The sequence below is a fragment of the Apium graveolens genome, chromosome 8, assembly GCF_009905375.1.
Source record: "Apium graveolens cultivar Ventura chromosome 8, ASM990537v1, whole genome shotgun sequence".
In the NCBI taxonomy this organism is placed as follows: domain Eukaryota; kingdom Viridiplantae; phylum Streptophyta; class Magnoliopsida; order Apiales; family Apiaceae; genus Apium; species Apium graveolens.
The window spans coordinates 98,756,134-98,900,312 of record NC_133654.1 but is presented as its reverse complement, the minus strand read 5'-3'; the positions used below and the strand labels follow the sequence as shown (position 1 = coordinate 98,900,312).

General features: G+C 35.8%; 3 protein-coding genes and 3 pseudogenes across 3 annotated transcripts; 3 read left to right on the top strand and 3 right to left on the bottom strand.

Annotated features, from left to right (window-relative positions):
• Positions 1-54,070: 54,070 nt before the first annotated feature.
• On the top strand, positions 54,071-56,381 carry LOC141679801 (glucan endo-1,3-beta-glucosidase 13-like; annotated as a pseudogene).
• Positions 55,621-57,441, bottom strand: LOC141679800 (uncharacterized; annotated as a pseudogene).
• LOC141679799 (octanoyltransferase LIP2p, chloroplastic-like) lies at positions 57,097-58,488 on the bottom strand. Its single transcript, XM_074486193.1, has 4 exons — positions 58,361-58,488; positions 58,112-58,256; positions 57,615-57,761; positions 57,097-57,237 (listed from the first exon to the last, which is right to left on the bottom strand). The coding sequence occupies exons 1-4, from the start codon at positions 58,486-58,488 to the stop codon at positions 57,097-57,099; spliced, it is 561 nt and encodes a 186-aa protein (XP_074342294.1).
• Positions 58,489-79,603: 21,115 nt separating this feature from the next.
• Positions 79,604-88,463, top strand: LOC141679798 (glucan endo-1,3-beta-glucosidase 12-like). Its single transcript, XM_074486192.1, has 3 exons — positions 79,604-79,674; positions 80,017-80,702; positions 88,381-88,463. The coding sequence occupies exons 1-3, from the start codon at positions 79,604-79,606 to the stop codon at positions 88,461-88,463; spliced, it is 840 nt and encodes a 279-aa protein (XP_074342293.1).
• Positions 88,464-97,357: 8,894 nt separating this feature from the next.
• On the bottom strand, positions 97,358-98,344 carry LOC141679797 (protein KAKU4-like). Its single transcript, XM_074486191.1, has one exon. It carries the CDS (start codon positions 98,342-98,344, stop codon positions 97,358-97,360), a length of 987 nt encoding a protein of 328 aa, XP_074342292.1.
• Positions 98,345-118,197: 19,853 nt separating this feature from the next.
• On the top strand, positions 118,198-122,752 carry LOC141679796 (octanoyltransferase LIP2p, chloroplastic-like; annotated as a pseudogene).
• The last annotated feature ends 21,427 nt before the right edge of the window (positions 122,753-144,179 follow it).

Genomic DNA, 144,179 nt, shown 5'->3' with positions numbered 1-144,179 from the left:
GATACAAAATTATACTTTATTCACTTAATCACATCGCGAAATTTCCAGTCGCCACATACAGGAACAACAGGCACTCTGTCAGGAGCTGGGGACTCGGGCATAGGAGCTGGGGAATCTACCCTAACTTTTGGGGAATTAGGTACTGGTATCAGGGGAGAAACAGACATAGAGGCAACACTTTCCTCTGACGGATCCTCTTCAGGGTCTGAACTAATGTATAGGGGCTCTGCAGGTGATCCCGGTAACAAACTATCCTCATAATCAGCATCACTACCACTACTATGAACCTGAGATAAAACATAAAATAAAAGCCAAGATATAGCATTAGGATTAAATAAAACCTTCAACTGACTCGATGCCCTACCTCTAATTGCTATCTTGACCTATTTATTTTTCTTAGACTATACGTAATAGTCTAACTCAACTCTATATGATTCGAACACTCTCATAATATTTAATTACCCAAATATCATTTTATCGTAACTTGTCTCAGGGACTAGATCCTGTAGCTCTGATACCAACTTGTGACGCCCTCAAACTTGGGGTTATGAATGAGGACCCATAATACCACTAATACTAATATAATAACAGCAGAAATATATAAAACCCGAAACTAACAGATCTAACAGGATAAAGTATGAGACAAGATTACAACTACCAACCAGAATAATATTATTACAACCCAAAGTATAATTACCAAAATATCCGATTCCGACTTGGAACCGACAGATAACCCAAATGTATCTGATTCAGCTAATACATTTCCCACCATCTTATTGTCGCTTGCTCACACAGCATCTACATGATCTGGCATCTGAAATCCCACAACACGGTAGGGACCACCAGGAATGCTCTTGTGAGTGGTGCGTCTAAGTCTGACCATCTTCTTGCTTAACTGCCATTGTTAGATCAAAGAAAATAAATGAGCAAAAGAAGCTCAACAAGTAACTATATAATCAGTTCTAAATATCAATATAAATAACAACATCTGAGGCATTCTAACTCAAAATAAAACAAACTAGGTGGTAGCTTTCTATCAATTTCTGGGAAAGGTGGGTTCCAAGGAAAGGTTTCAAAAGATTTTGAGATTCAACTTGTATAACCAATGTTTCTCAAGATCAATCAATAGGGTTCTCAGAATTTCACACTTTGAGAGATAAATAGCTCTAATCTATGAGCATCAATTTAAAAGTATAGTGACAGGGTTCTCAACAAGATTCTCAGAACTTTAAGGAAAATTCAATTCAAACTATTCAACTTCAAATCAAAAGAAAAGCATAACGCTGGTTGCAACATTTATAAAATTTTTAATTCTTATTCTTTAGCAATAAAGAACCCTTGATTAGAATATCCATCTTTTTAAGTATAATTCGGGTGATCAGCTCGTACTGACCTCCATCCGGTTATTAAGGTACCTATGGCATTATTTCAGCCTTATATTGGACTAACCCCGCTAGTCTCTTACGTGACTGGACTAGTCTTACTAGCCTCTTACGTCTTTATCCAATCCATCACGAATTCATTTGGAAAACCTTTAAGTTGGATGTATAGAATATTTGACTAAGTTCATTTTAACATTACCAAATATGTGAAATCATTTGGACTCAATCAAGTCGAAAGTCATTCTTAAGTTCATTTCAAGAATTCATGGAAAGTGAACAAATCGAAAGTAAACAAGGGTCATAAGTTAAGGATATTATTCAAATGTTAAACAGGGCATATCAAGATCGTGATCAGGATAGTTCCAAAAAATGACGCATAACCAAGGCACAAGGGATTATCAGAGAAATCTGGGTTAACAACATATGAAAGGTTCATTTTGACTCTCTTAGGGTCAAAGGATCTTATTAACAAAATACGAGAATAGGGCATAAGTACTTGGAGAAAGGGGTTACTATTAGGGTTTATCACAAGGATCGAGAACGAGTTTATCACAAGAATCAATAGCAGGGTTATCACAAGGATCAATAACTAGTTTTACTCTATCAGTGCATGGCATTAAAAATAATCTCTCTACAATCAATTCATAATAGAAGTCAGAGTTACTTGCCTCAAAAAGCTTTCCTGTTTTACGGAACCTGAGCTACTGCCACCTAGGACTTCTTTCCCTTTTCTAGCCTGAATGCCTCCACTTTCCAAATCTACAATTCAAATCAAAACCCTAATCAGAAACTTGTTCGATTCCTGACATTTCTCAGAACGTTTAAGTTCTACTCCAAATGCAATAAACTCTTATCTTATATACACATGCATAACACGTAGCACATAATATGGTATACTTTTATACTCTTTGTATCACTGACTATCTCGAAACTTTACACTTAGCAAATAATCACCAATTCATATAATTCGACACCACATTAACTCGAACCTATACCTTATACAAACCTATTCACCTTCTTTTCGAGAATCGGGCATGACGTACTTATAACTACTCTTACCCTTCTAATATAATCAACCACAATAAGCAAAGTCGAGTATACATCATATTTATTACTTAACATGCAATTTTATTTTATGCAATCCCAATTAGCAACTTCACATGCCACATCGAAATTATAACATGCAACTCATTTTTCATGGATTATTTATTATTTTCTTTAAAACCGAATTTGCAACTTGATAATCAAATTCAAAATCACAGACTATACATGCAAGTTCCATATCAACATATAATCCAATTCGCAAATCACAAAATCTATGTTCGAACTTAACCCTATATATCACAATCTCATATAACCAAGTATAATCGAATCATTCGAACCGAATTATCGCTAAATTCAAGTTTAAAGCCGAATAAATCAAGAATAACCTTTAGATTCTAAAATTCGTAAATAACATCTACATGCATCAACAATTATAACACCCACTCACCTAATCATAACTTATAAATCGATTTTCATCATAATCAAACCAATCTTTTAGAAAAAATCTAAAAATATTCGGAAATTACACGAACACTTGCATGCACATCAAAATTTGTATAAAACTCGGACTCAAGAACATCATTGTCCCCGTCGGCTCACCGGTGGTTCACCACCGACGACGGCAAAGCACGGTGGTGCCCCATTTCAGGGTTTCCAACCGAAATCCACCCATAATCATGTTTTTAATCCTCAGATAAACATGTAATCATAGAAATCGACACCAAGATTCACAATCCCAATCGAATTCTTCAAAAACCGAACTAAAGCCGAATTTGGGTTTTCCAAACACTCAAGGATGCCAACATGCATTCATCATATACATGCATAGAGGAAGCAAAAACCATCATAAATATGGGTTTATAATTGAAAATGGAAGAGAAATGAGAGAGATATTGAAGAGAGGAGTTACCGAGAGAGAGAGTCGAGAGAGAGTTCGAGAGAGAGAGTGGAGACGGGGGGAATGTTAGGTCCTTAATCAACTATAGAAGGGGGGGTGAATACAGTTAAGACAATCAATTTGATAAAGCTTCAACAGAATCAATAGTTTTTATATTAACTGATAAAAACTTATTTTAAACGTACTCTCTCGAAAGGATGAACAAATATCTTTGAGAGATGCTAGGTTATGCAAAAGATGTAACAATGTCGCAATGCTTGTAGCATGAACCTAATCTGTGCTTTATATAGAGCATAACTACACAATGTATAAGGAATCCTATTCTATCAACAACAAGGAAACCTATACAATGCTTCTGAGATAAAGTCCTTCACCGCCTTGAGTTCATGTTTCCTTTTTCTTATCGAAGATCAACTGATGTGACAAATATGATTACATCATCTGTTGACATCATCATCCATTAATATCATTATCCGTAGATATCATCATCCATTGACATCATCATCATCCATTGATATAAGTTCTGATGTGAACTTCTGATAGTTTCTGCTTGATATCATCAATTTCTCCTAACAATCTCCCCCAACTTGTTCATTATGGAAATATGGACAAGTTCCAATTAATGATGTCAAAACTATCTAAATGCAGGAATCAAGTATGCATATTCAATCTTGCTTCAGTGAATATCATACTTTACTCTTCTTTCTGAACTGCTTCTTTAACTTGAGTAATGTCAGAGGTTAATTCCAGTTCTTTAGCTGAGAAAGCTCCATAAATCTTCCTTCTTTAGTGAGCTTGGCTGATTTCTTCTTCTTCACATTTTTCTTCGGTATCATAAGCTTGAACTACTGTATAGATTGGATCTATCATTATTTGAGATTTAGTTTCCTTAGATACTGTTTTCTTCTTTACAACAGCTTTGGCTTTAGACTTTGAAATCTTTGACATCTCTCATATCTTCTCTTTTACTTTAAGCTTCTTGTTAGCAGTTACAATAACTTGTGATTTGAAATCTTCGGCCTGACCGATTTCTCTTATAACTATACCTCTAATTGGTCTGTTAGAAGGATCATCTTCATAAAGTACTTGAGAAATAATAGCAATCTCAGCATTTGCTGTCTTCATGGAATTCTTGAAGTCTTCCTCCGTTTGCCTTAGTTGTTTAAGATCAACTCCAGGATTTTCTCTTGTAAAGATTCTTCTACTCACCTCAGAGTCAAATAATTGAATCTTTGGATCCTTGTAGAACAGAGTTGTCTTTCTTCCTTCTACTTTCAGAGTTTGAAGATATTGACTTGCTTCGGCACCAACTTCTATCTTCAGAATACATTGGTCTTCATTAGCAGCAGTTGTGACTTATAAAGATTGTTGCATATTTGTAGTCACAGTCAAATCTTCTACTCTTCTTCCATTCCTCTTACTCTCTCTACCTTGTCTAGATTGAAATCTAGTGATTACTTTTGATGAACCACTAAATCCAACTAGCTCTTCACCTCTTCTCCTTTCACTATCTTTCTGTCCCCCCTTATTACCTCCATCAGGATTTTCATCATCAGTACCTGTCAATGTCAGCTGTTTGCATTAAGATTTAACAATTTTCTCCCCCTTTTCGGTATCATCACCAAGCAGTAGAGAAAGAATTAGCTCCATTAAATTATGTACTTCTGTAAGTTGATCAGACATTTGAGCTTGTTTAGCTTCCAATCTAGCTTGACTGGCTTCAATTGCAGTTTGCTTGACAACTATTGGTGCAATTTGTTTCTGAATTTCCTGATGAGTAGTCAGCTTTAAAGCAATCAATGATTCCTTGATCTGATTAATTTGAGTAGTAGTTGCTTCTTGAGCTGTGTGTAAGGATCTGACAACTAAAGTTGATGCTTTTAGATGATTCAGCATATCAGGATTTGTAATCTTTTATTATTTCCAGATGTGTAACGGCCTGTGTTCTGGAAATAGGATATGTATCATCTTTCCAATGAGCATTCCAGAGATTATCAAATAATCCTGCTTCTTCTTAACATCTAACTCTTTCATTTTTATGTTGTCTCAAATGCATAGGCATATCTTCAGGGAAGAAAAGATCATCCTCATGATCTATAATAGCATTAAAAATAATAGCTTCTTCACCATCATTAGATTCTTCAACAACAACTGGATTTTGCACTAATTGCTGAACTTTATCACCAGCTTCAACATGTAAAATAGAATTAAATATTGGTGCAGTATGTGATCCAGTAGCTTCAGAAGCTTCCACACATTTAGCAGTTAACTCCACATCTTCAAGTATTGTAGATAAATGAATTGGAGCTTCGAGATTAACTTCCAAGACCTCAGTTCCTGTAGAATGCTGTGGTGATTCTGAAATGAATGAAACTTTATGAATGGACTATTGTGCTACTACATCAACATGGATTATCTCAGGTGATTGTAAAGTAGAGTAAATGGACTATTTTTCAACAAAAACAGGGATTTTCTTATGTGGTGGAATAGTAGAATGTATGGACTGCAAGAAAGTATCAGTACTTAGACATGCAGGGAGATTAATAACCCTTGGTACATCAGAGTTTACTTGAGATTCAATAGACTATTGTTCAACATCTGTTTCTTTAGTACTCTGAGCACCTGCAAACATATAGCAAATAAAACATAATCTCTCTATTCTATTAAAGTAGTCTCTGTAACACCCCCAGATCCGGGGTCGGGGATCCGGGTCGTCACGGTTTTTCTTTCCACAATATCACTTAACTTAATTAATAATAAATAACCTCATGCGGTGACCCCACACTAACACACACCACAACACGTTATAGTCTCAGAGATGAAATTGAAATAAGTACAAGTCCTTGAATCCACAATTTAAAAGTTAGTACAACCCAAAATGATCACTTGATAAGTTTACAGTTAATTGCCATTATCTGCCAGAAGTTATAATTATACATAATTGATTCCCAAAAGTAGAATGCCTGATCTACAAATACATCTACCTCTGCAGCTATAGAAGCTACGATATCAACGGGAAGACGCGGGATGTTTCCCACGCGGTTGCGCTGGGTCTGCTTGAGTCTGGCCATCTTTCCTAACTGTTGTTGTGTGATGAAGAAATGAAGCAAGAGTGAGCATTATAGCTCGCAAGATAATATATAGTATAAACAATAATGCAAGTATCTAAATGGATGACTTACTGGAAACCTTATCAAGTGTAAGGTAATTACTTATTGGATATAAGCTTAAAGGAAGGTGAAATTACCAAATACTTCACTATACTTATACCATTTTAGAAATCTACTTGAACTACCACTATTCAAGCATACTAAGTTTTCAAAGTTCATCACATAGGCGGGACTACAACACAAGACTTGAATAAATTCGACCTTTGAAATATTATTGAATAAAATGAAGTTACGAGATACTTCAGTAAGTCCCGATATATATCCATATATATCTCCCATACATTCTTCTTCTATGATAAGTATAAGCAGAGTTGCCATTCCCAAGAATTTTGAAAGGAAGAAACCTTGGCATAAACCTGATATCTTGCTGATCAGGCAAAGATACCAATAAGTAACCTTTTCTACTAGTAGATGGACGAATTCCCCACTGGTCATCACCCTGGCCATATTAGGACCTATGATGGACTGCCACTCAGCCACTTACGCATTGATGGACTCCAACTGAGCCACTTACACTTTCATGGACGCCCACTGAGCCCATGTTGCTTATGCCAACTCAAATAGATGAACTTACTTGCCGAACGATGGGCAAGTAATCAAGATGTTCTCTCAAAACAGCAACCTCGTTGCGAATGTAAAATACACCACTGAGCCGGATCCCTTAGGTTTTGAGCGAGTATTTAAATCCCCTTCGAAAGGAAGATCTTTAATATAAAAATGAGTTTTGGGATCCGCTCTAACTTTTCAAAATTATTTTGAAGACTCGAAAACATTTTTAAGAATGTTTGGAGTAATGCTGATTTAATGAAATAAATCAGTCCCGATATATTAGAAAATATCTGAATATTATTATTTAAATAATATTCCCATCAGGATATTCTTTATAAAAAAAAATTGAAGTAGAAGTTTTAAAACTCATACTTGAAATGAATAATAAATAACCAAAGATATACTTATACAAAAGTACGATCTTTATTTGAATAATTGAAAATAAGTTTGATTATCGAAACATTATTCTTTAATAAAATAAAGAATATTATATAATAAATAAGCGGATTCATAAGTCCTCGAATGAATATTCAAAATAATATTCATTAAATAAAATAAACGGAGTCATAAGTCCTCGAGTGAATATTCAAAATAATATTCATTAAATAAAATAAAGTTATCAAATAAACCTTATTCGATTAATAGTTTTGACAACTATTTATATATATACATATACTATACTCGGGAACATCGACTCCAGGTTTAAAAAAATGTTCACCTTTGGGTCCCCTATACTAAGGGTATACGCAACTACTGCTTATCTCTAGCATATGTATTATGCAACTTATAAGCATTTCAATCAACAATTAGATATCAAGATTACGAAACAGGCATGCATATATACCATATCAGCATGCTCCAATATATCGCAAGATTTGCTAATAACAATCATGCATCTATCACAAGATAATGCATATACATATATTTACATCACAACAACAGTATAACGGGTAGAAAACTTGCCTGAGCGACTGGGGGTGATAAAAGGCCTGGGACGAGTCTGGTAACCTATAAACAACATATAAGTTGGAATTAAACCAAAGTCGCTTAAGAATCTATACTTTAACCAATTGGACCCTAACGTTCGCTTTTGCGCTTAACGATTCACTTAAGTCGCTCGAGTACCCTCGGCTCCACCATTTTTAATAAATTAACCATTAAGAATTTTAAGGCGATTTTTTCACTAGTACCCTACCAACTGCCTAATACACTTTATATAATTGTTTCATACTCCAATTAGTCATTTAAGGGCCTTAACCTAGGTTTCAAAGTAAGGCGAGAGGTAATGGTTCGTTCGCGAAACACCGTTACTTAAAACGGTCATTTCTCCTAAACCGTACATCGAATTCAAGCAAACCACATATCAAACGAAGCTCGTAAAATAAAATATCTAATCATGGCAATGGTCAAAACCTAACAGTGAGTTCACGAGTCCTGATGTTAAGAACAAAATCAGTCTAAGGTAAATCGGGCATTACGACGGCTATGTTTACGCGATTACCAAAATTTATACCACTCCAATCAATCCACAAATCAACCAACAATCATTACTACAAACAAACTCCATCCATACTTTACTACAACAGCCTCAACATCTCAAGATTTCCAATTTATACTACTCTCAATCATGAAATAAAAGCTATACTTAAATTCATTAACCAATAATCAAGATTTACAACTTCAAACTCATTACAAATCCAACCACACTCTAAGTATACAAGAATCATGCTTCTCATGAACCATACCAAACATAAAAACTCTAAATATACAAAAGTAGGGCTAGGGTATAAGATTATACCTTCCTTGGTGAGTAAGAGTAACTAAGGAGCTTGGAATCACCCTTGAAAATCCTTACCAGAGCTATATCTAAACAAAAACACAAGATCAAAATTTTCAAGATCTTGAAAACACTATTCACTCTCTTCTTCCATGAATTATTGGAAGAGATTGTGAAGGAAATGGAAGTTTAGATTCATAGGATAGCTATATCTATGCTTAAGGAACCTTGGATAATTACCTCACAAATTATCAAAGCTTGGAACTTGAATTTGGATTTTTTTTTCTTCTTGAAAAAGAGAAGAAGCCGAGAGCTTCTTGCTTGGAAAATGAAAAGTCAACTTGTGTTTTTGTGTTATGAATTGTTTTGGCTTGATTGTTCCTTTTGTTGTTAATTAAATAGTTACCATGGTAAAAATTGTGTGGCTTATAATCAACCAACAAATCCTTCCCATTTTGTCATGCTTATGTCATCCACTTATGTCATCTTGTTACACTTGTCTTCCTCTTGTTGGTGTGATGACATCATCATCCACTAACCTCCTTGATTAACTCCTAATTACTTGACTAATGATCGCTGATCTGTTATACGGTTCGCTTAACTTTTGTTTTTGTTTATCATTTGAGGGATCATAACCGGGATCTTATTACTTGGGTTCCCTTAACCTTTCTCAATACATTATATTCCTTTTATGATCCTCTCTTATAATCCTTGAATTTAAATTCTTTTTATCCTGTTACCTTATACTCAATTTTTTCTGTATCTGGTGGATTTTCGGGAAAAATCAAAGTGTTCGAATTTGGATTCTGACGATCTTTACATACACTTTTATACCATATAGAGTACTAATAAGATCTCAGAATAACAATAAAAGAACCCTACATAGTGTGGCATGAAAAGTTTTCTTATTCAGCATAATCAGCAAAATCACGATTCATAAGGGTTACAAAAAGTCCAAAATTTTGGGGTTATTACAGTCTCCCCTCCTTAAAAGGATTCCGTCCCGGAATCAGATAGAAAACAAATGGGGGTACTTTTCTAGCATTGCGCTCTCTAGTTCCCAAGTTGATTCCTCCACATTATGATTCTGCCATAGCACTCTGACTAGCTTGATCACCCCCAGATCCGGCTCTGATACCATTTCTGTAACACCCCCAGATCCGGGGTCGGGGATCCGGGTCGTCACGGTCTTTCTTTCCACAATATCACTTAACTTAATTAATAATAAATAACCTCATGTTGTGACCCCACACTAACACACACCACAACACGTTATAGTCTCAGAGATGAAATTGAAATAAGTACAAGTCCTTGAATCTACAATTTAAAAGTTAGTACAACCCAAAATGATCACTTTGTTTCGAAGCACCTGCTCCTTCTTATCCATAATTTTTACTGGTTTCTCCACGTAAGTCAGATCTGGTTGCATATCCACCTGCTCGTACTCCACTATGTGTCTGGCATCCCGATGATACTTCCTTAGCATTGACACATGGAACACATTATGAACTTGTTGTAGGTTTGGGGGTAAGGCTAGCTCGTAAGCTAACCTCCCAATCCGTCTTAGTATCTCAAAAGGTCCAATGTATCTTGGGCTTAGTTTCCCTTTCTTTCCGAACCTCATTAATCCCTTCCAAGGGGATACTTTTAGCAGTACTAAGTCCCCTACTTCATACTCCTTGTCCTTTCGGGCTAGGTCTGCATATTTCTTCTGTCTGTCTTGGGCTGCTACCAGCCGTCCTCTGATGAGATCCACTATGTCTTTGGTCCTTTGGACCACTTCGGGTCCGAGCATCTTCCGCTCTCCTACTTCATCCCAGTATAAGGGAGATCAACACCTTCTTCCGTACAGGGCCTCGTAAGGCATCATTCCGATGCTGGCATGAAAGCTATTGTTATAAGAAAATTCGATCAACCAAGTGATCATCCCAACTTCCTTTAAAGTCTATTGCACAGACTCTCAACATATCCTCTAGTGTCTGGATGGTCCTTTCACTTTGCCCTTCCGTTTGGGGATGGTAAGTGGTACTCATGTTTAATTTGGTTCCCGTACATTCTTGAAAGCTCCTCCAAAATCTGGAGTTGAATCTGGGGTCTCGGTCTGAGACAATGAACGATGGGACTCCATGTCGCGTCACTATTTCCTTAAGGTAAATGTCCACTAGTCTATCTACTGTGTATCTCTCATTAATGGGAATGAAGTGAGCTGACTTTGTCAGTCGGTCTATAATTACCCATATGGCATCATGATTGGCTTTCGTCCTTGGTAAGCCTACAACAAAATCCATGGCTATCTGTTCCCATTTCCATTCGGGAATCTCCAGGGGTCGTAAAAGTCCACTGGGTCTCTGGTGTTCCGCCTTTACTCTTTGGCAAGTCAAACATTTGCTTACCCATTATGCTACGTCCCTCTTCATGTTGGGCCACCAGTAATACTCCTTCAAATCCCTATACATCTTGGTACTCCCCGGGTGAATGGAATACATTGAACTATGACTTTCATCCAAAATCTCATCTTTAAGCTTTTGAACATTCGGAACTCAAATCCTGTAGGAATACCTCATTATCCCCTTATCATATCTCTCAGTATGGATCTCTTCTCCAGTCATTGACTCTCTGCCTTCGTTCAATACTTTTTCTTGGCACAATCTAATCTTTTTCAATAACTCTGGCTGCATCGAGATCTCAAACAGCTTTTCAGTTCCGGTTCTGGTTACCTTTACTTCTATTTCCATTTTCTCGAAATCCCTTATCAATTCCTCCGAAGTCATTATTATTTTGAGCCTTTCCTTCCTACTAAGGGCGTCAGCCACCACATTGGCTTTCCCTGGATGATAGAGAATCTCACAAGCATAGTCCTTGATTAGTTCTATCCATCTCCTCTGGCGCATGTTAAGCTCTTTTTGCGTAAATATGTACTTGAGGCTCTTATGGTCTGTGAAAATCTCGCACTTCTCTCCATACAAGTAGTGCCTCCAAATTTTTAAGGCAAAAACTATTGCCGCGAGCTCAAGGTCATGAGTAGGATATCTAATTTCGTATTCCTTCAGTTGTCTCGACGCATACGCAATCACCTTACCGTGTTGCATAAGCACACACCCTAATCCTTTGTACGACGCGTCACTATATATCACAAAATCTCCTTTTCCGTCTGGCAACGCCAACACCAGGGCCGTTACCAACCTTTTCTTTAATTCCTGAAAGCTGTTCTCGCATTTTTCTGTCCATTCAAACTTCTCTGTCTTACGAGTAAGTCGCGTCAAAGGGGCTGCGATCTTCGCAAAATCCTATACAAATCTACAATAGTAGCCGGCCAATCCTATGAAACTCCTTACCTCTGTGGGTGTGGTTGGCCTTTCCCAATTTGAGACCGCCTCTATCTTGGAGGGGTCGACCAATACTCCTTCCTTATTGATCACATGTCCTGAAAACTGTACTTCCTTCCGCCAGAATTCACATTTTGAGAATTTGGCAAACAACTGTTCTTCTCTGAGTATTCCTAGAGCTATCCTCAAATGCTCTGCATGTTCTACCTCGGTCCTTGAGTAGATTAAAATATCATCGATAAAAATTATCACACACTTGTCCAAGTACTTCTTGAATACTCTATTCATTAAATCCATGAAAGCCGCTGGGGCGTTGGTTAATCCAAAGGACATTACCAAGAACTCATAGTGCCCATACCTGGTACGGAACACAGTCTTGGGAATATCTTCGGGTTTAATCTTTAGTTGGTGGTATCCAGTTCTCAGGTCAATCTTGGAAAAGTAAACAACGTCCTTTAACCGGTCGAAAAGATCGTCTATTCTAGGTAACGGGTACCTGTTCTTTATGGTTAGCTTGTTCAACTCTCGGTAGTCGATGCACAGCCTCATGCTCCCATCTTTCTTCTTAACAAATAATACTGGTGCTCCCCACAGAGACACACTAGGTCTTATCATACCCTTATCCAAAAGTTCCTGTAATTGGGTAGCTAATTCCTTCATTTCTAATGGGGCTAACCAGTAAGGTGCCTTTAAAACTGGCGTCGTCCCTGGGGCCAACTCAATAGCAAATTCAATCACTCTATCGGGTGGTAATCCCAGAAGGTCTTGTGGGAATACATCTTCAAATTCGTTGACTACCAGAATATCTTGCAAGTTGGGCACCTCCTTCTGCGTGTCCACCACATATGCTAGGTAAGCCTCATTTCCTTTTCGTAGCATCTTATTAGCCTGGGTCATTGTCAAAAATTTCTGCGTCTACCTCTTCCCTCTGAATATGACTCCTTTCTTCCCTGGGATATTCAGCTTAACCTTCTTCCCCTTACAGTCTATCTAAGCATCATAGCTAGATAGTTAGTCCATTCCCAAAATTACATCAAACTCCCCTAATTTAAAAGGAATCAAATCAACACTAAAAGATTATTCCCCTATGCCTAACTCATAGGCGGGGTGAATCTTGTTAACAGGAATAATTTCATGGTTGGCTATTTTTACTTGTAAGGGTTCTATCAAGGGTTCAGCCTCAAGTCTTAATTTAAGCGCAAAGTCCTTCGATATAAAAGATTTAGTTGCTCCCGAATCAAATAAAACATTTGCACTGACTGAATTTAGAGAAAGGGTACCTGCTATCACATCTGAATCTTTCATAGCATCTTGCACTGTCATATTGAAAGTCCTCGCGGTAGGTGGCTTATTGGAGGCAGCTCTGCTGGCTCCCGAAGCTGCTGGTTTGTTCATTGGGCATTCCCTCTTCCAATGACCCGGGCGTCCGCACTGATGACACGTGGTGGTTGGAATGACGGCAGGGGTTGACAAAGGGCACTTAGTTGAATAGTGACCCTCTCGACCACACTTAAAGCAGGTTACTGGCTTTCCTTTACACTCCCCAGAATGCATCCTTCCACAAGTGTTACAGGCTGGCAATGGGGGTCGAGACTGGTTGGAGTAGGACATTCTTGACTTTTGGCCGCTCTGGCTCACATTCACACTCACGGGCCGCTTAAACCCAGTGCTCCTTCCCGGTAGGGATACTGCTCCTCGATTAAATCTAGTTGGGAAGCTCCCTCCTGCGAAACCTCCACCCATGCTCATACTTTTCCTCTTTATTCCCTTCTTCTCTCTTTCCTTCTGCATCTATTTACTTCCGGCTTCTGCAATTGTTGCCTTTTGCACCAGAGTGGCATAATCAGTAAGCTCAAGGATTGCCACCCTATTCTGAATCCACGGTTTCAGTCCTTGCTGAAACCTCCTAGCTTTCTTTTCCTCGGTGCTCACAAACTCCGTCACAAACCCTGATAACTCAGTAAATTTTGCATCATACTCTGCTACAGATAAGTTATTCTGCTTTAGCTCCAAGAACTTGAGCTCCATCTGGTTCTCCATAAACCTCGAGAAATATTTTCCCAAAAACAACTGACTGAACCTCTCCCAGGTTATGATAGCATCTGTCTCCATGTTTTTTTTGTCCTCCCACCAGTAGTTGGCCTCTCCTTTTAGAAGGTAGGTAGCAAATACAGTCTTATGTGCCTCATCGGTACTCAGAATCTCAAAGGATTTCTCCATTTCCTTTAGCCATGCCCTTGCCTCAACTGGGTCGGCTGATCCGTGGAACTCAGGGGGCTTAAGGGATTTGCAAGCCCTGAAAGAGTTTTCCACATCATGTTATTTCCTTGAGGGGGTGGGTTGGGTTGACGTTCCAAGTCCAGCCTTAGTAGTTGCATGAACTGTCCCATGGGATCCATGTCTGGGTTTGGTACCTGTTGCTCAACCTCAGTTTCTCCTTCTTCAGCCTCTATCTCAAATCCTTCAACATCAAATGTTTCCTCCTCCTCTTCATACAGGGAGTCATCCTGTTCAATATAATCCTCATCTTCCTCTTCACTATGTTCTTGGTTCCTACCGTCCTGGTTATGGCTTCCCTGGTCCTCAGATCCAGGGTTCTCCCTAGTTCCAATCTTTCTTGGCGCCATGATACTGATAAATTTTTGGGAAAATTCAACGTTAGGTCACAATCATACATAAAATTGTGCCTTACACAGTTCTATAATGGGGAGAACGTATCTCACAATTCTATTATATTATGACAGTTCTAAAAGAAGTACAGTAATAATAACGATAAAAACAGTGATCTCGTCACTAAGGAACTAAACTGAAAGGAAACAAATATATACATAATGCGAGAAATACATAGTTCGATCTGGTCAAAAGTACAACAGTGCTACAGTCATCTGCCCAAAAGTGAAATACATGAGTCTATCTGTCTAGTCAGAGAAAGGGATACTATATACAAGTCAACTATCCCGGAAAATTGGCTCTTACTATGACCTCGACTAACTAGACGACTAGACTACCACATCACTAATCCTGAATCAAACACCGGAGCGGGTCAGCTCCCACACTCTTTCCATCACACGACGGAAAATGTAGTCAGCCTGCCTTCTGGAGATCCTGCCATGCCTGCCCCCTGGAGTGATCGGAGTCTCGCGCGGGCCATGAGCTCTATCCCCGTCAGCTCCCTTCTCAAGGATCGGGGTATGGTAGCTCTAGCCTCATGAGCTCGGGCACGCCTACCAGCCCTCTCCACATCCAACTCTCTCCTGGCCTCATCCAGTCGGGCTTCAACAACAACCACTCGAGTCCTCAGAACATCCTGAACATATCCGTGAGCTAACAAAGACTGCCTATGGGCAGGGTCGAGAGGTGGTGAATCCGGAGCCGTTGGGGGTGCCTCCTCGGTCTGCCTAGGCTCGGAAGTATGGGTCTCAGAACTGTCATCATAGGGGCTCCAAGATAGTGGTGGAGGGGTAGGAGCTCTGACCACCGGGAGTGAGAGTAAAGGGGTACCAGTGTACTCTACCATAGCTCCGACATGCTCCTCAGCTACTGGGACCTCATCCGGGTCCTCCTCATCTGAAATCGCAATAACCTCTGTCTCTGACTCTTCTGAGGGGTCCTCCTCCTCCATCTCAGGCTCCTCCTGATCCTCGGCATCTAGCAGTGCCTCATCATGCTCACGCTCGAACATCTCTCAGGCGCCTACACATTAAACGAGCTAAGTTACTATCATGATACTTATAAGGGTTCCCGTAAGGGTTTTAACTGTCAGCGCTACTTTAAGTACTCCGACCATGAACTTGGCAAGAGTTCTTATTATCTTTGTGAGTTTATTATTATATCATCGCATCATCTCTGAGTTTATAACACTTAGCTCTGATACCATTTCTGTAACACCCCCAGATCCGGGGTCGGGGATCCGGGTCGTCACGGTCTTTCTTTCCACAATATCACTTAACTTAATTAATAATAAATAACCTCATGTTGTGACCCCAAACTAATACACACCACAACACGTTATAGTCTTGGAGATGAAATTAAAATAAGTACAAGTCCTTGAATCCACAATTTAAAAGTTAGTACAACCCAAAATGATCACTTGATAAGTTTACAGTCAATTGCCATTATCTGCCACAAGTTATAATTATACATAATTGATTCCCAAAAGTAGAATGCCGGATCTACAAATAGATCTACCTCTGCAGCTATAGCAGCTACGATATCAATGGGAAGACGCGGGACACTTCCCACGCGCTTGCGCTGGGTCTGCTTGAGTCTGGCCATCTTTCCTAACTGTTGTTGTGTGATGAAGAAATGAAGCAAGAGTGAGCATTACAGCTCGCAAGATAATATATAGTGTAAACAATAATGCAAGTATCTAAATGGATGACTTACTGGAAACCTTTATCAAGTGTAAGATAATTATTTACTAGATATAAGCTTAAAGGAAGGTGAAATTACCAATTACTTCACTATACTTATACCATTTTAGAAATCTACTTGAACTACCACTGTTCAAGCATACTAAGTTTTCGAAGTTCATCACATAGGTGGGACTACAACACAAGACTTGAATAAATTCAGCCGTTGAAATATTATTGAATGAAATGAAGTTACGAGATACTTCAGTAAGTCCCAATATATATATCCATATATATCTCCCATACATTCTTCTGCTATGATAAGTATAAGCAGAGTTGCCATTCCCAAGAATTTTGGAAGGAAAAAACTTTGGCCTAAACCTGATATCTTGCTGATCAGGCAAAGATACCAATAAGTAACCTTTTCTACTAGTAGATGGACGAATTCCCCACTGGTCATCACCCTGGCCACATTAGGACTTATGTTGGACTGCCACTCAGCCACTTACGCATTGATGGACTCCCACTGAGCCACTTACACTTTCATGGACGCCCACTGAGCCCATGTTGCTTTTGCCGACTCAAATAGATGAACTTACTTCACGAACGATGGGCAAGTAATCAAAATGTTCTCTCAAAACAGCAACCTCGTTGCGAATGTAAAATACACCACTGAGCCGGATCCCTCAGGTTTTGAGCGAGTATTTAAATCCCCTTCGAAAGGAAGATCTTAAATATAAAAATGAGTTTTGGGATCCGCTCTAACTTTTAAAAATCATTTTGAAGACTCGAAAACATTTTTATTAATGTTTGGAGTAATGCTGATTTAATGAAATAAATCAGTCCTGATATATTAGAAAATATGTGAATATTATTATTTAAATAATATTCCCATCAGGATAATCTTTATAAAAATAATTTGAAGTAGAAGATTTAAAACTCATACTTGAAATGAATAATAAATAATCAAAGATATACTTATATGAAAGTACGATCTTTATTTGAATAATCGAAAATAAGTTTGATTATCGAAACATTATTCTTTAATAAAATAAAAAATATTATTTAATAAATAAGCGGAGTCATAAGTCCTCAAATGAATATTCAAAATAATATTCATTAAATAAAATAAACGGAGTCATAAGTCCTCGAGTGAATATTCAAAATAATATTCATTAAATAAAATAAAGTTATCGAATAAACCTTATTCGATTAATAGTTTTGCAAACTATTTATATATATATATATACATATACTATACTCGGGAACATCGACTCCCGGTTTAGAAAAATGTTCACCTTTGAGTCCTCTATACTCTGGGTATACGCAACTACTGCTTATCTCTAGCATATGTATTATGCAACTTATAAGCATTTGAATCAACAATTAGATATCAAGATTACAAAACAGGCATGCATATATACCATATCAGCATGCTCCAATATATCGCAAGATTTGCTAATAACAATCATGCATCTATCACAAGATAATGCATATACATATATTTACATCACAACAATAATATAACGGGTAGAAAACTTGCTTGAGCGACTGGGGGTGATAAAAGGCCTGGGACGAGTCTGGTAACCTATAAACAACATATAAGTTGGAATTAAACCAAAGTCGCTTAAGAATCTATACTTTAACCAATTAGACCCTAACGTTCGCTTTTGCGCTTAACGATTCACTTAAGTCGCTTGAGTACCCTCGGCTCCACCATATTTAATAAATTAACCATTAAGAATTTTAAGGCGATTCTTTCGCGAGTACCCTACCAACTGCCTAATCCACTTTACATAATTGTTTCATACTCCAATTAGTCATTTAAGGGCCTTAACCAAGGTTTCAAAGTAAGGCGAGGGGTAATGGTTCGTTCGCGAAACGCCGTTACTTAAAATGGTAGTTTCTCCTAAACCGTACATCGGATTCAAGCGAACCACATATCAAAATGAAGCTCGTAACATGAACTATCTAATAATGGCAATGGTCAAAACCTAACAGTGAGTTCACGGGTCCTGATGTTAAGAACAAAAGCAGTCTAAGGTAAATCGGGCATTACGACGGCTATGTTTACGAGATTACCAAAATTTATACCACTCCAATCAATCCACAGATCAACCAACAATCATTACTACAACCAAACTCCATCCATACTTTACTAGAACAGCCCCAAAATCTCAAGATTTCCAATTTATACTACTCTCAATCATGAACTAAAAGCTATACTTAAATTCATTAACCAATAATCAAGATTTACAACTTCAGACTCATTACAAATCCAACCACACTCTAAGTATACAAGAATCATGCTTCTCATGAACCATACCAAACACAAAAACTCTAAATATACAAAAGTAGGGCTAGGGTATAAGATTATACCTTCCTTGGTGAGTAAGAGTAACTAAGGAGCTTGGAATCACCCTTGAAAATCCTTACCAAAGCTATATCTAAACAAAAACACAAGATCAAAATTTTCAAAATCCTGAAAACACTATTCACTCTCTTCTTCCATGAATTATTGGAAGAGATTGTGAAGGAAATGGAAGCTTAGATTCATAGGATAACTATATCTATGCTTAAGGAACCTTGGATAATTACCTCACAAATTATCAAAGCTTGGAACTTGAATTTGGATTTTTTTTCTTCTTGAAAAAAAGAAGAAGCCGAGAGCTTCTTGCTTGGAAAATGAAAAGTCGACTTGTGTTTTTGTGTTATGAATTGTTTTGGCTTGGTTGCTTCCTTTTGTTGTTAATTAAATTGTTACCATGGTAAAAATTGTGTGGCTTATAATCAACCAACAAATCCTTCCCATTTTGTCATGCTTATGTCATCCACTTATGTCATCTTGTTACACTTGTCTTCCTCTTGTTGGTGTGATGACATCATCATCCACTAACCTCCTTGATTAACTCCTAATTACTTGGATAATGATCGCTGATATGTTATACGGTTCGCTTAACTTTTATTTTCGTTTATCGTTTGAGGGATCATACCCGGGATCTTATTACTTGGGTTCCCTTAACCTTTCTCAATACATTATATTCCTTTTATGATCCTCTCTTATAATCCTTGAATTTAAATCCTTTTTATCCTGTTACCTTATACTCAATTCTTTCTGTATCTGGTGGATTTTCAGGAAAAATCAAAGTATTCGAATTTGGATTCTGACGATCTTTACATACACTTATATACCATATAGAGTAATAATAAGATCTCAGAATAACAATAAAACAACCCCTACATAGTGTGGCATGAAAAGTTTTCTTATTCAGCATAATCAGCAAAATCACTATTCATACGGGTTACAAAAAGTCCAAAATTTTGGGATTATTACAGTCTCACTACTCCTCACACCACACATCTCATGACTTTTAATAGTCAGAGCTCCATCACAAGAATTAGTAAATCTTATCTCTCATCTACCTCTCCTTTGGCCAGGAAGGATCCTGCCTCTGTTGAATTCTATTTTTCTCTCAATCTTTTCACACATCTCACAGAAAAAGGCTCAGAAAAATTATCCTACATAAATAAGAGGTGGCTAAAGAAGGGTGATCTGTGGTCATATAATTAGAGGTAGTCCTTAAATAAGGTCTAGAAATAATCATACCAACAAGATTTATATCATGAAAAATAAATGCTAAAAAGGCTGAATCAGTATTTAGAATAAATATTGATAAAGTAATAACAGTATTTATACCTTGTGAATCTGAAGTCACAATTAAACTCACAGTTGACACTGTGGTTATGACAGTTGTTGTTCACCAATGATGAGAACCTCCATTTAAATTGGAGAGGATTTGATTAGGTTACTGTCATGTATCATGATCTCAAACCTTGTTCTTCTTGCAAAGAACTAACACTTGAATGTGTTTCTTGAAAGCTTTCACAGAGTCTTCAATAAAAACTGATGAAACCTCTATGTATCTGTTGGTATCATTAAGATCTACCTCAGCAAGTAGTCTCTAACCAACAATGTTGTTTCTAAGTGGTGAGCACGATTCAAGAATTATGTCACTTGATTTTTGGCAACATTTAAAAAAAGGATTCAAGTGTTTCAGTTGTGAGAAGAAATTTAAGATATAAGATGTGTTACTTTATGAAATGAGTGTGAACAACTTTCTAGAATAGAAAAAGAAAGTCCCAAAAGTATGTCTTGAATAAACATTTTAGATAATCAAGTCCACTCAAAGATAATAGTCCTCATTGGCTAAGAATTAAATCTTTCATAAATTTTAATTTAAATAACAGTTACCTCCTGTAATGTGCTTAATCTGTACTGAAGTGATCACATGAACTTAAACAGAGATTAGTTTATTCACATGCACTATTAAAAACATCTGAAATTAAGCATGCAATATTGATTTGCATATAAACAGTTAAAAGTATTCAAGCACACACAAGAAAGTAAACAAATAATCATTCACTTAAAGAATCAAAGTAGGCAAAAACATTTTCATTAATCATTAAAAAGATGAATACAAAGCGGTATCATAAAATAGTCCTATCACAAGCTAGAAACTATTCCCAGAAACTATCCCATCTTCAACTTCTTTAATGCTTCTTGTTTCTTCAAGGATCGACGGTGATAAATCGCTGAGATAGACTTTGCAAGAGAGATTATGTTCTCTTTCAGCTTAAGAGCTTGAAGACTTTGCTGCTCAGCCACTTTGGCTGAGCTTTCTTCCTCAAGAGTAATTTCTAACTGAAACAACTGGAGATCCAATCATTGATCACTTGACAACTCCTCAAGGACTGATGATGGAACGTCATGAGGACGAAAGATTTGATTGTTAATCTTGACTCTACGTCCCCAGAGGTCATAATAGACACGACCCTTATCGAGCTTGAAAGCAGGATAGGATGTTCCAGCAATAGTACGAGTGCAAAATAAGCGTTGAGCCATGAAAATTTGAGAAGATGAGGAGTCGTGTTCAAGAAGACTAGAAATAAGAGTGTTTGAAGTGAAAAGGCAGTGAGAAGTTTTGAGAGTGGAGGGTATGAATTCATAGAAGAGAAGTTAGAAACTGAAGGGACTCTTTGATTAACCATGTAATAATTGACCATAATAAGAATACACGATTACGCGTATTTTAGGTAAACAAAAAGTAATCTCTCTCTTCAGATTCCTATTCCCAACGCAACTACTCAAGTATTACTAGACACTTGCATTAGTAGCTAACCCATTTAAGAAATTAAAAGATATTCCACTTTCTCACTGACTAATTAAAAACACTGCGTAACAATTTATTTCGAATAAATTCAAAATAATCAATAAAATATAACAGTCAGTCATGGTTTGACCATTATCAGTATTTTAATTATAACTATCAGGATTTATTAACTACTAACATAATCTATTAGTCAAAGCAAGTTTAACTAATAACAGAGCATGTACGCATAATCAGTAGTTCAACATATAGTTTTCACAAAAGACCATTTAGCATCATTGCATGTTATCATGGTATCAACATTTAGCACAACAATCAGTATCTAACAAGTACTGACACATAATAAGATACCACGCTTCAAAAATATCAGCAATGATAATTATCAGAGTTTGAGAATTATCCTAATATCATTCCCAATTCATTCACCAATCTTGTGAAAGTAGCTTCACAGAGAGGCTAAGTGAATATATCTGCTACTTGCTGATCTGTTGGAACAAAGACCAATTCTACTGTACCTTCTTCCACATGTTCCCTTATGAAATGGTACCTGATGCTGATGTGTTTAGTCATTGAATGCTGCACTGGATTTCCTGTCATTACAATAAAACTTTGATTATCACAATATACAGGAATAGAAGAATAGTCTAACCCATAATCCAGTAGCTGATTCTTCATCCATAGAATCTGAGCACAACAGCTTCCTGCATCAATGTATTCTGCTTCTACAGTTGATGTGGAAATTGACTTTTGTTTCTTGCTATACCAAGAAACCAATCTACCACCAAGAAATTGGCAGCTTCCAGAAGTGTTTTTCCTGTCTATTTTGTATCCTGCAAAATTAGTATCTGAATATCCAATTAGCTTAAAATCTGAATCTCTAGGATACCATAATCCCATATTCATGGTGCCTTTGAGATACTTAAAAATTATTTTCACAGCTAATAGATGAGTTTCTCTAGGATCAGCTTGGAACCTTGCACAAAGACAGGAAGCATATATGATATCAGGTCTACTAGCAGTCAGATATAAGAGTGAGCCAATAATACCTTTGTAATTAGTTATATCTACCGAAGAACCAATATTTAAATCTAACTTGGTTGCAGTGGCCATGGGAGTTGATGTAGTTGAGCAGTCTTGCATTCCAAATCTTTTGAGTAGATTCCTGGTGTATTTGGATTGATTTATGAAGATTCATTCATCAGTTTGTTTAACTTGTAACCCCAGAAAGTAACTCAGTTCTCCCATCATACTCATTTGATACTTGGACTGCATTAGCTTTGCAAATTTCTCACAGAGTTTATCATTAGTAGATCCAAAAATGATATCATCAACATGTATCTGTACAAATAACAAGTCCTTACCATGGTATTTATAAAAGAGAGTTTTGTCAATTGTACCTCTTGTGAAACCACTCTCTAGCAGAAATAGAGCAAGTGTTTCATACCATGCCCTTGGAGCTTACTTCAGTCCATAGAGTGCTTTATCCAGTAAGTAGACATGATCTGGATACTTAAGATCAATGAACCCTAGAGGTTGTTCAACATAAACTTCCTCTTCGAGTTCTCCATTTAAGAATGCACTCTTCACATCCAATTGGAACACCTTAAACTTTTTGTGAGCAGTATAGACAAGAAAGATTCTAATTGCGTCAAGCCTTGTAATTGGAGTAAATGTCTCATCATAATTAATGCCTTCTTGTTGTAAGTAACCCTTTGCAACCAGTCTTGCTTTATTCCTTGTGATAATGCCCTCACTGTCAGTTTTGTTTCTGAACACCCGCTTTGTGCCAACTACTTTGGTATTGGCACAAGAGTCCGACTTTGTTCCTTTCAAATTCATTGAGCTCCTCTTGCATTGCTGTGACCCAGTCAACATCTTGCAGAGCTTCTTCAACCTTCTTAGGTTCAGTTTGAGATAGAAAAGAATGGTAGAGACATTTATTCTGAGTGGCTTCCCTTATTCTTAAACCACTGTCAGGGTTTCCAATGATTAAGTCAGGTGTGTGTGACTTAGACCATTTTCTTACAGTAGAAGTTGACTCCTAGAAGACGAACCTCCCCCTTGATCCATGAGCTCTCTGTTATTTCTTTGATTAGAACCACTATTATTTCCTGATGCTCCCCCTGAATCAGTATTCCCATTGTTATCAGTATTTGACTCATCAAAGTTTGAGGAAGATGAGTCTGATGATCTTTCTACTGATTTTCCTTGAGTTGAATCACTTGTATTAGTCTCTGTATGTGAGTCATGTTGCTCCCCCTCAACATATGCTTCAGTGTTAAAAGTATTTCCACTATTCTATGGAACCTCAAAGCTTTTAGTGATATCAGGATTTACTGTATCAGAGTCAGGATTTGTTTATAGATTGCATATCTTGGATCTTTAACAGGCTGTACTTTGTACTTGAGTCCTTAACTCGAGGTTTCCAGTTTGATATTAGATAACTGAATCTTGATAAGTCTTGTGACTTATAGAGATCATATAGTCTTCTGATTGCTTATGACTTATCGAGGTCTTGAGTTCTCTTTGAGTTCTCCGATGTCTTCTTGAGTTCTCGAATGCTGATTAGGTTCCCCAAAGTCTTTGGACTTCTCGAATGACCAACTAGGCTGTTTGAGTTCTCGAATGGCTAAATTTCCTATCTGAGTTCTCGAACGCTCATTTCAGCTTTCTGAGTTCTCGAGTGACATAACATGACTTCTCGATAGTTCATCTGGACTCCTTGAGTTACTTCTCTATATCTCATCATCCGTGATTTGTAGAGATCTTGACTTAGTGCATTTTTCCCAAAACAAATTTATTCAACTCCAAGCTTCTTCATAATTCTTCCAAGGCGTGATCTTTATGATCTTTTTCCAGATAGAATTCTTAGGCTTGATACTGTTTATAGAAAAATACTCCAGTCCGCTCTTGATCTATTTTAAACAGACTAAAGAACTAAAATGCAAAGTACGGCATAAGACTTGCACTTCTACTAAAATACTTAGGACCATTCCTAAGTGTAGTGGATTATGAAGTTCACATGTCATTATCTTTCTTCAACCAGTTAATCATGTAGCTTTGCTTCATGGCTTGATAAGGAACACTAATGTTGTCGTCTTCATTGATCCTTGACATCATCAATTGTATCTTACAATCTCCCCAAACTTGTCCTTGATGAAATTATGCACAAGTTCTAGTTGATGATGTCAAAACTCTAACTAAATGCTGAGGTGTATCTCCCCACTGTGTCAGATTCAAAGATATCTTAGACTGTAGAAGTCAATCTCTCCACTTTATAGTTTCAAAGATGTCTTGGACTGCAGAAGTCATTCTCCCTGTTGTATCAGCTTCAAAGATTCTTCCTCAATTTGCATCTAGCTATTCTTCACTCAATCTTTTCTCTCATCCTCACATGAAAGGAACAGATGATAGTTGTCCTACAAAAATAAGAGGTGGCTAAGAAGGGTTGTATGTGATCATATGATTAGAGGTGATCCTTATAGGTCTAATCATATTCATATCAACAGAAGAGTGAGTAGAGTGTTCATACCTTGTGGGTTTATGAAGAACCAGCCAAATGATGTATCATTTAGAAAGGAGCTGTATTCTTCTGTAGTTTCAACTATGGTTACTGTATATTTCAAGAGTTCGACCTTCATTACCTTGTAAAAGTAATGGTTCTTGTGTGGCTGGAGAATTGAAGAGCTGTTGTGTGTCTTTGACATCCGGGTTCTTGTGTACTTTCCTCCATTGTAAGAGTGCTGATCTTTTTAGAACACGGTTTCTCTACTATTGACTCAGTTCCAGCAAAAGATACTTCCTTGTCTTCTGTACTAAAAGAAGCATAGGTTCTTGTGTAACAAGGTTCAGGAAGAAATAATCTTTTGATGGTCTCATCTACTTGTTTGAGAGTAGTCTCATTTACCCTCTTTTAGTTTGCTGCAGTAGAAGTAGCTGAATAGCTTACAAATGCAGCTTGACTCCTTAGCAAATTTGATTATATTGCAACATGTAAGGGTTGATGAGCTTCTGTTAGTACTATGCACTAGCACTTTTTCTGGAGACAATCAGAATAGCCTTTGTAAGCAGTGGTGACAGGAAAATGGTATTCTAGTCAAGTGGCATTTCTGATTAGATAAACACAAGTATCCTCTTTTAAGAATTTTGAAGGTTTAATAACAGAGAGGCACTAGGCTTGTAATATCTTTCTTTTCTCAATAATACGCCAATAAAGAACATTTACTGAGGTGTTTGTTCTTTTAAAATAGGTTTCTTTTGAGAGAAACCTGAGTTGGTTTGTATGTGAGTTTGTGTTTGTGTTGTTGTACTTGACTAGTTTCCTAACATCTCAGGCAATCTCAGAGAATTTTGCAAAAGTTTTGGAGTTTTAAAGAAGATTTTATACAGAAGAGAAGGAGTTGAAACTCAAAATCAGACGTGATTTTGTGTAACACTCAACTTTACCTATCCGTTGATGTTCCTTATACATCCGTTGATATCTACAAAATTATCCGTTGACACACAAACAATATTTCTAACAAAATCTGGCTTAAGTTCAAATTTTGATTTTGACCAAAACAAAATTTGTTAGCAATTAATGATTGATCATAAATTATTTTGAAACACTTTCAGGACTTATTAGTTAAGATTTATCCAAACATATTAGTCCTGCTTCAAATGAATGTTCTTGACTTTCCTGTAGCTTTCTTGGAATTCTTGTACTTAGTCAGTGCTGTATTGAACACATTAATCTGAATAGTTCCATTAAACACATGCATTCTAAGGTATTAGCGCATGCAGTTCATTCAAGAAATGAAAAGATTAAATCTAATGCACACATTCAACAAGAAATAAAATTTATACTCGGAAGCAACATAAAAGATCAAGATTTTCATTGATATTCATAAAATTAGAGTACAGAAAAGATATTCATTGATATTCATAAAATTAGAGTACAGAAAAGATATTCATTTAGCAATACGATCCTAATACTCTAATTAGTCTATTTTGCGTTTCTTCTCTGCTTCAATGCGCTGAGCCCTACGTTGGTATGCTCCAGACATGGAGTGTGCAAGAGAAATGATGTTCTCCTGCAGTTCCAGAACAGCAAGGCATTCTTGTTCTGCCTGAATAGCCCGCCATTCCATTTCAAGCACGACTTCACTTTCGAAGAAGAGAAGGTTTACTTGGTCATCCCATGAGAGTTCTTCAGAGATGTCAATGGGAATTTTAAGTGCGTTGTAGATTATTCCGTTAATACGAACTTGAAGTCCATCAAGGTCAAAGTAGACCTTGTTGTTTTCCAATCGAAAGACTCGAACATAACCCCCTTTGCCAGCTTTGAAGAATTGTGGGGCAGCCATATGAGATTTATAGAGAAGAGAAGGATTAGTGGTTTGAGTGTTTGATGAGAAGGAAAGTAGAGATGAATAAAGAAGAGTTAGTAAAGAGTTTTGAATAAATAGAGATAGTTAGGAAACCGAAGAAACTCTTAATAGACTAGGTTAGTAAATGTATTCACCATGCAAATATACTTTACGCATCCCTAGACAGTTGCAGAGACTTAACTTTCATGATTAACTATTCCCCATGCATGTACTCAAGTACACTTACCCGGTAACCTCTCCTATCAGCAAAAGATATTCCACTACAACATGATTGCATCACATATTGACAAATATTAATTTTAAATAAATTTAAAACAAAAATTGCACATAGTCAGATAAAATCAGCAATCTCATACACCAAATCATACGACATCCTAATTCATTCTCATACACATTTAATAAGCAGTAAGCATGTAAGCATGTAAGCACGTAAATGTGTCAGAAACTCTGACTATTTATAGAAAAGACTAATAACTTAGCGAGAAATCAGAAATAAATATTTGAGATTTAATCGATAAGTTATTTGAACAATAAGTACATATTCGAGAAGTTATTTTAATTCCTTGGTTAGAGAATTAAAATTAACTTGTCAAAATATCTTATAAATACTCAGTTTGTCCAAAAAGGACTAATAAATTCTTAATTTTAAATTGATAAAATCAATATAAAATTAGAATAATTTGTATCAAAAGTACCTTGCTGAAAATAATTTATGGAGAAAATTATTTCAGGTTACAAGACAAGTATAAATCTCATTTATAGAATACTCAAATTATTTATTCGAGAATTCTATAATAATTCATCTAGAAGTCACATGTTGACTTGTTTGAGAGGTTCAATCGAGAAATTAATTTCGCTTATTCGAGAACTCTCATAGAAAGGTTATGATGACTTGCTCGAAGAGTCTTCAACGGATCTTTAAAAAGACTTGTCGAGGACTCATTCGAGATGTCAAGATAACTTTTCTAGAGTTTCATTCGAGAAGTCTGAAAATTGGCCTATCGAGAACTCAATCAAGAAGTAACAAAATGACTTATAGAGAAGAGAGATATACTTATCGAGAACTCAATTCTCTGTACTTTTGATTCCCTTTGTTACTTATCATTTAATGACTTCATATTATAAGACATAAATCAATAAACATCAGTTTACTTAGAATTTTGGAAAATTCCAAGTTAAAATCAAAATGAAAAATAAATATGCAGATAACTCTAAAATATTTATAATTCATATTTCAGCTAATTTCCAATTAATCAAATTAACTTTGATTTATTAGAGATTAATCTGCTGCAAAACATTAGCTGAGTACTTGCCTTCAGGAAGAAGAATTTAGCATACCAATCTCACTTACGAGTCTGGTGAAAGTTGCTTCATCCAAAGGTTTAGTAAAAATGTCAGCTAATTGTTTTTCTGTCAGAACAAAGATGAGCTCAATAGTACCTTTGGCAGCATGTTCTCTGATGAAGTGGCACCTCACATCAATGTGCTTCATCCTTGAATGATTGACGGGATTAGCAACTATGGAGATGGCACTAGTAATGTCACACATAATGGGAATTTTGTGTAACTTTAGACCATAATCCAAGAGTTGATTTCTAATCCAAAGCACTTGAGCACAACAACTTCCTGCAGCGATGTATTCAGCTTCTACAGTGGAAGTTGAGACAAATTGTTGTTTCTTGCTATACCAGGAGACAAGTCTTTGCCCTAGGAACTGACAGCTACCACTAGTGTTTTTCCTATCAACCCTGTATCCAGCAAAATCTGCATCTGTGTATCCAACAGCTTCGAAACCAGTTTCCTTAGGATACCATAATCCCAAGTTTGAAGTCCCTTTCAAGTATCTGAAAATCCTCTTTATTGCCATTAAGTGTGATTCCTTAGGATTAGCTTGAAATATGGCACATGGACATGTTGCAAACATGATGTCTGGTCTACTTGCAGTCAAATATAGCAAAGATCCAATCATCCCTCTATAACCAGAAATGTCTATACTTTTTCCTTTCTTGTCTTCATCCAACTTGGTAGCTGTAGACATTGGTGTAGATGCTGGTGAACAATCAGTAAGTCCAAACTTCTTAAGTAGGTCTTTGACATACTTAGCTTGGCTGATGAAGATACCATCACTTCTTTGACTAACTTGAAGTCCATGAAAGTAACTTAGTTCCCCCATCATACTCATTTCTTATTCACTTTGCATGAATTTAGAGAATCTTTTGCATAATTTTTCATCTGTAGATCCAAAAATGATATCATCCCCATAGATTTGAACTAGAATAATATAATTTGCATGTTGCTTGTAGAATAGAGTCTTGTCTATTGTTCCTCTTGTGAAGCCATGTTTGAGTAAGAATACTGACAGAGTTTCATACCAAGCTTTAGGCACTTACTTGAGTCTATATAGAGCCTTGAGTAGTTTGTACACAAAATTTGGAAATTTTGGATCTTCAAAGTCAGGTGGTTGTTGCACATAAACTTCTTCTTCCAGCTCACCATTCAGAAAGGCACTCTTGACATCCATTTGATACTCCTTGAAGTTTGAGTGTGCAGCAAATGCTAGAAAAATCCTTATAGCCTCAACTCTTGCAACTGGAGCAAAGGTTTCATCATAATCAATTCCTTCTTCCTGTGAGTAGCCTTTTGCAACCAACCTTGCTTTGTTTCTGGTGAATAAACCATTTTCATCCATCTTATTCCTGAACACGCATTTAGTTCCAATCACACTTCTGTCCTTGGGTGCATGAACCAGCTTCCAAACTTTGTTCCTCTCAAATTGATTGAGTTCCTCTTGCATAGCAGATATCCAATCAGGATCAGCAAGAGCTTCATCAATCTTTTTGGGCTCTACTTGAGATAGAAAACATGCATGAAGGCATTCATTTACAGTTGCACTTCTAGTCCTTACACCAGCATTGGGATCACCAATAATTGCACTTACATTGTGACTCCTGTCCCATTTCCCGGTATGAGTTTGTTGACTAGTGCCTTCATCATTTCTTCCAGAATTGGCATGATCTATCGATTCTTTTCCTCTTTCTCCCCCTGAGTTTGTGCTATCAAATTTAGGTGTTTGAGATGAGCTTCTGTTTCCATGGCTTTCTTCTTCAGTTCTCTCTTCATTCATCATATCTTGCACAATGACTTCAGCTTCATCATCAGATTCACTATTAATGTTTAGGTTTTCAAATACGAGGGCTTCTGCTTTATTTTCATCAAGGCATTCCAAGCCTGGACACTTGTCATCATCAAAGGTCATATCTGTACTCTCCATGATTTTCTTTTAATCAATCACATAGACCTTGTAGGTTGTTCTTTCCAATAAATATCCCAGAAAATTTCTTCAAAGACTTTTGAGTCAAATTTTCCCACTTATTCAGAGTTGTCTTTCAGTATGTAACACTTGCTTCCAAACACATGAAGATGCTTTACTGTAGGCTTTTTCTTTGACATGATTGAGTAAGGTGATTTTCCATGACTTTTGTTAATGAGATATCTGTTTTGAGTATAACATGCAGTGTTGACAGTTTCTTTCCAAAAACTAGTTGGCAATTTGGCATCTTGGAGCATTGTCCTAGCAGCTTCCACTAGTGTTCTGTTCTTTCTCTCAACTACCCCATTTTGTTGAGGAGTTCTAGCAGCTGAAAACTCTTGGATAATTCCCTTGTTCTTGCAAAACTCATGAAGTATTGCATTCCTGAACTCTGTGCCATTATCACTTCTCAATCGTTTCACACAATTTTGATCTTCAGCCTGTTTTTCAATTTTCTTGATGTGTTCGATAATGATGTGTGGAGTCTCATCTTTAGAGTGTATGAACTCTACCCAAGTATACCTTGAACCAGGTTCCTGCATCAGAACCTGTGACAGAAGAAGCTGAAGAGTCAACTCTTCAGAAGGAGAAAGCAGCTGAAGCTTCTGGCATTCAGAAAAGAAAGAGGTCTTCAAATTTTAATACAGATCATGTCATCCCTCCATCTAGAAAATCAAAATTGAGGAAGATGAGAGCAGGTAGACCAATTGTACAAACTCAATCTGAGGATGCTGAAAATGCTGAGGAGGGGATCAGGAATCTTTGATCTCATCAGAACATATTGTAATTGAAGCCCTTCCAGCAGCTGAAGAAGTTCTGATTCAGGAAACTGAAATTCCTGAAGTCCACAGATCAGAAGCTGTACAAGAATCTGTGATTTCTCTACCTCATTCTCCAATCAAAGCTTTAGATAATGTTGAAGAACAAGAGACAAGTCCTGAAATAGATATTCATAATTTGAATATACCTGCAGTTCTCTATCTGGAAGCACCACCAGCAAAAGAGACAACTCCACCTGTTTCTCCAATACTAAATGCTGAAATTCCTACTACACCAATTCTTGATTTGGAACCTGAAGATCAGAATTTGGAAACAGATGAAGTTGCTCAAGAATCTCCTTCAGCCACACACACCTTGGTGTTATCTGAAGATGAGGAGATTCTAGCAAGTTCTAGAGAGTCAGCTCCAGTGAATACTTCAGTGCCTACAGGAAAGCAGACATTATTCCTGTTTGAGGAAGAGGCTGCTCTAATTCCTTGGGAGGACACTCACAGAGGAGTTGAATGGACAAAGAAGTGGAATGAACCTGACTTCATTCCCAGCTCAACTGTTCTGACAGATCATGTTGCAAAAGCTGATGAGTTGCTGATAAATTCTGACTTCAAAACACAACTTAAAGTCACTGCTCTCAGTACTAAAACTCTTCAAGGTCAACACTCCAAGACTCATGAAAAGGTCGATAAACTTCAGGAAACACTGAATAAGCTAGCTATGGTGCAAGATCTAGACAAGAAGAGGTTTATCAAACCAATTCAAGAAAAAGTGGATGTTATTGAGTGTGTTCAAGCCAAGCAGCAGGACCAACTGGATGAGATACTGCAGAATCAAGCTGCTCAACAGACTTAGTTAAATGAGATCCAATCTTCAGTGGAACTCCTTCTTTCTCTACTCCTGACAGATGATGCCAAAAAGGGGGGAGAAGGTAGTTAAGTCCAAATGCTCACCAAGCCAAACACTAAAGAAAAAGGATGATCATGGAGATGACCAGGGAAACTCTGAAAAGAGTAGAGGTCAAAGTCAAGGGAAGCAGCTGAGCGAAATTCCTACTCAACAGACAAGTTCTGCTATACAAGGGAGGAATAAGGAAGGAAAGAAGCCAATAGATAAGGATGTTCATGTTCCTTTGTTGATCACAAATGCTGATACTTCAAATTCTGATGATCAAGTTCTGACAACTACTTCTGATGTGATAGTCCAAGCTGGAAGCCAAGAGTCACATAAGTTTTTGCAGACTTTGAAATTTAAAGGAAAAAAAGCAACATTCTTCTACAAAGATCCCAAAATTCAATATGTTGATGAAGAATTGGCCAAGAGACTATTCCTTAAGGATAATCCAGGAGTGGATTTAGAGGAATTAAGAGAAGAAAAAGCTAAATTTGCTGCTGAGAAGAGCAAACCCAAGTCAAAAGCGTTTGATGCTAAAAAGCCACCAAGGCCAAAAGAAAAGGGGATTGTGATAAAAGAAAGATCTGCCACAGAGATCCCTAGACCAAGGACTAGATCTCAAACTACTACTGATCCCAAAGACAAGGGAAAAGGAAAAGTTGGGGAGACAGTTGAGAAATGGAAGATGAAGATTCCTCAAATTCTAATGGATCCTGTGTGCAAGATGGTTCAAGTCTTTGATGATGTTGTTGCTTAAGATGAAACAGTTGAAACTCTGAAAAGAAAGAGGATGACAGAAGAATTTAAGACAACCTCTGACATAACTCAAGTTGTTTAGAGTGAAGATATTTCAAAACAGCAAGCTACAGATGAAATTGCAAATTCTGAACAAATCATCAAGACATCAACCTCTGACACTACTCAAGTTGACATAGACAACTTAACATTAGAAGATAAGAAGAAGCTGCTATGGAATAAGTCTATTCCAATTCAGCCTAAGATAAATCAGATGTTGAATCAACTTGCAGCATTTGGGGTAAAAGCCAAGCAAGCTAGAGACACTTCTGGATTAGGTTCTAACAGAGAGTAATTGAAGACTGGGATAGAAGTTGATATTAGAGATCCATTCACATTGACTAATAAGCCATTTGAAGAGATCACACAGAAGCACCTTGACAAAGTGTTTTCTGCTCAAATAGTGATGGATACTCATGATGGTAATGAAGAAAAAGAGAAGTTGATCTTATTTCTGATTGATGGCAGAACTTATAGATTATCTGACTCTGATGTGCTGAAGAAATCTGTCAAAGAGCTCCAATATATTCATTATCTACTGGAGGTAAATTCTGATGTTACCAGGAAATGGTCAGAATATATTCTGAAGACAATAAGAGATCTACTCAGAATTTCTGGTAAAAGAATGACAGAGTATACTCCAATGAAGATTGAGGATGATGGAAGAGAAATTCCTATAAGGAAGAATTCTGCTAAGGTAGAAGTAATTCTGAAAGGAAGATGATTATGTTATAATGAAGATTCTACACATCCAAGGGTAATCAGACTGGGAGATGGACTTGAAAGAACATCAATTTCTGCACTCAGAGCTGCCGTATATCAGATTGGTGATATTGAAGATGAAAAACTGCAGCAAGTTAAATCTCAGTTACTTGAAGTTAAAAGAAATGCGGAGACCAAGATGGTATCGGACTTTGTAAGGAATCATTATGGATTCAGGCTGATTCAGTGAATTTGGTAAAAGCTGCATGGACTGTAAGTTGTATTTAGTAGTGCATATAAACTCTCATTGCATTTGTACTTAAATATTTTTGACATCATCAAATCTATTAACTTGTATATTTTTCATAATTTACAAGTTGGGGGAGATTGTTAGATATATTTGTGATGTCATGTCTAATCTGATTTGTTTAGTTTCAGACCTTACAATCAGAACTTATTATCATAACTTACTGGAAATCAGAACTTACTGAAGACAGGAAGTTATCAGAACTTAAGCTATCAAAACTTACTGAAGACAGAAAGTTATCAGAACTTATATCAGAACTTAAGTGCAGATACACTTCTGGGATGAAAAGCAGCTGATTTACAGGAGAGGATATGGATTAAACAAAAGGAGATATGCTTGGAGAGTTGGACAGCTAAAGTACTACAACAGATAATCTCTGATTGATATATTTTAGGAAACAGAACATATCATATCAATTAGAAGATTTCTTGTAATTGTGTACTATATAACACAGCTTAGGGTTTACACTATAAGTGTTAACAAAACGAGAACATTATTCATTGTAACCTAGCAGCTCTTAGTGATAATCATATACATCACTGGGAGAGAACAATTGTTCTACTTTGGAACAGAGTTTATTACGATTGAATAAATTGTTACTTTATGTTCAAGATCGATTTGATTGTACATCACTATATTCGTTTTGGTAAGGGCCTTAAACAAGGTTTCAAAGTAAAGCGAGGGGTAATGGTTCGCTCGTGAAACGCCATTACTTAAAACGGTCATTTCTCCTAAACAGTACATCGGATCCAAGCGAACCACGTAGTAAAATGAATCTTACGATACGATCTAGCTAAATGGCAAAGTTCAGAATCTTACAGTGAGTTCACGGGTCCTGAAGCTAAGCACAAAAATAGTCTAAGGTAAATCGGGCATTACGACGGCTATGTTTACGCGATTTCCAAAATAATTACCACTCTAAATCCTCATCAATTCACTCCCATCCTACAATAATCAATAACACAACAAATACAACTTAAACCACTGAAAAATCAGTCCACACTCCAAGGTTTTACCAACTCATTCAATCACTACAAATTCACCATTCAAAATCAACACAACTTTCACAAAAATCACTACTAAGCGTGGATCTAACTATACATTTACCAATTCATCTAAAAACTCAAACAATCAAACTTAGTACTAAAGGTCAAGAAGTTTTTATACCTTGATTTGTGAGTGAAAAGTTGCTAGGGAGCCTTAAAACCTTGATCAATCCTAATACAAGCTTGGATCTCACAACCAATCAAGAAAATACAAAGTTAGATTTTGAAGTTTCTAAAAGTCCGATTTAAAGAACTGTAAAAATTAAGGTCTTACCATGATTATTTGGACGAGACTTGTGAACAAGAATTGTAGGCCATCTCAATACCTTTCCAACGATCTATAGAACACAATATTTGAGCGAGTATTGAAGGAGATATGGCAGTTTGAAGTTGCTGGTATTATTTTGGCCGAGAGCAAAATGATGAAATGGAAAGAAATGGAAAAGCTTCTTTGATTTCCTTGCATAAATATCTTCTCCCTTGATGACATCATCCATCATGCATCACTTTCTTTCCATGTGTCAATCCCTTGTGGTTTGATGATGTCATAATCCTTGGCTTCTTGTACAAGCTTGTCACTTGGTCGCTTATTTGTTTTACGGTTCGCTTAACTCTCATTCTCGTTAATAGTTTGAGGGATCATATCCGGAATCTTATTACTCGGGCTCCCCTGAACCTTTATTAATATCTTATATTCCTTTAATGATCCTCTGCTATAATTCTTAAATAAAAATCCTTTTAATCATGTTAACTTATACTCAATTCTTTCGGTATCTGGTGGATTTTCGGGAAAAAATCAAAGTGTCCGGATTCGAATTCCGACGACCTTTACATACACTCATTTACTTTATAAAATACTAATATGATCTCAGAATTTCCATAACATTACTCCTATATAGTGTGGTCTGATAATTTTCCTTAATCAGCACAATCAGAAAAAAATTACTATTCATTAGGGTTTCAAAAAATTTCAAAAATTGGGTTTATTACAGTCTTCTCTCCTTAAAAGGATTTCATCCCGGAATCAGATAGAAAACAGTTGGGGATGTTTTTCTAGCATTGCGCTTTCTAACTCTCAAGTCAAATTTTTTTTTTCTACATTGTGGTTTTGCCACAAAACTCTGACTAGTCTAATAACCCTGTTCCTAAGCACTTGCTCCTTTCAATCCATAACCCTTACTGGTTGCTCCATATAGGTCAAGTCTGGTTGCATGTCTATGCGCTCGTATTCTCCTATGTGTCTGACATTTGGATTATGCTTCCTTAATATTGATACGTGGAACATGTTATGAACTTGCTGCTGGTTCGAGGGTAGGGCTAGCTCATATGCTAACTTCCCAATACGTCTTAATATCTCCAAGGGTCCAATAAATCGTGGACTTAGCTTTCCTTTCTTTCAGAACCTCATTAATCCTTTCCAAGGGAATACCTTTAACAATACTAGGTTCCCTACTTCATACTCTTTGTCCTTTTGGGCCAAACCAACATACTTCTTTGGTCGATCTTGGGCTGCTACCAACTGTCCTCTGATTACATCTACTATGTCCTTGGTTATTTGGACTATTTTGGACCTGAGCATCTTGCGCTCTCCAACTTCATCCCAATATAAGGGAGATCGGCATCTTCTTCTTCTTTTTCGTACAGGGCCTCATAAGGCGACATCCCGACACTGTCATATCATCTATCATCGTAAAAAAAAACTCTCAATCCGTGCTAAATAATCATTCAAAATTCCATTCAAGTCTACTGCACAGATTCTCATCATAGTTTCTAGCACTGTAGCTTTTGTTTCTCAATACCCACTCTTTTCCAGTTCGTAGTCGTTACTATCTTCCGTACATAATACTATACTGGTTACACTTTTGTTCGTTAGTATTCTATAACCTTTTAATAAACGCATCAACCTTAGTATCACGAACGCGTTTCGATTTCGGAGACAAATGCACTTACAGTACTTCTTTTCTAGCTACTTCTATCTTTGGAAGCTTGATCAATCTTATGGAAGTAAAAGAATTTATTGAGAGATCACTATGATCATGAACACTTGTTCTATTGCATAGTTGGTACAGAAGGTGGCCAGCCTTTAGTACTTGACAAGCAATTAAACAACATGTGGTATCCTACTAGGCTTCTATCACACAGATAGATAGTCATTCGGCTATACCTCCCCTTTTGGAAGGGTTGTTCTTCTCAGTTTATACGAAAATGAAAAGAAGAGAAAAGAAAGAATTTAAGATAATTATATAAAAATATTGCCACAAAACATTTGGCTTGGAGTCTACCTCTGAACTATAGAGGTTTATCACAGGAGAACAAAACATATATATGTATATATCTCAACATCAAGTATTATAGCATCGCAATTCACGTGCCTGAATATTTACTATCCCGTCCATCATTCTATGGGCCCATGCTCTTGCTCGAGATTATAAACAATCACCTTTGAAACTCCCTCGACATCGAAAATCGAATATGGGATTTCATTCTAGACATCATCGTTACTAGAATCCATTGCTATACCGCAACCTTCTTCGTATAGTACTCCTACTCTATCGATAAGAAGGAATAAATCTTCAACAGGTAAAATCGACTTAGTTAGTCTACCAATGATAACTTATACATCACCACGACCCGATTAGTGGTACTCAATCTCAACATCCATTACAATACAACTCTCACGGTTGTAATCGGCTCATTATTCAAAGAATCGTTGATGCATTACTATAGTCCACCACGGACCTATGGTAGTCATTTGTTTTCCTTAGAATCTTGATAATTAACCATACGAAGTCCATACCTTTCGTATCAAATTCTTCTAAGGAGGTAACATAATCACCATTCATGATTCATGAAGAACACTCCAGATCCTGACGTACGTACATGACATAAAGCAGATAAAATTTGCAGAAGAGTTTCAATCAAAGCAACGATAGCAGGTTAATTCCATTCTTAATCATATGCTTTCAATAGAAGACTTAACTCAAGGGTTTGTTTAGTCCTTTTTGAAACATGGTCCTGGCTTATCTCAAGATAGGACCTTCTAAGATAGATAGCCCGCTCACGGAGATTATATGAATTAAATCTTTACCAAACTACTATTATGGTTGAGTATCGCACAATCATCAGAAGGACTGTCAATCTTTCACACCATAATACAACCTTTATGGCTTTAACCATCATCACTGTATTCCTCTGGCACGAGCGCCTATAATTTCTCTCTTATACTTAGAGTGTCGGCCACCTCATTGGCCTTTCCTGATAGTAATAGTTCCTTATAATCAATGTCTTTTGAACGATCTTCAACTATTTTTTTACCTCATTTCCAATCACTGCTTGTGTGAAAATGCTCTTCCTTAAGCTTTGGTGAGAAAAAAATCACCATTTTTCCATAAGTTATTGCCTCGGTCTTTAGAGGTTAACATTGTCACAACTGACTCTCGATCATGCTTAGGATGTCTCTTACCTTGGGTCCTCCCTGCCTTAAACAATTTTGACCTTCACTGGTTCGATACATACTTTCTCATGTTTTAACACGTGCCCGACCTAGCATCCTTATTATTATTTTCTTTACCAAAATTTCTATTTGGAAAACTTAAATATCACCTCTCTTCTTGTAACCTCTCCAAGGTTATCCTTAAATTATTCCTCCTGTACTCCCTAGGTACAGGGCATATCGAGATACCATTTACTAATACTAGAACCATTGTTTATATAGTTCTGAAAACTTTCTCCACTGATCTTTAAAGGTTGTTGTTACCTTAATCCTTCCAATTCGTATTGTCAAAACTCATATTGTCCCTATTAAGGGTGAAATGCCATCCCTTATGCATTTCCCCTAGGGTTCATCTCAAGTTATAGAGGTTCTATCCTTATTTCCACCTTTAAAAGGTACTTCCACTCTTCCATTGATAAATCAATTCATCTATCCCTGATAAGGGTATCTCATTCAATCATTCCCACCTCGATAGTCTATACTTAGTGTCATGGTAACATCCTTTTCCAAACTGAGGTCAATCTATATGGCCTCCAAAAGATAACAATAGTTATCTGCTTTTCTTGCATAATTTGGTAATGATAGCAGGGATGTTCTAAAAGATATTGGTCGTGTTCAACGTGAACTTTTTAGTTATAATTACTCATTTACCTCTGTTATTTATCTCAACAGCCAGCTCAATGTTGGGATATCTTTTATACCTGGCGTCTCCCTCTCTAGGTATCAAGTCACAGGTCTTACATACACTTCACATTCTTGAAGGTCACTTCCTCCATCCAATTTCCTAATTTCTTGTTTTCATGTCTCCTCAGTACATCCGTGTTTCCTTATTAATCCATCGATTTATCTCAAAGTTTCATCGAGTACTCCCAACTTAAAGGGGATTAATTATACGTATCACTTACGCCTTCAAACTTTGACTTTATCTCATGGCCAGTCACCATCGCACTGATGATGACACATTTCTCTATATTTATTGCTAGGGTTTCTTAGGGTTTCACATACTTAACTCCCTTATTACTTCTCAACTCTATTTCCTTTATATCCCTTTATACTCCTTCCCCTTTCAGTCTTTTATTTTCATTTCTATTACAACCATTTCATGAACCAACACAACACAAGCATTAATTTCAAACATCCCGTCATTCTGGATTCGTGTCCTTCAGATGAACCTTGATGACTTTCACAACCTAGATTCATGATTCATCGTACTTGTCCGCCTCTGGCCTGGTTTTAAAACTTCTACACTATCTCTCTATCTTCTTTAGCCTTCCACCAGCGGGTGGCCTCTCTCTTAGGAAGGTAAGTGGCAAAAACAGTCTTTTACGCTTCGTCAATCATTTAGAATCTCAAATGATTCCTCTATTTCCTTTAGCCAGGCTCTTGCCTCGACTGGGTCAACTTGTTCCTTGGAACTCTGAGAGCTTAGCGACTTAAAGGTCCTGAAAGAATTTCCCACCGCATTGTTTCCTCAAGGTGGTGGTTGGGGATAAAAGTATAAGTTTTGTTAGGTCCCAATGTGTTTGTAGAAGGGGGGTTGAATACAAACAGTACCAAATAATCGAATAAATGCGGAATAAAAAATGTGAAACAAAATTCAAGTTAAATAAAAATATTATTAAACTTGAAAGGTGTTACAACAACTGTATCGATTACAAGGTATTAATCTCAAATCAATTATCACAAATCTAGAATAAATTCGACATGAACTTTTTCTATTTTTGCAATAATTAGAATCAAATGCTAAACGCGATTTGAGATTAAGTTCTAGGGATTTTGATCCGCTAGATTGTTACACAAGAACAAGATAAATAATTCTAGTGGTTTGGATTTAACATTAACAAACTAGAATTTTGATCTTGATGTAAGCAGAGAAGAAAATAAAATGTTTCAAGGCGGCTGCTTTCTTTTCTTTGTTCTTGAATGTGTTCTGTATGATTGAGATGAGATTGAGTTGAATGAATTCTGCTTCTATTTATCAACAGCCGAATTAATTGAATTGGAATCACAATCCTTTAAGCTTGTATGACAATCGGTGAGACTATCCTTTTGAGCTAGCAAGACAATCGTTTGAACCAGCATGACTATCGGTAGGACAATCTTTTGAACTAGCATGACTATCGGTAGGACAATCTTTTGAACTGGCATGACAATCGGTATGACAATCCAGATTGTCATGCTAGTTCATTTTCAATTGTCTTGCTGATTTAAGATTGAATTTAATCCAATTAAACTTCTGAAAATTCCTAAAATTAATTCTGAATTAATTAATCAATTAATTTAATTAATCAATAAATTAATCTTTGCAGATATAATTTATTTACTTAATTAAATTATATGACTTAATTAATTAATAGAGAATTAATACTAACCCTGAGCAGCATCCATTCTTCTGAATATCTTCTGAAAATCACTGAGAATTATGAATCAATTCCGCCACTTCAACGTTGACACTCGATGTACTGTCTGGTTCATGAGTGACTAACTTCTGTGACGTTTCTTCATGTCTTGACTTTGACGCTTTGATTTTCTTTAGATTAAATCCTTGTAATTAATGATACTCTGACGAGATCTCTGTCACTTGATTAAATCCACGATCTTGATTTATATCACTGAGGCATGATCAACTTCTTGAACTTCTTCCAGTGAATTACCTCCTCAAGTCTGTAGATGAACCTTGTTTCTGAATCCTTTGACAGATATTACTTTGCGAGATCTCTCTGACGGTCGATCCACTATTTACTTATTACATTTTTATTTGAGTTGAGTTGAATCCTCGAATATACAAATAGGCCTATGACATATGACTTACAATCTCCCCCTATTTGTTTGTTAGACAATAACACACAAATACCTAGAGGATAACTCAACTAAAAATAAGAAAAAGATATAAACATACATGCAAAGTAAATAGCAGGAAAGTTCTGGATGAGATTTAACATTTTCCAGATTCCAAGTAGATGTTCCTCTAGACTGAACATATCTTCAAGTAGTTCCATCTTCATTTGTACAACCACATTTCCTGTTGAGAAGCCCATATCTCTTGCTTCTCCCCCTATGAGAATCAACTGATTAAAGAAGATCACCTTCGTTTTACCACCTCTCCCGTACAATAGGATCCGCAGATAAAAACCAATGGTACTCCCCTAACAGCTTCTTCCCTTACTAGGAAATCACCTTGTGTTTACCACCTCTCCCGTACAATAGGATCCGTAGTTACAAACAACAATGGTGTGGTGTAGTGTACAATTTTAGGATCTTTTTCTTCCTCCCTGCTATTTCTCCCCCTTAGTTGAGGAATCCTCCAAACTATTACTTAAGCTTTTATCTCCCCCTTAAAGAAGGAATGTATGCCGTCGTCTGAAGGAGTTCTCATATTTCACTTGGTTGGAAAAGAAATAACAAGTAGTTTCTCTTTCTTCCTCACTGTGAGTGTGTGATTGTGTTTTAGTGTACCTCATATGTGTTTCACTCTTCTCTCCACTCGTGTTTACACTCATTCTCACAAGTGTATCACTCTTCTCTCATAGCTCCATAATCCAGCTGTACCTGCAAGGAAAATCACCTTAGCCATCCTTAAGGAGGTCACAGGTGGTGCAATGGGAGTTCGCAAATCCCCATCCCTGTTAAACTCGTCAGATGAATCTGAGTCATAATCTACAAGTTGCTAGTTTCCCTTTTAGGGTTGCAGATTTGAATTCTGGGAACGTAAACAATGATCCAAAGAATTTAGCATAAAGATCAAAGTTCCCTTCTAATGTCTGTGAAGACATTTCCTTGTGACTTATCAGGTAATATCTGAATCATTGTCAACAAGTTGCCGATCTGCACCTATGTCAGATCCACTATCCGCAGATGCATCCAGGGGATTTAAGCCTGGGGAGGTAGACACTGACCACTGACATATGGCTTTTGGATCAGTATCCTCTCCTAACACCTGTAAAGGCAATTGGTCCACTAACGAACCTTGAACAATCGAATCTGACCTTAAAATGGTCGAAACTCTTGTTTCCGTCAACTCATCCTTTGTGTGTGTAACCTTTCCTTGTGCATCAAGAATTGATTATGTTTGAAGTGGTGACACTACATCGGATACCTTGGCCGACAGGCAAAATTCAATAGACGCACCCTGTTGAGAGAATGAATCTAGTAACTGTTTTTGTGCCTTTTCAGCCATTACATCTTTTTGAGAAGATGTATGGGGGCTAGCAGTTGTCTCGGTTTAAATACTACTCATCTATGTAGGAGACAGAGCTACTGGGTTGACTACAGAACCTTCCTTATGTGGTGCACTAAGGCACTATCTCCCTCACGCTCATTCATACTATATTTAGTGGTAAGAGAGTGTTGGTTGGTTCTGTTTCTGTGTTTGTCTTTACAGTCTGGGATAGACGTTGTGGGTTTTCAACCTCATGACTGTCAATGAAAGAAAGTCATTGGAGACTGAACCTGTAACACAGAACATATGGTAATAGAGAGAAAATGATTTACAATAGTGATTTCAAAATATTTTACATGAAATAAGAAATCACTAATGTAGAAAGAAGTTTGATTTTGTTTTTCAATATGAATGAGTTTTTGATAAAACATTGATCACTTAGGGTAAAGTCTAAGTAATTCTCATTCATGTCAAAAGCTTACAAATATCTGCAACATAATGTTAACAAGATATCATTGACCGATACTTGTCAAGTACTTTAGATACTAATTGTTATGTTACATAATCAATATACCACTGCACATATAAAACAATATGATTGTGCTTAGTGATAAGATAGTTACAAATATGACGACTCTACTAGTTCATATAAAATTATAACTTCTGTTAGAGTGCCATACCATGTCCTTGACGATTGCTTGAGTAGTACACTAGTTCATACCAACCTGAAGTGAGACTGTGAAGAAGAGATTGCATAGTCCAATAGATCTGCAGCTGCAAAGTCCAAGAACTGTGGTGCACTGACTTCCTCTTATGACTCACCAACCAGGAGTACACTTGTACACATCTTACTAGAGTCCAATTCCAAGTGTAATGTGCAGCAGGTGCTTGATATGTCGTAATATTCTCAAGTCTCGTCACTGGTGCTATATGTTAGATACTGCTTCCTGATAATAACCTAGCACAATATACAAAATTACAATGATAACATTCCCAGCTTGCAAACAGCCATATCCCTCAGATAAACCTTTGCTGTTATCTCCAAAGGTAACCAGGGGGCCAGCTTTCTCAACCACATTTGATAGCAGGGCTCTATCTCCGGTCATATGTCTTAATGATCCACTTGTCAAGAATCCACACTACCGGTTACACCTGTATACTGACCTGCACTTCAAATGGATTAGACCTTCTTCGGAACCCAAACTTGGTTGGGCCCGGCATACTTGTAGAACTGTCCTTTGTCAGGAAAAACAACATTTTTAATTTTAATTGTCTCAACTTTCTCAATGACTGAACATTTGACCTTGTAAACAGCCTTAACAAATTTCTGTTTAAGCTTAGGCACAAATGTCTCCTTTCTAGCCTTAGAAGGACTAGCAGTCTTAGACCTATCATGCTTCTTGTTATTCACATGCTGACGAGGAGTAGTCTTATCATTAGACACATGCTTACCATTAAAATAAGCATACATCATATTAAAAGCACAAGACATACAATTAGCAACACCACATGCTTTATGAGAGTGATTAACAGCAGGCAATTTATGCATGGTAGACATGGCATTATTGTTATCCAACTCATGTGTGTCTGAGTTAGTCTCAGTTGCTTTCACAACTTTGACTGGAACTTTCGACTCACTTGACTTGGAAACAATCTTCTCATAAGCATGATCCTCAGCACGTATTTCTTCTTGAATAACAGAAGAGGTCGCATCAAATGGTTCAGCAATTGATGCTTTATAGAGGGGTTCATCAACACCCTTAAGCACATGTGGTACTTCCCTCCCTTTAGCACAGACATGAGGAGGGGAGTTTATGCCTAATTCTCCAATAGCAGCATTGTAATCATAACCTATTCCAGATGTTTGATTAACAGCTTGCTTACTGTAGAACTCTTTAGCCTTCGAACAAGAATTGAAGTAGGCTCTAACCTTAGTCTCAAGACCGTTGATCTTGTCTTTGAGAATAGTTTCGAGTTTTCTATAACAGTCAACTCTATTCTCTAGAAAAGATACCTGTTCTTTTAATTTGTCTTGATTACTGTGCACAAGTCTTAATTCATTGACCTCTTTCTCAAGGTCTGTGATCTGTAAACTTAACAGTTCATTATCACGACGTGCACAATCTAAGTTACCTCTTAGATGATAAACCATTTCAGCATCAGAAAGTTTTACCTCTATTCTTGACGATGAAGCTTTTCCATCAATAGCCATAAGAGCAAGATTCCCCTCTTCTTCATCTTCACTATCAGTATCATCCCAGCTTCTTCCCTTTGCTAGATAAGCCCTTTCAGAGTTACTCTTCTGATTGGAATCATAAGAGTTCTTCCTTACTTGCTTTGGCTTCCTGCATTCTGTGGCAAAGTGTCCCAACTCATTGCAGTTATAGCATCTAATGGTGCCCCGATCAACCATCCCTGTTTGGTATCCACCACTGCTGGTGTTAGAGGATGAAGATCCACCTTTCTGGAATTTGTTGTAGTTGGACTTGTACTTAAGCTTGGGATTCCTCCTGAATCTGACATTGGAGAATCTCTTGACAATTTGGGCCATTGACTCATCTTCTAATTGCTCCAGCTCTTCCAAGGAATAAAAATCATCACTAGATTGATTTGTAGTAGGAGGATCATATTCTGCTACTATCACATTTTCCTCAGCCTTGGAGAACTGTACCATTCTCTCCGACTATTGAGATTGTTGTTGTTGTTGACCTTCAGCTACAAGAGCAGTAGATGTGCTGACCATTCTATCTTTCCCGTAGACTTCCTTTTGCTGAATCTGCTCCAACTCATAGGTTTTCAACACACCATAGAGTCTATCCAAAGAAATCTCACTCAGATCTCTAGCTTCTCTAATGGCAGTGATTCTATGTTCAAGATGAGTTGGCAGTGTTAAAAGGAACTTTTTGTTGACCTCCCTAATTGAATAATATTTTCCATTGATGTTCAGGTTGTTGATCAACGCATTGTACCTCTCAAACACTTCAGTAATTCCTTCTCCTGGATTTGATTTGAAGTGTTCATATTCAGAGGTTAGGATTTCCAACTTGTTCTCCCTAACTTCCTCTGTGCCTTCATTAATTACCTCAATAGTTTCCCACATGTGTTTAGAATTTTTACAGTTCATCACATGTCTGTTCATCAAGGGATCAAGGGAATCAATTAATATTAATTGAAGGCTGGCATCCAAGGAGGCTTCTTCCTTCTCAGCAGGAGTAAAATCTTCGGGCTCTTTTGGATAGGTTCTAGCTTTAGTAGTCATCACACCATCTATTATTACCTCCGGTTCAATAACCATCGGAGTTTTTATACCCTTCTTTAACAAGTTTGAATATTTGGGATTTGCAACTTGTAAAAATAATAGCATCTTCTTCTTCCACATGATATAAATCTCTTTATCAAATTGTGGAATTTTAACGGTTCCAACTTTATGTGAAGTCATTATGAATTTTTGAATAAATAAAAATTCAAGGAGTTGAAAAATCACAAAAGTCTAGGATCTTGATTTGTTCGTTAATCAGAAGGCTCTGATACCAATTGTTAGGTCCCAATGTGTTTGTAGAAGGGGGGTTGAATACAAACAGTACCAAATAATCGAATAAATGCGGAATAAAAAATGTGAAACAAAATTCAAGTTAAATAAAAATATTATTAAACTTGAAAGGTGTTACAACAACTGTATCGATAACAAGGTATTAATCTCAAATCAATTATCACAAATCTAGAATAAATTCGACATGAACTTTTTCTATTTTTGCAATAATTAGAATCAAATGCTAAACGCGATTTGAGATTAAGTTCTAGGGATTTTGATCCGCTAGATTGTTACACAAGAACAAGATAAATAATTCTAGTGGTTTGGATTTAACATTAACAAACTAGAATTTTGATCTTGATGTAAGCAGAGAAGAAAATAAAATGTTTCAAGGCGGCTGCTTTCTTTTCTTTGTTCTTGAATGTGTTCTGTATGATTGAGATGAGATTGAGTTGAATGAATTCTGCTTCTATTTATCAACAGCCGAATTAATTGAATTGGAATCACAATCCTTTAAGCTTGTATGACAATCGGTGAGACTATCCTTTTGAGCTAGCAAGACAATCATTTGAACCAGCATGACTATCGGTAGGACAATCTTTTGAACTGGCATGACTATCGGTAGGACAATCTTTTGAACTGGCATGACAATCGGTATGACAATCCAGATTGTCATGCTAGTTCATTTTCAATTGTCTTGCTGATTTAAGATTGAATTTAATCCAATTAAACTTCTGAAAATTCCTAAAATTAATTCTGAATTAATTAATCAATTAATTTAATTAATCAATAAATTAATCTTTGCAGATATAATTTATTTACTTAATTAAATTATATGACTTAATTAATTAATAGAGAATTAATACTAACCCTGAGCAGCATCCATTCTTCTGAATATCTTCTGAAAATCACTGAGAATTATGAATCAATTCCGCCACTTCAACGTTGACACTCGATGTACTGTCTGGTTCATGAGTGACTAACTTCCGTGACGTTTCTTCATGTCTTGACTTTGACGCTTTGATTTTCTTCAGATTAAATCCTTGTAATTAATGATACTCTGACGAGATCTCTGTCACTTGATTAAATCCACGATCTTGATTTATATCACTGAGGCATGATCAACTTCTTGAACTTCTTCCAGTGAATTACCTCCTCAAGTCTGTAGATGAACCTTATTTCTGAATCCTTTGATAGATATTACTTTGCGAGATCTCTCTGACGGTCGATCCACTATTTACTTATTACATTCTTATTTGAGTTGAGTTGAATCCTCGAATATACAAATAGGCCTACGATATATGACTTACAAGTTTTGTTTAGGCAGGTCCATGAATTGCCCCATAGGAGTACCATCCTGGTTCTCCCTATCTTGCTCGACTTCTGTTTTCTCAGTATGAAAGGTTTCATCCTTCTCCCATAATCGGGGTTATCTTATACGTTAAAATCCTTTTTTTTCCACTTCATTATGTTATGGGTTCCTTCCTTCTTCATGGCGACCTCCCTGACTATTACATTCAGGGTTTGTGCTAAATCTTATTCCTCAAACTATGGCTTTCATCTACGATCCCGTCCTTAAGCTCTTAAACTTTTGGAACCCAAATTCTGTAGGAATACCTCATTATTCCCTCATCATCTTTCTCGGTATTAATCTCTCCTTCAGTCATTGGCTCTCTGCCTTCATTCATCACTTTTTCTTGGCACAATCTGATCTTTTCTAATTATTCGGGTTGCATTGCAATCTCAAACAGCTTTTCGGTACCGGCTCCGGTTACCTTCACTTTTATTTCCATTTTCTCAAAATCTCTTATCAACTCTCCCAAAGACATTATCATCTTGAGTCTCTCCTTTCTACTAAGGGCGTTAGCCATCATATTGGCTTTCCCTGGGAGATAAAGAATCTCATAATCGTAATCCTTGATTAGCTCTAACCACCTCCTCTAGCGCATGTTGAGCTCTTTCTGCGTGGAAATATACTTGAGCTCTTATGGTTTGTGTAAATCTCGCACTTCTATCCATACAAGTAGCGCCTCCAATCTTTAGGGAAAAACTATTGCCGTGAGCCCAAGATCATGGGTGGGATATCGAATTTTATATTCCCTTAATTGTCTTGACGCGTACACAATTACCTTGTTGTGCTATATAAGAAGCACCCTAATTCCTTATGCGAAATGTCACTACAAATCAGAAAATCTCCTTTTCCATCCGGCAACACCAACATAGGGGCCGTCACCAATCTTTGCTTCAGTTCTTGAAAGCTGTTCTCGCATTTCTCTGTCCATTCGAACTTCTCAGTCTTACGAGTAAGCCACGTTAAAGGGGCTGCTATATTTGCAAAATTGAACGAACCTACGGTAATACCTGGCCTATCCTACCTCATGTAGTCGCCCTAACCACGGTCATCAATTCTTCAATGGTCCTTTCTTCATTATTGTCAGGATCCTCCTCGGGATCCTTACCAGCAACAATCCCTTTTGGGATAACATCCTTAATTTCTACATCCTTAATATGAACATCATCTGGTCCCTCATTAGGGTGCTCCATTGGACCCACAATCTGATCCCCAATATATAGTAAAACATCATCGTGTTGTTACTCTTGAACTTCAGGGTTCGATACCCCGCTATCTTATACGATAACGATCTATGTTACTCTCATGATATTTATAAGGGTTCCCGTAAGGGTTTTAACTGTCAGTACTACGTTAGGTAGTTCGACTATGAACTTGGCAAGAGTTCTTATTATCTTAGTGAACTTATTATTTTAACGTCGCATCATCTCTGAGGTTTATAACGCTTAGCTCTGATACCATTTCTGTAACACCCCCAAATCCGGGGTCGGGGATCCGGGTTGTCACGAGTTCCATTTCCCTTAATAACACTCAATCTTAATAAATAACCAAATACTGCGTACTGTGACCCCACAATATACACACACACCACAAGTTATAGTCTCAGAGATGAATACCAAAAATAACACAAGTCATTTTATTCCACAATTATAAACCATTACACCTTAAAAGAGATTCTGAATAAATTTACATTTTCTTTTCCATTATTAAAGTTCATAAATATACATAAGTCTGGTACATCAACAGTTGAAAGCCTAACCTATTGGTTGTTCCTACCTCAGCTACAGCGGCATCAACACCTATAGGAAACTGCGGAATGTTTCCTATCTGCTCGCAAATTGGAAGCTTGGTCCTGTTCATCTTGTCTAGCTGTTGTTGTGTGATGAAAGAATAAAGCAAGGGTGAGCAACAAGCCCACCAAAATATCATGTATAATAATTAACAATATATGAGCATTCTTATAGTACTCATGAAAGTCTTGGTCAAGCAAAAATGAACCAAGTTTGATATCTTAACGCGACCAAGTCGCAAAATAATCCGTATATATGTATATATACTTTTCAAAATCTTGGAAATCCTCTTCCATGCATAATATACACAGGATTCCAGTTTATAACTGTATAAAAATATCGTTGCAAGGTAATCTTATATATCTAACCTTGTCTCAACGTTTTTCTGAAAATCTTTGTCATGCATAAGATAATCATTAACTAGATATAAGTTGAAAAGATGAAGTTACAAGATACTCCAATATACTTATATCTTTTCCAAATACTACTTGAACTACCACCGTTCAGGGTATAATCAGTTTCAAAAGTTCAACACATAGATCTACAAGATAAGACTTGAATAGAATCAATCTTTAAAATATCATTCAAAAGAAATGAAGTTACGAGATACTTCATTAAGTCCCGATATATATATACACCTATATATATCTCTCATACTTTCCTTGAAAACCTCTGTTATGAACAGTATAAATAGAGTTGTAATACCCAATGAATTTGGAAAGAAGAAAACTTTGGCATAGACCCGATATCTTGATGATCAGGCAAAGATACCCATTAAGTAACCTTTTCAACTGTAGATAGATGAATTCCTCGCCGGTCATCACCCTGGCCGCATTAGGAACTCACGCTAGACCGTTACCCGGCCGCTCACGCGTGGATGGACTGTCACCCAGCCTCTTACACCTTCATAGACCGAACCCCGGTCTGTCGCTTATGCCGACTTAATTAGATGGACTTACTTCCCGAACATTGGGCAAGTAATCAAATTGTTTTCTCAAAAATAGCAACCTCGTTGCGAATATAAAATACACCACAGAGCCGGATCCCTTAGATTTTTTTGAGCGAGTATTCAAGTCCCCTTCGAAAGGAAGATCTTAAATTTGAAAATGAGGTTTGGGATCCGCTCTAGCCTTTAAAATTATTTTGAAGACTCGAAAATATTTTTGAAAGCTTTTGGAATAAGGATGATTTGATAGAATAAATCAATTCCAAGATAATCAAAGAATATCTGAATATTATAATATAAATAATATTCAAATAAAGAATAACTTTATCAAAGCAAATGAAGTAAAAGTTTTGAAAATAACTTTATGAAAATATTTAAGGTAAGGATGATTGACGATATCAATCATTTCCTGAATACTTGGCGAATAACGAAACATTATTCTTTAAGAAAATAATGAATATTATTTAATAAAATAAACAGAGTCATAAGTCCTCGAATGAATATTTAAACTAATATTCACTTATAATTTAAAACTATTGAATAAATATTATTCGATTAATAGTTTTGAAAACTATATATATATATATAATATACTCGGGAACATCGTCTCCTGGTTTAGAAAAATGTTAACCTTTGGGTCCACTATACTAAGGGTATACGCAACTACTGCTTATCTCTAGCATAGGTATTATGCAGTTTATAAGCATTTGAATTGATAATAAAACATCAAGATTTCACAACATGCATATATACCATATCAGCATGCTCCAATATATCGCAAAATTTGCTAATAACAACCATGCACTTATCTCAAGATAATGCATCAATATATTTACATCACAACAACAGTATAACGGGTAGAAAACTTGCCTGAGTGTTCCGGGATAGACTTAAGCTTAGAGTGGGTCCGATAACCTATGAACAACAACATAATCCGTAATTAGACCACGGTCGCTTAAGAAACTAGTCAAAACTCACTCATACCCTAACGGTCGCTTACGGTCGCTTATACGCTTAATGATTTACGTTAATCGCTCGCGTACCCTCGGCTCCACCAATTTTAATAAATTAACTGTTATGAATTTTAAGGCGACTCTTTCGCGAGTACTTTACCAACTGCCTAACCCACCTTACATAATTGTTTCGTAATCCAATTAGTCTATTAAGGGCCTTAAATAAGGTTTCAAAGTAAAGAGAGGGGTAATGGTTCGCTCGTGAAATGTCGTTACTTAAAACGGTCGTTTCTCCTAAACCGTACATCGGATCCAAGCGAACCACATACCAAAACGAAGCTTACAAAATGATCTAGCTAAACATGGAAAAGTTCAGAATCTTACAGTGAGTTCACGGGTCCTGAAGCTAAGCATAAAAATATTCTAAGGTAAATCGGGCATTACGAGGGCTATATTTACGTGATTTCCAAAATAATTACCACTCTAAATCCTCATCAATTCACTCCCATCCTCCAACAATCAATAACACAAAAAATACAAATTAAACCACTGAAAAATCAGTCCACACTCCAAGGTTTTACCAACTCATTCAATCACTACAAATTCACCATTCAAAATCAACACAACTTTCATAAAAATCACTACTAAGCGCGTGGATCTAACTATACATTTACCAATTCATTTAAAAACTCAAACAATCAAACTTAGTACTAAAGGTCAAGAAGTTTTTATACCTTGATTTGTGAGTGAAAAGTTGCTAGGGAGCCTTAAAACCTTGATCAATCCTAATACAAGCTTGGATCTCACAACCAATCAAGAAAACACAAAGTTAGATTTTGAAGTTTCTAAAAGTCCGATTTAACGAACTGTAAAAATGAAGGTCTTTCCTTGATTATTTTGACGAGACTTTTGAACAAGAGTTGTAGGCCATCTCAATACCTTTCCAACGATCTATAGAACACAATATTTGAGTGAGTATTTAAGGAGATATGGCAGTTTGAAGTTGCTGGTATTATTTTGGCCGAGAGCAAAATGATGAAATGAAAAGAAATGGAAAAGCTTCTTTGATTTTCTTGCATAAATATCTTCTCCCTTGATGACATCATCCATCATGCATCACTTTCTTGCCATGTGTCAATCCCTTGTGGTTTGATGATGTCATAATCCTTGGCTTCTTGTACAAGCTTGTCTCTTGGTCGCTTATTTGTTTTACGGTTCGCTTAACTCTCGTTCTCGTTAATAGTTTAAGGGATCATATCTGGGATCTTATTACTTGGGCTTCCCTCAACCTTTATTAATATCTTATATTCCTTTAATGATCCTCTGCTATAATTCTTAAATAAAAATCATTTTAATCATGTTACCTTATACTCAATTTTTTCGGTATCTGGTGGATTTTTGGGAAAAATCAAAGTGTCCGGATTCGAATTCCGACGACCTTTATATACACTCATTTACTTTATGGAATACTAATACGATCTCAGAATTTCTATAACAGTACTCCTATATAGTATGGTCTGATAATTTTTCTTAATCAGCACAATCAGAAAAAAAAATTACTATTCATCAGGGTTTCAAAAAATTTCCAAAAATTGGGGTTATTACAGTCCCCCCTCCTTAAAAGGATTCCGTCCCGGAATCAGATTGAAAACAGTTGGGGATGTTTTTCTAGCATTGCGCTTTCTAACTCTCAAGTCAATTTTTTTTTCAACATTGTGGTTTTGCCATAAAACTCTGACTAGTCTAATAACCCTGTTCCTAAGCACTTGCTCCTTTCAATCCATAACCCTTACTGGTTGCTCCATATAGGTCAAGATTGGTTACATGTCTATGCGCTCGTATTCTCCTATGTGTCCGACATTTGGATTATGCTTCCTTAATATTGATACGTGGAACATGTTATGAACTTGCTGCTGGTTCGAGGGTAGGGCTAGCTCATATGCTAACTTCCCAATACGTCTTAATATCTCCAAGGGTCCAATAAATCGTGGACTTAGTTCTCCTTTCTTTCCGAACCTCATTAATCCTTTATGGACGATTTTTGACTTTTTACTAATTATTGCAGATTTTGAAAATTAAAACTGATCATATACCAATTTGTGATTTATAGAGAATTTTTTAATCACATAATTTGTTGACAATTTTTACTTGACTTATGGATAATTTTAAGAAAATCGTCATATTTAGTAACCATGATTTTACTTGCCATAATAAAAAAAATCCCCGACAAGCATTTAATTACGTTTTGATCAATTGCCTTCTAATGACTACATCAAGGAGTCAAGCATTGGATCTGCATTTCATGTTATAGTAAAGCCAAATGTAAAGAGCAAACTAGTTGTAACATTTAGCCAAACAAGGCCTTATGTGTAACAGAATTCAGTTACTAGCTATGTACTATAAATAGTTTCTCATCTCTGTAACCAACTCTCAAGCTAATATACTACTTTTCATTTTACTGCATTTCTGTTCTTCTTGTTCGTAAACTCTATATGGTATCAGAGCAATTCGATCTAGAATTGTTAGTTTTCCGCACTTAATTCAACAAGAAAATCATAGAATCGGGATAAACACTTACAAAATATCAACTCGATGACGAGTTCTAAAGATTTGATGCAGTTGTATTATGCGATTTTGATAACGATTCCTAGGGTTTCGTTCTTGTACGTGTTCTTCAACTAATTCTTCTCATTTCTTGGCGAATTCTAGAATTTCTTCAGCTTATTCATTCGTCTTCATTATAAGACTTATCAATCATTGCTTGTTTACTTCAGTTCGATTTGTGAAATTTTACTCATTGTTAGTTTGAGATTAGTACCTGAGTTTTGTGATTTGTGATTGATTGCTTGCGAAACTATGAGGAAAAACACTTCATATGCTCACGTGGTTGCTAATGATAGTACTCAACATACACCTACTCCTGAGAATTCTTCAGATTCATTAGATTCAAAGAGTCAAAATCAGAATCAGAACAACATAAATAATATGCATCCTTTGTATCTTCAGAATATTGATCATCCTGGCTTATGAGGCCAATACTGACACGATTTCTTTAGATTATGTTTTGCTTCGTCCTAATGAAGGCGTGAAAGACTCTGGCAATGGGAATGTTTATATGAGCCTTTTTGAAGCACAACTCGACGCTGTTTTTGCAGCTCTTGATGCGTTGAATTTTAGTAATATTAAAGTTATTGTTTCCGAGACTGGCTGGCCTTCTGCAGGCGGTGATACAGAATATGGTGTTGGAGCTGCCGATGCAGCGGCTTATAATGGGAACCTTGTGCGCAGAGTACTCACTGGCGGTGGTACTCCCTTGAGGCCTAACGATAAACTCAGCGTCTTTTTATTTGCCCTATTCAACGAAAATAAAAAAAAGTGGACTTGTTTTCGAAAGAAATTGTGGACTCTTTTATCCAAACACGCAGAAAGTTTACGACATTCCACTGTCAATAGATGCATTGAATGTCATAATGTCAAATCCGACAAACAAAAGTAAAGCAAAGGTATCAGTAGCATCACCGTGATTGAATAAGGTTCCAAGCACAAACGGAGAGACTTGGTGTGTAGCTAATGTGGAGGCAGGGCAGGAGAAACTACAAAGTGCGCTTGATTATGCTTGCGGTGAAGGCGGGGTTTATTGTAAGCCAATCCAGTCAGGTGAAACATGTTTTCACCCGGATACTCTGGAGGCCCATGCTTCATACGCGTTCAAGAGTTATTACCAGAGAATGTCTCGTGCTGGTGGGAGTTATTATTATTTTAAAGAAATAATAATTGTGTTTTTAGGATTATGGTGTGCAGTCAAGGTGTTTGATGCATAGCCTGAACTAATGATTCTTCAATTTGCAAGTTCCCTAAAAGCTAATGTTGGCTTTAAACCAGCACAACCAACTATTCATGTAACCGCAGTTACACAGTCAGGATGATGGGCAACCTCAATGACGCCCTGTTCCCCAGCAACTATCTCAGGCTTGCATTTGCGCTGCTGAAAACTGAATTCTCTTTCCAAATGTCACCCCAAAATCCTTCCTTTTATATCGAATATAAATGCCCGATGAGAAGGGTGATGGAGAAGATGAGTTTGTTCCTATTGTCATAAGGCCAGGGCATAGCACATTCGCTTTAACCCTCTGGAAGAAGGAGAAGTTGTCCCAACAAAATCAAGCATCCGTGGCAACACTGCAGTGGAATGGAATTACCAACAAGAGAAAAGGGCAGAAATGGGGTACATATAATGTGAGTAAAAGGGATAATGATATTGTATTGTATCTGTCCATATATCTATATATTCATGTCCCTCAATCCTCTGCTCTCATAAAGACTATACTACCCTCCTTAACCCTTAATATTTTTTTTTGAACACTAAATCTCGCAATAGATAACTTGAAGGAAAGGCCAGAACTAGCAAATTATTATCTAGATTTTACACCTCAACTGAGTTTTACTTTCAAATACAACCTACATATTTGCTACAAGTGGAGATTATCTAGCCTAATGTACAATTTTAAATTATACAGGCACATCCATTCAATGACGTCATTTCCCCTTCACCCTTCTTTGGTTTCTGCTGGATTTTCTCTCTTGAAGCTTCTCTTGAAGCTTCTCATTCAAGTTCCTAGTAACTGGCATACCATTCTTCATATCTACTTGGCGGCCCGGATCTTTCAAGTCCTGGGAGCCATCAGCAGTGCTAATGATGTCATTTACGAGTGGAATTTCAAGAGAAGCTTCACTTGAAAAGGCACATACTTCATCTGCAGAGATACTTGTGGTTGGCTTATTGTCTGGTTTCTTGGGAAGCTGCTCTATATCCATGCCTTCTGATAAACTAAACTTTAGAGATGCTGAACCATTACCATTTGGCGGTCCACTGTTACTGACATTAATATTCGCAGTAACAGTTTCAACTTTTGAGTTTGTATCATTTGTTGCATCATGCTGCTTCGCCAAATGCTCCAAACTGATTGACTAGTGCGAATCAGTGGTGGTGCCCTCTTTGACATTTACATCCTGATTAGGTTTAAAAATGGATGTATCAGGAATAGTGGAAAACTGTTCAGCTTGCAAATAATCTTTTTTATCCCCAAAGCAGAACCTTTTGAGTCGTGGATAGTACTGGATCCAGCAACCAAGTCGACGGATGCATCTAAAAGTTCTATTTCAGGTAAAGATTTTGACACATACACCTTGTCACTACTATCATCAGGCACAATAGAACTTTGGCTTTTTTTATGCTCTGATGTAAATGAAGAAAGATCGATTCTTGAGGATGAGATGCGTAGCATCTATTCTGTTGCTTTGGAACGTATTTTCCTTATCTCGTCCTGGATTGTCCAAGAACCAGCAGAAAGAGTACCTCTTTTCTGAGCAGAGGGAAAAGAACTGCCATCAGCAGAAGATAATTTTTCATCTTTAAAGAGGTCAATGACCATTGGTGAAGGCGTTCTTGATTTAGAGTTCCTCAAAGAAGGAGATGCCCAAGGAGGGTGAACTTTCATATAGGATTTAGCCACATCCACAGGTCAGCCCTTGTCGATTTGGGCAAGCATATCAGACTTGGAACTTGATCATGTTTTCTTTTCTTCCAACCAATATTTTGCTTCCATGACCACTTTACCGCATCGATCAGGAGTATCATAACTTCTGCTGGGTGTCTTCATTAAACCAGCACCCTGTCCCTCTTCCATAGTGGAACAATCTACAACCCGCGACTTAATAATCTCTATCAGTTTGTCAGACTCTTCCCTGGAAAATGTCTCCTGAAGAAGTAGATTTTCAATAACCCATTTTGGGCTCTTTACAGAAAGTTGAGGTTCCTCTCCATTATTTATCTCTGTTGCTGTATTATCCTTCTTGAAAGGGACGTCATCATCGCACCTAGCTACATCATCTTCATCTTCGGAATCATCATTTTCGGAGATTGAATTAGTGTCAGTCATGAAGGTGAAAAGCTTCATCACACCTTTTGCAATGATTGTGGAAGTATTGGGGATAACATGACCTGTAAGCCAATTAGTACTTGAATTCTCCGGCGGAGGTGGCGGAGGGCGGTCGTACGGTGTTTTTGCGACGACGAAACGGCAATCTGGAGGCGGTGGCTAGTGCCCTAGAATGAGGGGTTGTGTCGTCCATTGAGAAGAGACCGTTGAGAAACTGTGTATGTTTTTTTTAATCTTCAAGCCAAGAGTTTCACTTTGTTCTCGCTCATTGGCTTGAGGGGGAGTATTAAGGAGTAAGGAGGTAGTATAGTCTTTAACTAGCCTTCTATATATATGTACTAAGGATGTAGTTGTGGAACCTAATTGAGAAGAAACAATGTAGCCATTTTCGGTGAAAGCTATGTAAATATATTGTCACTTCTTTGTTCATCTCTTTGTCTTCAATTACTTGTTTTTGGTTCTCAAATTTACAAAGTTATCAATCTTTGTTGCAGAATAACAACACTCAAGCATGAACCATCATAAGGACATGTAAAAATAAAATGCATGAGGACATATACCGATACATAAGAATTCTCAACACGTACCAACCCAAACCCCAGTCAGACCCTCGTGCCTGGCAGCCTTTATAGTAAAACACGACGACAGAAGTCGAATCACCACCTCCTCAAGAGCTCTAAGGTACCAATGAAGATCCATAGTGTGGTAACGAAGATTAAGAATAGGATACATGACTAGCTACAAAAAAAAGCAAACTACTGATAAATAGTCAAGTCTGTAATAAGTTAATCAAGGAACACAAAAGATTAAAATTTGCACCATAAAATGTTTTACTATCAAACAGATAAATGTTCCAATTAATTGAAAAATCCAAACTTTTGATGAAAATATCTAACCAAACTAACGATATATAGTCAAGTCTATAATTAGTTAATCAAGGAACACAAAATATTAAAATTTACATTATACATTGTTCTACTATCAAATATTAACTGTTACAAATAATCGAAAAATCCAAACTTTCATTAAAAATAGCTAAACAACTATCCAATTGGAACAACAAAATTCATAAAGTACCTGTCCTGAACCATGATAAGTAACTTCACAATAACACTATCACAAAAATCTTCATTCTTATCAACCAATTCTTTTCTTTCTTCCACAATTGATTTTTGCCTAGTCCAAGCCTTGACATAAGGAACTAGCTCATTGTGCATATCAAACACATCACACCTACAAATTCACAACTAAACCAACTCAAAATACAAAATATTCATACGTACACACATACATGTATATAAAAAGACAAGGGCTTTGTGTGAAAAATATAAAGGTACCTCCATTTTGAGTCATGGACTATGGGAATTGCTTGATATGAATTGAAATTTGAAAAATGGATTGAAGGGGTTGATTTTCTTGAAGAAATTTGAGGTGGGTGTATCACAAAAGTGGGGTTTATGATCATAGTGTAGACTAGTTTAATTTATATTTTCAAGAAGATATGAAAGTTCATTCATCTGAACATAAGGTATGAGATTTTAACATAGTGGGGAAGAGGCGGAGTAACCAATTTGAAAAATGGAACATCAATTACTAATTGTCAATTAGGATATTTAAGAACAATTAACTTTTTAGCAAAGAAGTTGGCCTGTTTGGGTACTTCCTCCGTCAGGTTTTATCATCTTTGACTAAAATTGACCAATTTTTAACAAAATATTAAACAATATCCATATTATTTCAAAAAATTAAAAATTATATATTAAAATAGTTTAAATCTATTTTCTCGTTATATAATTTTTTTTTATTTTTTTATTATAAAATATTAATAAATTTGGAACAAATTTTAGTCAATTTGACTGGATCAAATTAGTCGACAACTAAAATGAAACGATAGAGTACAATGTAAGTGTGACTAGACCTAATTTGGAAGCATGTACCAACTAACAATGTCAATTTATAAGTTGATAAATTAAAATAAATATTAGTAACGACAAATTAAAATTGCTCTATCGAATAATACCGATTTTTGCTTTTTATAACAATGAATACAACTAATATATAAATATAAAATGTTTTGTATGTCAATATAGTTGTAAGTATTAATGCACCTCAAGATTATATTAAATTTTGAATCGAATTCTTTAAATATCATTATTTACGTTTAAATTTTAACGAGTCTCATCCACTTTAAATCAGAATTTACAATACCAATTCAAACTTAACTTGTTCGAATGAAAATCCTAAGGAGAAAAAAGATACAGATTATTTATTGTTGAAAACTAATAATAATAATAAAGAAGTTAATCAATTTTTTATTTAAATTTAACTTGATAATTCCTTCCTTTTTAAATGGATAAATTTTTTTGTTTAAAAAAAAGGGTGTGGTTAATTTTGTCTGAGATTTGTATATATTAATATAATTTAAAGAAATAGAAAATTATAATATGAAAATATATAAATTTTTATATAAGATTTATTTCCAATTCTTCAAAATTATGAGAAGTAATTTTTAAATTCCACTTAAAATCAATATATTTTGGCTAATTAAATCAAAAGTGGGTTAAGTTTTTTTGAAACCAAATGTTAATTATTATCCTACTTGACTTTTCATTATTATCCTACTTGAATAATAATAAAAATAACATATAAAGGAAAGCGTCCCCTAAAACGCCTTCTAGTGACTCAATAATTGTATCATCCAAAGAGCTTAGCAAATTCGATAGTGCATCGGTAATTATCCATTTCGTTCCTTTTCTCAGCATTCCCAACTCATCCGCAATAGAGAACAGGTAAGAAGCAAGATTAGTAGAAGTCACGTGAACAATAAATACCCGAGTTTGGATACTCCTCAAGTGGTTCAGCTCTTTCTTAATATATAGACACCCCAACAGATGATGAGATTGCAATCGTATAGGAAAATTAAATACTTCCTTTCTATAAGGTTTGTATTACAGAAGAGATAAAACTAGTGATAGACTCATTTTTTGTGTCATCTTCATAAATTACTACAATCTCATGCCAACCAAGTTGTTGGACAAGGGAAGTGATGCATTCCAGTTAAGAGGAATCGGGAAGGGTGGTTTGAATGAAATATGGAGTCTTTGAAGGCCACTTTGATGAGCTTGTCATTGAAAATGAGATGATTGGCACCTGAGATATTTCTCCAATTCCCACAACAAATCTAGTTTCGTTGGAGTGTCGTGGCCTAGGGAGTATCTGGTAAGGGGTACCGTGGGACATGTGTCCCCATAAAATCAAATTTTATGTTTTTAAACATTTATATTTTTAAAATTATATGAATGCGTCCCCTCAAAATTTAAAATTTGTCCGGCGTCCCAGACATATTTTCCTAGATGCGCCTCTGGCTGTGGCCTGATGATTGCAACAACTTGGTCCTCATTCACCAACTCCAAAGGTGCAACAATAAATTAAAAGAGTGAGATAAACAACAAATATGTATCATAAATAAAGCCACCTATTAATAAACTAGATAATACTAAGTTGCATCACCTGCAGAAGCTGCAGTAGTAATATCATCAGAATTCTTGGAGTGTAAAGCCAATCTTGTACTGTATTGCTAATTTTCAGAGTAAAAATCAGATAGCGAAATGGTAATGCAAGAGCTGGCAATAAAAACCAACAGATGAACTGAAATCAAGAATTAATCTGACGTCAACAATTACATTATTTAAAGGTAAAGTCGTATTTGTTTCATTTTTTGCAGAAGCTAAGAATACAACAATAGTGGAAGACATAGTGGAATAGAAATACTATTATACAACCGAATTGGACATGTCATTCTTGTTCATGACAAGAATATATACAAGTGTTTCCTGTCTATTATTCGTAATAACTTAAAAACTTGTAGCGACTTGAACAATTTCTGGGAAGTATTGTTCATAACATTTTGGAATCGGGAAGAATTAGACTAGCTTGTTTAGTTTGCTGCACAACTTGCTGGTGCTTAAATCTACTAAAATTCCGGTCTTACATACTTCATGATAATGTATATTATTCCCTTAATATAAGATATTTGAAATCAAGTGTAACTAGAATAATGTTAGGGTTACTATCATCTGTTTATTCCAAGAAATTTCACTGTAACGTATCATCAGAGATGAGTTCTGGGTAGGCTGATTAGGTAAATCCCAAGAAAATAGGAGGCTATATTTTGCACATAGAGAAATAGATTAAAAGGGTTTACCTGGAGAAGGCATTTTGAAGATTTTTCTTTTGTGCATGTTAATAACTAAAAGTGATTTATGGGACGTCAGTACCTTCTGAGTTTGTGATTCATGGCCTCATCACAACTTTCTTTACATTTTACTGGTGTAATATATAGGAATGAGTATTTTCCGGTTCAGAACTGAGAATCGAACCAATAAAAAATTGTGGTTCTGGAGCTAATTCAAATCTAGTTTAATTCTTGTTTTTCTAGAAATTTCGGTTGTCGAATCTGTTCGCTTCTTAACATACTAGAATCGTAAGAACCGAAACGTATATAAATGAATAAATACAAATATATATACATATACGTATATATATTATGTATTATGTTTTCTTATTTATAATATTATAATAAATTTTAAGAAAAATATTATTTTTATTGTATTACTCGTTTCCTTAAATATATATGGAGTTTTGAATATTTTATAAATATATTTCTTCTTAAATATTAGAAAGTAATCGAATATAAGACGATATATCACTAACAAAAATCTTCTTTTATTAAGTTACCCTCAAAAAAATCAAAAGTTGTCAAAATTTAAAAAGTTATAATATTAAATAATATGCAAAATATATAAATATGTAATAAAATATAAATATGGTTCTTTCGGTTCGAATTACGGTTTGGTTTCGAGTCAGTTCTTACAAATAAATGGGTCCGATTCGATTTTTGAAATATCTTTATTTCAATTTTCGGTTTTTTGAATTCCGGATCAGTTCGGTCTGGTTCTAATCAGTTGCCCACCCCTCGTAATATCCTTCCCGAAATGCAGGTGTAACATAAACAATTTTGAACATCTCAACAGTGGAGGTCACATATAGGTTGTTGTAAACGGCCGGGAACCGTACAGCAACAACGTGACGTGATTTATGCTATTTTAAATTATGTGATGCGATTTAATAATTTAAAAAAAATCGTGTGCGCGGTTTGGTGAGGTGTTTTACTAAAAAATAGCACTCAACGCCGAAATCAACGCTTATCATTTATCAACAAGATACAACTAATATTTAAAATATAAAATGTTTTGTATGTCAATATAGTTATAAGTATTAATGCACCTAATTACCAAAATTATATTAAATTTTGACTTGAATTCTTTAAATATCACTATTTTCGTTCAAATTTTAACAAGTCTTATCCAATTTGAATCAGAATTTACAATACCAATCCAAACTTAACTTGTTCAAATGGAAATCCAAGGAGAAGAAAGATACATATTATTTATTGTTGAAAATTAAAAAAAGATTTTTAATCACTTTTTTAAAAAATTTAACTTGATAATTCCTTCTTTTCTAAATGGATAATTTTTTTTGTTTTAAAAAAAAGGGTGTAGTTAATTTTGGCTGAGATTTGTATATATTAATCTATACTATATTATAATAGACGAAACATTAAAAGTTTGGTAGTCGGTTGGTCGGTACTTGCTGAAATTACTTAATTACCCTTACTTAATTGTTCTAATTCTAATTACTAGGTCGATCAATTCTAATTCTAATTGATATTGAAGTCAACTTCCTCTATTAATTTACCAATTTCAATTCTATTTTATATCGAACTCTATATCACTATAATTAATGTTAAATTCAACTTCTTCTACCAATTTAAATTTTAATTCATACCAATGTTATGTTTATGTGCAAAATCACTTATCCAAATTTGTATCACTTGATTTAATATAAAATAATAGTTTTGTTATTTATAGTTTATGAGTTTTAAATTAATTTTTTATTTTTTAATTATATAATTAATAACAGAATATAATTAATAGTTAACAAAATTTATTTTTAAAATAATGAGAAAATATAATTTCATTAAAATTAAAATAGAAGTACATTGCATAAAATAAAAAGTACACAAAATGCATAAAAGAAATTACAACATACAAAATAATTCGAAAATGATACTAGAAAATATAAAATTTTGATTTAGTCCGACAAACTATTTATGTTTCCTCCGAGATAATCAAAATATTATCCGTAGTTGTTTATATTATTTGGAGATCTTTGATTTAGTCGGACAAACTATTTATGTGTATTAATTTTTTATTTAATTAATTTATGAAATGTTATATAAATTATTAATAATAACTATGTTAGATATATTTGAGATGTCATGTCTAATATGTTTCATGTTTAGTTTTCGGATCTTAACAAACAGGAAATATCAGTTCTTACTGGAATCAGGACTTACAGGAAGTCAGGATTTAAGGATATCAGGACTTAAGGTCATACCATAACTTAAGTACGGGAGGACTTACAGTTAAGGAATGATGTTGATTAACAGTAGAAGATCGAGACTAAAACAAAGGAAGATATGCATGGAAAGAGTTAGAGGACTAAAGGAACTGTATAAGATATCTGATTGATATATTTTAGGAGACAGAATTATATTCCATATCAATTAGAAGTTATCTTGTAACTGTGTAGTGTATAAACACATCTTAGATTTACACTATATGTGTTATCATTATCGAGAAGATCATACATTGTAACCTAGCAGCTATTAGTGATATTTGTTCATCACTGAGAGAGAACAACAGTTCTTATTGTAACAGAGTTTATTCAATATACTTGATCTTTGTTACATATCTGTGTTAAATCGATTTGATTGTGTAAACACTATATTCAACCCCCTTCTACAGTGTTGTGTGACCTAACAAGTGGTATCAGAGCTATTCTGTTAACACACATACAGTAAAGATCCAAACAATCATGTCTGAAGAAGTACAAACTCCAACCAAGCCCACCAAAACTCAAGAAACTCAAAATACCCAAACTCATAGTCGATATGAGACTATTAGAGTTCCCATACTAAGACCTTCTGAGTATCCCATATGGAAAGTGAAGATGGCTATGTTTCTGGAAGCTGCAGATTCAGAATACCTTGACAAAATTTATGAAGGACCACATATGCCTACCAAGCTCTCTGTTGTAGTTGTTGATCAACCAGCAAAGACCATACCCAAGGAGAAAAGTGAGTATACAGCTGAAGATATCTCATCTATTGCCATGGATGCAAGGGTAAGGCATTTGCTGCATAGTGCCATTGATAATGTCATGTCAAACAGGGTAATTAATTGCAAGACTGCAAAGGAGATATGGGATGCTTTGGAAACAAGGTGTCAGGAAACTGATGCAATTAAGAAGAACAATAGGACTATACTCACTCAAGAGTATGAGCACTTTGACTCAAAAGCTGATGAGTCATTAACTGAATTATATGACAGGTTTGTCAAGCTCTTGAATGATCTGTCACTGGTGGAAAAGTAATATGATATTGAAGATTCAAATCTAAAATTTCTTTTAGCTCTTCCTGAAAATTGGGATTTGAAGTCTACTACCATAAGAGACAACTATGCTCTTGATGAAACTACTCTTGATGAAATTTATGGTATGCTCAAGACTCATGAACTTGAGATGGATCAAAGAAGCAAGAGACGTGGAAGAAAGCCAAGGGCAGTTGCTCTTAAGGCTGAGGAAGAATCTCCTAAAGTTGTTGTCTCAAAGAAGGGCAAAGAAAAGGCTCTCATCATAAAGTCTGAGTCAGAGTCATCATATTCTGATGATGATGATTCAGAAACTGAAAGCTTACCTGAAATGGATGATGATGCAGAGATGATAAAATTGTGTGCTCTTATGGTGAAGGGTATCACAAAGATAGCCTACAGGAAATTCAGAAAGGGAAGGAAGTTTTTTAGGAAAGGTGTAAGTGCTGATAAGAAAGGGTTCAGAAAGTCTGAAGGAAAAAGTGCAAAGTCTGACAGATGAGACAACTCAAATGTCAAATGCTACAATTGTGGTGAAAGAGGCCGCACATCTCCTGACTGCGAGAAAGGAAAGAGTGATAAAGGCAAGGCACTTGTCACAAAGAAGAAGAGATGGACAGACACTTCGGATTCTGAAGATGAGGTGAACTATGCCTTGATGGCAAATGCTGATAGCAGTTCTGATGCTGCTGAGTTAAAGGTACCTCAAACAACTTATGATTTTCATACTGATGATATTACTGAGTTGAGATTATATCTTAAAACCATGTTTATTAGCTATAGAGATCAAACTTTAACATGTGAAAGATTAACTTCTGAAAATCTTGCTTTTAAAAGGAGGAATGATTATTTAGAAAAAGAGTTACTTATGTTCCATCAAACTCAGAAAGAAAGAGATGATGCTTTTTATGTTAGAGATGAAGTGCTAAAAATGAATGAATCTCTAAAAATTGAGTTAGAAAAGGAAAGAGAGATTATCAGGACTTGGACTAACTCTAGCAGAACAACTCAGAATTTGTTAAGTAGTGCAAACTGGAAAGAGGGCTTAGGTTATGGAGATAATAAAAGTGAAAAAGGAACTGAACAAATTGAGCCAATTAGTGTTAAAAAGACTGTCAAGCCAAAGGTAAATCCTGTTAAGTTTGTAGCTAAAACTGTAAAGTCTGATTCTGAAAAGATGAAAGAATCTAGGACAAAAGTAAAAGAAAAGTCTACTTCTGACAAATTAAAACAGGATAAACCAGCTGAAGTTAACATAGGCTTAATGACAAAGAAGCAGCTTAAACATAAGCTGAAAGAGACTTACAGTGTGAACAAGGTAAAAGCAGCTAGGAAAAATAGGAATGGAAAGGAAGGTGTGAATAAAAGCAATAATTATATGCATGTTCCTAATGCTCCTAGAAAGAAATGTTATAACTGTGGAAACTCTAACCATCTTGCTTCTTTTTGCAGGAAGAATAAGAATATAAACTCTTTACCTCCTAAATTAGGAGTTAAGAGTCAGTCTGTTAGGTTTAAACCACAAAATCCTTATTTTCATTGTGGTAGTTTATGGCATTCCATTTATACTTGTAAGGAATATCATAGTTTATACTATGATTATTATCAAATAAAACTTCATTAAAAAAAGTTAGCATTATTCCTTCTAGTGTAAGTTCTGATTCAAAGTCTGATACTGTAAAATCTGATAAGAAAAATGTTAGCATAAACTCTGAAGTTAAATCCGCTGCAAATGTTAACAAACTTAATAAGGCCAAAGGATCCAAGCAAGTCTGGGTCCTTAAAACTAACCATTAGTGGTCTTTGTGATTGCAGGGCAACAGGAAAAACATCTTAGTTCCTGACAGTGGATGTTCAGGATATATGACTGGAAATAAAGCCCTGCTATCAGACTTTGTGGAGAAGGCTGGCCCAGGAGTTTCTTATGGAGATGGCAACATGGGAAAAACTCTGGGATATGGCAAGATTAATCTTGGGAATGTCATCATTGAATCAGTAGCTCTAGTCTCAGGACTTAAACACAATCTGCTAAGTGTGAGTCAAATCTGTGACAGAGGTTATCATGTGAATTTCCTTGAAGAACACCGCGAAGTGATAAGCAATTCTACAGGCAAAGTGGTTCTGAAAGGTTACAGGCATGGTAACATTTATGAAGCCAGACTTTCATCAAACTCTGATGGTTCTGTAATCTGTCAGTTAAGTAGAGCATCAATTGAAGAAAGCTGGAATTGGCACAAGAAACTCTCTCATTTAAATTTCAACAACATAAATGAACTTGTAAAGAAAGATCTTGTGAGAGGAATGCCAAAGTCAGTATTTGCTCCTGATGGCCTTTGTGATTCATGTCAAAAGGCAAAACAAAGAAAATCATCATTCAAGAGAAAAACTGAATCCTCAATTATTGAGCCTTATCACCTACTGCATGTTGATTTATTTGGTCCAGTAAATTTCATGTCTATTGTAAAGCAGAAATATGCTATGGTTATAGTGGATGAGTTCACAAGATACACTTGGGTGTATTTCTTGCACAAGAAGACTGAAACATCATCTACTCTAATTGAACATGTCAGACAGCTGGATAAATTGGTCAAAGATTCTGTGAAAATCATAAGGAGTGATAATGGCACTGAGTTCAAGAATTCAATCATGGAAGAGTTCTGCAAAGAGCATGGAATAAAACAGGAATTTTCTGCACCTGGAACTCCACAACAAAATGGAGTTGTAGAAAGAAAGAACATGACTCTCATTGAAGCTGCACGAACTATGCTTGATGAAGCAAAGCTACCAACCTACTTTTGGGTCGAAGCTGTGCAGACTGCTTGTTTTACACAGAATGCTACACTGATCAACAAGCATGGAAAAACACCATATGAGATGGTGAAGAAAAAGAAGCCAAATCTGAAATATTTTCATGTATTTGGATGCAAGTGTTTTGTTCTTAAGACTCATCCTGAACAGCTGTCAAAATTTGATCTAAAAGCTGATGAAGGAATTTTTGTTGGATATCCACTTTCCACAAAAGCCTTCAGAGTCTACAATTTAAGAACAAGGATTGTCATGAAATCTATCAATATGTCTTTTGATGATAAGAAGATTACTGGACTTGATGATTTCAATGATCATGATCAGCTGAGATTTGAATGTAAAGGTTTAAATTCTGATTCTGTAAATTCTGATAATTTAAATCCTGATCTTGTAAGTTCTGACGGGCTAAATTCTGATGTCATTGAAACTGTGGTAACTACTCCAAGGGAAAATGCACCTGTTCAGGGGGAGCAAGCTACAGATCCTACCACAACTCAAGACTCTCAAGAAGCATCAGAACTTGTCACTGGCTCTTCAAGCTCTGATTCATCAAGTTCTGATGAGCCAAATTCTGATAATTTTGGAAGCTCTGATTCTTCAACTCCTGAAAAATCTATCTCAAATTCTGAAGTCTCAGAGAGCATAACTACATGGGGAGCATCAGAAAATACTGATGGAGACAGCATGGATCATGGGGAAGGATCCAGTTCTAGAGATCAACTTCCATCTGCAAGGAAGTGAACTAAAGCACACACACATGACTTAATCATTGGAGATCCTGAAGCAGGTGTCAGAACTAAACTGCAACTTCAAATGAATGTCTCTATCATTCCTTTCTATCTCAGACTGAACCAAAGAAAGTGGAAGAAGCTCTTCAAGATGCTGATTGGGTGCAAGCAATGCAGGAAGAGTTAAATAAATTTAAAAGAAATAAATTCTCGACCCTAGTGCCAAGACCAAAGAACAGATTAGTTGTTGGTACAAAATGGGTGTTCAGAAACAAAACTGACAGTGATGGCATAATTACAAGGAATAAAGCAAGGCTGGTTGCTAAAGGTTACTCTCAATAGGAGGGTATTGACTATGATGAAACATTTGCACCAGTTGCTAGATTGGAAGCCATAAGAATCTTTTTGGCTTATGCTGCTCACAAAAAGTTTAAAGTCTTTCAAATGGATGTGAAAAGTACTTTTCTCAATGGAGAATTGGAAGAAGAGGTATATGTTGAACAACCTCCAGGCTTTGTAGATCCAAAATTTTCCAATCATGTCTATAGGCTTGACAAAGCATTTTATGGCCTTAAGCAAGCTCCAAGAACATGGTATGAGACTTTAGCTCAATTTCTTCTGGAAAGTGGATTTAACAGAGGCACAATTGACAAGACTTTATTTTACTTCAACCATGGAAAGGACTTACTTCTGCTACAGATATATGTTGATGATATCATTTTTGGCACTACAAATATAAAGCTTTGTGAAAGATTTTCCAAGCTAATGCAGTCAAGATATCAAATAAGTATGATGGGAGAGTTGAGTTATTTTCTGGGACTTCAAGTCAAACAAACTGAAGATGGTACTTTCATCAGTCAATCCAAGTACACCAGAAATCTACTCAAGAAATTTAGAATGCAAGACAGTTCTACTGCTTCAACTCCCATAGCCACTGCAACCAAGTTAGGTAAAGATACTGGTTCATCAGTAGATATTACTAACTATAGAGGTATGATTGGTTCTTTAGTCTATTTAACTGCAAGTAGACCAGATATCATGTATGCTACCTGTCTTTGTGCAAGATTTCAGGCTGATCCAAGAGAACCTCATCTAATAGCTGTGAAAAGAATTTTCAAGTATCTCAAGGGTACAGCTGATCTAGGATTGTGGTATCCTAGAGAATCAGATTTTAAGCTAATAGGTTACTCAGATGCAGATTTTATAGGATGCAAAATAGACAGGAAAAGCACAAGTGGAAGCTGCCAATTTCTTGGAGGCAGATTGGTTTCTTGGTTTAGCAAGAAACAGAAGTCAATTTCCACATCAACTGCAGAAGCAGAATATATTGCTACAGGAAGCTGTTGTGCACAGATTCTTTGGATGAAGAATCAGTTACTGGATTATGGGTTAGAATTTTCTAAAATCCCTATTTACTGTGATAATCAAAGTACTATTGCTATGACAGGTAATCCAGTCCAACACTCAATGATAAAGTACATCAGCATTAGGTACCATTTCATAAGGGAACATGTGGATGAAGGTACAGTGGAATTGCATTTTGTTCCAACAGATCAACAGCTAGCAGATATCTTCACAAAACTACTATGTGAAGCTACTTTTATAAGATTGGTAAATGAACTTGGAATGGTTTCAGGTTCTTTCTTAAAATCTGCTTAGTTTTTATTCTCATGCATCAGACTTTATGATCAGTGTTTATAGATTGTATTATCTCTATGTGATCTGTGCTTAAATTGTTAATATATTAAATACTGATTGTTATCTGATGTGACTCTTTAAACTCTGATAGTGATTTGGATGTTTTGTGACTATTCAATCCAATGAGGATACATGTGCTAGATGCTAACCTAGTAGTCTTTAACATACTAAAAATCCCATGGTTGAATTAGTTGTTTATGTGGAAACTCACTAACACAAGCAAATTCTGATTTAGAGCTTAGTCAAATTTACTTTGTGTATCTTATTACTAAGTCACAAACTAGATTCTTGCTTCTTATCTGTCAAATTCTGATGTCAGTAAATCTTAAGGATGAACTAAATGCTGATAAGCCTCACTTATCAAAAGAAAAGAAAAGAAAAGAAAAGAAAATAAATGTCAGGTACTCCTTGAGATCTAGAGTAAATATGTGGAAGGGAAGACCCAAGTGCATTGCTGGTATTAAGTAATATGCATTAGAAAAGCAAATAAATTTTTCTTGGTGACTTTTCATATTCTCTGATTACTGGAGAAATACTTTGACAACAGCATAAATTCTGATAAGCAGTCGTGACTCACTTACACTGAGAAGCCATTGTAAAAAGGAATTTCAAAAGATGTATAAAATGAGCACAAACAGTTGAGGTGGACACTTGCATAAATTTGTTCTATAGTAGACTTTTGATTGATGACAGATTTTAAGCACTTTTCTTAGTTATGCCTTATTTCTAAGATGTACTGAAGTTTATCAGACTTTAATCTTTATCTGATATTCTGCTAAATGCACACACTCTCACTCCATATGAATGATGAAAATTACTGTGGTGATCAAGTTGTTTTAGATAAACAGTTACGTGTCATTTGCATAAATTCTGAGGACAAGTTTTGATGGAAGTTCTGATGATTAAACTCTGAAGAAAACAAGTCAGTATTTGTATGAAGAATCACAGATACAAACATTTACTTTTCGAGTTCAGAAGCCATATTCTGATGACCATTAAGTTCTGATAATAGTCAATTTCTGATGTAAATCCTGATGGAAACCCTGATGCTTACGTGGCATTATTTGTTTACTTATTTGTGGTAAAAACTGAAATGGTCATATTTAATCAGAATATATTTAGGTGAGATGAAAAATAGTCATAATCATTAAGGGTTAGTGGTAACCGTGTTTATTTTGAAAAACAACATGTGCACAGTAATTGTTACTTATTTCCCGTGCCCATTAACTCTTGTTTTAACTTTTTACTGACTGTTATTATTACACATCAGTCTAGGGAGACGAGGCATCATTATTTCTACTATTAATCCTTAAACAATCCTCGAGTCCCTTGGTATTCTGTTGGCTATTTAAATCGACAATTCATCTCATCCAAATCATCTTCTCACACAAACTCATACTTTTTTCATAAACATAAAAATGGTTCTTTTCAACATGTTTATGAACTACGAAACTTTCAATATCGAGCTTAGTTGTGAGGACTGGGTACATGAATGGCACATCACTGCCATTCCTGAAGAAATCTGGAAATCTGTTCCACAAGTGGTTCACTCAGACCTCTTGTTCTTTGAGATGGACTACCAACTCCATCTTGATCAATTAGAAGAAGTGCGGAGGGAGGCTCTTCTTCAGCAAGAACGGATTATCCGTCTTGTTGTGCTGTTTTTCAGCAGCAGGAGGACCTAGACTAGGATATCTTGTAATTTTTGCATGTAATCTTTAAATTTCATGACATGTAATCGTTTGATATATTAATGAAATTCCCTTTGCTTGCAAGATCTAGTCTCTGTTTCTCTCATATTATGTGATGTGAATATTCTTGTTACGGTTTGTTAATTTTTACTTCATCTATTTGCACTATATCTCTTGATGAATGTTTAGATTAAAATAATGGTCGATAATAAATTGTGATGTTTTGAGAAATATTTGAAGCACAGGTTCCTGCATCAGAACCTGTGATAGGTGAAGCTGAGAATGTTACTTCTCAGAAAGAAACTGCAGCTCAAAGTTATGTTACTTTGAAAAGGAAATCTCTAAGTACTGATGTTGCAACAGCTCCTTCATTGGAAAGGAGATTAAAGAAAATGAGGGCAAAGAGGTATAATGCTAAATCTCCATCTGAAGATACTGCAGAAGCTGAGGAAGGGGATCAGGAATCTTTGATCTCATCAGAACCCGTTGTAATTGAAGTTTTGCCATCCCCACCTCAAGCAAAAGACACTGTTCCAGAAATAGTGGTTACACCTCATGTCTCTCCTATTGAAGCTACAGATGATGCTGAAGAACAAACTATAAATTCTGAAATAGATATTCATAATTTGAATATACCTAAAGTTCTTTATCTGGAAGCTCCATTTACTGAAGCTCAGCCATCTACAGTCAACTATCCAATCTTAGATGCTGAGATACCATCTACTGCTCTGGAGATAAATTCTGATGCTTAGAATTTAGATGATGTTATTCCTGAATCTCCAGTTGCTTCACACACTATTGTTCTGTCAGAACATAATGAATCTTCTTCAAGTTCTGGAGACAGTATTTCTGTTGAAACTCGAGTTCCCATTCTGGGCAAGGAAGCTTTGGTGAAGAAATTTGTTGAACAGGATTCTCCTGTACCTTGGGAAGAAACTCACAGGGGAGTTGAGTGGACCAAGAAGTGGAATGAATCAGATTTTATTCCAAGCACCCAAATTCTGACAGAGCATGTATCAAAAGCTGATGAGTTATTGTCAAATTCTGATTTCAAGACTCAACTCAAGGTTACAGCTATGAGTACAAGAAGTCTTCATGGTCTACATTCTATTACTCATGCTAAGGTTGATACACTCAAGGAACAAGCTGATAGCTAGATCTACAGATCAACCTTGATAAGACAAGATATATCAGACCTACTCTTGAGAAAATTGAAGCCATTGAGAAGGTTCAAAAGAAGCAACAGGCCCAAATTACCGAGGTCCTAGAAAATCAAGCTTCTCAGAAAGCTCAATTGGATGAAATCCAATCTTCAGTTGAACTTCTTCTCTCTCTCTCTTACTTCCTGATGATGCCAAAAAGGGGGAGAAGGTAGTTAAGTCCAAATGCTCACCTACTCAAATACTGAAGAAGAAGGATGACAAAGGTGATGACCAGGGAAACTCTGATAAGAGCAGAGGTCAACAAGGAAAAGTTGAAGGAAAATCTTCTACACAGAACAAGTCAAGTTCTGATGTTGTGAATGCTAAAAGTCTGAAGTCAAGTTCTGATAAGCAAAGTCTGATGACAAAGCCTGATGTTCTGATTTAAGGTGGAAGTCAAGACATACAGAAGTTCATGCAAACTCTAAAGTACAAGGGGAAGCAGACTATTGTCTATTACAAAGATCCTAAGATCCGGACACTTGATGAGGAGATAGCTAGAAGATTATTCTTGAAGCACAATCCAGGAATGGATTTGGAAACTCTCAATGAGTAAGAAGCTAGATTTGCAACTGAGAAGACAAATCTAAAGTCTAAAGCTTCTGATGCAAAGAAACCTCCAAGACCTAAAGAAAAAGGCATTGTGATCAAGGAAAAGTCAAATTCTGAGACTTCAAAGTTCAAGACTAGATCACAGACTGAGAGTGATCCCAAAGTCAAAGGGAAAAAGAAAAGTTGATGAACCAACCAAGCCACTGGAGATGAAAATTCCTCAAGTGCTAATGAAACCAGTGTGCAAAATGGTTCAAGATACTGATGATAATCTTGTTGAAGATGAAACTGTTCAAATTCTGAAAAGAAGAAAGATAACTGAAGAATCTAAAACAACCTCTGACACTGCTCAAGTTGTTCAGAATGAAGGACAACAATCTACAGAAGAAACAACAAATTCTGATTAAGCTATCAAGACATCAACTACTGACAATTCTCAAGTTGATTTGAAAAAGATGACAATTGCTGATAAAAAGAAGCTGTTATGGAAGAAATCTACTCCGGTTGAACCAAAGTCCAATCTTATGATTAATCAACTCGCTACATTTGGGTTGAGAGCCAAGCAACCTAGAGATAGAGCTGGATTAGGTTCTGATGAAAAAAAGATATAAACAGGAGTAGAGGTTACTCTAAGAGATCCTTTCATGTTGACAGACAAACTGTTGGGTTCCGAAGGCATAAAATGCAGCGGATAAACGTAAATAAAACAAAATTTCGAAACCCAAAAACAGAATCCATGTATAATTATGGGCAGATTATGGAGATAACGAATCATACCTTTCAAGAGCTTAACTTTCACGAACTCAACGGAGATCCTAGCTATCACGCTTTGTGTCTACCTCTCGGAGAAACACCTCTATGGTATCCACACGACCACCTTCAAGAACGTCTCACGAACTTGACTACGAAATGGATGTACTAGCCTCCTTCTTGACGATCTGAATTGTCTATGCCTCTCTTTGCTGCTAGGGTTTTTCTCAAAAACGTATACACTCTTTAACCTATCATTATCTATTTATAATGGCTGATTAAAAAGGCCCATAACAGCAAAGCCCAACCCTAGTAGGTATTGGATTAAATAATAAAACGAATTTCTATTATTTAATTAATAACTAAGTCATACTTAATTATTATGGGCAAAAACATTCCTTTTAATTCGAATTTATATTATCTCAATTAAGTCTTACTTAATTATAATAAAATTCGAATAATCATCAATTAATTTAATTCCATAATTTAAATTAACTATTCCATTAAGTGCTCTATTTGTGCGACCCTATAGGCTATTATTTAATTGGAAATAATTTTATTCTCTAATAAAATTATAAACAATAAGCGGTATCTAGTAATACATCATTGTTTTCCCTATTAAACAATAATTAAATCGTGATTAGATAAAACCTTTCATGATTAATGTTTTTCGTGTAATATAATCCCTTTAACCATACATATTATAGATTAAACTCGAGGCATGTATTTAGTCATCCTCTTCAACATTTAATTCGGGTTTACTTGATCCATGAGTAGACTATCAAGACAAATCATTATTTGAGCATGGCCATGCTTTTATAATCTCACTCAATCAAGAGCCCAATAATATCTCTCCTAATTATAGGAGGGTTAAATTCTTTATCTATCATTCATATTTCTCATACGACTCATGATATACCCGATGTCCACTTTTATCATCACCCGATCAAAAGTAACTTTTAATGTAGTCAAAGTATATTAATCCTCGTATGGAAATATAATGATTTCAAGTCAAAGGATCATTACACCATTATCACTGTGAGTCTTTCTTATGACTTTATTAAACATGAAGAATCTCACTGTGGGTCTGTCCAGTACCATGTACTCTCACATGTACCTATGTATTGACTTTAGTATCCCCATACTTATAACCAATGAGATGTGGTTATCTTGTCAAATAACACATTAGTCTATCTATGTATTATTATTGTCCTATATAATAATACTTGACTAGGGACCTTTAAGAATATGATATATTATATAATCTCAAGTTCAAGTCATGTACTTAAACTATACAATTTGTATCATGATTCTAAGGACATTTATTATGCTAACAAAATATCGCAGTAATTAAGGTTATAATAAATACATTTATTGAATGATCAACTGACATAAAGATTTAAAAGAATAATGTATTGCCTCTAGGGCACCTACACTAACACAAACCATATGAACAAATCAAACAAAAGCACCTTGACAAGGTGTTGTCTGCTCAAATTGTGATAGATGCTCATGATAAGGATGATCTGAAAGAGAAATTGATCTTATTTCTCAATAATGGAATGACTTACAGACTAGCTGATACTGATGTACTAAAGAAGTTTGTCAGAGAGCTTCAACATATTCACTATCTTTTGGAAGTAAAATCTGATATTATAAGAAGATGGTCATAATACATTTTGAAGGCTATAAAAGATCTATTCATAATCTCTGGTACAAAGACTTCTCATTACAGTCTAATGATTACTGAAAATGATGAAAGAGAAATTCCTATGCTGAAGAAATCTGCTAAGGTGGAAGTTATTTTAAAAGGAAGATGCTTATGTTATAATGAAAACTCTTCACATCCTAAAGTTATCAGACTTGGTGATGGACTTGAAAGAACATCAATTCAAGCTCTCAGAACAATCATTTATCAAATTGGTGACAGTAAAGATGAAGAACTGATGCAGGTCAAAGCACAATTAGTTGAAGTTCTGGGAAAAGCTGAAGAAAAGCTGGTAAAAGATTTTGTTAAGAATTATTATGGATTCAGATTGATCCGGTGATGTTGGTAAAGTTGGATGTTCTGTAAGTTGTAATTGATAGTCTTATTAAACTCTTAATGCATTTGAACTTAAATGTTTTTGACATCATCAAATCTATTAACTTGTATATTTTTGCATAATTTACAAGTTGTGGGAGATTGTTAGATATATTTGAGATGTCATGTCTAATATGTTTAATGTTTAGTTTTCAGATCTTAACAAACAGGAAATATCAGTTATTACTGGAATCAGGACTTACTAGAAGTCAGGACTTAAGGATATCATGACTTAAGGTCATATCAGAACTTAAGTACGGGAGGACTTACAGTTAAGGAATGATGCTGATTAACAGTAGAAGATCGAGACTAAAACAAAGGAAGATATGCATGGAAAAAGTTAGAGGACTAAAAGAATTGTATAAGATATCTGATTGATATATTTTAGAAGACAGAATTATATTCCATATCAATTAGAAGTTATCTTGTAACTGTGTAGTATATAAATACAGCTTAGGTTTACACATATGTGTTATCATTATCGAGAAGATCATACATTGTAACCTAGCGGCTCTTAGTGATGTTTGTTCATCACTGAGAGAGAACAACAGTTCTTATTGTAACAGAGTTTATTCAATATACTTGATCTTTGTTACATATCTGTGTTAAATCGATTTGATTGTGTAAACACTGTATTCAACCCCCTTCCACAGTGTTGTGTGACCTAACAAACTAAATGATAAATTTAAGATATAATTGCTTAATACGATATTTATTTATTATTATATGTAAAAAGTAATTTGGACCAAATATTTCGATCACAATGTTGGAGTTGGTCAAAAATTTGGATAAGTATTTACATCAATAGGTGATCCAAATTTGAATTTTTGGATCATAAGTGTTAGAGATGGCCTTAGAGCATCTCCAAATAAAACTCCTAAACGAGTTACCGATTATTTGCTAGCCCTTCTCAAAATTTTAAGAGGCATCATTTACTCTCTATATTTAAGAGTCTCTCTCCTCTCTCTATTTAATTTTTTTATTATATAAATAAATTTCTTTCAATTATGAATCAATTTCCCATTTCTTTTAAGTATATTTTTTAATAAAATTTAACTTAAAAGATATAAATAGAGATGTTGTTGGACATGATGTGTAAATTTAATATCTTAAAACATTAAGAGACACTTGAGTATATATTTTTAATAAAAAATTAAGAATTTATCAGAGTTGCTCTTCATTTTCCCAAAAAATTTGTTTTTCTACCGCAGCCCCTACCATAAAAACAGGATATACCAGTACTCTGTTGGCTAGAAAAGAACGGGTAGATAAATGAAACTGTTGAAAGTGTCAATTTTTGACTTGGATGTGGGGGAAGAAACGTTGAAAATATCCTACTCATATTTTGTCTCAAACCCATTTACAAATCTTGGATTATTAGATCACTTTCGTTGACATAAATTATCATAATTCATGTTAAATCAGAATTCAGAATTACTTATATTTAGGTTATCTCAGCTGTTAAAAGAAATAATAATTGAGAATAATAATTTATAATTATGTCTCCCAAGATAATAACATAATGGCTGCAGATTCACTATGATGATATACTGGACAAACCCCACCGGCTAGAGGATGACCAATCAATTTCATTTTATTTTTCTCTTGAAAGTTAATCAATCTGGTTTTATTATTTCTAATTAGTTTTTTTTTAATTTTTATGTGTATTTTAAGATGAATAAAATGATTAGTTTAATAAATTATTTTTTAATTATTTTTTTCTAAATAAAATTATACATATTAAATTTTAATTCAAGAAAAATAAATTTTAAAAAAAATATATGAACCTATGATTTTTAGGCAGTTTAAATTACACAATACACGTAAAAAGATAAAGAATACGCGTAAAAAGGTAAAGTTACTTAGATTGAATTGACGGAGGGAGTATAAAATGAAGAGAATATGAATCAGAGAATCAGGTAAAGGTGCATGGTTTTTTCTAGAAGTCTGACAAAATAATTAGCCATCTGCTCTCTGTCTTATAAAGTCGAAATATATCAACAACGGTTTTCTCAACATAAAGATGTCTACATCTTCTTTTCAACACAAACTACAAAACTAGTCTTAGCTTCCGTGACGCGTGGCGTTTTAAAAGAAAAACTCCTCATTATTGTTTTTATTTTTATTTAATTTCGGCGGTCAATAGAAACGTAAAAGATAATTTCGTCACAAAAGGTTCTTGGTCTTTTTTTGAAAAATATCAAAATCTAAAAATATTTTTACAAAAATATTATCATTTTTCTAAAATATTTGCAAAAATATTTTTTAATTTGCAAAAATTTTATTTTTCCAAAGTAATTTGCAAAAATACGGTTTTTGGTAACTGTAATCAACTGCATGCAAGTTTTTACGAGTTTCTGCAATTACATGCAACTCTGTTTATACCTGGTTGATTTTGGTGTATTTCGTATTTTTGCAAAAAAAATCAGACGATAGTAAAATCGCAAAAAAACTTAGAAAAATTGGTATTTTTGGTAAATTCTCAAGATTGTTCTCAGAATTTGGTTAATTGAAAATTAATACAAATCAGATATTTTAATACTCCCTCCATACCTTTATCAAAAAACAAAATATTCCCTCCATCCTATTTTAATTATCACGTTTTAATTTGATCCGGTCAAATAGACTAAAATTTAACTGAAATTTATTAATATTTTATAAATGGACAAAATAAAAAAATTATATCACCAGAAATATCGGAAAGTAGATTTAATCTACTTTTAATATATAGTTTTTAGTTTTTTGAAATAATATAAGAGTAATGTTTAATTTCGGTCAAAAAATTGGTAAATTTGATTTATATAAAAGGAAATGTGACAAACCGACCAAAAAAAATGTGACAACTAAAATGGAATGGAGTGAGTATCAATTTTCTCGTGATTACAAATTTCGAGAATCAAATTTAATATGCTAATTGTCTAAGTTACCGATTTGTGATTTATTGAGAATTTATTTTTGAACTCAAAAGGAAAATTATTTTTTCAATTTATTGAGAAATTTTTAATCAAATATTTTATGGATGATTTTTGACTTTTTACTAATTATTGCAGATTTTGAAAATTAAAACTAATCATATACCAATTTGTGATTTATAGAGAATTTCTTAATCACATAATTTGTTGACAATTTTTACTTGACTCATGGACAATTTTAAAAAAATCGTCATATTTAGTAACCATGATTTTACTTGCCATAATAAAAAAAAATCCCCGACAAGCATGTAATTACGTTTTGATCAATTGCCTTCTAATGACTACATCAAGGAGTCAAGCATTGGATCTACATTTCATGTTATAGTAAAGCCAAATGTAAAGAGCAAACTAGTTGTAACATTTAGCCAAACAAGGCCTTATGTGTAACAGAATTCAGTTACTAGCATTGTACTATAAATAATTTCTCATCTCTGTAAACCAACTCTCAAGCTAATATACTACTTTTCATTTTACTGCATTTCTGTTCTTCTTGTTCATAACTCTATATGGTATCAGAGCAATTCGATCTAGAATTGTTAGTTTTCCGCACTTAATTCAACAAGAAAATCATAGAATCAGGATAAACACTTACAAAATATCAACTCGATGACGAGTTCTAAAGATTTAATGCAGTTGTATTATGCGATTTTGATGACGATTCCTAGGGTTTCGTTCTTGTACGTGTTCTTCAACTAATTCTTCTCGTTTCTTGGCGAATTCCGGAATTTCTTCGGCTTATTCATTCGTCTTCATTGTAAGACTTATCACTCATTGCTTGTTTACTTCATTTCGATTTGTAAAATTTTACTCATTGTAGTTTGAGATTAGTACCTGAGTTTTGTGATTTGTGATTGATTGCTTGCGAAACTATGAGGAAAAACACTTCATATGTTCACGTTGTTGCTAATGATAGTACTCAACATACACGTACACATGAGAATTCTTCAGATTCATTAGATTCAGACAGTTAAAATCAGAATTAGAACAACATAAAAAATATGCATCCTTTGTATCTTCAGAATATTGATCATCCTGGCTTATGAGGCCAATACTGACACGATTTCTTTAGATTATGTTTTGCTTCGTCCTAATGAAGGCGTGAAAGACTCTGGCAATGGGAATGTTTATATAAGCCTTTTTGAAGCCCAACTCGACGCTATTTTTGCAGCTCTTGATGCGTTGAATTTTAGTAATATTAAAGTTGTTGTTTCCGAGACTGGCTGGCCTTCTGCAGGCGGTGATACGGAATATGGTGCTGGAGCTGCCGATGCAGCAGCTTATAATGGGAACCTTGTGCACAGAGTACTCACTGGCGGTGGTACTCCCTTGAGGCCTAACTATACACTCAGCGTCTTTTTATTTGCCCTGTTCAACGAAAATAAAAAAAGTGGACCTGTTTCCGAAAGAAGTTATGGACTCTTTTATCCAAACACGCAGAAAGTTTACGAAATTCCACTGTCAATAGATGCATTGAATGTTACAATGTCAAATCCGACAAACAAAAGTAAAGCAAAGGTGCCAGTAGCATCACCGCGAGTGAATAAGGTTGCAAGTACAAACAGAGAGACTTGGTGTGTAGCTAATGTGGAGGCAGGGCAGGAGAAACTACAAAGTGCACTTGATTATGCTTGCGGTGAAGGCGGGGCTGATTGTAAGCCAATCCAGTCAGGTGAAACATGTTTTCACCCGGATACTCTGGAGGCCCATGCTGTTGGATTTTTAACGCAGCGGGGCATGGCAAAACACTTTTACACACACAAAATCCAAATAAAAGCATATATGATTTGAATAAAGCATATTATTATTATCCCATTTATTATTCTCATTAATAATTAAAACACCTTTTAATTATTAATCCTTTTTCTAAACACTTTAGAAATAATTCTCTCTCTTGATTTAATTTCCAAAAATTAAATCCTTAATTAATAATATTAAGAACTTTTCTTAATTAATTTATAATCAATTAAATCTCATTTAATCAATTATTGAATTTGCCAATTAATTATTTATTTCACAAATAAATAATTATTAGCCATTATTAATTAATTCCTCCACCAATAAATCATTCTCTTTTTATGGTGTGACCCTGTAGGTTCAATATTAAGCCGGTAGTAGAAATAAATAATAATAAAACTATTTTATCATTATTTATATAAATTCTCTAATTTATTAAATATGATTAATTAATTAATCACATTTATTCTACATCGTGAGTGATGCTTCTCAACATATCGCGACTATCCGGATAATATGAATTCACTGCTTAGAATACCAAGAACCTGTCAGTGAATAGTTACCGTACAATAAACTCCTTCTACCCTACAATGTCCCGATTAAATACAAGGCATGGATCTCGTGTCAAGCCTATCTAATTCAATCACTTTGCTTATCATTTACTATACGTAGTTCTATGCAAATTAGAAACTCTTTTCTAATTTCATTCACTCTGGCCAGAGATTCCTGAACTAGCATAAGTGGATCAGCCTTGAACATTCGCTTCCTTCACTGGAAGAGGTAGATCCTTTATTGATCATACACTATCTTCGTGTACAAATTCCTATACCCAGAAGAGCCCTAATAATTGTCCCTGGAGACTAAGAACTAAACCAAAGCATAGTTCAGTGTACACAAGATGACTATGATGACCTCAAGTCTAAGGATACTTGTACAACTATCACTAAGCGAACAACTGCTGACACGTGAGTGAACTCCATCAGTTATTCAGCTGGGCGAGTCATGTTCAGTGAACTTATTCTATAATAAGCACCTACATACTAGCTATAGTGTCACCACACAAATGTCTATGAGAACAGACATCCTTCATAATGAAGCAAGCATAGTATGTACCGATCTTTGCGGATTGTTAATTACCAGTTAGTAATCCTATGACCAGGAACTATTTAAGTTTAGAGTTATCATCTTTTTAGGTCTCACTATTATGATCTCATCATAATCCATAAAAAGCTTTACTCTAAACTATGGTATATCTTATTTAAACACTTAAATAGATAAAGCCCGTAATAAAAATAAAACAAGTCTTTATTAATATCAATGAAATCAAAACAGATTACATAAAAGTTATTCCTAAATCCTAATACATGATTGGACTTAGGACATATTCCTTTCAATCTCCCACTTGTACTAAAGCCAATCACTCTGGTATCTAATACCCATCTCATCTTTATGACGATCAAAGTGACTTTCAAAAAGTAGCTTTGTGAGTGGGTCTGCTATATTGTTGTGTGTGTCAACTCTAATTCAATACAATATAAGAAATGTTACCGCGCTCCCACTAACCCTTTTGTAGACGCATGGTTCATCCACGTTTTTGATAAAATCAAACTCTTTGATTGTCTCATCAAAACGGATGTTCCATCTACGAGAAGCTTGCTTTAAACCACATTAATCGCAAGCAAAATCCGAACTGATTTTAACAGGGCTACTTGTAAAAGTTTCATCAAAGTCAATCCATTGCCTTTGTTTGAATCCTTTTCCCAAAAGTCTGGCCTTATAGGTCTCCACCTGGCCATCTGCTATAATCTATCTTTTGTATACCGTATACATAGATTCCATTCTGGATTTCATGGCACTATGCCATTTCTCTGAGTCAACACTACTCATAGCCTCATTATAGGTCACAGGGTCGTCATCATCAATGATCGACAACTCATTGTCATTCTCAATGACAAGGCCATATTACCTCTCAGGTTGGCGAGACACTCTCCCTGACCTATGAATGGGCTGTTCCACAAAAGGTTGTTCAGTCAGAACAGGTGTTTCCACTTGATCCGTAGTAGTTTGTGCTTCTTGAACTTCATCAAGTTCAATTTTGCTCCCACTGTTTCCTTCAAGGATAAACTCCTTTTCCAAGAAGGTAGCATGTCTGGAGACAAACACCCGATGATCGGTGTAAAAGTAATACCCTAAAATCTCTTTAGGATATCCCACAAAACTACATTTTACGGATCGATATTCTAGCTTATCTGGGTCAACTTACTTGACATAAGCTGGACATCCCCAAATCTTAACGTGTTTAAGACTTGGTTTCCTTTCTTTCCATATCTCATACGAAGTTTGAGGAACAGATTTGGAAAGCACCTTATTCAGTAAATATGCTGAGGTTTCCAATGCATAACCCCATAGGAATACTGGAAGATTTGCATAGCTCATCATGGACCGAACTATGTCTAACAAAGTTCGATTTCTCCTTTCAGATACCAATCTGGAGGAGTCCACTGGGAGACTATACCATTTACTTTGAGATAATCTAGAAACTCTCCGTTAAAGTATTCACCACCTCGATCTGATCGAAGAGTTATAATACTATGTTTGGTTTGTTTCTCCACTTCATACTTATATTCTTTGAACTTTTCAAAGGCCTCAGACTTGTGTTTCATCAAACACATATCTGAATCCAGATCTATCATCTATGAAAGTAATGAAGTATGAAATCCACCCATGGCTTGCTTAGACATTGGTCCACATACATCTGTGTGTACCATTCCTAGCAAATTTGCAGCCCTCTCTCCATGTCTACTAAATGGAGACTGCAGTGCCCCTATAAAGTGAGATTTTCATCATCCCTTTTCTTTTATTAGTTTGTTCAATCTGAAGTAAATTATGTCACATATATACAGACCATTATTTAAAGTACCACGTCCATAAAGAATATTATCTCTAAGAATATAACATTCACTATTCTCAATAATAAATGAAAAATCCACCCAAGTCTAACATGGGAATAATATTCCTCACAATCGAGGGAACAAAATAACAATTATTTCAAACAATAGTCTTGCCCGTAGGCCTATGTAAATGAAATGATTCTACATCTTCAGCAGCAACTCTTGCTCCATTTTCATCAGTAGAATCACCTCCTCTTCCTCAAGAGTCCTACTTCTCCTTGGTCCCTGCAATAAATTGCAGATATGAGAACCACAGGCGGTATCTAATACCCAAGTAGAAATGACATATTCACTTCTATCATGAACATACCTAAATCAGAAACGGTAGTCTCACTACCCTTCTTCTTCAATTCTGCAAGGTAAACCTTGCAGTTCCTCTTCCAGTGCCCCACCTTGTTACAGTGAAAGCAAACAACTTTGCTCTCGGGGTCTTCAGCTTTTGGTGGAACCGGCGTTTTCTCACCTACTTTCTTCTTCTTGGAAGAGTTCCTCTTCCTTTTCTTAGGATTGGAACCTTCACCAATTAGAAGAACAGAACTCTTCTTAGGGGGGAAATTCGATTCCGCAGTCTTCAACATGTTGTGGAGTTCAGGCAGGCTGACATCCAACTTATTCATGTGAAAGTTCACAACAAACTGCGAGAACGAACTCGGAAGCGATTGCAAGACCAAGTCTTGGCTCAACTCCCCATCCATGGCAAAACCAAGTTGTCCAAGACGTTCAATCAAATTGATCATCTTAAGTACATGGTCATTCACAGATGATCCCTCAGACATCCTACAACCGAACAGCTTCTTCGATATCTCATATCGAGCTGTCCTCCCCGCCACATCATACAACTCTTGTAGATGCATGAGGATAGTGTAAGCATCCATATGCTCATGTTGCTTCTGTAGCTCAATGTTCATGGAAGCTAGCATGATGCATTGAGCAACATTTGCATCATCTATCCACTTACGATACACAACATGTTCATCATTATGTGCATCACTAGCAGGTTCAGTAGGCTTCGGTGAGTCAATCACGTATTCCAGCTTCTCAATCCTGAGAACAATTCTCAAGTTTCGAAGCCAGTCAGCATAATTAGGACCAGTCAATTTGTGAGCATCCAGTATGCTCCTGAGTGATAGTGCAGAAGACATAACGTACAAAGTAAATCTGTAAATGATAAACACATAACAACACTTAGCAAATATTTGATTTCATTTCAAAACACTATATGAATCGGGTCTTTATTCATAAGTGGCTCCCACTAGTTTTCCTAATTTATTCAACCCCTACATGAAAAATTAAGCATTCATAAAGCTAGTGGGAATAGGGATCCTACATTCCATTACACGACCCCGGCTGTAGCATGAACCGCCATGTAATGTTCAATAGGCAGAAAAATCTTGTCAATTACATCTCATGTTATTCCCTTATCAAACTTTAGCCTCTTGAATAATTGAGTCTCGGCTGTAGCATGACAAACTCAATATTCTAAGTCAAGTCTAACCCAACATTCCGTACAGTTGAATCAGTCCCCAAAGGCCCAGGGCTGTAGCACGTACCGACCTTTAGATTCTTATTCAAAGTACACATCTCTATGTAATAGACAAGTATTTCTTATTTCGAATCAAAGCCCTCGGCTGTAGCACGAACCGACAATGATTCAAAAATAAGAACTACTTTTCTATCATGTTGGAAGGCTATGACCGACACAAGCCCGTTGTATCATTGGCCAATTACTACTTGATATTATTTAATTTTAGAGGGATTATATTATGTTACAATCATAATCATATTATAAAGAAATTCTTCCTTTTAAATTAAATATTTCAAATCAATAATCAATAATCAGATGATTCCCAGATCGGGTGGAGCATTGTCAAGAGGCGTCACTTAATAACCCTTTCTTACAGATAGAAATCTGTTGTTGACAGAATCATCCTTTCTCTCATATCGAAAATTCACATTCAATTACGTGTTTCACAAACACAAGAATCTCATGATTGTATTGATAATATTGTTCTTAAGATTATGAAACAATTTCACTATACTAGGTTGTCTAACAAACGCCTTATGTTTATTTAAGTTCACCTAAATCTATCATCGCATGATAAACTAAGCATATATCACATATATCAACATGAATAAACATCAAGGTAGGCATGTTACATCATCTAGCATATTGTTCTAAGCAATATACATCTCTATGTATCACATGAAGAATTTAAAAGCAATTTAAACAGTTAAAAACAGCTTAAAAACACTTCTGTTAGCTATAAACAGTTCGAAACAATTTCATAAAATATCATATAATATACCATTAGAAGCGTCTCGAAAAGACGAATCCAACGGCACCAAAATCACCCCATTCTGAGCTTCCACGCACCCGCATGCGCCCCGAGAAGATGTCCCACGCGCCGCCACGCGCACACGCGCTGTCAGGCGCGTGTCAAACCTCCCCCACGCGCGCCCACGCGCCCCTACCCCCTATGCTGACGTCAGCATGACGTCATCTGATGACGTCAGCATAACGTCACCAGCGCGTGTCTTCCACGCGCCGCGCGTGGCACGCTAGCGCGTGAGCCCCACGCGCGCGTGGTCGACGCGCGATCCTTTGTCCTGTTATCAGTCGCCGCCTTTTCCTCGATCGCCGTGCTGTCAGACCTGTCTTTCTGTACCGCAGCACATCACATGTGCTTTGTCTCCTTCTTTTAATTCCGTGCATTCAACAGGGACACACAGATGCATATACTTACAAATAATAAATATATATATGATTTATCTAATTACGAATTTAATTGCAAGATCTTCAAAAATTCATAATAAAAAATCTATACATCCTAAAATTATGAAAAAAATAACCAGACGATCTACAACACTTGTAGAACCCAGATCAATATTCAAAATTATTCTGAGAAACGATTTCTTATCAGACAAAATTAATCCATAATATAACTTGTAAAAATCATAATTAATTCATACAAGCACATAAAATTCTGAAATTTTTTACCACAGATCTATATGCATACAACCTATGCTCTGATACCAATGTTGGATTTTTAACGCAGCGGGGCATGGCAAAACACTTTTACACACACAAAATCCAAATAAAAGCATATAAATCGTGAATAAAAATTCGAGGGATCGAATCTAACCTTTTAAAATTAATTCGGAGACAACGATCAGAGATCCTTAGCAGTTGCTCCTCAAGTGTGAAGCACTCCACCGGTATCCACCAAGAAAACGACTTTTAGGAGGAGGAGGAGGTGGAGAGAATTTGGTTTTCTGAAACTTTTGGGTTTCTTGGGTTAGAATAAAATAGGGTCTATAATAGTGTATTTATAGGCAAAATTTTCAGCTGAAATTTTCCCATAAATATTATTATTATTATCCCATTTATTATTCTCATTAATAATTAAAACACCTTTTAATTATTAATCCTTTTTCTAAACACTTTAGAAATAATTCTCTCTCTTGATTTAATTTCCAAAAATTAAATCCTTAATTAATAATATTAAGAACTTTTCTTAATTAATTTATAATCAATTAAATCTCATTTAATCAATTATTGAATTTGCCAATTAATTATTTATTTCACAAATAAATAATTATTAGCCATTATTAATTAATTCCTCCACCAATAAATCATTCTCTTTTTATTGTGTGACCCTGTAGGTTCAATATTAAGCTGGTAGTAGAAATAAATAATAATAAATCTATTTTATCATTATTTATATAAATTCTCTAATTTATTAAATATAATTAATTAATTAATCACATTTATTCTACATCGTGAGTGATGCTTCTCAACATATCGCGACTATCCGGATAATATGAATTCACTGCTTAGAATACCAAGAACCTGTCAGTGAATAGTTACCGTACAATAAACTCCTTCTACCCTACAATGTCCCGATTAAATACAAGGCATGGATCTCGTGTCAAGCCTATATAATTCAATCACTTTGCTTACCATTTACTATGCGTAGTTCTATGCAAATTAGAAACTCCTTTCTAATTTCATTCACTCTGGTCAGAGATTCCTGAACTAGCATAAGTGGATCAGCCTTGAACATTCGCTTCCTTCACTGGAAGGGGTAGATCCTTTATTGATCATACACTATCTTCGTGTACAAATTCCTATACCCAGAAGAGCCCTAATAATTGTCCCTGGAGACTAAGAACTAAACCAAAGCATAGTTCAGTGTACACAAGATGACTATGATGACCTCAAGTCTAAGGATACTTGTACAACTATCACTAAGCGAACAACTGCTGACACGTGAGTGAACTCCATCAGTTATTCAGCTGGGCGAGTCATGTTCAGTGAACTTATTCTATAATAAGCACCTACATACTAGCTATAGTGTCACCACACAAATGTCTATGAGAACAGACATCCTTCATAATGAAGCAAGCATAGTATGTACCGATCTTTGCGGATTGTTAATTACCAGTTAGTAATCCTATGACCGGGAACTATTTAAGTTTAGAGTTATCATCTTTTTAGGTCTCACTATTATGATCTCATCATAATCCATAAAAAGCTTTACTCTAAACTATGGTATATCTTATTTAAACACTTAAATAGATAAAGCCCGTAATAAAAACAAAACAAGTCTTTTTAATATCAATGAAATCAAAACAGATTACATAAAAGTTATTCCTAAATCCTAATACATGATTGGACTTAGGACATATTCCTTTCACATGCGTCATACGCGTTCAACAGTTATTACCAGATAATGTCTCGTGCTGGTGGGAGTTGTTATTGTTGGGAACCACGGACTTAGGGTGTTACTACGTTTTACGATAAAGATTACGAAAAGAGGATTACCTTGTTAATGGTTGATTCCACGCTCTTCTATTGTATTCCCAAATTCCCTTGAGCGAAGTGTGGCCTCCGTCTTCTCAAGTTATCCTCTCTTCTTGCTCCTTGGTGGCTACAATATATTTTCACACAATCCCAAGCAAGAAGAGAATAAGAATATATATAGGCTAAAATAGGGACCATGGATAATTAGGTTGGGCCTTCTAATTACATCTTGAGCCTAGCCCAATGTAATTAAATATTAATTCAATCCACTAAAGAATTAATATTTGCACTACCTTTCCTAATACCGTAATTTAATTAATTCGGTTCCAATATTATTTGCTTATTAAATTCCCCATGTTTAAATTATCATATGTCCATTAATTAAATAAATTACTGATAATTTATTTAATTAATATCTTTTATCCTTGATCATCCACTCAACCTTTATTTAATTATGCCAGTATAAATTCCACCTGCAGGGTTTTACATAATTAAATCTTTTTGAGCTTTCAAGGGGACATCATTAACCCGAATATTATCAGGACATGGATTCCTTCAATAAATAATATCCACCATGTATATAATTCCATCACCCAAAATATAATGATATAATTCAAAAGAATTATTTCATATATAAATCAAAGCATGTAAATAATATACACGTGTCAATTACTATTTCCGGATTAAGAACCTAAGCATTAATAATAACATAGAATCTTAGTTCTCCTTCTTAATCAGTATTAAGGGAACAATTCTAAATTTGATCTTGTTCAATATACACAAAGTATACTAGTATTATTTATTAGTCAATATTAACTAATCTAAATAATACTACAGTCATACCAGTGGATTGTCCAACACCACCTGTGATGTGAACCTTATTATATTATATAACCGTATCTAATATTCTGTATCCCATTTGATACTAGATTGTTCACAATATATAATATTAGACAACATGTAAACATTCAAATGATTCTCAAATAAACTGGCCAGAAATAAATGTACATACTTCAAATAAATATTTTCAGTATACACTAACAATCTCCCACTTATACTCAAAATATTCTATGTGTACATCAGTGTTTATTTAATCCACTATTACATAAAAATCTATGTGTCCATCCATCTGACTCCTATCGCTTCCACATGCTTGTCAAAAACCTTGGTTGGCAAGCTCTTTGTGAAAGGATCTGCTCGGTTGTCTTCTGATGATATGTGAGCCACAACTATATCCCCTCGCTTTACGATTCCTCGTATGAGATGATACTTACGTTCAATATGTTTAGCCGCTTTGTGGTTTCGCGGTTCCTTTGAATTTGCCACAGCACCAGTGTTATCACAATACACCGTCAAGCTCCTAGGCAAATTAGGTACCACATCTAAGTCCAAAAGGAAGTTCCTGAACCATACAGCCTCCTTGGCAGCCTCAGAGGCCGCCACGTACTCGGCCTCCATGGTGGAGTCTGCAATGCATTTCTGCTTTACACTCCTCCATATAACGGCTCCACCTCCCAAAGTAAAAACATATCCCGAGGTTGATTTCCACTTATCCCTATCTGATTGGAAATCTGAATCAGTATATCCCAAAGGAAATAGATCTGAGGCCTTGTAAATTAACATATACTCCTTAGTCCTTCTCAGGTACTTGAGTATAGTTTTTACTGCACTCCAATGTTCCTGACGTGGGTTCGACTGATATCTACTAACCATGCCTACAGCAAAGCAGATGTCAGGCCTCGTACATAACATAGCATACATTAAGCTTCCACATGCTGAAGCATAAGGAACTGCTTTCATGCTCTCTATATCCTTTGGTGTCGAAGGACACTGCTTCTTAGATAGAGCAACTCCATACTTAAAAGGTAAAAAACCTTTCTTGGAGTTCTGCATGTTAAAACGAGCTAATACTTCATCAATGTAGGGCTCTTGAGATAAAGCCAACATCCTTTTCTTGCGATCCCTTATAACTTTGATCCCAAGGATGTATGCCGCTTCACCTAAGTCCTTCATGTCAAATTGTTTGAACAACCATGCCTTTACTGATGACAACATCTCAACATTGTTTCCAATGAGTAAAATATCATCTACATATTGTACTAGAAAAACCACTGCATTACCTTCACTTCTCTTATACACGCACGATTCGCTTGGACTTTGATTAAATCCATATGACTGGACTGCCTGATCAAAATGAATATTCCAGTCTCTAGAAGCTTGTTTAAGTCCATAAATAGACCTCTTAAGCTTACATACCAGATGCTCTTGGCCTTCCTTAATGAATCCTTTTGGTTGCTGCATATAGATGGTTTCTTCAAGACTTCTATTAAAAAAAGCTATCTTGACATCCATTTGCCAAATCCCATAATCGAGATGAGCTGCTATAGATAAAAGAATACGGATTGACTTAAGCATGACTACCGGTGAAAAGGTTTCCTCATAATCGATACCTTCTTTCTGAGTATACCCTTTCGCAACAAGTCTTGCTTTCCAGGCTTTCACCTTTTTATCTAATCCCCTCTTTTTCTTTTAGATCCACTTTCATCCAATAGGTTTTATACCTTTGGGTGGTTCCACGAGCTCCCAGACCTGATTAGAATACATTGATTCTATCTCAGATTCCATCGCCTTTTGCCAAAGATCTGCATCTTTGTCTTGTACTGCCTCTACGTATGTACGGGGATCATCTTCATGTTCACCAGGGACCAAGTCTGAAGACTCTCCCAAAAACATGAATCTATCAGGCTGTTGAACAACCCTCCCACTACGACGAGGCACTGGTACGGTATTAGTGACAGGTTGTACATTATGTTGTGGTTGTTCTACTTGTACTATAGCTTCATGGGTATTATTTGTCCCTCCCACTAGTTCCTTTAAAATGACACTACTCATGAGTTTGTGATTCATTATATAGTCCTCCTCCAAGAATCTTGCATTGGTGCTAACAATGACATCCCGATTCTTCGAACTATAAAATAAATATCCTTTCGTTCCCATGGGGTAGCCTACAAACAACCTTACTTCTGTACGAGATTCTAACTTAGTCGCGTTCTTGTTCAGCACATGTGCTGGACAACCCCATATTCGAATGTCTTAGACTCGGTTTATCCCCGGTCCACAATTCTAAGGGGGTTTTAGGAACCGACTTAGAAGGTACTAAGTTCAGAAGATAAGCTGCTGTCTCTAAGGCATGTCCCCAAAATGACTTGGGTAAATCCGAATAACTCATCATCGATCTAACACTCTCTAAAAGAGTCTGGTTCCTTCTCTCTGCTACACCGTTCTGCTGGGGTGTGCCTGGTGCAGTTAACTGGGATTCTATCCCATTTTCTGATAAATATTCCCTAAATTCTCCAAGCAAGTATTCGCCACCACGATCTGATCGTAGTGACTTGATACTTTTATTAAGTCGCTTCTCCGTTTTAGCTTTGTACTCTTTGAACTTATCAAAGCACTCAGACTTACGGTGCAATAAATAAACGTACCCATATCTAGAATAATCATCAATGAAAGTGACAAAATATTCATAACCACCTCTTGCTTGGATATTCATGGGTCCACATAAATCAGAGTGAACCAATTCTAACAGTTGTTTGGCTCTATTCCCTTTTTCCTTGAAAGGTCTATTAGTCATTTTACCTTCCAAGCAGGAATCACAAACTGGAAATGGCTCCACTGCCAATGAGCTTAAAGGCCCGTCTACTACCAGTCTTTGAATTCTCCTCAAGTTAATATGACTTAATCTCAAGTGCCAAAGATATGTTTGGTTCAAACTAGAAGGTTCCTTTCTTTTAGTAGAGTTAGAAGATGTGTTGTTCAATTCCCTAAATTGCAGTTACAGTGCAGGTTGACTAGGATTAATTATATACAAATTGTCTTGCAATGTACCAGAACATATAATTCGTTTATTCATCATAATAGAAACATTACGATCCAAACAAACATTATAACCATCCAAAGCAAGTTTAGAAACTGAAACTAAATTCCTTCTAAAAGAAGGTACATAAAGACAATTGTTCAAAACCAAAATCCTATCAGAACCAAAAGATAAATGAATAACTCCTACTGCAACTACTGCTACTTTCGTAGCATCTCCCATGAACACGTATATCTCACCATCTCTAAGCATTCTGGATAGTTGGAACCCCTGCATAGAATTACAAACATGATCAGTGGCTCCTGTATCTACACACCAAGTGCTCGTAGATATAGTCGCTATAAATGTTTCTGTAACTAGAGAAAGAGACATACCAGTATTGTTTGTCTTCTTAGGAAGAGGACAATCCTGTTTCCAGTGACCTGACTGTTTGCATCTGAAGCACTTTCCCTTCGGCTTTTTCACACCACCCCGAACTCCCACTGCCTTCACAGCTTTCTGTGTCTGAGCCTTTTTCTTCTTCTTAATACCTTTTGGCTTAGAGGAAGAACCTTTCTCAGCCACATTCACTTGAACACTCTGCCGAAATAATCCTTCAGCTGCCTGAAGTTCTGTCAGCAGTTCCGCGAGACTATACTGCCTCTTGTTCATGTTGTAATTCAAGCGGAACTGCTCAACACTCTTGGACAAGCTCATAAGGATAATGTCAATCTGGGTTTCCCCGTCAAGTTCAGCACCAATGATCTCTATCTCATTCAGATGAGACATCATCTTGAGAACATGATCCCTTACAAGTGTGCCTTCAGCCATCTGAGTGTTCATTAAAGCCTTCATGGCTACTTGCCTAGCATCCCTATTCTGATCTCCAAAAAGTTCCTTAAGATTAAAGAGCATATCTGAAGCAGTGGCCATAGACTGATGCTGATGCTGCAAAACACCCGACATTGCTGCCAGAATGTAACATCGCGACATTTCATCAGCCTTAATCCGCCGTTTATAATACTCTTTCTCATCTTCAAGAGCATCAACAGCAGGCTATTCAGGCTTGGGTTCATAAGTGCAAAACTTGTACTCCTCAGCAGTCAACACAATGTCCAAATTTCGTTTCCATTCAATATAGTTAGGTCCGGTAAGTTTGTTATCCTTAAGTATGGTGAATAGTGGATTAAAACCCATTTTATCCTGAGAATCATGCATAAAAACATCACATAAATAAGGGTGCATTAATTATTAAGATCTATTGATTCCTCTAACAATTATTAAAATTTAATGCACTAACATATAAACACCATAAGCTTCTGGTACGCCACGATGTGTGACATGTATACCACCTAATTTTGTTTAAATGTTACTTCGGTCCTATTACTAAACAATATGCCACGTTGGGGTGGACTATATTATTTTTCATAGCTAAGTGTATACCATCATCAAATCTTAAATTATTCAAAATCTATGGAACTTGGTACGCCACGATGGGTGGCGTGTATACCTTCCAATATTCGTAATTTTGCCTTGAATAGAATACTTCAATTCAATATTCATCAATGGTTTGATTTCCAGATAGTGGAGGAGTCACATCGGTCTCGCTTAAAACCCACAGCCTTACAAGTTCGATGAACCCGTTTTTGACAAAATCGCCCCAAATCAGAAATAAAGAAAATCTGTATTTATTCCTTTCAAAATTTATTAATTTAAGAAGTTTGTTCTAGTAATTTCTATAACATTCTAGACACCATAAATTACATGCCACGATGGGTGACGTATATATAATTTATATTCGTCTTTATGTTAAATTACCTACAACCAATAATGGAGACCATGAGATTTAATTTCATATTAATTCCCTCTCCCACTTAGAATTTTTTTTATTAAAATTGAGGAATTTTAAAATTAAATGGGGCCCTATATTGTTATAATTATGTCTAATCATGCATTCAAAATACACACATAATTTTAGCAACATATAACATTTAATTAAAGCAATAAATAAAATTTATGTCCATGTCGTCCTAATTAAGTTAAACATGCAATTTTAAAATAATTACACACATAATTAACGACACACATAATCAATAAATTAAAGCAATAATTAAAATTTAATGGAAAAAAATAAAATAAATTTTCCACTATTATGGCCCTTGAAAAAAAAATCCAGCTCTCAAAAAAAATCTGCCCCAAGCGCGCCCCGACGCCCCCAGCAGCCCCAGCAGCCCCAGCAGTCCCAGCTGCCGCAGCGGCCCCAGCAGCCCCAGCTGCCGCAGCGGCCGCAGCGCACGCGCACCTGTTGCTTTTCTGTGAGTTTTGTTTTGATTTTGTTCGATCCAAACATCAACAGCAGCCCCTTGTAATCGCACAGCGGAACAAAAAACTACCGGAATTGATTTCCGATCGCACATAACTATTACAAAATACCCGGAACAATTACAAAAAAAATAGATCTAATACAAAACTAATTTTGTAAAATCTATTCTAACACGATCAACCCTTGTGTAAATTACAACCACGATTAAACCACGTGGAAACCAAAACAAAAATTAACCACGATTAAACCACGTGGGATCCAAACACATAATTAAAATATACATGGCCATAATAGTGGATTAACAACCTGCATCAAAACCAATACAAGCAAAACACTATATACACGCATATATAATTACGACATGGACATTATATCATAAAACGTAGAACCCATTACCAGGCTCTTGATACCAATTGTTGGGAACCACGGACTTAGGGTGTTACTACGTTTTACGATAAAGATTACGAAAAGAGGATTACCTTGTTAATGGTTGATTCCACGCTCTTATATTGTATTTCCAAATTCCCTTGAGCGAAGTGTGGCCTCCGTCTTCTCAAGTTATCCTCTCTTTTTGCTCCTTGGTGGCTACAATATGTTTTCATACAATCCCAAACAAGAAGAGAATAAGAATATATATAGGCTACAATAGGGACCATGGATAATTAGGTTGGGCCTTCTAATTACATCTTGAGCCTAGCCCAATGTAATTAAATATTAATTCAATCCACTAAAGAATTAATATTTGCACTACCTTTCCTAATACCGTAATTTAATTAATTCGGTTCCAATATTATTTGCTTATTAAATTCCCCATGTTTAAAATATCATATGTCCATTAATTAAATAAATTACTGATAATTTATTTAATTAATATCTTTTATCCTTGATCATCCACTCAACCTTTATTTAATTATGTCAGAATAAATTCCACCTGCAGGGTTTCACATAATTAAATCTTTTTGAGCTTTCAAGGGGACATCATTAACCCGAATATTATCAGGACATGGATTCCTTCAATAAATAATATCCACCATGTATATAATTCCATCACCCAAAATATAATGATATAATTCAAAAGAATTATTTCATATATAAATCAAAGCATGTAAATAATATACACGTGTCAATTACTATTTCCGGATTAAGAACCTAAGCATTAATAATAACATAGAATCTTAGTTCTCCTTCTTAATCAGTATTAAGGGAACAATTCTAAATTTGATCCTGTTCAATATACACAAAGTATACTAGTATTATTTATTAGTCAATATAAACTAATCTAAATAATACTACAGCCATACCAGTGGATTGTCCAACACCACCTGTGCTGTGAACCTTATTATATTATATAACCGTATTTAACAATCTAATATTCTGTATCCCATTTGATACTAGATTGTTCACAATATATAATATTAGACAACATGTAAACATTCAAATGATTCTCAAATAAACTGGCCAGAAATAAATGTACATACTTCAAATAAATATTTTCAGTATACACTAACAGTTATTTTGTTAAAGAAATAATAATTGTGTTTTTAGGATTATGGTGTGCAGTCAAGGTGTTTGATGCATAGCCTGAACTAATGATTCTTCAATTTGCAAGTTCCCTAAAAGGTACTATTGGCTTTAAACCAGCACAACCAACTATTCATGTAACCGCAGTTACACAGTCAGGATGATGGGCAACCTCACTGACGCCCTGTTCCCCAGCAACTATCTCAGGCTTGCGTTTGCGCTGCTGAACACTGAATTCTCATTCCAATTGTCACCCCAAAATCCTTCCTTTTATACCGAATATAAAAGCCCGATGAGAAGGGTGATGGAGAAGATGAGTTTGTTCCTATTATCATAAGGCCAGGGCATATCACATTCGCTTTGACCCTCTGAAAGAAGGAGAAGTTGTCTCAACAAAATCAAGCATCTGTGGCAACACTGCAGTGGAATGGAATTACCAACAAGAGAAAAGGGCAGAAATGAGGTATAGATAATGTGAGTAAAAGGGACAATGATATTGTATTATATCTGTCTCTATATCTATATATTTGTGTCCCTCAATCCTCTGCTCTCATAAAGACTATACTACCCTCCTTACTCCTTAATATTTTTTTTGAACACTAAATCTCGCAATAAAAAACTTGAAAGAAAGGCCAGAACCAGCAAATTATTGTCTAGATTTTACACCTCAACTGAGTTTTACTTTCAAATACAACCTACATATTTGCTAAAAGTGGAGATTATCTAGCCTAATATACAATTTTAAATTATACAGGCACATCCATTCAATGACGTCATTTCCCTTTCACCCTTCTTTGGTTTCTGCTGGATTTTCTCTCTTGAAGCTTCTCATTCAAGTTCCTAGTAACTGGCATACCATTCTTCATATCTACTTGGCGGCCCGGATCTTTCAAGTCCCGGGAGCCATCAGCAGTGCTAATGATGTCATTTATGAGTGGAATTTCAAGAGAAGCTTCACTTGAAAAGGCACATACTTCATCTATAGAGATACTAGTGGTTGGCTTATTGTCAGGTTTCTTGGGAAGCTGCTCTATATCCATGCCTTTTGATAAACTAAATTTTAGAGATGCTGAACTATTAGCATTTGGCTGTCCACTGTTACTGACATTAATATTCGCAGTAACAGTTTCAACTTTTGAGTTTGTATCATTTGTTGCATCATGTTGCTTCGCTAAATGCTCCAAACTGATTGACTGGTGAGAATCAGTGGTGGTGCCCAAAGTAGGATGGATGTATCAGGAATAGTGGAAAATTGTTCAGCTTGCAAATGATCTTTTTTCATCCCCAAAGCAGAACCTTTGGAGTCGTGGATAGTACAGGATCCAACAACCAAGTCGACAGATGCATCTAAAGGTTCTATTTCAGGTAAAGATTTTGACACATTCACCTTGTCACTACTATCATCAGGCACAACAGAACTTTGGCTTTTTTTATGATCTGAAGTAAATGATGAAAGATCTATTCTTGAGGATGGGATGCGTAGCATCTCTTCTGTTGCTTTGGAACGTACTTTCCGTATCTCGTCCTGGATTGTCCAAGAACCAGCAGAAAGAGTACCTCTTTTCTGAGCAGAGGAAAATGAACTGCCATCAACAGAAGATAATTTTTCATCTTTAAAGTGGTCAATGACCATTGGTGAAGGTGTTCTTGATCCAGAGTTCCTCAAAGAAGGAGAGGCCCAAGGAGGGCGAGCTTGCATATAGGATTTAGCCACACCCACAGGTGAGCCCTTGTTGATTTGGGCAAGCATATCGGACTTGGAACTTGATCCTGTTTTCTTTTCTTCCAACCAATATTTTGCTTCCATGACCGCTTTACCGCATCGATCAGGAGTATCATAACTTCTGCTAGGTGTCTCCATTAAACCAGCACCCTTTCCCTCTTCCATAGTGGAACAATCTACAACCCGTGACCTAATAATCTCTATCAGTTTGTTAGACTCTTCCCTGGAAAATGTCTCCTGAAGAAGTAGCTTTTCAATAACCCAATTTGGGCTCTTTACAGAAAGTTGAGGTTCCTCTCCATTATTTATCTCTGTTGTTGTATTATCCTTCTTGAAAGGGATGTCATCATCGCAGCTAGCTACATCATCTTCATCTTCGGAATCATCATTATCGGAGATTGAATTAGTGTCAGTCATGAAGGTGAAAAGCTTCATCGCACCTTTTATAATGATTCTAGAAGTATTGGGGATAACATGACCTATAAGCCAATTAATACTTGAATTCTCCAGCGGAGGTGGCGGAGGGAGGTCGTACGGTGTTTTTGCGACGGCGAAACGGCGATCTGGCGCCGGCGGAGGCGGTTAATGCCCTAGAATGAGGGGTTGTGTCATCCATTGAGAAGAGACCGTTGAGAAACTGCATATGTTTTTTTTATCTTCAAGCCAAGAGTTTCACTTTGTTCTCGCTCATTGGCTTGAGGGGGAGTATTAAGGAGTAAGGAGGGTAGTATAGTTTTTAACTAGCCTTCTATATATATGTACTAATGATGTAGTTGTGGAACCGAATTAAGAAGAAACAATGTAGCCATTTTTGGTGAAAGCTATGTAAATATATTGTCACTTCTTTGTTCATCTCTTTGTCTTTAATTACTTGTTTTTGGTTCTCAAATTTACAAAGTTATCAATCTTTATTGCAGAATAACAACACTCAAGCATGAAGCATCATAAGGACATGTAAAAATAAAATGCATGAGGACATATACCAATACATAAGAATTCTCAACACGTACCAACCCAAACCCCAGTCAGACCCTCGTGTTTGGCAGCCTTTATAGTAAAACACGACGGCAGAACTCGTATAAACACCTCCTCAAGAGCTCTAAGGTACCAATGAAGATCCATAGTGTGGTAACGAAGATTAAGAATAGGATACATGACTAGCTACAAAAAACAAACTACTGATAAATAGTCAAGTCTGTAATAAGTTAATTAAGGAACACACAAGATTAAAATTTGCACCATAAAATATTTTACTATCAAACAGATAAATGTTCCAATTAATCGAAAAATCCAAACTTTTGATGAAAATATCTAACCAAACTAACGATATATAGTCAAGTCTGTAATTAGTTAATAAAGGAACACAAAATATTACAATTTGCATTATACATTGTTCTACTATCAAACATTAACGGTTACACATAATCGAAAAATCCAAACTTTCATTAAAAATAGCTAAACAACTATCCAATTGGCATAACAAAATTCATAAAGTACCTGTCCTGGACCATGATAAGTAACTTCACCACCGCGATCAGTTCGATAAAAGTTCTTGATTCCTTTTAAATGACCCTCAGAACTACCTGTTCCCAATGTATAAACAGATGGATGTTGCAAAACAATAACACTATCACAAAAATCTTCATTCTTATCAACCAATTCTTTTCTTTCTTCCACAATTGATTTTTGCCAAGTCCAAGCCTTGGCATAAGGAACTAGCTCATTGTGCATATCAAACACATCACACCTACAAATGCACAACTAAACCAACTCAGAATACAAAATATACATACATACACAGATACATGTATATACAAAAAGACAAGGGCTTTGTGAAAAATGTAAAGGTACCACTTTTTTGAGTCATGGACTACGGGAATTGCTTGGTATGAATGGAAATTTGAAAAATGGATTGAAGGGGTTGATTTTCTTGAAGAAATTTGAGGTGGGTGTATCACAAAACTGGGGTTTGTGATCATAGTGTAGACTAGTTTAATTTATATTTTCAAGAAGATATGAAAGTTCATTCATCTGAACAAAAGGTATGAGATTTTAACAGAGTGGGGAAGAGGCGGAGTAACCAATTTGAAAACTGGAACATCAATTACTAATTGTCAATTAGGATATTTAAGAACAATTAACTTTTTAGCAAAGAAGTTGTATTTAGTAGTGCATATAAACTCTCATTGCATTTGTACTTAAATATTTTTGACATCATCAAATCTATTAACTTGTATATTTTTCATAACTTACAAGTTGGGGGAGATTGTTAGATATATTTGTGATGTCATGTCTAATCTGATTTGTTTAGTTTCAGACCTTACAATCATAACTTATTATCAGAACTTACTGGAAATTAGAACTTACTGAAGACAGAAAGTTATCAGAATTTAAGCTATCAGAACTTATATCAGAACTTAAGTGCAGATACACTTCAGGGATGAAAAACGGCTGATTTATAGGAGAGGATCTGGATTAAACAAAAGGAGATATGCTTGGAGAGTTGGACAGCTAAAGGACTACAGCAGATAATCTCTGATTTATATATTTTAGGAAATAGAACATATCATATCAATTAGGAGATATCTTGTAACTTTGTACTATATAAACACAGCTTAGGGTTTACACTATAGGTGTTAACAAAACGAGAACATTATTCATTGTAACCTAGCAGCTCTTAGTGATAATCATATACATCACTGGGAGAGAACAACTGTTCTACTTTGGAACAGAGTTTATTACGATTGAATAAACTGTTACTTTGTGTTCAAGATCGATTTGATTGTACATCACTATATTCAACCCCCTTCTATAGTGATTACTGTGACCTAACAAGTGGTATCAGAGCCTCTCAGTTGATATACAAATAGTGAGATCCAGTTTACAATCATGTCTGACGAAACACAAACTCCACCTAAGCCCACCAAAACTCAAGATACTCAAAACAATCAAACTCACAGTCGAAATGAAACCATTAGGGTTCCCATACTGAGAGCATCTGAGTATCCTATATGGAAAGTAAAGATGGCTATGTTTCTGGAAGCCACAGATCCATAATATCTTGATAGAATTTATGATGGACCATATATGCCTACCAAGCTCTCTGTTGCAGTTGCTGATGAACCAAAAAAGATCATACCAAAGGAGAAAGGTGATTACACACTTGAAGACATCTCATCTATTGCCAAGGATGCAAGGGTAAGGCATTTGCTTCATAGTGCAATTGACAATGTCATGTCAAACAGGGTAATTGGATGCAAGAATGCAAAGGAAATATGGGATGCTTTGGAGACAAGATGCCAGGGAACCGAAGCCATCAAAAAGAACATGAAGACTATACTCACACAAGAGTATGAGCACTTTGACTCAAAAGCTGATGGACAAGGAATATGATCTTATAGTTTCAAATCTAAAATTCCTTTTAGCTCTTCCTGAAAAGTGGGATTTGAAAGCTACTATAATAAGAGACAACAATGAACTTGCTGATGTGTCTCTTGATGAAATCTATGGGATGCTCAAGACTCATGAACTTGAGATGGAGCAAAGAAAGAAAAGGCATGGAGGGAAGTCTAAGATAGTTGCTTTAAAGGCTGAAGAAAAGCCAATTGTCTCTAGAAAGGCAAAAGGAAAGGCTCTCATCATACATTCTAATTCAGAGTCATCAGATTCTGATGATGATGATTCAGAACCTGAAAATTTATCTGAAGTGGATGTTGATGCAGAGATGATGCAACTGTGTGCTCTTATGGTGAAGGGTATCACAAAGATAGCTGATAAGAAATTCAGAAAGGGTAAGAAGTTTTCCAGGAAAGGTGGAAGTTCTGAGAAGAAAGGGTTCAGAAAGTCTGAAGGCAGAGGAGGAAAGTCTGACAGAGGAGACAACTCAAATGTCAAATGCTACAATTGTGGTGAGAGAGGCCACATCTCTCCTGATTGCCAGAAAGGAAAATGTGATAAAGGCCAGGCACTTATCACAAAAAAGAAAAACTGGGCAGACACTTCAGATTCTGAAGATGAGGTTAATTATGCCTTGATGGCAAATGCTGATAGCAGTTCTGGAACTGCTGATTTGAAGGTACCTCATTCAACTCTTGCTTTTCATACTGATGATATTTATGAGCTAAAATTATATCTTAAAACCATGTTCATTATGTTTAGAGATCAGACTTTAGAAAATGAAAGATTAAAATCTGAAAGTCTTCTACTTAAAAACAGAAATAACTACTTAGAAAAAGAGTTAGTTATACTTCATAAAACTCAGAAAGAAAGAAATGAGGCTTTGTATGTTAAAGATGAATTGCTAAAACTGAATGAATCTCTTAAATCTGAACTAGAAAAAGAAAAGGACATAATCAAAACTTGGACTAACTCTGGAAAAATAACTCAAAAAATCTTAGAAAGTGGAAATTGGAAAGAAGGACTAGGTTACCAAGATGATAAAGAAGAAAAGGAAACTGTGTCATCTAAACCAAACTTTACCAAGAAAGCTAAAAAGCCTGAAGTTAATCCTGTCAAGTTTGTGTCAAATTCTGATAAGTCAAAATCTGAAAAGATGAATGATTTTAAATCAACATCTGACAAACTAAGACAAGATAAACCAATTGTGGTAAATATTGGCTTAATGACAAAGAAACAGCTTAAGCATAAGCTGAAAGAGATTCGCAATGCTAACAAGGACAAGGAAGCTAGGAAAAATAGAAATGGCAAAGTAGGCATAAACAAGAGTAATAATTATATGCCTATTCCCAATGCTCCTAGAAAGACATTCTATAATTGTAATAGTCCTAACCATCTTGCTTTTTTTTGCAGGAAAAATAAAGATATAAACTTTTTACCTCCTAGATCAGGAGTTAAGAGTCAATCTGTTAGGTTTAAACCACAAAATCCTTGTTTTCATTGTGGTAGTTTATGACATTCTATTTATACTTATAAGGAATATCATAGTTTGTAATATGATTATTATGAAATAAAACCTTATTTAAAGAAAGTTAGTGTAATTCCTTCTAGTGTAAATTCTGATGCAAAGTCTAATATAAAGTCTGATAAAAAGCATGTTAGCATAAACTCTGAAACTAAATCCGCTACAAATGCTAACAAACTTAATAAGGCCAAAGGATCCAAGCAAGTTTGGGTCCTTAAAACTAATCAATAGTGGTCTTTGTGATTGCAGGGCAACAGGAAAAACATCCTGGTTCTAGACAGTGGATGTTCAGGATATATGACTGGAAATAAAGCCCTGCTATCAGACTTTGTGGAGAAAGCTGGCCCAAGAGTTTCTTATGGATATGGCAACACGGGAATGACTCTGGGATATGGCAATATCAATCTTGGGAATGTCATAATTGAATCAGTAGCTCTTGTCTCAAGACTTAAACACAATCTGCTAAGTGTGAGTCAAATCTGTGACAGAGGTTATCATGTAGATTTCTTTGAAGAACACTGTGAAGTTGTAAATAATTCTACAAGCAAAGTGGTTCTGAAAGGTTACAGACATGGTAACATATATGAATCCAGAATTTCAACAAATTCTGATGGTTCTGCAATCTGTCTGTTAAGCAGAGCATCAATTGAAGAAAGCTGGAATTGGCACAAGAAACTTTCTCATTTGAATTTCAACAATATCAATGAGCTAGTTAAGAAAGATCTTGTGAGAGGATTGCCTAAATCTGTATTTGCTCCTGATGGCCTATGTGACTCATGTCAAAAGGCAAAACAAAGAAAATCTCCATTCAAGAGCAAAACTGAATCCTCAATTCTTGAGCCTTATCACTTACTGCATGTTGATCTATTTGGTCCAGTCAATGTCATGTCTATTGCAAAGAAGAAATATGCTATGGTTATAGTAGATGAATTCACTAGATACATTTGGGTGTATTTCTTGCACAAAAAGGATGAAACGCCATATATCTTAACTGATCATATCAGACAACTGGATAAATTAGTCAAAGACTCTGTGAAGATAATTAGAAGTGATAATGGCACTGAGTTCAAAAATTCAATCATGGAAGAGTTTTGCAAAGAAACTGGAATCAAGCAAGAATTCACTGCACCAGGAACTCCACAGCAAAATAGAGTTGTGGAAAGGAAAAATAGAACTCTTATTAAAGCTGCACGCACAATGCTTGATGAAGCAAAGCTTCCAACCTATTTCTAGGTTGAAGCTGTGCAGACTGCTTGTTTTACACAGAATTCCAGTCTGATCAACAAGAATGGAAAAACACCATATGAAATGGTGAAGAAGAAGAAGCCAAATCTGAAATATTTTTATGCATTTAGATGCAAGTATTTTGTTCTTAAGACTCATCCTGAACAGCTGTCAAAATTTGATCTAAAAGCTGATAAAGGAATTTTTGTTGGATATCCACTTTCCACAAAAGCCTTCAGAGTCTACAATTTAAGAACAAGGATTGTCAAGGAATCTATCAATGTATCTTTTGATGACAAGAAGCTTACTAGACTTGAAGATTTCAATGATCATGATCAGCTGAGATTTGAAAATGAAGATGTCAATTCTGATTCTGTAAATTATGATGACCTAAATCCAGATCCTGTAAGTTTTGACGGGTTAAACTCTGATGTCATTCAAACTGTGGTAACTGCTCCAAAAGAAAATGCACCTGTTCAGGGGGAGCAAGCTGATGATCATACCACATCTCAAAACTCACAAGAAGCATCAGTTCAGTTACTGGCTCTTCAAGTTCTGATTCATCAAGTTTTGATGAGCCAAATTATGACAATTCTGGAAACTCTAATTCTTCAATTCCTGAAGAATCCAACTCAAATTCCGGAATCTCAGAGAGCATAATTTTAGGGGGAGCAACAGAAAATGCTGATGGAGACAGCATGGATCATGGGGGAGGATCCAGTTCTAGAGATCAACTTCCATCTACAAGGAAGTGGCCTAAGTCACATACACCTGATTTGATAATTAGAGATCCTGAAGCAGGTGTCAGAACTAGAACAGCAACACCAAATGAATGTCTTTATCATTCCTTTCTATCTCAGAAAGTGGAAGAAGCTCTTCAAGATGCTGATTGGGTACAAGCAATGCAGGAAGTGTTAAATGAATTTGAAAGAAATAAAGTCTGGACGCTAGTGCCAAGACCAAAGAACAGATCAATTGTTGGTACAAAATGGGTGTTCAGAAATAAAACTGACAGTGATGGCATAATTACAAGAAACAAAGCAAGGCTGGTTGCTAAAGGTTACTCTCAACAGGAGGGTATTGACTATGATGAAACATTTGCTCCAGTTGCTAGATTGGAAGCCATAAGAATCTTTTTGGCTTATGCTGCTCACAAGAAGTTTAAAGTCTTTCAAATGGATGTGAAAAGTGATTTTCTCAATGGAGAATTGGAAGAAGAGGTATATGTTGAACAACCTCCAGGCTTTGTATATCCAAAATTTCCGAATCATGTCTACAGGCTTGACAAAGCACTTTATGGCCTTAAGCAAGCTCCAAGAGCATGGTATGAGACTTTAGCTCAGTTTCTTTTGGAAAGTGGATTTCACAGAGGCACGATTGACAAGACTTTATTTTATCTCAACCATGGAAATGACTTACTTTTGGTACAAATATATGTTGATGATATCATCTTTGGCTCTATAAATACAAAACTTTGTGAAAGATTTTCCAAGTTAATGCAGTCAAGATATCAAATGAGTATGATGGGAGAGTTGAGTTATTTTCTGGGACTTCAAGTCAAGCAGACTGATGAAGGTATTTTCATTAATCAATCCAAGTACACCAGAAACTTACTCAAGAAATTTGGAATGCAAGACAGTTCTACTGCATCAACTCCCATGGCCACTGCCACTAAGTTAGATAAAGATACGGGAGCATCAGTAGATATTACTAACTACAGAGGTATGATTGGCTCCTTACTCTATTTAACTGCAAGTAGACCTGATATCATGTATGCTACCTATCTCTGTGCAAGATTTCAGGCTGATCCAAGAGAACCTCATCTAATAGCTGTGAAAAGAATTTTCAAGTATCTAAAGGGTAAAGCTGATCTATGATTGTGGTATCCTAGGAAATCAGATTTTAAGCTAATAGGTTACTCAGATGCAAATTTTGCAGGATGCAAAATTGACAGGAAAAGCACTAGTGGAAGCTGCCAATTTCTTGGACGCAGATTAATTTCTTGGTTTAGCAAGAAAAAACGTCAATCTCCACATCAACTGCAGAAGCAGAATATATTACTGCAGGAAGCTGTTGTGCACAGATTCTTTGGATGAAGAATCAGTTACTGGACTATGGGTTAGATATTTCTAAAATACCTATTTACTGTGATAATCAAAGTGCTATTGCTATGACAGGAAATCCAGTTCAACACTCAATGACAAAGCACATCAGCATTAGGTACCATTTCATAAGGGAACATGTGATGGAAGGTATAATGGAATTGCATTTTGTTCCAACAGATTAACAACTAGCAGATATCTTCATAAAACCACTATGTGAAGCTACTTTTACAAGACGGGTAAATAAACTTGGAATGGTTTCAGGTTCTTTCTCAAAATCAGTTTAATTTTTGTTCTCATGCATCAGACTTTATGATCAGTGTTTACAGATTTTCTTATCTCAATGTAATCTGTGCTTAATTTGTAACATATTAAACACTGCTTATTATCTGATGTGATTCTATAAACTCTGAAAGTGTTTTGAATGTTTTATGACTATTCAATCCAATGAGGATTATTTTGTTAGATGTTGACTTAGTAGTCTTTAAAAAACTATGTATCACATGTTTGAATTAGTTATTTATGTGGAAATCACAAACACAAGCAAGTTCTGATTTTGATCTCAGTCAAATTTACTTTCTGTATCTTATTACTAAGTCACAAACTAGATTATTGCTTCTTATCTATCAAATTCTGATGTCAGTAAATCCTAAGGATGAACTACATGCATGATAAGCCTCACTTATCTGAAATAAAAAAACAAAGAAAAATTGAAATTAGGTACTCCTTTGAGATCTAGAGTAAATATGTGAAAGGGAAGACCCAAGTGCATTGATGGTATTAAGTAATATGCATTAGAAAAGTAAATTTTTCTTGGTGACTTTTCACATTCTCTGATTACTGGAGAAATATTCTGATAACAGCATAAATTCTGATGGCAGTTGTAACTCATTTACACTGAGAAGTCCTTGTCAAAAGAATTTCAAAAGATGCATAAAATAAGCACAAACACTTGGGTGTATTACTTGCACAAGAAGAATTAAACTGCATCTACTCTAACTGATCATGTCAGACAGCTGGATAAGTTAGTCAAAGATTCTGTTAAAATAATAAGAAGTGATAATGGCACTGAGTTCAAGTATTCAATCATGGAAGAGTTCTGCAAAGAGCATGGAATAAAGCAGGAATTTTCTGCACCTGGAACTCCACAGCAGAATGGAGTTGTAGAAAGAAAGAACAGGACTCTTATTGAAGATGCACGAACTATGCTTGATGAAGCAAATCTACCAACCTATTTTTGGGATGAAGCTGTGTTGACTGCTTGTTTTACACAGAATACTACACTCATAAACAAGCATGGAAAACACCATATGAGATGGTGAAGAAAAAGAAGCCAAATCTGAAATACTGGACTTGAAGATTTCAATGATCATGATCAGCTGAGATTTGAAAATGAAGATGTAAATTCTGATTCTGTAAATTTTGATGACCTAAATCATGATCATGTAAGTTCTGATGGGTTAAATTCTGATGTCATTGAAACTGTGGTAACTGCTCCAAAGAAAAATGCACCTGTTCAGGGGGAGCAAGCTGATGATCATACCACATCTCAAGACTTTCAAGAAGCATCAGAACCAGTCACTAGCTCTTCAAGTTCTGATTCATCAAGTTCTGATGAGCCAAATTCTGATAATTCTGGAAACTCTAATTCTTCAATTCCTGAAGGATCCAACTCAAATTCTGGAATCTCAGAGAGCATTACTTCAGGGGGGCATCATAAAATGCTGATGGAGACAACATGGATCATGGGGAGGTGCCAGTTCTAGAGATCAACTTCCATCTTCAAGGACGTGGACTAAATCACACACACCTGACTTAATAATTGGAGATCCTGAAGCAGGTGTCAGAACTAGAACAGCAACAACAAATGAATGTCTCTATCATTCCTTTCTATCTCATACTGAACCAAATAAAGTGGAAGAAGCTCTTCAAGATGCTGATTGGGTGCAAGCAATGCAGGAAGAGTTAAATGACTTTGAAAGAAATAAAGTCTGGACCCTAGTGCCAAGACCAAATAACTGGTCCATTGTTGGCACAAAATGGGTGTTCAGAAACAAAACTGACAGTGATGGCATAATAACAAGGAATAAAGCAAGACTGGTTGCAAAAGGATATTCTCAATAAGAGGGTATTGATTATGATGAAACACATGCTCCAGTTGCTAGATTGGAATCCATAAAAATCTTTTTGGCTTATGTTGCTCACAAGAAGTTTAAAGTCTTTCAAATGGATGTAAAGAGTGCATTTCTCAATGGAGAATTAGAGGAAGAGGTATATGTTGAACAACCTCCAGGATTTGTAGATCCAAAATTTCCTAATCATGTCTACAGACTTGATAAAGCACTCTATGGCCTAAAGCAAGCTCCAAGAGCATGATATGAAACTCTGGCACAATCCCTTCTGGAAAGTGGATTTACCAGAGGTACAATTGATAAAACTCTGTTCTATATCAACCATGGCAAGGACTTACTTTTAGTCCAAATTTATATTGATGATATCATATTTGGTTCTACAAATGCCAAACTCTGTGAAAAGTTTTCAAAGCTAATGCAGTCAAGATATCAAATGAGTATGATGGGAGAACTTAGCTATTTTTTGGGACTTCAAGTCAAGCAAACTGAAGAAGGTACTTTCATAAATCAATCCAAGTACACCATAAATTTACTCAAGAAATTTGGAATGCAAGACAGTTCAACTGCATCCACTCCCATGGCCACAGCCACAAGTTAGATAAAGACATTGGAGCATCAGTAGATATTACTAACTACAGAGGTATGATTGGCTCACTTCTATATTTGACTGCAAGTAGACCTAATATCATGTATGCTACCTATCTCTGTGCAAAATTTCAGGATGATCCAAGAGAACCTCATCTAATAGCTGTGAAAAGAATTTTCAAGTATCTCAAAGGTGCAGTTGATCTAGGATTGTGGTATCCTAGGGAATCAAATTTTAAGCTAATAGGTTACTCATATGCAGATTTTGCAGGATGCAAAATTGACAGGAAAAGCACTAGTGGAAGTTGCCAATTTCTTGGAGGCAGATTAGTTCCTTGGTTTAGCAAGAAATAAAATTCAATCTCCACATCAACTACAGAAGCAGAATATATTGTTGCAGGAAGCTGTTGTGCACAGATTCTTTGGATGAAGAATCAGTTACTGGACTATGGGTTAGAATTTTCTAAAATACCTATTTAATGTGATAATCAAAGTGATATTGCTATGACAGGAAATCCAGTTCAACACTCAATGACAAAGCACATCAGCATTAGGTACAATTTCATAAGGGAACATGTGATGGAAGGTACAGTGGAATTGTATTTTGTTCCAACAGATCAACAACTAGCAGATATCTTCACAAAACCACTATGTGAAGCTACTTTTACAAGATTAGTAAATGAACTTGGAATGGTTTCAGGTTCTTTCTCAAAATCTGTTTAGTTTTTGTTCTCATACCTCATACTTTATGATCAGTGTTTATAGATTTTCTTATCTCAATGTAATTTGTGCTTAAATTGTAACATATTAAACACTGCTTATTATCTGATGTGATTCTATAAACTCTGAAAGTGTTTTGAATGTTCTGTGACTATTCAATCCAATGAGGATTATTTTGTTAGATGCTGACTTAGTAGTCTTTAACAAACTATGTATCCCATGTTTGAATTAGTTATTTATGTGGAAATTTTTAACACAACAAATTCTGATTCTGCTGATAGTCATAATTTACTTCTTATATCTTATTATTAAGTTCTGAACTAGATTTATGTCTCTTCTCTGTCAACTTTTGATGTTAGTAAATCTTGAGATTGAACCTAATGCATGATAAGCCTCAATCAGCAAAATAAAAGAAAAGAAAAATTGAAATCAGGTACTCCTTTGAGATCTAGAGTAAATATGTGAAATGGAAGATCCAAGTGCATTGCTGGTATTAAGTAATATGCATTAGAAAAGCAAAATAAAATTTTCTTGGTGACTTTTCACATTCTCTGATTACTGGAGAAATATTCTGATATAAGCATAAATTCTGATGACAGTTGTGACTCATTTACACTGTGAAGCTTCTTGTCTTAAGAAAGTCAAAAGATGCATAAAATAAGCACAATCTGATGAGGTAGATTCTTGCATAAGTTCTTTCAATTGTAAACTTCATAAGTAAAGACAGAGTTTAAACAGCCATCTTTAGTTCTGACTTAGTTCTAAGATTTAATGGAGTTTATCAGACTTTAATCTTTATTTGATCATTTGCAAATTTCACACACTTTCACTCCATATGAATGATGAAAATTACTGTGGTGATTAAGTTGTTTCTGATAAACAGTTAAGTACCATTTGCATAATTTCTGAGGACAAGTTCTGATTATGTTCTGATGACTACAATCTGAAGAAACCAGTCAGTATTTATGTGAAGAAACACAGAAATAGTCATTCACCTTTTGGGTAGAGAAGCCATGTTCTGATGACCGTTAAATTCTGATAATAGTCAAGTTCTGATGCAAATCCTGATGTTTACGTGGCATTATTTATTTACTTGACTTATTTTTAGTATTTACTATAACGGTTATATTTCACAGAAAAATAATTAGGTGAGATAAATACAGTCATAATCATTTGTTAGTGGGTTGCGTGTTGGTTCTGGTATGTGCATATGTGCAATAATTACTGCATGTTTACCATGCCCACTATTTATGTTCTGACTAATTACACGCTGCCAAGTGTAAAAGCTGCCGGTTCTAATTCAAAAAGAGACGTTACCATGTGCAGAGTATAAATATCAGAGATAGAAGATTATACAATCTTTTACCCACTCTTTTACTCTATTCTCTCTCTCTCTCTCTCTCTCTCTTATTTTCTTACTCTCTTATTTTCTGACATTCTCTTACAGGCATTTTATCAAATACTTTGCAAACACACATTATTTCACTTAATTTTTCAACAGAAATGGCACTAAAGGATGTTATTTTCAATGGAGCCAAGTTCGTCCCCAACAACTACTCTGTTATCTTGAACAATGATGAAGCTCCTTTAGATCTTCACTTCATTCAAGATTTCTTGGCTCACAGTGAGATTGGGTATGCTCTGACCCAACCTCAAGCAATCTCTGGTAAACAAGTGCTGGAGTTTTGGAGGACTGGGGTTTATGATGATGGTGGTGAAGATGGGTCTCCAAGCATCATTTTCACAACTGGGGAAGATGAGCACCTGGTTACCCTGTCTACTGTTCGACAGGCTCTTCATCTGCCTGAAAACTGTACTTATAACTCAACATTTGGAGAATCTACTCTTCAGAACATGATGGCAAGCTTGGGATATGAGAAAAACTTGTCCAAACTAGGACAGTTGAAGAGGCCTTACATCATGAGGGAATGGAGCTTCTTCTTTGATTGCATCACAAAGACGTTTGCTAACAAATGCTCCAATTTCGATGCCATTCCAATCATGAGTCAACAAATAGGGTATGCACTTCTTAATCAGACTCATTTTGACTATGCATCTGCTGTGTTCGGCTATATTGGGGACAGAATGAAGGAAGATGCAAATGTCGTATATTTTGCTAGGTTCTGTCAATTAATTTATAGTTTTTGTTGTCCTGATAAGCCACAAGTGTTTAGTTACCTAATGGAACCTTTTAATTTATATAAAAGGGCATTTACTGACTTGTTATCTGCTGATAACAAGAAGGAAGTACTAAGACCTCTCCAGATACCCCAATCTGTCAAACAGTTCTTAGTCAACACTATCCCAGGCAGTTACACAACAATATTTCCTGATGTAGCACCATCACAACCATCCACTACTCAACAAACACCAACATCAGCACCTGTTGTCAGTACTTCACAATCCAGACCCAAATCCACAACCAAACCAACCTCTGGTACTTCTTAAAAGGTGCCAGTTGTAAAAGCTGACACATCCTCCAGACTCAAAACTTCAAGAGCTAAATCTGTTCCTCAATCTCCACCAAGGAGAAAGAGAACCATCACAAGTGCATACATTTTCCTTGAAATGGATAAGACATTTACTGGGCCAAATAAATCCACATGAATAAGTTGCAAGGGTGCACTTATAGAACTCATGGATTTTGATTTGTGACTAGATCTTTTCATCTTTCCTTTCTGACAAGCTTCACAAACTTCAGCTTGAGCAAATTCCAGCTTTGGCATGTCTCTCACTAACTTTTTCTTCACAAGAGTGTTGATTGTTTTGAAGTTTAGATGAGAGAGCTTCTTGTGCCATAAGTTGCTTTGCTCTGCAGATGCCTTGGTGTAGAAATAGCAGACTCTTTCCTCATTTGTTGACTCGAAATCAGCCACAAATAAGCTTCCTTTCCTTGCTCCTTTCAGAGCAATTTCACTGGTCTGTTTGCTGATGAAGGTGCATTCATCTTTGTCGAATAAGACTGCAAACTGGCTGACACTCAGAAAGTTCGCTTCAAGTCCAGCGACCAATTCTACGTCTTCAATGACAACATTTCCAGAAACTATCTTGCCATATCCCATTGTGAATCCTTTGCTGTTGTCTCCAAAAGTCACCAATGGGTCAGCCTCCTCCTCAAACTGTGATAGCAGGGCCTTATCACCTGTCATATGCCTTGAACATCCACTATCGATGATCCATATGACTTTTTTCACTTTGCCCTGTACACAATGAGGATTAAGTGTGTTTAGCAACCCAAGCAGTGTTGGGTTCTTCATCCTTGTCAATTGATCTAGTAGAAGTAGAGTTAGAATTCTCAGATAAAAGATCATCTATTTGTGTATTCTTCAAGGCAGGAATAGATTCAGTACTGATTTCCTTGAAATCCACTCTCAACTTGCGGCAACTCTGCATTACTTTCAAGTTGCATGGAATGCAATCAAACTTATCACAGAATGAAAAAGGATCATTTCCCTGTGCTTCATTGTATTTGCAAGCTCCATCATTTAGCTTACTAACTGCCTTCTTGCAAAGGTGAGTTAAATGATCCTTAGAGCCATATTTTTCACATGTCCCTCCTGGAGCTTCTGCATTATGACCAAAGTTGTTACTTTTGTTCGTTCCTCCTTTCTTCTTTCTATTTGACTTCTTCTTTCAGAGCCCTTCTGATTTGATGTCTTTGACTGGTGTCTTCAGATCTGGATCATTCATGAGATTTCTCTTAACTTCAGTTGCAGGAGAGCTTGCATCATCTTGCTTTACAGCATCTTCATCTGCCAGTTTTTGCTTGATGATCAGCTCGCTTTCACTGAAGTTAATTTCTCCAGCCTTGAACATAGGTAATTTAACCTTCCTCAGCATAACTGGGACATCTTCACTAATTATGTTCTTGTCCTTGTCATCTGCATGTTTCTTGTTGTTGTTCAAGGCATCGTAATCAAACCCAATAGCTATGTTAGCACATGGTTTGTTCTTCTCATGGAATTGTCCTACCAAATTAGATGCATTCTTAAAAGACTTCATCTTTAAATCATTTTTTTCAAGTCTGTCCCATAGCACTACCTCAATTTCACCTGCACACTTGAGCTTGTTCTTGAGATATATATTTTCTTGTTTCAAGTTCTCAAGCTCCACCAAAAAAAATTCAGTGTCTTGTTTCTCGATCTTAAGCTTCTCATTGACCTTTGTCAGTCTGCTAACTTCCTTATTAGCAGCCACCATACTCGTGTGAATATGAAACATTTATGTGCTCATCCTTTCAACAGTATCCTTATATTGACTCACATTTAAATCAGTGGTGGTAAGGATTGGTACCTGAGCTTTTGATGAAGATGACTCCCCTTCCTCTAGAGCCATGAGTGTGTAGTTTCCAACTTCCTAACCTTCATCATTATCAGAATCATCCTAACTCTTTCCCTCTGCAATATAGGCTTTACTCTGTTGTTTCTTCAAGAGAGCTTTATACTTTGCTTCAAGTTCTAAATAAGCATTATCTTTCTTTGCCTTTTTAGGTTTCCTGCATTCGGTAGCAAGGTGTCCTGACTCATCACAGTTGAAGCATCTTATTTTTGATCTATCAACGGATCCAGTTTTGTAGCCTCCTTTGCTGTCAGATGTGTACTTCCCCTTTTTCCAGCTGCTTTTCTTGTTTAGGGAATGTCCTTTGCCCTTGAAGAACCTTGGCTTCTTTACTCTAATATTAGAGAATTTTCTTGCCAGATAAGCCATTGATTGATCAAGCTCATCTAGTTCATCGAGGGTGTAGAACTCATCTTCTTCCAATTCCAGAGTGACTTGTTCATGCGACCCAATGTTTCTTGGCTTATTGGTAGATGTGCTTGAAGTCTGAAATTTTGGTTCATCATCCGAGATCTGGTTGTCATTGACAATCAAGGCACTAGAACCATCCATAATGTGCCCTTGACCAGCTCTCAAGGATTTCCTCTGAATCATTTCAAGTTCATAGGATTTCAAAATTCCATATAAGACTTCCAGAGTCATTCTACTCACATCTCTCCCTTCTCTGATGGCTGAGATCTTCTGTTCCAAATGGTCAGGGAGAGAGAGCAAGAACTTTAGATTCACTTCTTCAGCTTCATAGTTTTTGTTATGGAACTGCAGGTCATTTATCAGCTTGTTGAATCTTTCAAACACATCAGTGATTCCCTCCTTAGGCTTTGCCATAAAACCCTCATACTGCGACATCAGTATCCTCCTTTGATTAGATCTAACTTCCTCTGTACCTTCACAAAGTATCTCTATCTTCTCCCAGATCTGCTTGGCTGTTTCATAGTTGACAATGTTATTGTATATTACATTGTCAAGTGATTCTATAAGAATCAGTTGCAGACCACTGTCCAAAGCGACCTTTTATTTTTCTGGCTCAGTATACTTAGAAGGATCTTTAGGGATATAAAATACAGGAATGACTAAGTCTTCATCTATAGATTCTTCAGTTATTTCCATAGGAACAAATGGACCATTCTGTAGAATCTGAATATACAGAGGATTAGCCAATCTAAGAAAAAGAACCATCTACTTCTTCCACAGAGTGTAGTTTGCCTTATCAAAACTAGGAATCTTGATGCTGCTGATTTTCTGTGAATTCATACTTCCAAGATCTTTAATCTGTTTGCTTTCAGATTTTGCTCTGATACCACTTGTTAGGTATGAATGTCACATAGGGGGGTGAATGTGTTTTACTTGATTTTTAGGCTTTTCTTGATTTTGCTTGTATGGTGAACAAAGTGTCTCAATCTTGTTAGAATTTGTGTTAATGAATAACTGAAAGTAGTAAGAACAATGGACACAAACTCTTTTCAAAAATCGCTTAATTTTGATTAAAATTAATAAAATCTTGCTACAAAATTTCTGGGCCTTTTTACAATGAAAGTGCCTATCTTCTTCTCGAGAGAAATTACAAGATCTGAGCTAAAATTGTTACCTTCTAACTAGAGACCACTGTTAACTTTATAAGACAGTTAACAGTTGGTTTACAGGTTTACACAACGGATAATAGAAACTGCTTTTGCCTTTTTCTAATTGGTCACTTGTCATTCTATAAATAGAAAAGTGAACCTCCTATTTCTAGGTTAGCATATCTCTGTACACTGCACAAATCCTGGATCTCCGTCTGTCAATAAATCTTTACTGTAGATCTTGTACGCCTCAAGCTGCTTTTGTAGACTTTTCAGTCCAGGTGATTGGACTGTTTTTAGATTACATATCTTGGATCTTTAACAGGTTGTACTTTGTACCTGAGTCCATCACTCGAGGTTTCCAGTTTGATATTAGATAACTGAATCTTGATAAGTCTTGTGACTTATAGAGATCACATAGTCTTCTGATTGCTTATGACTTATCGAGGTCTTGAGTTCTCTTTGAGTTATCCTATGTCTTCTAGAGTTCTCGAGAGCTGATTTGGTTCTCCAAAGTCTTTGGACTTCTCGAATGACCAACGAGGCTGTTAGAGTTCTCGAATGGCTAAATTTCCTATCTGAGTTCTCGAACGCTCATTTCAGCTTTCTGAGTTCTCGAGTGACATAACATGACTTCTCGATAGTTCATCTGGACTCCTTGAGTTACTTCTCTATAGCTCTTCATCTGTGATTTTTAGAGATCTTGACTTAGTGCATTTTTCCCAAAATAGATTTATCCAACTCCAAGCTTCTTCATAATTCTTCCGAGGCATGATCTTTATGATCTTCTTCCAGATAGAATTCTTAGGCTTGATACTGTTTATAGAAAAATACTCCAGTCCGCTCTTGATCATTTTTAAACAGACTAAAGAACTAAAATGCAAAGTACGACATAAGACTTGCACTTCTACTAAAATACTTAGGACCATTCCTAAGTGTAGTGGAATATGAAGTTCACATGTCATTATCTTCCTTCAACCAGTTAATCATGTAGCTTTGCTTCATGGCTTGATCGGGAACACTAATGTTGTCGTCTTCATTGATCCTTGACATCATCAATTGTATCTTACAGTTACAATTTAATGTAAATAGTGTAACATTTAGGGTTGTATCTTAGGTTGCAAATATGGTTGCACTGAACGTATTTTTACAATTTTTTATAATTTGAAATTGCAAACATGGTTGCAAAAATGTCACTTATTTTCGCAGATATTTTTAAAAATTGATAGCATTTCTGCAAAATTTTGCAAAATTTGAATATTTATGAAAAAAATCCATATATTTTGCACTTTAAATTCTATTTGTTCATGTTCATCCAAGCGTCGATTTACTTTTAAATAATCCTACTAGTAAAAGCTAACATGTTAGATTAATATAACAAGTAAAATAAATATGTACATGACTAGAAATATAAATAGATTTATAAGCCATATTGGTTAAAAAAATTATACGATGTAATCACTTTAATTCGATTTCTTTTAACTACATAATTAACAATATTTATTTATTTTAATCTGTGTTCGCAAGATTTATTCTGAAATTTAAATTTTTATACAAATAATAATATGATACTATTTTTAATCTCGAACTCGTGTTTCGCACTGTTACCAACTAGTATAATATAAGATATAGAGTTTGGATAATTTTACTCAAAATTTTATAATTTAGAACTAAATAAGTAATTTTTAAATATATTTATCTTATTTCATAAATTTTAAATTAGAAAAAAAATAAAAAACATATATTTTAATACTAAAACTAATAAAAAAATAAAAAGTTTAAACAAATTAAAAAAAAATCGTTACTAACATTTAATTTTACTTATCAACTTATAAATTGACATTGTACATGCTTTTAAGTAAAGTCAAGTGACTTAAATTGTACCCCTACATCTCATTTAGGTGTCACATTTGATAGGGCATTTGACTTGATTCCGTCAAATTGACTAAATTTTGACTTTATTAACATAATTAAATAAAAAAAAATATCATCGAAAATAGATTTCATCATCATCATCATCATCATCATCATCGTACCCATTTAATACCGCCTATCATAGTGCATGGGGAGCGTTAGATGTACGCAACCATACCCTCATTTCAAATAATGAAGAGACTGTTTCCTGAAAAGACCCCCGACTGTAGTGTGCACAAATACATGTGTCCTAAATAAAAAAATATTCTAAACATTGATATATAAAAGTAAATAAAGATAAGCCAGATAATACCCGCCCAATGGTTTTCTTCACATGGGCCTTACCTGAATGAAGTATAGTATGAGTTGAAGTAAGAGTGCATTTCTTGAAACAAATTTAAATAGTTGTTTGTATCCACCCATCTCGAACCCACCAATACAAACTCCGTCTCGTTGCGGAATTTCGTCAGATACCGTGTGTGCACGATTGATTTCTATTCACTTCTAGATTCAAACCATAAAGCATGCAAGAGATCACGTGATTCTCCTGATGATTTATGTTAAAATTAAAAAGAAATGACAGGTAGAGTCCAAATCTGGAGAAGAGCAAACAAAGGGTTTAAAATATACTCTCAGAGAGAAGAGACATTAATAGTGGTAATAGGAGATATTTTTGACATCTGTATACTCTCATGAAGAAAAATAGATTTAATCTATTTTAATATATAATTTTTAATTTTTTAAAATACTAGAAAAATAATATTTAATATTTGGTTCGGTAAATATGACTTAAATGTGTCGGATGGAGGAACCGAGGAAGTATTGCCAAACAGGCCAACTTTTTTGCTAAAAAGTAAATTATTCTTAAATATCCTAATTGACAATTAGTAATTGTTGTTCAAGTTTTAAAATTGGTTACTCCGCCTCTTTCTCACTCTGTTAAAATCTCATACCTTTTGTTCAAATGAATGAACTTTCATATCTTCTTAAAAATATTAATTAAACTAGTCTACAATATGATCATAAACCCCAGTTTTGTGATACACCCACCTCAAATTTCTTAAAGAAAATTAACCCCTTCAATACATTTTTCAAATTTCAATTCATCCCAAGCAATTCCTATAGCCCATGACTCAAAAAGGAGGTACCTTTATATTTTTCACACAAAGCCTTTGTCTTTTTGTATATACATGTACGTGCGTATGTATGTATATTTTATACTCTGAATTGGTTTAATTGTGCATTTGTAGGTGTGATGTATTTGATATGCACAATGAGCTAGTTCCTTATGTCAAGGCTTGGACTTGGCAAAAATCAATTGTAGAAGAAAGAAAAAAATTGGTTGATAAGAATGAAGATTTCTGTGATATTGTTATTGTTTTGCAACATCCATTTGTTTATACATTAGGAACAGGTAGTTCTGAGGATCATTTAAAAAGAATCAAGAAATTTTATCGAACTGGTCGCGGTGGTGAAGTTACTTATCATGGTCCAGGACAGGTACTTTTGGAATTTTGTTGTGCCAATTGGATAGTTATTTAGCTATTTTAATGAAAGTTTGGATTTTTCGATTATTTGTAACAGTTAATGTTTAATAGTAGAACAATGGACAATGCAAATTGTAATATTTTGTTTTCCTTGATTAACTAATTACAGACTTGACTATATATCATTAGTTTGGTAAGATATTTTCATCAAAAGTTTGGATTTTCCAATTATGTGGAACATTTATCTGTTTGATAGTAAAACATTTTATGGTGCAAATTTTAATCTTCTGTGTTCCTTGATTAACTTAGTACAAACTTGATTATTTATCAGTAGTTTGTTTTTTTGTAGCTAGTCATGTATCCCATTCTTAATCTTCGTTACCACACTATGGATCTTCATTGGTAACTTAGAGCTCTTGAGGAGGTGGTGATTCGAGTTCTATCGTCGTGTTTTACTATAAAGGTTTCCAGGCAAGATGGTCTGACTGGGGTTTGGGGTGGTACGTATTGAGAATTCTTATGTATCGATATATTTCCTCATGTATTTTATTTTTACATCTTCTTATGATGCTTTATGCTTGAGTGTTGTTATTATACAACAAAGGTTTTACTTTGCTATAGTAACTATGGGAATAGATTTTTGCTTAAATTTAGTTTTACATATATTTGAAACCTAGTAAATTTAGGGTTTCAATTTGAATATAAAAAGTGAGGGGCTGATTCAGGATTACCTTTCTTCGATTTTTATAGGTGAATAAGATGGTAAGATTAAAGGAATTAATGAAATATCATTTGTGGCAAAAGATAATATTAGGAATGAAAAGATTATTATTAAAGAATGTGGCATTTCGCCTTTGACTATGGTGTTAAAAAAAATGTGATTTATTGAATGATGTCCAATGCGCTTATGATAGTGATTGATCAAAAGAGGTTTGGGTGATTGGGAATAAGCTAGGTGTGTCTGTTATTGTTGGTGATTTGCGGAGCTCACTTACGAGCGTTCAGATTGTTGTGGCTGATTTGATTGCTAGAATGACATAGAATGAGCCTGTGGTCGGAGAGGAATTTTTAGGATCTCAGGCCTTTGTTTACATTGATGTCATTCAAAAATTGAAATTTGTTGATTCTTCAAAGAGGAGAAGTGTTATGGAGCAGAGTATAGATTCGATTGTTCAGATAAATAAGTAGATTCGGAGGAATGGATGGACATTATTTTTTATAAAGTGAGAGCATCTTATTAGTTGTATTCCGAAGATGGGGTAGGTGTTTGTAGGGGGAGGGAATGTGACTTTGGAAATGACGTTGAATATTGGTTGTTCTCAGGCTCTTAGGATGTTGCTAGAGGTAGTATTTCGAGTAGTAGGAGAATAACTAAGAAAATGGGATGCTATCTTTGACTGATCACTGATTGAGATGGCAAGAGGGCAATTGCAGATGAATTGTTTTTTTTACGGTAATGAAGATTACCGTTGCATCACAATAGATTACCGTTGCACCATAATCAGATACTGAACTTAGGTGAGCAGCTTTTAAGGTGAATTCTCGGCAGAGGCTGTTGTGGAGTTAGCTGGTTTAGTTGACTAAAGATTCAAACAAGATGACATTGCATATTTCTGCCATGAGATTGATCAGTTCAGTAGCTAGAACCTTTCCAGAAAGAGAGATTCATGTGCTTTTCAATAGTCGAGCTGGGTAACCAGCACCAAAAACTTTTATCAAAAGCTGTTTGGTTCGATTTAAAAAAAATATGGTTTACTTTTCAACGTCATGATTTCGGTTCTACAAACAATATAAAAAAATAAGTCAATTTTTAACTAGTAGTTGAACCATAAGTATACAGGGAACATAGATCTAAGTAATATAAATAATTAACCAATGTCAAAACACTGAGTCTATACTTTTATCACAAGAATATATAATCTGCAATTAAGCAAACTTTGACAGTCAAGTCTTCCTTTATCAACACCAGCCTAGTTGTGTTATAATTTATATAATCTTGTGTTTACTTAACATTTGATCAAAGTATAAGTTATACACTATTTACTGATTGTCTGATATCATTTACAAGTTACAAGCTAGTTGCATTTTATATATGTAAAATCTATATGTTATTAATAGAAGTGTAGTTTGGTCTGGTCTGTGTGCAGTTAGATTTTAAAACCAAAATTTTCCCTGCTATTTTTTTGGTTCAGTATATGATCGTCACAATTTTATTGGGTGCAGTTGTTTACCGTCTTCGGTTTGGTTACTGGTTATCTTTAAAAGATGTTTTCTCCCTTCAGAAGTTTCTTGTCTGGATAATCTTCTTTGTTTTGATCACACAGACGATTTTGTTGAGTGAGGTTTCAGAGCATGGATGAATGTTGACTGCTTTTGATGAGGCAGATCGTATATATCCTACTCAGTCACCTGAGTTCAGAGAATTAATTCCAAATGCAATTTATTAATTATTATTCAGGGGAGATTTCTGTCGCAGTGTCCTGTGCTTCTTAACCATTATAATGACTAATAGTTTAAAACCAATACATAGAAGATGCAGACTTAGAAATGAATCAGATGTAGTCACATAGACTTTGACCTTGATGTTAGCTAACAATTGGATGCGATGTTTGGTGGACTATGTTGGTTTATTTGAATAAGAGCATCACCATCACCATCACCATCACACCCATTTTATACCGCCCTATGCAGTGTATGGGGAGGGTTACATATACGCAGACTTACCCTCATTCCTAGGAATGAAGAGGCTGTTTCTGATAAAGACCCCCGGCTGTAGTGTGCTCAAATTTATGTGTCCTAGGAAAATAAAAACAATCTAAAAAGTGATAAATAACAGTATATAAAGATAATCCATACAATACATGCCTCATGGTATTCTATACATGCCTCACGGTATCCATACAATATCTTCGGTCAATATTTTCGTTCGCTAACAAAGTCGATCGATCAATATGAGGGAAACGAAGCTGGAGGAACCGGCCAGGGGGAGTGTAGGAGGCGATGAGAGAGGGAGAGGCAGAAACGTAGCTTCTTGGATCCATGCAACCAGGTTACACTCCCCGGACCTTCCTTCCCATGGATCCATCCCTTTCAAAATCCAATTCGGATAGTACACCACTGCATTACCTGACCACCGTGCAACTTATCAACCAAAACAAGCCCATCAGCCTCCGATAACCACCCCTCCATCCCCAAACACTCCCTCGTAGACTTAAATAAAGAAACCGAAAACTTCTTAAACACAACCCCGACATCAAAATAAATCAACCCACTACTCGGAATATCAACCCTAATTCCCTTAATAGGGAACCACAAAAAAAACTCCTGAGCCGCAATTCCAGACTATTCACCCAATTGCCCGACCCGAATAGTACCCGAAACATTCATAAGAAAGACAAAATCATAATCCTATATAATTTGATAATTAAAAACACTAAGGAGGACATAAAAAAACCTAAATCTTGCTCATATTTGAATCAAGAGCGTGAAAAAATTACAAACTAAAGGATGAGGAGCACAACATAATTATAATGTGTCCATGGTTTTATTTGAATAAAAGCATGTTCAATAATATTCATCCTCATTAAATAATTTAGATATACATTTTCTGAAAACATTTGATTGATTACTTTAGGGGATCAAAAAGTTGCGGCCATTGGCGTACGTGCACCCAAATGGATAACGTATCACGGAATATCAGTAAATGTAACAGCAGATCTTACACCCTTTGATCGAATTGTACCATGTGGGATACAAGACCGTCAAGTTGGCAGCATAAAGGAGTTGCTGCGTCAGCCTCTGTCCTTTGAAGAATGCGGAAAATTACATTTCAGCGATGATCAACTAGTTAACGCCACTTAGGATCTTCTTTTGGACCCTGGTTTAGATCTGTGGTAAGCACAACCATATTGAGTTTTTCGGTTTGTTTGTTAAATCATCTACATGCCATTTGGATTATAGGATTTCAACCTGGTTAACATGAGTGAGAACGAGGTTTATTGAAATTTCATACTATTTGGTTAACTAGGTTGGAATCTCATGATCAAAATGGGATCCTTGATTTTATCAGTCATTAATGTGTAACTCATTGTTTACTAAAGTTTCTTGATTGTATCATATCTTTGAAACTTATGTTGGTGGAAATCACAATACCAGGTGGCTTAAGAAAGCGATGTGGTAATATTCTGATTATGTCAAGCCACAAGTTGGTCCTATAGTTTCTCGTATGATGTTTGCATTTTAGCTCTAGGTTCCTCTTCCCCGACAATAGTGTGCCGGTTAAGTTTTATCTACATACTATTACAGGGGTGTCAAATCCAAATTTTAAGGGCGCGGGTCTAAGGATTTTTTTTTACCTTTTCGCGGATATCTTTTGATGAATGGGTTTTTCTCCTTTCCGCGGAAGAATTCTGGAGCCTGGTGTTAGATATGTCTTATATAACACACGATTGTTAGGGATTAGCGCCCTTAATTATATGGTGGGTTCTTTAACTGAAACCTAACCTTTCATAAAAGCAGCTTTGTGGTTCCAGTTCTTTAGCTGATTCTTGGAATATTTTCTCTCACGGTTATTATATAGTTTTATTTATTTATTACATTAAACTAGTAGATAGTTAAAACAACCATCAATCTATTATTTAGACTTCTGAATTATAAGAGGTAAAATACTTGGAATTGGTATTGATATTAGTCCTTCACTACGAACGATACTCTAAAAATACACATCATCAAATTGGCGCCGCTGTCGGGGAAGGCAGCAATATTGATTTTGAGTTAATTGTTTCTTGTAGTTTGGATTTTATTTTTGTATATAGTTTTTTTCCTTTCCTTTTGTTTTTCTTTTGTGTGTCTACAGGTTTCTTTGAGGTGTACAACGTAAAGGTTCGATTTGAAGAGACGACATGTACAACAATTTTGGCTGGGATAACGCTCAAGATTTCATCAACAATCAAGAAGGATATCAAGATTTTAGTTCTTTTCAGGATTTTAATGCTTATCAAGTGAACTCGTTCGATTGTTACAACTCATATTATGCTCCCTACCCTCCTAGAACATATTTTTCATGTTCTTTTGATAATCAATACAATGTTGATTCATATGTATGTAATAGTGTTGATGAGAGTTTGATTCATTCTAATCCTTCTTTACTTTCTTTGGGACTTCTTAAACACTTTGATGATTCTTATTTTGAGATTGCTAATAATGGTGATATTTTATGTGAAGTAGAATCAATAGGTTGGTACAAGGAGAATGCTAAAAGGAATAGGTTTATAATGGAAGTTCAACTTGTGATGCATGATGGTTGTCCTCAAGTTCCTCCTTGTGTCATGTTTCTAACGATCCATAATTCTTGTTTAGCAATTGATGACAATTTTGTGTTTGATGAGACTACTTGTTTAGATAATTATGGTCCCATGTGTGTTAATGATAATTTGGATGCAACTGAAATTCTACCATATTTAGAGAATATTATTGAGCTTAGTAAATTGGTACACGAGGTAAAAATTGATGAGTGTCAAATTATAATTGAGGAGGAATTTAAAATTGATAAAATTGAAAGTCTTGCTTATGAATATAAGGATCCAATTTGGGAGGAGTTTATGAGTAGTACTTATGATAATTATTCTGACAACTTTTCTAGCTACTTTGATTTTTTCAAGTATCTTGAGAAAGTATGGATCATAAAAAGTTTCTTATATTTTTATGGATCTAATATATATTTGCACATCATAATTTTAATAGTGATTCATAGATATGTGCATTTATTGGCTTTTTCACCATATTGATAATGTTAGTTGCATATATAAGTCAAGCTAATGACATTAAAGAAGCGCTTCTTGGGAGGTAACCCAAGATTAAAGTATTAGTTATATTTTGTTTTGTTTTTTTCACTCCCATATGTTGCCTTAATGTGTTTGTTTGAAGTGATTTAGGTGTTTAGAAGGGTTTTGTAGAAGAATGGAAAACTAGCATGACCACACAGGATGTCCACATGTTCACGCAGCATAAACAGACCCTTCTATTGATGTGGTTTACCATTCTACATGATCACACTGTAAAGCATAAATGTAATATAATATGTAATTGAGGATTTATAACTCAACATAGAATTAAAACAGATAAACAATATTAAATTTTGAAGCACAGGAACCCTACAGTGAAGACAGGATGAACACAAAGAATCAAAATGTACACATGACTCTTTAAGTCCACGAAAAGATCATGGGAAGAAGTTCATTGCTATGTTCATGCATCCATGAAGAATAAAGATATCAAAGAACTTACAGCATCACCTGCATGATTTGATTTGAAGTGTTAAAGATCAAGGGTTCAGTGATTAAAGCAAAGAATCATCTATTTAAGAAGTATTAGTACAATTATGCAAAAGGAATTGAAATCAGGATCATCAATATTAATTGTTTGTGAACCAGACCAGTGCACCAAACATCAGCATATCAGAAAAGGTTTTTATTTCAATTCTTACAGAAGAAATGAATCATGGTACAGTTATTGAAGACAGAGGGGGAAAAGTTTTTAAGGCAAAAAAATTGCCTTGTGTCGACTGTTAGAAATGGAGAAATTTCTAAGGCACCAAAGTTGCCTTATGCCGACTGCTACAAATCCAGTATATCTCTAAGGCAAAGAATTTGCCTAGTGCTGACATTTGTGAATCAGAATTTTCTCTAAGGCAAGATATTTGCCTAGTGTTGATAGTTGCAAAACTAGAGAATCTTTTAAGGCAACTGAATTACCTAGTGTCGACTGTTAAAAATCAGGAAAGTTTCTAAGGCACTAACATTACCCTCTCACGACAGTTAGAACCCTTCCCTGTGCGGACTGTTACAAATAGAATATATTCTAAGGCATAGAAATTCCCTCTCACGACTATTGTTACTTAGATGATTTTGAAGTGAAATTCAAGGCAACAAATTGAATGGATTTTGTGTGATCAAAAAGGTGCCACCTGTCCAATGCAATGTGAAAGACTACATATGCAGCAAATAAATAGATTTTCATTTGGTAATCTTCTTCAGCAAAAATACAGTTGGTTTACGGGAGCTCGAATAAAGCACTATCTTTAAAGCTTGTAAACATTTTGTTGTGCTGCTGAATTGTTTTTGTACCTAATCAATTGTATTGATTAGATTGTAGCAAACTCAAGGAGTATATTAATAAAATAATATATTCCTCGAATTGTTTTGTGTTGATTTTTAATTCCGTACTTTTAACAAAAAACTTAAAATGAATCGAAAAAGATTGTAGCTATCATATTCAACCCCCCTTCTACGATACTTTGGGACTAACAATTGGTATCAGAGCGTGTTGATTGACATACAAATCAAGATCCGGAGAAAATAACAAGTTCTTGAAAATCTTGAAATTTTTTTAATTTTCAAAAAATTATCATCTCTTGAAATTTTTTGAATTTTAAATATTTTTTAATTCCGCCAAGATGAATAACCAAAGAATTGGAAGTATCAAGGTTCCCCCATTTGATAGAGATAATTACAATCTCTAGAAGAAAAAGATGATGTTGTTTATGATAGCGTCGAATCCACTTTACACTGGGATATTACTGAATGGTCCTTATATCCCGATGGAAGTAGTTGTTGAATCCACCACTCCAGCTGGTGTAAGAATTCCTTTCTCGTCCACTCCAAGGGATCCATCGAAATATACGGAGACTGATAAAGAGTTGATAAATTTGGATGTAAGCCTTCAACTCATAATTGTGGAATCGACTGATAATGATATGAGTCATCAACTTCTGGGATGTAATGGTGTAAAAGATATGTGGGAAACCATTGAGCTTTTAGTGGAAGGTACAGAAGAAGTCAAGGAGGACTTGATGTATATTCTGACGACTCAGTATGAAGCATTTAAACTTCAACCCGGAGAAAAACTATCTTCACTCTTCGAGAGGTATACAAGATTGTTAAGCGAACTGAAGTTACAAGGGAAAGTTTATCCGATGCGAGAGTCAAACAGAAAGTTTATACTGACTCTACCAGTTCACTTGGAACAGAAGGACACATCTATCCGGGAAAGAGCTGACTTTATTACAATGTCTCTGGATGTGATTTATGGGAAGCTGAGAACCCATGAACTGGAACAAGAGCAGAGAGCCATTATCTATGGACCTGGTTCTATTGACAGTAAGAGTACGACACTTGCAAAAACCACTGCACTTATAGTCCATGAACCTGAAACCTAAGAAGTCAAGGGTGCATCGTCCTCCACAATCAAAGAAATTGTTGTAGCTGAAATCTCCAGTGGTGAGCCAGAGGATGAGAGTGAGTTTTACACTCAAGAAGAACTGGAACAGTTTGAGGACAAGTCTATGGCATACATGGCTGCCAAATTTAGTCATGTTAGATTCGGTAGGAAACCAAACTACAAACCGAGGGGTTCGTAAGGAAGATTTCAGAAAGGGAGCTACTCTTCAGGGTCAAGCTCCATTGGAGGCTACAAGTCAGGCTGGGTTGATAAAAGCAAAACAAGGTGTTACAACTGCAATGAGTTGGGACATTTTGCATCTGACTGCAGGAAGCCCAAAGCAACTAAGGGTAAAGATTCTTATGAAAAGAAGGAAACTTACGATGATCTGAAAAGACAGAATGAGAAGTTGAAACAGAGGTTGAATTCCTATGTGGTTAAAGAGAAGGAAAAGGGCAGAACATATATTGCTGAAGGAAAGAGCTGGGATGACACTGATTCAGATGAAGAGGAAGAATATGTGAATCTTGCTCTTATGGCAGACTCTACAGAGGAATCACCATCGTCAACTCAGATTCCTGAACTACCACAATTAATATGTCTATTTTTGAGTACAAATCTACTGTGCATGAACTCAGTTTAGAATTGTACAATGTTCACACAAGCATGCTAGCATATAAATTAGAAAATGATAAACTAGTTCTTAAAACTGAGAGTTTAACATCTAGGAATGAAGAACTAGAACTACTTGTAGTTAGACTAGAAGACCTTAAGCAAAAAAATGAATATCTTGAGAATAAGGTCAAGTGCAATGCAAAAATAGAGGCCATTCTTAGAAGCCAAATTTTTGATTTAGAGAAGAAATTACAGGCTTCCAAGAATTCAGCTTTGACTCAGAAGGAGATTATAGATAGTCAGAGAATTCAATCTAAAATTGCAATAGGTCTTAACTACTCTAAGCTGACTAGTAAGAAACATAGTGGAGCAACTGAGATAAACATGTTTGTCCCAGAAAAGGTTCCATATGCTCTTAAGGATGCTGAATCTCCCCTGTTCACTGAGTCTGTTTCAGATCTCTAGATGAAGTAAGTTTATTAATTAATGAAGAATTAATTGCTGAAGACAGAGAAAGAGAGAAGGTAGACGAATCCCCTAAAACACCTAAGGCTCCAGCTAATAAAGCTAAACCCATAGTTGACCTAGGTAGAAAGGTGGATAAGAAAGTATCTATCACACCTAAGAGACCAGAAACCATAGATAAACCTAAGGATGGTGAGAGTGATAAGGTTAAGGCTAAGAAGAATAGGAATGGCAAGGTCGGTGTAAATAAAAAATCTAATTTTGCATCTTCCTCATCTGCTTCTAGAAAGTTATGTAACAATTATAATTCTAGTATGCCTGCCATGCCTGACATGCCTGGTTTTCATGAACCTTGTGGTGTTTCTGGTTGTATGCCATGTGCATTTATTACCATGTCTGAATATTTTAAAGCTTTTCATGCATCTGCTAGCACTTGCACTGACACTAAGACAAACATGAGTAATGAGCACATACAAGCTAAGACTACACATCCTGTCTCTAAGTCTAACAACTTTGTTGAGACTAACACTGAGAATGAGCCAGTCAAAGTGAAACTTAAGCCTATTAAGGTTTCATTTATTGATCCTATTTATACGCCTAAACCTTCGGGACCCAAGAAAACTTGGGTACCAAAGTCTTCTTAATCAATCTGTGTTTGCAGGGTAAAGTTCATAAGGAAAGATCATGTGGATTCTAGACAGTGGTTGCTCTAGACACATGACAGGAGAAAAGTCCCTGCTCATAGGTGTGGTTGAGAAAGCTGGCCCTATAGTTACCTTTGGAGATGACAGCAAAGGATTTACTAAGGGATATAGCAATTTGGAAATTGGCAATGTCATCATTGAAAACATCTCTCTTGTGGAAGGTCTAAAGCATAATCTTCTGAGCGTCAATCAGTTTTGTGACAAAGGATACAATGTTGACTTCAGACCGGAAAGATGTTTGATCACTCACAGGAAGGATGAGAAGCTTGCTCTACAGGGAGTAAGAAAAGGTAACCTGTTCATAGCTGACTTGAAGTCTACCTGTGATGGAGTAGTAAGATGTTTCTACAGTAAAGCTTCATCAGAACAAAGTTGGTTATGGCACAAGAAGCTCTCACACTTGAACTTCAAGACAATGAACTCCCTAGTAAAGAGGGAACTGGTGAGAGGACTACCGCAGATGGAATTCTGTTAAGAAGAAGGACTATATGAAGCATGTGAAAAAGGGAAATCAAAGAAAGCATCACGTAGAAACAAGAAAATGACAAGCATAACTGAACCTCTTCAGTTAATTCACATGGATTTATTTGGTCTAATAAACGTGTTGTCACTATCAACGAAAAGATATGCTTTAGTGATAGTCGATGATTACTCCAAGTACACATGGATGTTCTTACAATCAATGGATGAATCACCTCAATTGATAACGGATCATATAAAGACGATTGAGATGGAAGCAAAATTACCTATCAGAAAGATCAGATCAGACAATGGGACAGAATTCAAGAATGCATTTCTAAATGAATTCTGCACAGAGAAAGGTATTTTGAGACAGTATTCAGCTCCAAGAACTCCTCAACAAAATGGAGTAGTAGAAAATAAGAATCGAACCTTAGTTGAAGCAGCAAGGACTATGCTAAGTGAATCAAGGCTTCCTACCTACTTCTGGGATGAAGCTGTCAACACAGCGTGTTACACTCAAAATCGTACCCTGATTAACAAAGATCATGACAAGACTCCTTATGAGATTATGGCTAACAAGAAACCAACACTGAAATACTTTCATGTGTTTGGAGCAAAATGCTTTGTACTAAAGGAAGGAAATGAGCATCTAGGAAAGTTTGATGTTAAAGCAGAAGAAGGCATATTTCTTGGCTACTCTCTGGAATCTAAAGCTTACAGGGTTTATATGATTCCTGATCAAAAGGTGATTGAAAGCCTTAATGTAACATTCGATGACACCAAGTTAGAAAGCCTGCAAAGGGAAAAGGATTCTGAATCTCTGGAATTTGAAAATCTTTCAGATGATTCTTTAGATAGGGAAGAACCTGAGATTGCTGGTACCATCCCTACAGGACATGACAATGATGGTCCTGACTCAAGTGGTGGTAATGATGGAAACAATGATCATGACAATCATGTAAGAACTCCTTCAAGAACCACTACACAAAGACCTGAAACATCAAGTCATGGTGACAGCAACTCAGGGGGAGCAGGTGGAGGATCTACAGTTCACACTCAACATAATGCTGAACAAGGGGAAACATCAAGATCTTATCTCCCTAGACAGAGGGTCTGGAAAAGAGACCATCCCTTTAAATTGATCATTGATGATCCTAACACGGGAGTGAGAACCAGAAATGCCACTCAAAATGAATGTCACTTCTCTGGGTTTCTTTCAGAACTGGAACCTAAGAAAGTGGATAAGGCACTTCCAGATCCAAATTGGGTTACTGCCATACAGGAAGTACTCAATCAGTTTGAAAGGCAGAAAGTATGGAAGCTGGTACCCCCGACCAAAGGACAAGTCAGTGATAGGCACTAAATGGGTATTCAGAAATAAGTTGGATGAAGATGGCATTGTAAAGAGGAACAAAGCCAGACTAGTAGCTAAAGGTTACTCTCAAGAAGAGGGTATATATTATGATGAAACCTATGCTCCAGTAGCTAGACTTGAGGCAATCAGGATGCTTCTGGCATTCGCAGCACATTCAGATTTCAATGTTTATCAAATGGATGTGAAGAGTGCATTCCTGAATGGAGAGCTAGAAGAAGAAGTGTATATGGAGCAACCTCCAGGTTTTGAAGATCCAAATCTGGCTGACTTTGTGTACTTTCTATTCAAAGCTCTCTATGGTCTTAAGAAAGCTCCAAGGACATGGTATGACACTCTCTTTAAGTTTTTACTTGAAATTGGTTTTACAAAAGGTGTTGTAGATAAAACTCTTTTTCATAAAATGCATAAATCTGATATGATATTAGTTCAAGTATATGTTGATGACATTATATTTGGTTCTACTAATGATGATCTTTGTAAGAGGTTTTCTAAGCTAATGCAGAGCAAGTATGAAATGAGCATGAGAAGAGAGTTGAACTACTTTCTTGGATTACAAGTGAGTCAAAGGAAATATAGAATATTCATTTTTCAATCCAAGTACATCAGAGAACTCCTCAAGAAGTACAATCTGGAAGATTCAACTCCAGCAAAGACTCAAATGCCAACAGCCTCTAAGCTTGATCAGGATAAAACTGGTAAGAAAGTTGACATCACAAGCTATAGAGGTATGATAGGCTCATTATTGTATCTCACAGCTAGTAGGCCAGATATTATGTTTGCAACATATTTGTGTGCAAGATTTCAAGCTGACCCTAAAGAATCTCATCTTATAGCTGTTAAAAGAATATTTAGGTACCTTAAGGGGACTCCAAATCTTGGTATTTGGTACCCTAAAGGTACAAGGTTTAACCTAGTTGGCTATACAGATTCAGATTTTGCAGGTTGTAAGATTGACCGGAAAAGTACTTCGGGAAGTTGTCAGTTTCTTGGAAGAAGGTTGGTATCCTGGCATAGCAAGAAGCAGCACTCAGTATCCACATTAACTGCTGAAGCTGAATACATAGCTGCTGGAAGCTTTTGTGCTCAAATCTTGTAGATGAGGAACCAACTCCGGGATCATGATCTGTTGATGTCCAAGATTCCAATATTCTGTGACAACACAAGTGCTATAGCAATCTCCAACAACCCAGTTCAGCACTCAAGAACCAAACATATTGACATCAGGGATCATTTTATAAGAGAGCATGCAAGTAATGGCACTGTGGAATTACATTTTGTACCCATAGAAGATCAAATTGCAGACATCTTCACCAAACCACTTGATGAAAACACTTTCTCTAGGTTGGTTGGTGAACTTGGGATGTTAAATCTTTCTAATTAATTAATTAGAAGCCAATAACTGCAGTTTGTCTTACATAAATTCTCTTGTTATTCAAAATTAAGATTTTAAGGACTTGGGAATTTATGTGCCATTATTCAATCCTCCTATTTCAAATATTTGTGTGCTTGCATTTAAATAATATATGTTTCTGCACATATAATATTGAAATAAGTTTGAAAATAAATTAATCGTAATTGATTGATTTATCAGTAAAACTCAGAAGCATAATTTTGATCTAATTAAAGTGAGATTTTATCAATTAAATGATAAAGGTTTCATATTTAATAATCAAAATTGTGAGTTATTAACTTTAATAAATTTTAAATTAATTAATAGTTAAAGAGTTCATTGTTAGTTAATTTTATCTAATTGCAGCACAATAAATGATATTTAAATTTATTAATTTTTCTTTTGAAAAGAGGAATATTAACAATTTTATAAATATATTTAATTGTGATAAACATTTCAAGCAAACAATACTAATAATAAATATTTGTTAGACTTATAATTAATTTCTAAGTCATAATAGTCGACACAAGGGATGCCATGTACCGACAGTTAGACTTGGAGTAAAAATCTAAGTCCTAACAGTCGGCACAAGGGATTCCATGTACCGACAGTTAGACTTGGAGTAAAAATCTAAGTCCTAACAGTCGGCACAAGGGAGCCCCAGTAACGACTGTTAGACTTGAGATTTTCTCTAAGTCCTAACAGTCGGCACAAGAGAGCCCCTGTAACGACTGTTAGACTTGAGATTTTCTCTAAGTTCTAACAGTCGGCATAAGGGAGTCCCTGTAACGACTGTTAGACTTGGGAATTAATCTTAAGTCATAACAGTCGGCACAAGGGACACCATATACCGAATGTTGTACTTGTAATTATTTGTTTGTTTATTTTTCTTTTTGAATGCTGAAATATATAAATATATACACTGTTACATATATATCTATATTTCAATTTTCATATCAGTAGTAAGAGGAGATAAACGAGATCTAGAACTCGACATTTTTAATTTGATCAAAACCATACCCAAACTCTGCCAAATTTTAATCTGATTTCATCAAATCATTACCCACTCTGTTTGTTTTCTTTTGACAGTAAAATCACAGATTTTAACCGGCTCAAATTGGAGATCTCAGTTATTGGTTTTGGTCGATAAGGTTTTTTTGTCTAAAGGGTTTAAATTGATTAAACTGGTTAATTATTTTGAGTATAGTGGTTTAAAGGACTGTTTTAATTTCTAATTGCTAATTAACTGCTGCGAGTATTGGTCATTAGTTAATTACATTAATTTTAAAGTGCATAAATAATTTAATAAATAATTTGAATTATTATTTATTTTTCATTTTTCTTAAAATGGAGAATATTATTCAAATTCTTCCGACAAATTATGTCTCGCTTAAAAATTCTAATCTTGATCAATTTAAATATCTTGGAAAATGGTTTAGATTTTTAAACGAGCACTCAATTGTGCATTATGCCTTAACTACTGATGTGCCTTTGAATGTTGAGCTCCTCAGATTTGTCCATAGCACAACTGAAGAGACTTTAGAAGACAACAGACTCAGTTTCTCATTTTTGGTTGATGATGATCTGATTCAAATCACTGAAGATGAATTCAATGAATATCTACATCTTCCTCGCGATGCTTTTAAACCACTACTGTAAGGCATATGTCATAGCCTATTTGTACATTCGAGGATTTAACTCAACTCAAATAAGAATGTAATAAGTAAATAGTGGATCTACCGTCAAAGAGATCTCGCAAAGTAATATCTGTCAAAGGATTCAGAGACAAGGTTCATCTACAGACTTGAGGAATTAATTCACTGGAAGAAGTTCAAGAAATTGATCATGCCTCAGTGATATAAATCAAAATTGTGGATTTAATGAAATGACAGAGATCTCGTCAGGGTATCAGAGAATTACAAGGATTTAATCTGAAGAAAATCAAGTTGTCAAAGTCAAGACATGAAGAAACGTCACGGAAGTTAGTCACTCATGAACCAGACAGTACATCGAGTGTCAACATTGAAGTGGTGGAATTGATTCATAATTTTCAGTGATTTTCAGAAGATTTGTAGAAGAATGGTTGCTGCTCAAGATTAGTATTAATTCTCTATTAATTAATTAAGTCATATAATTTAATTAAGAAAATAAATTATATCTGCAAAGATTAATTTATTGATTAATTAAATTAATTGATTAATTAATTCAGAATTAATATTAAGGATTTTCAAAATTTAAATTTGATTAAAATTCATTTAAATTCAGCAAGACAAATCTGATTGTACTAATATGACAATCGGTATGACAATCAATAGTCATACCGAAAGTCATGCTAGTACAAATAATTGTCTTGCCGAAAGTTACTCTGGAAGAGGATTGTCTTGCTAGTTCAATCAGATTGTCTTGCTAGTTCAATCAAATTGTCTTGCTAGTACAAACAATAGTCATACCGAAAGTCTCTCCAGTTCAACAGATTGTCTTGCTAGTACAATTGGATTGTCTCACCGATTGTCACTCCAGTTCATTCAAGTCTGTTGTTTGATTAAAAGAAGGAGAAGCAGAACACATTCATTATCCATAACACAAGTCAAAACACAGAACACAACTCAAGAACAAAGCAGCCGCCTCTGAAACATTATATCTTCTCTGCTAAATTCAAGATCAAATTCCTAGTTTGCAAAGTTAAATCCAATCAACTAGAAATCATTCTCTTGTTCTTGTGTAACAATCTAGCGGATCAAAATCCCTAGAACTTAATCTTAAATCGCGTTTAGCATTTGATTCTAATTATTGCAAAAATAGAAAAAGCTCATGTCGAATTTATTCTAAATTTGTGATAATTAATTTGAGATTAATTCCTTGTAATCGATATAGTTGTTGTAACACCTTTCAAGTTTAATAATATTCTTATTTAACTTGAATTGTGTTTCATATTTTATTCCGCATTTTATTGGATTATTCGGTACTGTTTATATTCAACCCCCCTTCTACAAACACATTGGGACCTAACAATTGGTATCAGAGCATTCTGATTAACGAACAAATCAAGATCCTAGACTTTTGTGATTTTTCAACTCCTTGAATTTTTATTTATTCAAAAATTCATAATGACTTCACAAAAAGTTGGAACCGTTAAAATTCCACTATTTGATAAAGAAAATTACATCATGTGGAAGAAGAAGATGCTATTATTTTTACAAGTTGCAAATCCCAAATATCTGAACTTGTTAAAGAAGGGTCCAAAAACTCCGATGGTTATTGAACCAGAGGTGATAGAAGATGATGTTGTGATTACCAAATCTAGAACCTATCCAAAAGAGACTGAAGATTTTACTCCTGCTGAAAAGGAAGAAGCCTCCTTGGATGCCAGCCTTCAATTAATATTAATTGATTCCCTTGATCCCTTGATGAACAGACATGTGATAAACTGTAAAAATTCCAAACACATGTGGGAAACTATTTAGGTGATTAATGAAGGCACAGAGGAAGTTAGGGAGAACAAGTTGGAGATCCTAACCTCTGAGTATGAACATTTTAAATCAAATCCAGGAGAAGGAATTTCTGAAGTGTTTGAGAGGTACAATGTATTGATCAATAACCTGAACATAAATGGAAAATATTATTCAATCAGGGAGGTCAACAAAAAGTTCCTTTTAACACTGCCAACTCATCTTGAACATAGAATCACTGCCATTAGAGAAGCTAGAGATCTGAGTGAGATTTCTTTTGATAAACTCTATGGTGTGTTGAAAACCTATGAGTTGGAGCAGATTCAGCAGAAGAAAGTCTACGGGAGAGATAGAATGGTCAGCACATCTACTGCTCTTGTAGCTGAAGGTCAACAACAACAACAATCTCAACAGTCGGAGAGAATGGTACAGTTTTCCAAGGCTGAGGAAAATATGATAGTAGCAGAATATGATCCTCCTACTACAAATCAATCCAGTGATGATTTTTATTCCTTGGAAGAGCTGGAGCAATTGGAAGATGAGTCAATGGCCCAAATTGTCAAGAGATTCTCCAATGTCAGATTCAAGAGAAATCCCAAGTTCAAGTACAAGTCCAACTACAACAGATTCCAGACAGGTGGATCTTCATCCTCTAACACCAGTAGTGGTGGATATAAAACAGGGATGGTTGATCGGAGCACCATTAGATGTTATAACTGCAATGAGTTGGGACACTTTGCCACAGAATGCAGGAAGCCAAAGCAAGTAAGGAAGAACTCTTATAATTCAAATCAGAAGAGTAACTCTGAAAGGGCTTACCTGGCAAAGGGAAGAAGCTGGGATGATACTGATAGTGAAGATGAAGAAGATGAGAATCTTGCTCTTATGGCTATTGATGGAAAAGCTTCATCGTCAAGAAAAGAGGTAAAATTTACTGATGCTGAATTATTTTATCATCTAGGAGGTTCCTTAGATTGTGCTCATCGTGATAATGAACTGTTAAGTCAGCAGATCAAAGACCTTGAGAAAGAGGTCAATGAATTAAGACTTGTGCACATTAATCAAGACAAGTTAAAAGAACAAGTATCTTTTCTAGAGAATAGAGTTGACTGTTATAGACAACTCGAAACTATTCTCAAAGACAAGATCACCGGTCTTGAGACTAAGGTTAGAGCCTAATTCAATTCTTGTTCGAAGGCTAAAGAGTTCTACAGTAAGCAAGATGTTAATCAAACATCTGGAATAGGTTATGATTACAATGCTGCTATTGGAGAATTAGGCATAAACTCCCCTCCCCATGTCTGTGCTAAAGGGAGGGAAGTACCACATGTGCTTAAGGGTGTTGATGAACCCCTCTATAAAGCATCAATTGCTGAACCATTTGATGCGACCTCTTCTGTTATTCAAGAAGAAATACGTGTTGAAGATCATGCTAATGAGAAGGTTGTTTCCAAGTCAAGTGTGTCGAAAGTTCCAGTCAAAATTGTGAAAGTAACTGAGACTAACTCAGACACACATGAGTTGGATAACAAAAATGCCATGTCTACCATGCATAAATTGCCTGTTGTTAATCACTCTCATAAAGCATGTGGTGTTGCTAATTGTATGTCTTGTGCTTTTAATTTGATGTATGCTTATTTTAATGGTAAGCATGTTTCTAGTGATAAGACTACTCATCGTCAGCATGTGAATAACAAGAAGCATGATAGGTCTAAGACTGCTAGTCCTTCTAAGGCTAGAAAGGAGACATTTGTGCCTAAGCCTAAACAGAAATTTGTTAAGGCTATTTATAAGGTCAAATGTTCAGTCAGTGAGAAAGTTGAGACCATTAAAATTAAAAATGTTGTTTTGCCTGAAAAAGGACAATTCTACAAGTATGTCGGGCCCAACCAAGTTTGGGTTCCGAAGAAGGTCTAATCCATTTGTAGTGCAGGGCATTAAACAGGTGTAACCGGTAGTGTGGATTCTTGACAGTGGATCATCAAGACATATGACCGGAGATAGAGCCCTGCTATCAAATGTGGTTGAGAATGCTGGCCCCCTGGTTACCTTTGGAGATAACAGCAAAGGTTTATCTGAGGGATATGGCTGTTTGCAAGCTGGGAATGTTATCATTGAAAATTTGTATATTATGCTAGGTTATTATCAGGAAGCAGTATCTAACATATAGCACCAGTGACGAGACTTGAGAATATTACGACATATCAGGCACCTGATGCACATTACACTTGGAATTGGACTCTAGTAAGATGTGTACAAGTGTACTCCTGGTTGGTGAGTCAAAAGAGGAAGTCAATGCACCTCAGTTCATGGACTTTGCAGTTGCAGATCTATTGGACTATGCAATCTCTTCTTCACAATCTCACTTCAGGTTAGTATGAACTAGTGTACTGCTTAAGCAATTGTCATATTTATAACTCTCTAATCACTAGGCACAATCATATTGTTTAATATGTGCAGTAAGTTTTAGGAGTAAATCAAACTTCTTTCTACATTAGTGATTTCTTAGTTCATGTAAAATCTTTTGAAATCACTATTGTACATCATTACTCTCAAAAGATTAAATGTATAATTTTCATTCATTATAGATCTTAAGTACATTTTATCTTTCTATTGCCATATGTTCTGTGATACAGGTTCAGTCTCCAATGACTTTCTTTCATTGACAGTCATGAGGTTGAAAACCCACAACATCTATCCCAGACTGTAAAGACAAACACAGAAACAGATTCAACCAACACTCTCTTACCACTAAATGTAGTATGAATGAGCGTGAGGGAGATAGTGCCTTAGTGCACCACATAAGGAAGGTTCTGTAGTCAACCCAGTAGCTCTGTCTCCTACATAGATGAGTAGTATTTAAACCGAGACAACTGCTAGCCCCCATACATCTTCTCAAAAAGATGTAATGGCTGAAAAGGCACAAAAACAGTTACTAGATTCATTCTCTCAACAGGGTGCGTCTATTGAAATTTGTCTGTCGGCCAAGGCATCCGATGTAGTGTCACCACTTCAAACATAAACAATTCTTGATGCACAAGGAAAGGTTACACACACAAAGGATGAGTTGACGGAAATAAGAGTTTCGACCATTTTAAGGTCAGATTCGATTGTTCAAGGTTCGTTAATGGACCAATTGCCTTTACAGGTGTTAGGAGAGGATACTGATCCAAAAGCCATATGTCAGTGGTCAGTGTCTACCTCCCCAGGCTTAAATCCCCTGGATGCATCTGCGGATAGTGGATCTGACATAGGCGCAGATCGGCAACTTGTTGACAATGATTCAGATATTACCTGATGAGTCACAAGGAAATGTCTTCACAGACATTAAAAGGGAACTTTGATCTTTATGCTAAATTTGTTGGATCATTGTTTACCTTCCCAATATTCAAATCTGGAACCCTAAAAGGGAAACTAGCAACTTGTAGATTATGACTCATATTCATCTGACGAGTTTAACAAGGATGGGGATTTGCGAACTCCCATTGCACCACATGTGACCTCCTTAAGGATGGCTAAGGTGATTTTCCTTGCAGGTACAGCTGAATGTTGGAGCTATGAGAGGAGTGATACACTTGTGAGAATGAGTGTAAACACGAGTGGAGAGAAGAGTGAAACACATATGAGGTACACTAAAACAGAATCACACACTCACAGTGAGGAAGAAAGAGAAACTACTTGTTATTTCTTTTTCAACCAAGTGAAATATGAGAACTCCTTCAGACGACGGCATACATTCTTTCTTTAAGGGGGAGATAAAAGCTTAAGTAATAGTTTGGAGGATTCCTCAACTAAGGGGGAGAAATAACAGGGAGGAAGAAAAAGATCCTACATATGTACACTACACCACACCATTGTTGTTTGTAACTACGGATCCTATTGTACGGGAGAGGTGGTAAACACAAGGTGATTTCCTAGTAAGGGAAGAAGCTGTTTTTCAAAAGGGGAGTACCATTGGTTTTTATCTGCGGATCCTATTGTACGGGAGAGGTGGTAAACGAAGGTGATCTTCTTTAATCAGTTGATTCTCATAGGGGGAGAAGCAAGACAGATATGTGATTCTCAACAGGAAATGTGGTTGTACAAAAAGAAGATGAAACTACTTGAAGATATGTTCAGTCTAGAGGAACATCTATTTGAAATCTGGAAAATGTTAAATCTAGTCCAGAACTTTTCTGCTATTTACTTTGCATTTCTATTTATATCTTTTTCTTATTTGTTAGTTGAGTTATCCTCTAGGTAATTGTGTGTTATTGTCTAACAAACAAATAGGGGGAGATTGTAAGGCATATGTCATAGCCTATTTGTACATTCGAGGATTTAACTCAACTCAAATAAGAATGTAATAAGTAAATAGTGGATCTACCGTCAAAGAGATCTCGCAAAGTAATATCTGTCAAAGGATTCAGAGACAAGGTTCATCTACAGACTTGAGGAATTAATTCACTGGAAGAAGTTCAAGAAATTGATCATGCCTCAGTGATATAAATCAAAATTGTGGATTTAATCAAGTGACAGAGATCTCGTCAGGGTATCAGAGAATTACAAGGATTTAATCTGAAGAAAATCAAGTTGTCAAAGTCAAGACATGAAGAAACGTCACGAAAGTTAGTCACTCATGAACCAGACAGTACATCGAGTGTCAACATTGAAGTGGTGGAATTGATTCATAATTTTCAGTGATTTTCTAAAGATTTGTAGAAGAATGGTTGCTGCTCAAGATTAGTATTAATTCTCTATTAATTAATTAAGTCATATAATTTAATTAAGAAAATAAATTATATCTGCAAAGATTAATTTATTGATTAATTAAATTAATTGATTAATTAATTCAGAATTAATATTAAGGATTTTCAGAATTTAAATTGGATTAAAATTCATTTAAATTCAGCAAGACAAATCTGATTGTACTAATATGACAATCGGTATGACAATCAATAGTCATACCGAAAGTCATGCTAGTACAAATAATTGTCTTGCCGAAAGTTACACTGGAAGAGGATTGTCTTGCTAGTTTAATCAGATTGTCTTGCTAGTTCAATCAAATTGTCTTGCTAGTACAAACAATAGTCATACCGAAAGTCTCTCCAGTTCAACAGATTGTCTTGCTAGTACAATTGGATTGTCTCACCGATTGTCACTCCAGTTCATTCAAGTCTGTTGTTTGATTAAAAGAAGGAGAAGCAGAACACATTCATTATCCAGAACACAAGTCAAAACACAGAACACAATTCAAGAACAAAGCAGCCGCCTCTGAAACATTATATCTTCTCTGCTAAATTCAAGATCAAATTTCTAGTTTGCAAAGTTAAATCCAATCAACTAGAAATCATTCTCTTGTTCTTGTGTAACAATCTAGCGGATCAAAATCTCTAGAACTTAATCTCAAATCGCGTTTAGCATTTGATTCTAATTATTGCAAAAATAGAAAAAGCTCATGTCGAATTTATTCTAAATTTGTGATAATTAATTTGAGATTAATTCCTTGTAATCGATATAGTTGTTGTAACACCTTTCAAGTTTAATAATATTCTTATTTAACTTGAATTTTATTTCATATTTTATTCCGTATTTTATTCGATTATTCGGTACTGTTTGTATTCAACCCCCCCTTCTACAAACACATTGGGACCTAACAACTACCACAGAGATGGGAAATCTACAGCTTCTTCAAAGCCATCAAAACCACCATGCCGAATGACAGTTTTTCATCGCGCTTTGGCAAAAGTGATCTGCCAAAACCATGGAATTTGTTCTTCACGATTCTAAACCTCTGCTTGTCTCCCAAGTCAAGTGGATTTCATGACATACCTCATTACATGAGAATACTTGGCATGGCTATTGCTCACAATACCATACTCAACTTTGGATGTCTATTCATGGAACACATTCTGGAGATCCAAGCTAATAAACAAAACTTCATACCCTATGTTAGGTTTCTACAAATTGTTCTGAATGGAAAACTATCTGAAGCCCAAAAAGATCTGGTTTGCAGTGACAATATGGCACAATCTGCAGCAATGACTTCCAAATATGTAGTCACATTATTGAGAAAAACTCCTTATCTTAATCTCAATCGCATTTATGTGACGGACTACATGGAAGAGTACTTTGACTTGATAGCTCCAGCCCCTGCACCTGAACCTGAAGATAGTTCTTCATGTGATGATTCAGATTCAGAACATGGAGACTCTGATGGCTCTGGTCCGAGCAATCAAGAATCTGATGATTCAGAACCGGAAGATGAGGAAGCTGGTAATGACAATGCTGAAAATGAAGATCCAGAAGCTGATTTTGACAATCCGAAGGTGAAGAAGAAGAAGAAGCTCAACATGAAGCACATCCTATGGATGTGGACCAAGAACCTGCTCAAGATGGTCAGTCAGACAACATTGCTCAATCTGCAGTTGCTGAACATCAAGGAGAAGCTAGGCCTACTCAATCACAATCAGATGTCTATAGGCCTACCTTTACCGCAGGTATGAATGAATCTACCTACAGCAGTACATATGATGATTTAGTAGATATAAATTCACTTAATCTTGGCACCTTTCACACACAACTTGCTCAAGAGCAGTTATTAGCAGGAGGCACTGAATTTGTAATCCCACAAATTCATAACCACCCTCTGGAACCTTCAAACACATCTCAAACTCTCCTAGATCAAACCCTGACGCATAAGGATCCATTATCTATCTAGGGAGAAACTGCACTAGATGCAGCAAACAAGGAAGGTGTTATGAGTGAACCCAAAGCTCTGTCTCCCGAGAAGGAAAGTAGTATCCAAATTGAGACAACTGTAACCTCCAATGTACCTTCCCAACAGGGTACAATGGCTGAAACGACACTTAAACAGTTCCTAGATCCATCGTCTCAACAAGGTGGGTCTATTGAAATTCGTCCATCGGCCAAGGCACCCTGTAATGAGTCAAATATTCCCACAGACCTTAAAGCTCTAAAAGGTTTAAACTTGTCTATCAGAAGAGCGTTACGTGGTGAGGAAGAATTGATGGGAACGGGATATTCGACCATTTTACGGTTAGAATATCCTGTCCAGCACAAGTAGCCTTCACAGGTGTTAGGAGAAAGTGCTGTAATTGCTGCCAAATCAAGCACAATACTTACCTCCCCAGGACTAATAAACCTGGATGCATCTGCGGATAGTGGATCCGAAATAGGTGCGGATCGGCAACCCATTGGCGATGAACCAGATTCAACTGGGGAGCCTAAGGGGAAAGGGTCTTTACAAATCTTAGAGGAAGCTGAGGAACAGATGCCATGTATGACGGCCTTAGTGATCCTCCCAGAGATTCTAACTATGGAACAGTCTTCGCAAGATGACATGCAACTTGTCTTGTACAAGGAACGGGAATTGCAAACTCCCATTGCATAACTGCTAACGTCTTCAAGGATTGCTCCAGTTTCTTATGCAGGTACATCTTCTGGTACTCGAAACTATGAGTGGAGTGAAACCGTAAGGTTGAGTGAAACACACAACCCTGAACCGAGTGAAAGAGTGATGAGTGAAACACTGCGAGAAACCTGTGAGAGACCTACCATCCAAAACACACCTATAGATCTGTCAGGTTATGTCACAAAATCTTATCTTGAGGAGCAGCTGGCTTACAAAGACAACTATCTCAGAGAACAGATAGCTCTCAAGGATCATTACATTCGCACTGAACTATCTCTCAGAGATGAACAAATTTCCAGTCTTGCAGAACAACTTCGAATTCAACAGAAGGCCTTCACTACTCTACGAGAACATGTGGAACGTTCACTCTCTCACACAGGAAAAGGAAAAGTACTTGCCAACATTGAGCCAAAGATCCCAATTAGTAAGCAAGTGCCAATCCTGGTCCCTTCTGAAGCAGCTCGTGCCAGTACTGGGCTAATGACCTCAGTTAGCAAGCACTTGCATATTTCTCAAGCGATCACTGTGTCTCTACCTGCTCAATCAACAACTACTCTGAAGGATAACCTAATTGAGGGGGAGAAAAAGGATGGAGAGCAAGAAAAAGTAGTACCCACCGTTGTCAATCTACTTCAAGACATTTTTCACGCAGCTGGCTTTACTTATGAGGAGGAAGAGGTGGAAAGAGAAGAAGAAGGAGAGTTGTTAGAGTCAAAACTTCCTGAGAAGAGTTTTGCAACTCAGGGGGACCAGTCAGGTCATCTGGGTCAAATCATTACGACTCAGAAGAACTTATTATCAGAAATCTATGCTCCAAGACCCCTATTCTCAGAAGTGACTGAACTAGAAGAAGGTGAAATTGATGAGAGAGATGTCCCAAGGGAATATGAACCGAGATTTGTGCAAGTGGATGAAGAACAAAGATTAATTATCAATGAGGATGAGGAGTTTGAAGATGATGATGCCTTCTGAAATGAATGCCTAAACTATGGAGTAACGGAGAGAGTCAATCGTACTTACATGCAAATTCAAGCAGAAATCGAAAAATCAAGAGCAAGGACTCAAAGGGCAATTCAAAGAAGAGAGAAAAGATCTGAAAGAGAGGAATACCTAAGAATCAACAGGAAAGGAGACAAGTGGGATGAGATTAAAAGCAAAATGGACCAACGAGAACAATACAACTCTTCAGAAACTGGA

What these genes read in the sequence shown, in the direction of transcription:
- LOC141679798 (XM_074486192.1), top strand. Translation starts at nt 79,604, where the DNA reads ATGACGAGTTCTAAAGATTTAATGCAGTTGTATTATGCGATTTTGATG. An exon ending in ATTCCTAGGGTTTCGTTCTT is followed by an intron (nt 79,675 to 80,016) that starts GTACGTGTTCTT and finishes TTGTATCTTCAG; the next exon opens with AATATTGATCATCCTGGCTT. An exon ending in CCCGGATACTCTGGAGGCCC is followed by an intron (nt 80,703 to 88,380) that starts ATGCTGTTGGAT and finishes TATTCCTTTCAC; the next exon opens with ATGCGTCATACGCGTTCAAC.
- LOC141679797 (XM_074486191.1), bottom strand. Translation starts at nt 98,344, where the DNA reads ATGAAGCTTTTCACCTTCATGACTGACACTAATTCAATCTCCGATAAT.
- LOC141679799 (XM_074486193.1), bottom strand. Translation starts at nt 58,488, where the DNA reads ATGATCATAAACCCCACTTTTGTGATACACCCACCTCAAATTTCTTCA. An exon ending in GTCCATGACTCAAAATGGAG is followed by an intron (nt 58,257 to 58,360) that starts GTACCTTTATAT and finishes GTGAATTTGTAG; the next exon opens with GTGTGATGTGTTTGATATGC. An exon ending in TTGTGAAGTTACTTATCATG is followed by an intron (nt 57,762 to 58,111) that starts GTTCAGGACAGG and finishes TTTTTTTTGTAG; the next exon opens with CTAGTCATGTATCCTATTCT.